This window comes from Bos grunniens, chromosome 2 (assembly GCF_055505025.1).
Source record: "Bos grunniens cultivar Pamir isolate PY7600 chromosome 2, Bosgru_T2T1.0, whole genome shotgun sequence".
Classification (NCBI taxonomy): domain Eukaryota; kingdom Metazoa; phylum Chordata; class Mammalia; order Artiodactyla; family Bovidae; genus Bos; species Bos grunniens.
Genome location: NC_141166.1, coordinates 97,926,484 through 98,035,542, shown reverse-complemented (window position 1 = coordinate 98,035,542; position 109,059 = coordinate 97,926,484). Strand labels below are relative to the sequence as shown.

The 109,059-nt window shown below is 38.2% G+C and overlaps 1 protein-coding gene across 3 annotated transcripts; it reads left to right on the top strand.

Annotated features, from left to right (window-relative positions):
- Positions 1–25,457: 25,457 nt before the first annotated feature.
- CYTIP (cytohesin 1 interacting protein) lies at positions 25,458–108,682 on the top strand. Of its 3 annotated transcripts, none has more exons than XM_086353898.1 (10): positions 25,458–25,601; positions 26,563–26,610; positions 27,097–27,198; positions 85,479–85,528; positions 85,761–85,815; positions 89,756–89,858; positions 90,074–90,167; positions 92,959–93,028; positions 101,704–101,770; positions 104,412–108,682. In XM_086353898.1, exons 3-10 carry the CDS (start codon positions 27,196–27,198, stop codon positions 104,870–104,872), a joined length of 903 nt encoding a protein of 300 aa, XP_086210024.1. In that variant the 5' UTR covers positions 25,458–25,601; positions 26,563–26,610; positions 27,097–27,195; the 3' UTR covers positions 104,873–108,682. The 3 variants fall into 3 exon arrangements, with proteins under 3 accessions (XP_086210024.1, XP_086210029.1, XP_086210013.1); XM_086353903.1 differs by having other exon boundaries at positions 25,528–25,601; positions 26,568–26,610; XM_086353887.1 differs by lacking the exons at positions 25,458–25,601; positions 26,563–26,610; positions 27,097–27,198 and adding an exon at positions 77,564–77,848.
- The last annotated feature ends 377 nt before the right edge of the window (positions 108,683–109,059 follow it).

Sequence of the window (109,059 nt, the reverse complement as noted above, 5' to 3'; positions counted from 1 at the left end):
CCCCATATGAGGACCTTCATCTCATGCCTTTTCTGGCAATTTTTCATTTGGCCTTGTGAAGAATTGTATTTGTTAATGGCAGAGAAGACTTTCTTTTAAATTTTAAAAAGACTAGCAGTCTAGTTAAATTTTAGCTTTTAGTTAACATACAACAAATGTCTACTTTTGCCTTAATGATAAATTCCACTTAAGAGATAGTGGTGTGGACAGAGAATGAGAAATATATGTCCCATAATGTGATTGCTTAATTACTTTCTGCTATACTTCATACTATTGCTTTGTTTTGCTTTGACCATCTTTTAAAATTAAGCCATTATGCCATATGGTTTGGGATATAATATCATTTTGAAATTAGTTAGTAATCCCCATTGAAAAATCCCTCTATTAATATAACTTCCAAGATACTTTTTAATTCAGTCATAGATTAATACAATAGTTGGGAGAGTATGAGCTCTATCTCATCCTAGATTTTAATATTTTCAAATATGATTATATTTTCTTATCATTGGTCAATGTTATTTTAGAAGAAGTTTTTCTCTCCATATCTAACTGTTTTAACTGATAGATTTTTACGCGGGAGTAGAGGAACCTGAGTATTAGCCTGGCCATTAAGAATCTGACTGCATTAAGTAAATTAGCCCCACACTGAGTGTCTGCAGGGAGAAGGAAATGGCAACCCACTCTAGTGTTTCTTGCCTGGAGAATCCCAGAGATGGGAGAGCCTCGTGGGCTGCCGTCTATGGGGTCGCACAGAGTCGGACACGACTGAAGCGACTTAGCAGCAGCAGCAGCAGCAGCAGGGGTTGAACTCCAACCTGCAATTGGCTCTTCAACTCAGAAATATTTTTATATTTTACGGAAATGTACCGTATTAGCTTATGTATCTTCAGAAATGGGCCTGCTTATACATCCTCAGAAAATGAGACCTAAATTTCAAAATGGTTTCTGACATCTGCAAATTAAACAGAGAACTTGGAAAAAATACTTTAAATTTTCATGCTACATTCCCAAGAGAGCAAAAGAGATTGCATGTTTATCCTTTTGACTTAATTTTTCAACCCAGAAAATAGGCAGCAAGACACAGGGATCCTAATTTTTATATCTCCACTGAGTTTTTATTCAACGCCCAAATCTATTCACTCATTTTGCCTTTAAAAAGGCAATTACTTGCCTAAATTCTAACTAGTGCAGGATTAGAGTGTGACTTACCTATATCTCCATTTCTTCCAATAGGCTAAATATAAGTAGCTAAATATTTTTAAAAATCCAATAATTTTTTCTCTTTATATAAAGTAAGATTATTTTAGACAAAATATTAAACTCTAGTTCATTTCCACAGTGATTAGTGTTAAGTTCTTATACTCTTCTGATCCTACACTAGAGAAAATTATTCAAACTTAATCTATGTTTCACGTTTTAAGATGTCCTAAAAACAGAAAATTAGATTCACATCTCAAAAAAAAAAGGAATTTTGGATTGACTTTCAAAGTACTAATACTAATTATACTTTTCTTTTGGTAGTGTGACTTTTCTTATACCTAAGAACTTATTACAAATGTCAAAACCATTGCATTTTGACATTGCAAAACATGCCTTGAACTCTTGAACTACTGTGAAAAGAATCACTGTTGTAAAGACTTATTATAAACTAGCTGAAATTTTTAAGAATGTAAAAAGATATTACTTTTCAACAGACAGGCACAAATGAATGTATATATGAAATATGAAGAAATAAAATAGGTTTTAAAATGAGAATTAGACAATAAATTACATGAAAAATATGCATATGGAGATTTTAGTAGTTGCAATTGAATCATTTAAGCTGAAGAGAATTCCAAATTCCAGAGTAAATGAATGATATTCAAAAGTTTCATTAAATTCTAGTCTGTGGAAACATGCATTTTATAGTAATACATGTATACTTGTTTTGTTTAAAAATAAGAGTATTTTAGTGTTTAGTAAGAACTCAGTGATAGTCTTCATACCAAAATGTTTAACTTAACCAACAGCAAGTCATCAAAGTATTTATTTTAAAGCTTTTAAAAATATTATTGCATAACAATAATTTATGCGATTATTAGCTTTTAGCTGTCTCCAGATGTAAATAGGTATTTACCTAAATGTTATATTTTTATGTACGCATTTTCCAAAAATGTATTGTTTTGTAAGTGGCAAAGACAATAACTTAAGCACTCCTTGCACCTGTTTCTGTGAAGCATATAGAGCTCTATTTTAAATAAAATGTGTCATATTCCAGTTTCTGTACAGTTATTCTATTATTTTAAAATTGTATTTATATTTGCAGGTAGTTTGTGAAGGGGGCTTTGGAAATTTAATGCTGGCTCCATGGGCACTGGAATTTTCCTTCCTTCCTTCCTGGAAGAGACATTTGCTTTTTTAACAGTACTTTGGATGGCATCACCGACTCAATGGACATGGGTTTGGGTGAACTCTGGGAGTTGGTGATGGACAGGGAGGCCTGGCGTGATGCGGTTCAGGGTGTCGCAAAGAGTCAGACAGGACCGAGCGTCTGAACTGAACTGAACTGAACTTTCTACATGAGACTTAGGACTATAGTCTTTGTTTTATTTTTCCTGTTGAGTAACAGGAAAAAATATTTGAGTGTTTGTTGAAAGACTCCTGGCCTGCTCTCCAGCCTAAAATAGCTTCCTTCACACTTAAAAGCTTAAAATACTCAAGAGGTCTACAGATGCCTGAGGGACACAAACCCTGAAAACTTCTCTGCCTTTATTTCACAATCCCATTACCTCCAGCCCCAGTTGTTCTCCAGCTTGCTGCTCCTTGAACCTGCCCTGCACATACCTGTCCAAGGGATTTGCTTTGTTTTCTCTGCCTGTATTGTTCCCCCTCTAGATATTTGTATGGCTTAAGTTTCTGTTTGAAAACCATCACACCAAATGAGCCTTTTTTTTTTTTTTTTCTGCCACCTTTTATAGAGCAGCACCGTTTGTCATTCACTATCTACTCAGTCTGTTTTATTTTCTTTATGGCATTGTGTATTAACTGACATTATATGTCATGTATCCTGTAGTATATAGAATCATGATGACTAGGTACTTGAGCACTAGAATTAAAGATAATTTCAGTCAAATTTGAAGATGTAATTTTAAATCATTAAGACTAACATATTATTTTGCACAGTCAGAAATATTGTATGGAATACATTAACACCCCCTCCCTACTCCCCAACAAATATCTGTTATAAAATCCAACCAAGAATAGTTTAGCCAAATTCATAGTGGCTATTCCAGACTGACATTAGGAGAAAATTAGGTTGGTTTTTAGTTTTAACCCTATAAAGATTTTTCTAGGACTTAGCATAGAGAAACAGAACTCTGCATTGGTTTTGTTTTTGGTGTAGGTTCTGAATTTCTTTTGCTTCTTCATTTTTTTCCATTTGGGGGGCCGTTTTGTTGTGTCTTCATTATCTTGCATTGAGTACTAACCAGATTCACAAGCCAAATATTTTTGTTCAATAATCATTAAATCGAGCTTCATTAACTTCTTGAATTTGAGGAGAAAGACAAAATACTTTACATCAATCCTATGTGAAACCTATGCAATAAATAAAACTGGTGGTTTAGTTTCAGTAGCACGAGTGGTTGTGTTTTATCTTCAGTTCTAATTTTGTGATAACTTTTAAGTTAAGATTTTTATTTATTTTTCATTGGAATGTAATTGCTTTACAATGTGGCAGTTTCTGCTGTACAATAACATGAATCAGCTGTATGTATACATATATTCCTTCCTTTTGAGCCTCTGTTCCACCCTCCCATCCCACCCTTATGGGTCATCACAGAACATCGAGCTGAGCTCCCTGTGCTGTACAGCAGCTTCCCCCAGGTAGCTAGTTTACCCATTGTGGGGCATGTGTGCCAATGCTATTCTCTCAATTTGTCCTACCCACTTCTTCCCCCAGCATTTGATTGTTTTTACGCTAATGTGTTTAAAAGTTGAACAAGCTGATGAAATAATTTACCTAATGGGTGAACTTAAAATTGAAGAGTTACCTTTTTTCCGTTAGGATGGATTCCTGAACGTCAAAGAATTATTAAATCCAGGCTGTTTTATGGGTTGTTCTAGAAGTGAGATTTTAAAGAGATGCCTTATGACTTTTAGAGGAAATGAGTGTACATTCAGTTAAGGAGCATTGTTAAAATTTTACTTGAATAGTTTCTTTAAAATTATTTGATAAGAAGCGTTTTTCTATAGTTTTTGCTAACGCTATATCTAACAAAGTTGTAATTACAATCACTTCTAAAACAAGTTAAATTATTTTCCTCTTATATATTAGTCAATAAATCTTTGTCAAATATTGCTGTTAAATGCATAGTATCATAACAGTCACTGTAGGTGGCGCTAAGGAAACAGTAAGTTCCTGTACTTAAGAAGATAATCTATTTAGGAGGACAAAGCATGTACACGAATTGCTATCCAACCTTAGAAGTTAGTAATACAGAAATGTTATAAGGAAGAAAATTATTAAGGCTGAATATGAGTACAGATATTAAATCATAACACAGATATGGAAACGAAGTATGAGTTAAGTTGAAAGCATCATGAAAATTAATGAGTTGGTGCTGTAGGGTAGGAAAGATTTGTATAATAGAGAAGTCCTTGGTAGTGGTGAATAACTATAGAATTAGAATGGAGGGTCTGATGGGGTTCAGATTATAGCATTTAAACTTGGTTATGTCTTTGAGGGAGGCTGAAGATTTTAAAAATGGTGAAACAGTGGAAACAGTGTCAGACTTTATTTTTTTGGGCTCCAAAATCACTGCAGATGGTGATTGCAGCCATGAAATTAAAAGATGCTTACTCCTTGGAAGGAAAGTTATGACCAACCTAGATAGCATATTAAAAAGCAGAGATATCACTTTGCCAACAAAGGTCCGTCTGGTCAAAGCTATGGTTTTTCCAGTAGTCATGTATGGATGTGAGAGTTGGACTATACAGAAAGCTGAGCACCAAAGAATTGATGCTTTTGAACTGTGGTGCTGGAGAAGACTCTTGAGAGTCCCTTGGACTGCAAGGCGATCCAACCAGTCCATTCTAAAGATCAGTCCTGAGTATTCTTTGGAAGGACTGATGCTGAAGCTGGAACTCCAATACTTTGGCCACCTCATGCAAAGAGTTGACTCATTGGAAAAGACCCTGATGCTGGGAGGGATTGGGGACAGGAGTAGAAGGGGACGATAGAGGATGAGATGGCTGGATGGCATCACCGACTTGATGGACATGAGTTTGAGTGAACTCCAGGAGTTGGTGATGGACAGGGAAGGCTGGTGTGCTGCGATTCATGGGGTTGCAGAGTTGGACACAACTGAGCGACTGAACTGAACAGAACTGAACTGAAGGTTTTAAAGCAGCAGTCATAATCTGAAGTTGGTATTTAATAAAGGTAGTAAAAGAGCTATCTTAGGAGATTTATCAAAGAAACCTGAAAATTCTACTGTTAGCTTTCCTCCCCTAATTGAGAGATAGCAGACAGGTTAAGAATTTCAAGACAAGCTGTATGGTTGGTATCATGTAAGTGTCTTCATATGGTACTTTTCCCCCTACTTTTCAATATGTCTTAAAAACTTTTTTTTTCATAAGAAAGAGAAAAATTAAAAATTATTAAAGATTTCATCTTTAATAATTTGGTTTTATCTTAAATATGATACAAGATATTTTAAAACACACACACAGAGAAACAATCATTTTTAAAAGTCTTTCTTATAATTTTATCTGTGCATGAAGAAGTTTCCAGGTGCCACTGAACTGTGTGTAGTAAATTTCAAATATTATCAAATTCAGTTTAGAAATACTAATGGTGATTTCATAGAAGAACCCTTGCTTCAGCAACTTAGGAAATTACACTTGATTTTCTTTTGAGTGTTACTCAGTTGTGCTTGAAATTGTCATTTGAACCCTTCCAAGAAGCAGGTGGTTAAATGTGGGTTCTGTTTAACATTTACACAAAACATTCCAAACACAATGCACTTTTGCTGTTTAAATGTCTACCAGCTCTCTCTTCTCTCTCGTAGCCTTTCTTTCCTGGGCCATTTGATTTAACTTCACTACATCCATGAAAGGAGAATTGGTTCACAAGTAGTTACCTGCTAGGAAGCATTAGACTATTTTTATAATCTTCCAACTAAAGCTTTTAATGTGGCAACGGCTGGTTCCTGAAGCAGTTTAGGAAAAAAGAACTGCTGAGTTTGCCTTTTATTTTCAAAAGGAAAGATACAAGGTGACACAATCGTGTGAGATGCAAGTGAACCAGAACGAGGAAGTACAGCCTAGTTTTCTGCACAGAACAAAAACAAGACTTTCATTTCAGTTCTATACCACAATCTGGATCTTTGCTTTTATATAACATGTGAACTCTGGTTCATAAAATGTGATTTTCTATATGTGAAGTGTAGTTCATAAGATGTGTTTTTCTCTTAAGTCCGTTTTCCTTTGTCAGATATACATGGGTGATATCCTGAATCTCTTATTGAGAATCCATTTGCTGAAAAGTACTTATTAAATAGCCTAAATTTACAATCAGGTAGGAAGATTACATTCATAGAAATATTCATAAAGATACAAAGACTTGGCTATTTCTTCTTTATTTCTATTATTTCTTCTTTACTTTCTGAAACAGACTTTTATGAAGTGGGATATATTCTCTGTCCCCATCTCCCCCTCTCATCCACTCCTCAATCCACTGTAATAGACCTGTTCTCATCACTCATCTAAAATCACCTTCTCTATGCTCAGGAATGGCCGTCCATAGCCTACTGCAAAAAACACGTCACCCTTCACTTTCTTAGTCCTTCTCGGGTCTTTGACACAGAATGTCCTCTCCCAGAGTTATTTTTCCTTGTTTTCTGAAATATCTCTGTCTCCTGGTTCTTCTTTTCCTACCTCTTTTTCTCTTTCTCAGCGTTCTTCACATAGTTTCCTTTCCCTGTGTATTCCTTAAATGCTAACATTCTGGCTTTGGCTCTTTGCAACCTAAAAATTCTCTTTTTGTGATCTCATCTGCTCTTTTGTCTTTAACAAACCTACATGCTTATAGTCCAAACTTCTCTTCTAAGATGCAGTCCTAATTTTTAGTTGCTTCTTGATGTATCCGCTCTGATGTGCTACAGTTACTAAAGACTCAAATGTTAAAATGTCTTCTTTTTTTGTATTTGACTTCATTTGCTTAGCATAATATATTTGAGAATCATTCACGTTGTTAGATGGCAGAGAACCAATTACTGCACCAGATAGTCTGTCATGGATGAAAGCAGAAGTATCTATTTTTACTTTTAAGTTTTTAATGTATTATATGTATTTTCCTAATTATTTATCAATAAGCTCATCTATTCAGTGGACTAGGTCTTTTGAGACTGAATCAAGTAGAGTAACTGCAATAAAATTTTGGGCAGGTCCAACTCATTAAAGGGGGTTCGAACCGGCAATGAGAGAGAGAAAGATCACAATCATTTGTTCATATTGAGGAGTTAGTATAGACAGATGGTGGGAGGTGGTGAATGTTAACTTCTGAGGTACAGACTACTTGTAAGCATTTTCGAAATTGTCTCTGCAACGTTCAATGTCAGTGTAGAAGTAGCTGGAAAATAATATTTTCTAGCATGATTATGTTACTCAGATCTTTAGTTTTAGATCCCTATCAATTTGCAATTTTTATAGAACACTAGAAACAAAACCATTGATTAATATTCTAAGTGAATATAAGTAATAATATATACTTTAGACAGTTCTATCCAATTTCTGATGATAACAAGTTTTTCTTGTCTGGACTGGAGATTAGAGTGGCCCGTGCCTGACACGCCTCCTAGTGGAATACTTCCAGTCCTCATTCTTACTACCGCTTTTTCTTCTTTTCCTTTCTGATTATGTGTGTTCTTCCATTTTCCACTCTAGTAACGCAAGAAGCAGTCGATAACGGGAATTACAGTGGTGAGGATTGGTTTAGAAGGGGAAAGAATTTTGCTTTATTACTTCCTTCTTCACATGGCTTGGTCACTTTTGAGTCATGACCCACATGAATCTAACTTAACATCTTTTGAGGCTAGATTTATGAAACTAGAGCTTGTTATTGAAATTTGAGAACAACTCTAGGGGCAGGTTGACACAGTCCCCAATGGCTTTCAGTACTATCATAATGTACCCCTTTTGATGCCCACTCTAAAGAAACAGGAATGCTGAATTACTGTAAATTGATTCTGGTTTCAGTTGAGAGAGTTTATTTAAGGGCAGAATGGAGCAAAGAGACAATATGTGTTTGCTTAAGACTGTCTAATACATACCAGTTAGATTATAAAAATGATAGGAAATATAACTTTTTATAATGATGTTCCTTTTTCCTTCTGTTAATTTTTCTGAAGGAAACATCTGTAAAACTGACCTTCTGCCTTATTGGAGATAGGTCCTATTACTGGAATAGGAAATACAGTTTTAAACATTGTACTCTATAATACGTGGTGGTTAGTCACTCTCAGTCATGTCCGACTCTTTGCAACCCCATGGACTATAGCCCACCAGGCTCCTCTGCCCATGGAATTCTCCCAACAAGAATACTAGAGTGGGTTGCCATTCCCTTCTTCAGGGGATCTTTCCAATTCAGGGGTTGAACCCAGCTCTCCTGCATTACAGACAGATTCTTTACCATCTAAGCTACCAGGGAAGCCCACTCTATAATATAGATCATAGCAACAGTTCTTAGTCAATAGATTCTGGTCAATGATATTTTAAGAATGTGATGTGTTCTTGCCACATAAAAATTATACACACATCTACACTCATAAGATTGTACCTTCAATCCAAGGTGTCTTTAAAGACCATGAATATACCCCACGTTATTTTGGCTGTATTTTGGGTGAAGATAGAAGAGAAACTTGTTTTACTTGAGACAGTGAACTGACATATGTTTTAAAATGTAAATTATTTCATTTTTCCCTTTTGAGGCAGAGCATATTTTCCCAAAATGACAATAATGTATTTTGGTTTCACATACTGCTCCAGAATTTTGCCACTGTCCTTTCTGGGGAAACCACTTCTCTTCCACTTGAACTTACAGGACCTGTGTGACTATTTCAATGAAAAGAACGCAGCACAGGTGACATCCATGACTTGTAAGGGTAAATCATAGAAGGTAATGAAACTTCTCTTGGCTCACTATTTCTCTCAAAATGTGAACTCTTGCAATCCAGCCACCATGTTGTAGGGAAGCTCAGGACACATGGAGAGATTACGTGTAGTTGTTTTGTCCAACAGCCCAAAAGATTTCAGCCAACAGCCAATATCAGTCTTGAGTTAACAAGTCTTCAGGTCCAGTCTCTAGCCTACAAATCATTCACCTGCTGACATCCCAAACATCATGGAGCAGAGACAAAATATGAATTCAGTCATCAGCTTTTAAGCTGCCCCTGCTAAGGCTGAGTTGAACAGAGTTTTTCTCTAATTGGAGATTTCTGAGCAAAATAAATGTCCTTCTTTTAGGTCATTGAGTTTTAGGGTGGTTTTATAGGCAGGAGTAAACAGCTGGAATACATTATGGTTTCAGGAAGCAACGTTCAGCCAAAACTAAACCAAATATATATGGAAGCAGCTCTAGGACTTGGAAGCAGGCAGAAATGGGAAGCATCTTTAGGATAGTGTTAGATCTGAAAGGGGTAGAGGAAATGAGAAAGCTTTATGGACCTTAAAAAGACTTATGGTGAAAATTTAAAGGAAAGAGGAAAATGTTGGAAGCTGAAGGAAAAGGTACTTTTGTTACATAGTAAAAGAAAGTTTAGCAACAATGTCTCCTGCAATAAGGTGGGAAATAAGAAATACACCTATTTTCTAGCTAAGAAGAATCGCTGAAAGAGGGTTGAATGTGATTTGCCTCTTGTCTGCTTTTAGCTTCCTGTAGTAAAATGCAAGGAAGAAAGATGAGCTAAAGAAAGAACTGTTATATATAAAGTCTCCAGGACTTGCTGGGTTGGAAAAGAAAACTGTTTCTCATTCCCAGCCTCTCCAGATGGCAAATGATTCTAAATTAAGATGTGGCTTCTGAGCAGAGATCAAATCCAGGGGGCTGTCAGGAAAATGTGGTCTAAATATAAAATCTTTTGTTAAAGCCTCATGAAGTTTTTAGATAGTACCTTACAGACCATTTCAAACAGACGAAGGCCCTCTAGGGATCTCACTAGGTGCTTCACAGATTCATTCTATAAAAATAATAAGCTTTCTAAGAATCTTAAAGGAAATGGCCTTAAGGAGACCTCAAGTCAGAAAAAGGTCTATCCCAGTGAGATCTGGATATATTTCTATTGTCTAATGGGGTGAATTGTAAATTGATTCATAAGAAACCCACAAAATGTTTAAAGGAATTTTATCTCCTTCTACTGAAAAAGATAGAGATAGTATAACTTTGAAAGATATATTAAGATGATAGAGAATCTGCCTGCAATGTGGGAGATTCATGTTCCATCCCTGGGTCAGGAAGATCCCCTGGAGAAGGGAATGGCTACTCACTCCAATATTCTTGCCTGGAAAACCCCATGGGCAGAGAATCCTAGAGGGCTAGAGCCCATGGGGTTGCAAAGAGTTGGACATGACTGAGCGACTAACCCTCACTTTGGACCCCTCAAAATCTGTGGACAAAAAGCAGACTAAAAACCCACTAAACTGCAAAGGTAACCTACATTTTATGGAATGGAAAAGATATGTTAGTGGTTGGAAAGAGCCCAAAAAGCAAAGACTCATGGAGAATTTCTGGTAGTAGAACTGAGCACTAATCAGGGAACTGGTAATAACATGTATCTGGCTGTATGTAAGAACTGTTATAAACCAGGGACTGCTGTGTTTTACCTTTTTTGAATATGAATACATTTAATGGTTTTCTTCCCTCTAATACATTATTGTATCTCAGGTGTATGTGGAATAGATGAATCATTTCTACAGTTCACAGATCTGCAGATCAAGAGAAATGGTACTCGAGGTGCTTACCCAAGGAATCACACCCAAAGAACTTCATCAGATTTAGATGACAAGATCCAAAACCTCAAGTCTAAGCCTGATAAGCTTGGAAGAGAGGTCTTGTGGAAGAGTGAGTTCATTTTGCTTGTGGGAGAGAAATGAATTGGTATGACCGAAAGTTAATCCTGGAAGATTTTAGTTTCCAAGAGCAGCCTCTACACTACTTTTGGTTCCCAGTGATCTTCCAGAACATTGTTAGTCCCCCCATTAATGGAATATATGTCCCATTACCTAAAACCTGGCAAACCTTAGTGGCTACCTCAAAGAATAACATGCTATAAAAAGTGGTGTTATATGGCTTCTGAGGCTAGAACATAAAAAGAAATAGAGCTTCCACCTAACAGCTCTTTCTCTTGGATTGAGTAATTCTGGAACCCCATTCTGCAAGGAAGCCCAAGCTACAGGGAGATGTAGATGTTCTGACTGACAGCACCAGCGAAGGGATCAGACTACAGCCAGAATCAATAGCCAGATTTGTGAGTAACTAGTGGTGTTGGAGAAGACTCTTGAGAGTCCCTTGGACTGCAAGGAGATCCAACCAGTCCATTCTAAAGGAGATCAGTCCTGGGTGTTCATTGGAAGGACCGATGCTAAAGCTGAAACTCCAGTACTTTAGCCACCTCATGCGAAGAGTTGACTCATTGGAAAAGACTCTGATGCTGGGAGGGATTGGGGGCAGGAGGAGAAGGGGATGACAGAGGATGAGACGGCTGGATGGCATCACTGGCTCGATGGACGTGAGTTTGAATGAACTCCGGGAGTTGGTGATGGACAGGGAGGCCTGGCGTGCTGTGATTCATGGGGTCACAAAGAGTCGGACACGACTAAGTGACTGAACTGAACTGAACTGAACTGAAGCATTTTTACATCAGCAGTCCCCAACCTTTTTGACACTAGGAACTAGTTTCATTGAAGACAATCTTTATATGGACTGGGAAGCAAAGTTTTGTAATTCAGCTGAATTGTAAATGTAATTCAAGCACATTACATTTATTTTGCACTTTGTTTCTACTATTATGCTCCAACTCAGATCATCATTAGATCCTGAAGGTTGGAGATCCCTGCTTTACATGATGCTTGCCCTAGGCTTCAAGTTGCCCCTGCTGATATTAAGTAGAGCAGATATGACTTGTCCCTACCAGACTTTGATCAGATCACAGAATTATTAGCACAATGTGTGCTCAGTTGCTTCTGACTCTTCAACCCCATGGACTGTAGTCTGCCAGGTTCCTCTGTCCATGGGATTTTCCAGGCAAGAATACTAGAGTGGGTTGTCATTTCCTCCAGGCAATCTTCTTGACCTAGGGATTGAACCCTCATATTCTGCATTGCAGGCAGATTCTTTACCACTGAGCCACATGGGAAGCCCGAATAAATATCATTTTTTTAAGCCACTAAATTGTGATGTGGTTTGTTATGCAGCAGTAGATAACTCAAATAATCACCAAGAGTACTCTAAGAGGAATGATGATTGATTTTACGGACAAAGAACTATGCTGGCAGCACATAGCACATAAATAGCAGAGCTGAGATGCAGTCCCAGAGTTAATCCACAGTTTGAATCCTTTCCACTCTTTGACACCCTTCTTTAAAAGGGCATAGGTTGACCAGATAGACATTGAGTTGAACTAGACAAGTCCACTAAGCTCTCAACTGAGAATATTGAGGCCAGCAGAAGGAAGATGAGATTTATAGCCTGCCAAATACAGAGGCCTTCCCTGAAAGCAAGGTACATTTTGTAGTTAAAAAAAAAAAAAAAATGTATAGTCAAATTCTGTCCTTCCATTAATGAGTTTTAGTGTAAAACTTGAGCACGCTATATAATGTCTGTGTGCAAGTTTCCTCAGTCAGGAAATGATGATATAATACCTGTCATAAAATTGTAAGAATTATATTTTTTTTGTATAAAAATTAGAGAAACTATTATTATCAGTCTATATTACTGTAGTCATCTGAAATTCCTGCTGGAAGATGAGTGGCACACATCCATTGCTCTTTGACCTTTGATCAAAATGTCAACACTGAACTTCCCCTTTGCCTCTTTGACTTTAGAGATCCTGCCATTTCTTCCCTTAGTTTCAGATACTCATTGCCATTTGAGTCTCTAGCTATCAGAAATCTGCCACTATCCCTAGTCCTCAGAAAGTTTCTTCATGTCTCTTTCCCCTACCACAAGTTTTTCTGCCTTGAATTTTAGCTAAAATAGAATATTTGTTTGCTGACATTCAGGTGCAAGTGAGGCTTAACCGTATAAGACCTTTGTACTTTAAAAGAACAGCTCATTAACTACTATGAATCTCTAATCGGTAGAATTAGTGGGGGAGATAAGATTGTTCCCAGAGATCTTTGCCTACTCTCTCTTTCCTCCCACATTAAGCAGAAAATACTCCTGAATGTTACTTTATGACCTCTCTGCACTCCTTTGGTAAAACACTCTGTATCCCAACAGGGCCCAATAGAAATGAATTTGTTGTCTGAGAGAACTGAGGTTGCCAGCAAGAACACGAATGAACTTTATTTTAAAATGACAGCAGTTTCTCTTCTACCTCTCACTCTCCTCTCATGGTAGGTGGAGTTGGTTGAGGAAGGAAGATACCATTTACCGACCACCTTGAAGTGCGTGATGTAGCTCTCATTTTATTCCACTGTTTGCTTGTGTATTTACTGTCTGGATTAGCCAAACTTTGTTTTCTTAAAAAACATTCAAATATGCAATTATTTGAATCCTATTAGAGAGAGAGGAGGCAGGAGAAAGGGATTTTTTTGTTGATCTTATGACTGGAAGGGTGACTTCACTCCATTTTGTTTGACACTGAGTGTAAAGCACTAACTACTCTCTGCTGTGCTGCCCTGTGGAGGCTCACGAGGTAGAAATTACAGAGAATTAAGTGTATATCTAAAAGGTTTTAGGAACAGGCATTTGGTTCATTCTTTAGGAAATATGCAAGACTTTTACAGCTCAGGCCAATGGGGGAGATGAACAAAAGGAATAAGAGTAGATATAGCTTGCATTGTATCATATGTATTTTTATTAATTCATATTCTCCTAAATACATACAATAAAACTTAAAATTCATTATAATTTAATAAAGATATTAAAAAATGTTGTCCTAAACAGTACTGATCTGGAGAAGGCAATGGCACCCCACAACAGTACTCTTGCCTGGAAAATCCCATGGACGGAGGAGCCTGGTAGGCTGCAGTCCATGGCGTCACTGAGGGTCGGACATGACTGAGCGACTTCACTTTGACTTTTCACTTTCATGCGTTGGAAAAGGAAATGGCAACCCACTCCAGTGTTCTTGCCTGGAGAATCCCAGGGACGGGGGAGCCTTGTGGGCTGCCATCTATGGGGTTGCACAGAGTCGGACATGACTGAAGCGACTTAACAGCAGCAGCAGCAGCAGCAAACAATACTGATCAGCCTTCATCTAAATTTTTGGCTTCATTTCTAGTCAATATAAAGTTTTCCATTTTGTTACATTCCTTTAGGATTTGCTACTTTGAGTTTTCATTTTGTTCAAGTGCTCTGTCTGATGATAATTAAACTCACAATTTTATTGTGGTAACCCTCACTTTCTTTAGCATCAGTCTTGTTCTCTTTGATCACGAATTCCTCTGTCCAGTGGTCTTGCTTCATTTATGTCACTATATGGTACTGTTACTTCTTCTAGTCTCAAAGGCTGGCTGTGTATGGGAATTTCCTGAGGAGCTTTTGAAAGGTTATGGATTTTTAAGACCCATCCGGAGGTACTGCATCATAATGCTTTTCATATCTATTCTTTCTTTTTCATTCTCATTACCACCCAAGTTCAAACCTTCTTTTGCTGGGTTATTGCAATTACCTATTAATTGGTTCCTCCAACTAGTCTCTTGTCTCCCCAAGAATGCCTTTGCCATATTAATTTTCCTAAAATAGTACATCACACATATTGTCCCAATAGTCAATAATTGCTAACATATTGTTAATAATTATTAACGTATTGTAATGTTACTGTTAATGATTGTTGCTCTATTGTTAGTTATATAATCAATTATCTTTAGTGTGGCATTTAAATTTTCTACAATTTAGCTTCTACATAACATTTTCAACATACTTCCATCCTCATCTGACTTGTCATCCCACTGGTATATAAATCTGAGGAATCTTTCCATCTTTGTTTAGACTCCTATAGCAAAATATCAGAGGGTGAATAGCTTAAAAAACAAATAAGTATTTTTCACAGTTTTGGATGCTGGGGAGTCTAATATTAAGGTGCTGGCAGATTTAGTGTCTGATGAGATCCCTCTTCCTGGTTTGTAGATGGCTGACTTCTCATTGTATCCTCACATAGCAGAAAAGGGAAGCTGGCTTCCCTTTCACATCTTAAAATGGCACTAATCCCATCACTAAGGGGCTACTATCATGATCTTGTTTAGACCTAATTACTTTCCAAAGGCTCCACCTCCTAATGTATCACACTGAAGTAAGGGCTTCAACATATGGATTTGGGGGACATAAAAAGATTCAGTCCAGGAATTCCTTGGTGGTCCAGTATTTAGGACTCGGTGCTTTTACTGCCATGGCCCAGGTTTGATCCCTGGTTGGGGAACTAAGATCCTGTAAGCTGCGTGGCACAGCCAAACAAAAATTCAGTCTCTAACACCTTCCTTCTCACTAAAAGACTTTATTGTTAGGATTTCTTTCATATTGTAAATTATCTTTAAAAATTTTATGTTGAAATAATTTCAGGCTTTCAGAAAAGTTGCTAGTGTGAAGACTTCCTTATTACTCTTCACTCAGATTCTCCATGTTAACATTTTATCATATTTGCTATAGCATTTTCTCTCTCTCTAATATATTAGAGAAAGAGAGAGAGAGAGACATCTCTCCCTATATCAGACATGATGCTTCTTAACTTCTGCCTTCTTTAGTGTGTATCTTCTAAAACAAGGACATTCTGTTAGATAACCACAGTAATATAATGATCAAAACAGGAAATTAACATCAATATAATAGTCTCTTATCTACAGAAAATGTGGATTAAGCAAGGCAGTAAATGAAAGAAAATACTGTCAAAATATATGTATATGAAAAAGCCTTACATTGAGAATATAAAAAGAACTATGTATAATTTGCTCATAGAAAGATAAATGCTCCCTTACCCACTGGGCCAAAGACTGGGACACCTCCCAAAAGAAGGTTGACAAATGCTCAAAAAGCACATGAGCAGGTGCTCAGTATTAGAAATGCAAGTTAAAAGCACAATGAGATACTACCACGCATTCAGTAAAATGCCTAAAATTATAAAGAAAACCCCAAACACTGTGAAAACATGGAGCAACTGGAGCCATCATGCTTTACTTATGGAATATAAAATCATTTGATCACTTTGAAAAACTAGAGATTTCTTACAAAAGTCAACACGGATTTTCCTTATGACTTAGCATTTCCACTCCTCTTTAATTATCTAAGAAAAATGAAAACATATGCCCACAAAAAGACTCTAGAAGAACACTCATAACATCTTTATGTGTAAAAAACAGTAACTAGAAACCACTTTAATGTATATAGTATATGCATACACTGGGAAAACGTTTGCAGTAAAAAGAGATATACCACAGATACAACTATATTATGAATCTCGTAGACATAATGTTGATAGCAAAAAGCAAGACATAGCAGAATAAAAACTATGTAATTTAATTTATGAAAATTTAAAGTAGATAAATATAATTTATGGTGACCAGAAATCAGAATAGCGCTTGCTGTGGCAGAATGGCATTTTACTGACAGGAAAGGGTCATGAGAAAATGTTCAGATGTGATGGAAATTTTCTATATTTTAATTTGAATGTGGGATTTTTAGGTGTATACATTTGTCAGAGGAGAGTGGCTCGTGTGCATTACATTGTGTCACTTATACTTTGATAATAAATCTAAAACAAAAGTTGTGAGTGGAGTGCAGTCGAACTATAGATATGTGCAGGAATCCAGGTCTACTAGCAATAGAGCTACTATCATCTCTAGACGGAAGGCCTGGGTGAAAGCAGAGATTTCCAAAATCCAGAAGGAGCATGAGTCCCCTACAGTGGGCCAGTGAACTGACTTCGTTTAGGGATGTGGACAGCCTTCAGTGAACTTGCAGGGACAAAACCAATAGAATAAATAACCAGAACTCTATTATACTCTATCCTTTCTATATCCTGCTAGGACTTTCCATTGTTTGCACATTTGAAAGCAGAGGACATGAGAACACTACAGAAATAATACAGATCAGCTTCTCAAGGCATCGAGTGGGAAGGAAGAGGAAAGAGATTAGATCTTAAGGGGAAAACATAAGATACAGGGCATATGCCTTATTTTTACACAACCTCAAAAGGCATCGCTTAATGATCATAATGGTGGGTTGGCCATGAGTGTCTACAGATTGCAAGGGATATAAGTGAGTTGAAGGTATATGAAAGAGGGTGATTGCAATAATTCTGGAATTTAAGTTGTTTAGTAATGAAGGTAAGCATACGATGGGATGATGGACAGTGCAGTTGTGGAAGAATCAATGCATACAGGGCCAAGTAGAGTCAAAAAGTTATTACAGGGCTAGGAGGGTTTTTTGCAAATGAGACTATGGAGGGATTTCAGTTAACAAGAGTGAAAGGTCAGGTATGTGTCCACGGGAATCTGTTACTAAGGTGACAGAGAACACAAAATGATTGAAGGAGAGGAAATCAAAGAACTAAAGCAACCAGGATAATGGAAGGATTTCCTGCAGGTATATTGAAATAATCAAGAATTATCACAATTCAAGATTATTGTTTCTTTCTCCAAGCAACAATAGCCAAGAATTGTCTCTTGGAGAAAGTGACAGAGAGTTATGAGCTAAAAGTTTAAAATGAATGATGAGGAGGGCTGAAGATAACTGCAATGAGGAGGGGAAGTAGGTGGTATAGTATGTTAGCTTGAGTCATCCTTGATAACCTTTCTCCCAGCCTTCAGAGTCAGCCAGTCATTAAGTCCTGTCAGTCTATTGCATTTTTCAATATTAGCACCACTTCAGTCACCCACTGGATTAAAAAAAAAAAACATCATTTCTCCCTGTTTCAAAGCGTTAGTTTTCTAATTGGGTTTCCACTAGCTACTTTTGCCAGTCTGTTTTCTTTGCTTCAGTCAGTGAACTTTTCTTAGTAAATGTTGCCAAGTCATGCAATCCCCCTATCTTTCCCTAATACAGGACTTAATTTTCTTTTCAGTGAGACTTCACTGCTTTTAAGATTAGGAGCAAAATCCTTCAGCTTCTATAGAACCTTATCTAGCAGCATATTCCCCCATCATCTCTCTCTGCACCAGTCACACTAGCCTTACTTTTCTACCCTCCTGCAAGCTCTTTGCATATTCATGTCTCTTGCTTTGGCTGGGATGTGTCCTCTTTATCTACCTGTTTCACCAGGTTAATTAGTAGTCTTCAGTTAAAGCTTTGTTCAAATATCTCCTGCTAAGGAAACCCTTTCAACATCTCCCAGACTGAGTCTGCCCTAGTTACACCCTGTCTGTAAGAAGCAGTATGAGTGGTTTTTCAGGGAGACATTCAAAGGAGTATCTCATATTGGAGATATTTAAAATTCATGTTGGGTTTTCCTTTCTTAGGGTTATCCTCAGATTGTTGCTGAGATAGAAGGAACCAAATGACATGTAAAAGAGATTATCCTTAAAGAAGTCACAAATGAAATCTGGCTTAATGACAAGGTTTTAGCACAACTAGTTTAGTGGAGAACTGATTTGGACAAGGGTGTAACTTTTGCTGGAAGCTCCCTCAAATGGAGGCTTTGTAGCTTAGGGATTTTGATTTCACTCTGAAGAATGAGAACTGATTTTGCCCGGTGGTTTGTTCCATGTGAAACAGGTTCCACGTGAAACAGGTTCCACTGAATCTAAACCAGCAGGGGCGCTGCAGCGCAGGAAAAGCCCTCTGCCCCCAAGTAGCAGATGAGCCTTTAATAGCGACACCATGTGGTAGCAAAAAGCACCAACAGGAGTGGGCCTTAAACTCTTCATTGTCATTAGAATGATTAGGAAGCTTTGAAAAGATACCAATTGTGGTGATATTTGAACAAATCTACACATTTATTTTAAAGATTATTTAACTGTACACTTAGATTATATGGGTTTATGGGGCAAATTATACCTCTCAAGTGATAGAAAGTATAAAAACATGATACTAATATAATGCTTGGCCATATTCTTCAGTCAATTAAACAAGAACCTCTGTGAGTAGGGCTTTGGCATTAACAGATATTAAAAGCTTTCCAGGAAAATTTAGCAATATTTAACAAAGGCACATATGCATTTGCTTTTTGACTGAATCCTGTTTCAAGGAAGTTATTTTGAAGAACTGTCTCTAGTAACACAATGCACAATATTATTCATTAGAACATTGTTTGTAAACCCTAAATTTGGAAAACCACCTAAATGCTCATTTGTGGGAGAGCCATTGAACAAACTATGATACATCCTCTCTATAGAGAGTATTATGCAGCTATAAAAAGGAATGAGAAAGGCCATTTTGAACCAACATATAGTGATATCCAGAATATGCTTTTGTATAAAAAAGCAAAGTGTCAAAATATATCTAGAGTATGGTACCCTTCAAGTAAAAATGAAGAAGACAGAAGAAATTAAACATAAATCTGCTCATTGGGCAAAAAGTAATATGGCAAGAATAAATTAAAATATTAATGTTATTACAATCAAAACCTTAATTTATCTGTAGAGATGTTTGGGAATGGGTACAAAGGATGAATGGGGACACTTCTGTAAACAAATCTTGTATTGTTCTGACTTTGAGGACCAACTAGTGGTTCACATATGAAAAATGTTAAGTACTAACCAAGACGTGTAGGAATCCAAACAATATAAAAGATTACTAATAAGCTGGTAAAGAATCCGCCTGCAATGTGAGAGACCTGGGTTCGATCCCTGGGTTGGGAAGATCCCCTGGAGAAGGGAAAGTCTACCCACTCCAGTATTCTGGCCTGGAGAATTCCATGGACTGTGTAGTCCACGGGATTGCAAAGAGTCAGACATGACTAAGTGACTTTCACTTTCAATAAGTGTACTAGAAATGAATACCACAACTATAACAAATGGGATAAAAAATAATAAACCTAAGTAATATTACAGTGATTTGAATATATTCTACAAGGTCAAAGACAAAAGCACCCGTGAGTGCTCAGTTGCTCAATCATGTCCAACTCTTTGAGACCGCATGGACTGTAGCCCGTCAGACTCCTCTGTCCATGGAATTCTCCAGGCAAGAATACTGGAGTGGATTGCCATATCCTTCTCCAGGGGATCTTCCTGACCCAGGGATCAAACCTGCATCTGCTGCATCGGCAGGAGGATTCTTTACCATTGAGCCATCAAGGAAGCCCAAAGACAAAAGAGCTGCATGTAAATATTGCATTCATTTTAGTAAATTTGTTTTTCACAGAGGTTATGTATGTTAGTAATTCTGAAACTGTGCATATTCTGAAATTGAGTAAATAAGTAAATAAATTTTGTAGAATGAGAGCTGAATTATCGCTGTCAGAAAAAGGAGTTACAAATGAACAAAGGGAGAAGACTAGAGGGAACCTTATGTATTAGAATTATAGGTATCAATTTCACTACTAGTTTTATATACACATAAAAACATAACATTAGCTTCCTTGGTGGCTCAGATGGTAAAGAATCTGCCTGCAATGTGGGAGACCCAGGTTTGATCCCTGGGTTGGGAAGATCTCCTGGAGAAGGAAATGGCAATCCAGTCTAGTATTCTTGCCTGGAAAATCCCATGAATGAAAGAGCCTGGAGGGTTATAGTCCGTGGGGCTGCAAAGAGTCAGACATCACTGAGTGACTAACACACACAAAAGCATAAATATATTTATTTATAATAATTGCCTATAAATTATTACATATATAATACATACAGGAAGAGAGAGAGGGAGAGCACAAAAGGGAGATATAAATGATACCAATGATAAACTTCTAGTCCGTAATTTGGAAACACTCGCAGATCGTTACAATTTTTCTACCACCTTCAGAAGCCCTGGTTTGTCTCTCCTGGGAACTGTGGTGTTTATTTTTGCTTACTTTCATTTTGCATTGTCCATGCTAAGACCTGGACTAGGGGAATGGGCGATACTTTTTATGACCCAAGGCCTGGTACAAAGCCATCACATAGTAGTTCACTTGATGAAAGTTTCTCAATCATGATCACTGGGGCTGGGATCTCCAGAAACTTCCTAGAAGTAGTGGGCCCCTGAGTTGGGCCTGGAGAAAGAGAGGATTTAAATTAGTGAGCAGGAGGTCATTAGCCCTTATCACTGGGGACTGTGCAGTGAAGACAAGCAGAGGAGGGCACACAGTGGGAAGCCATGAGAAGTTCTGAAGAACAGAGAGAGGCGGTAAGTGCAGGATGGGCTGAGATGGCGACCTGAGATAGGGCATGTGAGTATAATGGCCCACCTGTGACCTCAGACAGCCTCACACCAGAATCAGAAATTATCATGCCACCTTTTAAATTAATTCTCTCATGTAGCCTACTTCAGCAAGATATTTCAGGAAGATAATTGGAATTGGCTGGTTTCCAGGTATCTTAAAGATCAAATTCCAAACAAAATGTGGGCAAACTTCAAAGTAATACTTTTTCTGACATTTCTCAGACCATGGACCACAGCCACTATTCTCAGCTCAAGCCCACACCCGTTCTCAGATTCAGGTGAGAAAATGATGATTGCTCTAACATCACAACACTCTCTACCAAGTAGTTACCCTGGTTTGGCTGGTGGCACCAACTAGCTGGCTGTTGGTGGGAGCATCCTGCCCTCTGCTGGCTTTGGCAGGAAAAACAAATTTGCATTGCCTGTTAAAGAATTAATGAAGGTTGAGAGTTCAGGGTTTTATCTGAAACTAAATATTTGCTTGCGTGTTGATGAGGACTAATTAACCAAGGAATGCATCCCCTGAATGACATGTGGCTTCTTAGAAGACTTCCAATCATCAGGGAAAAAAAAAAACAACCTTTGTGTAGCATATGCATACTTCTTGCTCAGTAAATAGGGGTACAATATTAGCATTTTTAAAGAAATGTGAAGAATCAACGCTGCATCTTTAATAATTTTTGAAGTATTCACATGGTTTATGATGGAAGAACCTTGGGAGTACTGTCACACTGCCTGGGTTTATGTATAAATTCTGCAAGTTAACTCAATCTATCTGAGATGAAGTCTCTTCATCTGTAAGGTACATACCCACCTAAAATGTTGCTGTGAGGATCAGATGAACTAATAAGGAATGAGAAAGCACTTCACTGTGTCCATTGAAAGTGTGACATCTTAAATACATATGCTATTCACAGATTCACACCAGAATATGCACACACAGAATACACACACACACACACACACACACACACACACACACACAAAGTGATGTGGAGGAGGCCAACCTCAGTGATATTTCAGGTTCGGATACAAATCACTGCAGTAATGCAAGTATCACAATAAGCTGAGTCAAATAAACTTTTGGTTTTCCAGTGCATATAAAAATTATGTTTACACTATAGTCTATGAAATGTGCAATAGCATTATGTCTTTAAAAAACAACGTATATCCCTAAATTATAAATTATGCTAAAAAACTGCTAATCATGTCTCAGCCTTCAGCAAGGCTGGTGGAGGTTCTTGCCTTGAGGATGATGGCTGTTGACTGATCAGGGTGGTGGTTGCTGAGGCTTGAATGGCTGTGGCATCTTCTTAAAATAGGATAGCAGTTAGCTTACTTCCTTGGTTGACTCTTCCTTTCATGAATGATTTCTCTGCAGTCTGCAATGCTGTTTAATAACATTTTATCCAAAGTAGAACTTATTTCAAAATTAGAATCAATCCTCTGAAACCTTGTTGCTGCTTTATCAACTAACTTTACATAAGACAGACCATACAAGAGTTCACACTAATGTACAAATCCACATTGTTCAGTTATTGAATTCCTGAAATTTATTTGCACAAAACTAGAAAACAGATCATCAATATTTAAAATCCAGAGAATGAAAAGAAAGGATATCCTGTAAATAATTTTTATAAGAACCCCTAGAGACAAAACGGCTTGTTTACTAAGCAGTATTTATCTTCAACTGACTGTCACTATGTTCTTTCTGTACAACCTATCAGAACATCTATTTTTCTCACTTTAATAAAGAGAAAAATGGCAAAAGTGAATCTGAAGGATAATTTTTGACAGCAATACAGCCTCCATTTTCTTCTTTCCTCTTTTTTTCTGGGCCCTTCCTATCCCTCGCTTCTTTTCTCCAGTTTCATTTGAAACCAGAAATAAATAGCTTCAGCTAGTATTGTCACTGCTTCAGTGGTTAGCTTTCTCGTCCTCTGTAGCAATTCCGTAAGCATACCATTTTCTCTTCAGTGTAATTATTATAATAGGAATAGAATATGGTCTTGGCTCATTTAAAGGGTAAAAAGCTGAATGGCAATGATGTTGATATTATTGTAGTAGGTTTTTAACAAAAATAGTATATTTTTAACATAATAATTTATTTAACTTATATTATTCTCTTTATTAGCAGCTCTGCATAATAAAGGGTTTTTAGACATCCCATTTGTGCTTTTACCTGCAGAGTAAACCCATGTTTAATTCGTCACCTTGCCAGCTTCAGGAAGTGTTATATTGATGTTTTGTAGGAAATTCAGCTTCTACAAAGTTGTAGTACTAGTTATTGAACATACAAAGGAATCTCTCTCTATAGGAAGTTTGCAAGCTTAACTACATACTTATATAAATAGATACGTAACAAGCTAATGGTGTGAAAATTGGGGAAGAAGTAACTAGAATTATCCGATCTTAAAAAATCAACAATTTTCCAGGTGGGCAGAGTTCATTACACATGTATTGGAGGGAGTGGGGAGCAGTCTTCAAGGCCGTGCTCCAGGTAAGTATGATATAGTGAAAATTATGAATGTCTATGCTGCAGTGAGAATAATAGGGAGATGAGCCTGAGGCTGGACTAGTAGTTTGGGGCCCATTGTAGAGGCTATTTAGTTAATAAGATAAGGAGTTTGAATTTCATGGGGTATGTGTATTAAATAATACACTTGGTAACAGATCAATATTATTTCTCTGTTACATTCTTTTTTAAAATATTTATGTATCTGTTTGGCTGTGCTGGGTGTTAGTTGTGGCTTGTGGACTCAGTCGCAGCAAGTAAACTCTTGGTCGTGGCATGTGGGATCTAGTTCCCCAACCAGAGATTGAACCTGGGCCCCCTGCACTGGCAGTGTAGAGTCTTAGCTACTGAACCGCCAGGGAAGTCCATCCTCTGTTGTATTCCGTTTAGTCAGAGAAATGTTTATGGGGGAGGGAAGTTGAGTTTTAAGTGGTATTATAATTCCCTCTGACTTTCAACATTGTGTAAGTTGCTGAATAAGGACTGCAGTAGTTTCTAAGTTCCATCCAAACTGGGTTAGAGACTTCCAGAACAGACTAGAATTGTTATCTTGCATTTTAAAAACACAACAGCTTAAATCCCTTTTGATTCATCAGAAAGTCACACATTTTTAAAAAACAGCCTCTTCGGTCCAGTTAGTCATAGATAACCATATAACTTAAAATATCTAGTCTGCTAAGAAGAAATACTTAGAAATGGTATAAGTCACTTTCTATATCTGACCTGCTGTTTTGTCACATAAAACAAAAAAGAGGTCAGAAAAAGACTCATGGATAAAACCTCTCCACTTTACCAAATATGCTTGCTCGGCTGATTAATCATTTTTTTAAAGTCAAATTACTAATATAAACTGCTTGGATAATATTACTGATCTTAACTCTTTTTGTCTGCCTATAGTAATTCCATAAACATTGCAAGAGACAGGACTACTCACAATAAAGCTTTGCTTATGGCTTCTTAAAATAAAGCACTTTGAACTGATACTCCCCAACTCTGATCATGGTAATGAGATTTACAGGTAATCTTTCTTTTCTGTGTTTCCTCAGCACTTAGCACATTATAGGCATTCTGAAGGATGGAGCACATCCCATTAAACAATTTGGGCAAAAATAAAGTGTAAATAAGTGTAATAAGAGTGTAGCCAGGTGCTTTGTACCCTGACTGGGTGAACAAAGGCTGGGGACTAGCATTAGAGCCTGGAGGAGCACAGATCTTGGCCGTCTTGCTTGTTTCTGTACCTTCAGGGCCTCACACGTAGTAGGTACTCAATAAATATCTGAGGTCTAGTGAAACAACGAATAGACTCCCTTTGCTCATGACTTTGCTTGCGGTGGTTACTTTAAGGGCATAATAGATTAATAATTTCTGCATGACTACTTGGGCTCCTGAGTTAATGTTTGCAAAGCTCTTTGAACTTCTTGGGAAAAAGAATGGTGTTTTTTTTGGCACCCTTTCACATTTGCAGTGGCACACGAATTCCTCCTCCTCTCCTTCCTCCGGCTTTGCCTTCCTCGGCTCTGTGCCGGGCCAGGATCTCCCAGAAGGCAGCCACACTGCTCTCGCTGCCTTTTCCCTGCTACCTCCAGCCCTGCAGCACAGGTAGGGGCAGAGCACATGCCAGAAAGATTTAAGACTTCACAAGAGACTCTGGTAAAATGGAATTTGGGTTGATCCTAATAACACTTAGAGCAACTGGTGTATAGAAGGGTGCAGATTCTTCATCAGCCATGGAAGAAACTATTGGGACAGGCAGGTTGATCTGTGAGGATACCTTGATTTAGATCCTGAAGGGAGATAGAGGGTGTCGTAGAGGCAATTGGGAGCACACGCCGAAGCAGCTGGTTTCTAAAGTGTGTATGATTTTAGACACACAATTCAAAACCTTGATAGTAACTGGTAGAAAATACTATAGTTTCATAAGAAGGAACTCAATAAGAGAAGATGTGTTTCTTTTACATGGGTAGAAACTTCAACTTTTATGATTACTTTCCCTACAAGTTTTTTTTTTTATATTTGATGATGAAAAAGAGAGATTCTATCTCACAATAGATAATCATAGGCTGCAATGTTTTCCAAGGTGTTTATTGCTATAAACATTGTCTTGATATTTAGAAAGTCAATAATTAAACAGTTCAAATGTGATTTGGGAAACAAAACTGTTTTCTATTAAGAATAGCTGTCCTTTATGAACAAATTCAAGAAAAAGAATTTTTTTTTTTTTTTGAGGTTACAATATATGAGCTTACAATTGATCACACACCATGATTATCTCAAGGTAATTCAGGGAAAGCTGGTTACAGGCACAGAATAACTAAAATGACTGTCAGCGGCAGATCTTGCCTTAAAGACAGGAACAGATCCTATTTTCCACAACTTTTAAAATGACTTGTTTTCCAAACCAAATCATGATGTTTTCTCTGTGTGTGGAAAATTTTTCATGATGCATATTTATATGCTACTTGCTGTATGTGTGGCAAATTTGCTCTCTCTAGAAATTGTTTCTAGGGACTGGAAATGAATATTATGTGGATAAAAAACTAACATGGTTTTCTGTTGAAAGGACAGACCACATGGATGGTGTCTGCTTTGCTTTAAAGGGAAAACTCAGGTAAGTCTGACTTTAGTTGAACAGCATGAAGTAAACCAAAGGTCTTAAATTTTGTTTAGAACAAATTATGGAAGTGCCTTCCAATTAAACTGAACACATTAATCTGAAAACAAAAGCAAGGGGAATAAAATTTGGGGTTAGTTTATAGTAAGTAGCATTTGAAACTCTGAAAACTTAAGTGTCCCCATAAAATCCACATGTGAAACATTTAGATAGGAGTGACTTCTGATAAGAAATGGTTTTTTTCTCCACTTAATTCAGTATAGAATGAAGAGCCTTGATTTTCCATTTGTACAGGGCTCAAGGATCAGTAGGCATTACTGAATTTTTGTTGTTTATTTTTGTGAGGTATTTGATACTAAACAGTTTTCCCATGTCCTGAAATAAATAGATGGGAACCCCCTTCAGGAAGAAGGAGAAGGGCAGCACGAATTAGGGTGAGATTGAATTTCCTTTTCGGAATGTCAGTGTCTTGTTGCATTGCAGGGGGCTGTAAATTCATTTACAGCAGACCAGATTATACCTTACAGCTCTGGTGTGGGAACCAGGAGGGATCTGTGGCTGAGGTTTACCAGCTAAACTTCTATGGTAAGTTCGACTTTGAAATCTGTGCTTGATTCTCATTATGTTCTTGTCTTTGATGTGGGGGAGGGGAGGAAATGAACAAATTCTAATGAAGTGTTTTATAATAAGATAAATAAAATATGGACAGAATTATTGTTGAGAATTCTTTATTCAAAGTGTTTAATGAGCTGCTTGGTTCTTTCTGGTTTAGTTCCTAAATATTTTCAGCTTCTACTTGTTTACTGGGTCTCTTTTTGGTTGATATGCTTGCTACTATGTCTCTTCTACTTTCTCTGATAGCATATGGTCAGTAGATTTGATCACAGGGATGTCTTCTTTCAGGCAAATGTTGAATTTGTGACATTCAGACAATTTTGGGCAACAGTTATAAAGGTCCAGTAAAAATAGGAGTATGATGTTACTGCAAGAAAGGAAAAATACCAATAAAATAGGCTGATTTAGAAAGTTGAAGGTTCTTGTTAAGAGAAAAGGAAAGAGGAAATTGGTGAGAAGCCAAATTTAAATGGACTGAGCACTAGAGTTCAAATATGATATGCTAATGACGAAGACAGGATAAGGCAGCTAATGGAAATTTACCGTGTCTGTGTGTGTGTGTAAGAAAAAAGGTAGAGAAGACTTATTATTTTCTTATCTATATCCATATTAGCCTTTCTGAGGACAGGGACTGTGTTCTTAGCTCTGTACAATCTGCAAAGAATAGACAATCAAAAAAACTTACTGATCAAAAAAGATATTTCTTTTTGTAGCTGCTATGAAAAAAGATCACCAAACTAGGTGCTTTATGTACTTTCTGTGAGACCAGCCTGAATAAGGTAATCAGAGCTCAGGCAGAGGCAGCTGGAACTTACTCAAAATGTTGCAGCCAGAAGGTGAGCTGTGAGCAGATTACAGTGTTCCCTCAAATGCTCATCAAGGCGGTCACACTTTTGGTTCAACCACCAGAGGTCAGGACATTGTCTCCAAGAAAACTTTATTAAAGGACAGTTTTGGTGTCAAAGAGGAAAGACAGAGCAGTGGATCTCAAACTTTTAGGATGGAAAAATGTTCTAGGACTAGTTCTGGAACTTCTGGTGATTGTTGTTACTTCTAGTGATTCTGATTCAGGAAGTCAGCAGTTGGGGTTGGGAATATGTATCCCTGGGAGTCTTTACTTTGTAAAAGAGGTAGGTGTGGGAGGACATTACTCTTGAGAAAGAATGTATAGAGTTTCTCTAGCTTGTTGATCTCATCAGAGGACTGTTGGTTCAGAAGCCACCAGCCACCTGGTGCTGAGAGGGACTGAGCAGCCCAGATGAAGAAGCAGTGCCTGTGGCACCCAGACCTGGGTTCAAATACCCTTGTGGCTTTTTCGGAAAGTGCTTTTCTTTCTGAAATTCATATTCTTTTTTGAAAGAGGAGAACCTTGTTGTCTACCTCATGGATTTAAAGAAACAATACAAATCACCTAGCAGAGTGATTGGCATATAATAAAGTAATTAGTAAACATTTACTCTTGTGGTGGGGAGAGAAAGAAATGTCAATGATAATTCCTCTGAAGCCAGGAAGATAGTTTGCAGCAGATACAAAGCAGGATCAACCAGGAGGCTAGCTCCTGGATCCTGAGGGTCCAGGTGCAGCATCTGAAGATAGATCCTAGACCAGAAGATGAATAAACACGAGCTTGGGAGACACAGTTTCTCACCATCGTGAATGTTTCCCGAGAATAGTAATGAACAACACAGATGGCACAGTTAATTGGAATTATAATTGATCCCCAAATAGTATTTAAATCAATACTTGAATGGATTTTCCTTGGGAAAACCATTATAAGAACGTCTAAAATGGAACAAAGTGAAATGCATCAAATTCAGTGATTTGTTCATCTCTGCCACCCACCCTACATCAAAGGAATAATGAATGAAGAGAGAAACAGTCAAAGGGAGGAAGGAAACAGGACCCACAAATCAAATAGACTGTCATTAAATGAAATCGTTTTCTGGTAATTCAGTGTGATGTCAGGTTGTACTGAACTGGCTGGCTGGCTTGCGGATGGCTGCTGCCAGTTTCTCTCCCAAGATGATGAGAAGAGGAAATGGGACTGATTCCCTAGTTAGGTGCCTTTAAAAAAAAAAAAACAAAAAACTTATTTCTTTGGCTACACCAGGTCTTAGTTGCAGCATGAGAACTCTTAGTTGCAGTATGTGGGATCCAGTTCCCTGACCAGGGATCGAACCCGGGCCCCCTGAATTAGGAGCATGGAGTCTCAGCCACTGGACCACCAGGGAAGTCCCAGTTTGGTGCCTTTCTTAAAAGACAAAGATGACATTTATCAGCACTTGAATGTAAGCTATGGCTGAACCAGCCAACAAGTCAATAGATGAGGGATATGAACAGGAAAGGGTTCAGTTCAGTTCAGTTCAGTCGCTCAGTCGTGTCTGACTCTTTGCAACCCCATGAATCCCAGCACATCAGGCCTCCCTGTCCATCACCAACTCCTGGAGTTCACTCAGACTCATGTCCATTGAGTTGGTGATGCCATCCAGCCATTTCATCCTCTGTCGTCCCCTTTTCCTCCTGCCCCCAATCCCTCCCAGCATCAGAGTCTTTTCCAATGAGTCAACTCTTCACATGAGGTGGCCAAAGTATTGGAGTTTCAGCTTCAGCATCAGTCCTTCCAGTGAACACCCAGGACCGATCTCCTTTAGAATGGACTGGTTGGATGTCCTTGCAGTCCAAGGGTTGTTGCTGCTGCTGCTAAGTCGCTTCAGTCGTGTCCGACTTTGTGCGACCCCATAGACGGCGGTCCAGGAGGCTCCGCCATCCCTGGGATTCTCCAGGCAAGAACACTGGAGTGGGTTGCCATTTCCTTCTCCAATGCATGAAAATGAAAAGTGAAAGTGAAGTCGCTCAGTCATGTCCGACTCGTCGTGACCCTATGGACTGCAGCCTAACAGGCTCCTCCATCCATGGGATTTTCCAGGCAAGAGTACTGGAGTCCAAGGGTTAGGTAGGCTCAAAGTATCTGCAGGCAAGTAATTTAGCTTCTTTGGGCCTTACTCTCCTCTCTAAACTTCCCTGGTGGCTCAGTGAAGCATCTGCCTGTAATGTGGGAGACCCGGGTTTGATCCCTGGGTTGGGAAGATCCCCTGGAGAGAGAAATGGCAACCCACTCACTACTCTTGCCTCGAAAATTCCATGGACTGAGGAGCCTGGTAGGCTACAGTCCATGGGGTCGCAAAGAGTCAGACACGACTGAGCGACTTCACTTTCACTTTCTCCTCTCTAAATGTCCTTCTAGGCCTGATACATGGTGATAAGGCGTAGATGGTGGGCCAAATCCCAACACTTTAAACATTTCATTTTATATTTCTCTCATCTGGAAAGTAGTCCCTAACTATAGTACCTAAGTTGTCACCAGATGAGAGCTATTTTCAGGAATTTTGTTTACCCTGAACTATGAAATTTTTTGGCAACCCACTCCAGTGTTCTTGCCTAATGAATCCTGTGGACGGAGCAGCCTGGTGGGCTGCTGTCCATAGGGTTGCGCAGAGTCGGACAAGACTGCAGCGACTTAGCATGCATGCATGCATTGGAGAAGGAAATGGCAACCGACTCCAGTATTCTTGCCTGGAGAATCCCAGGGACAGAGGAGCCTGGTGGGCTACTGTCTATGGGGTCGCACAGAGTCAGACACGACTGAAGCGACTTAGCATCAGCAGCAGCAGCATGAAATTTTTAGTGTTTTCCCCACACAAATTCAAATTTCAACTTAAATATATTTTTAACCAATGCTGTTAGTCCTCTGGATAAACAACTGTGAAATTGACAGTAATGATAAATAGTGAAGCAAACAGTGATAACAGAAGCCATTATTTTTTTGAATACCTATCAGCTGACAGGTATTATGGGCTTCCCTTGTGGCTTAGCTGGTAAAGAATCCACCTGCAATGTGAGAGACCTGGACTTCATCCTTGGGTTAGGAAGATCCCCTGGAGAAGGGAAAGGCTACCCACTCCAATCATCATATTTCATCTTTCATCCTTATACTAACCTTGTTAAGGTTAACGAGGTTAACCTTGTGACCATTTTCCAGGAGGATTATGAGAGGTCACAGAGACAGCAAACAGCACAATCAGGATTTGAACCTAGGTCTTCCTAATTCCAAAACCCATGTTTCTACTCCTTTTGGGTCATTATGCCAAGTCCCTTCAGCCATGTCCGACTCTCTTGCAATCTCAGGGACTGTAGCCCACCAGGCTCCTCTGTCCATGGGATTCTCCAGGCAAGAATACTGGAGTGGATTGCTTTGCCTTTCTCCAGGGGATCTTCCAACCTAGGGATCGAACCTGAATCTCTTAAATCTTCTGCATTGGCAGGCAGGTTCTTTACCACTAGCACCACCTGGGAAGCCCTTCTACTCTAATATACCTTACATCTGCTGTACAACTGCATTCATAATAATCCTGTATTGTTTCTCTTTGTTTCCTAATTTTTATTCATAAATATAATGCAAAGTATATTAGTGTCCTGTTCGTTCATTTTCCACTTATGATCATTTTAATGGAGCACTTCTATTCTTAATGGTAATATTATATTATTTTTTTTACTTTGAGTAATGAGTTTACTGAGAAGTCTGAACTGGCCTAGGGCATATGCATGAAAGTAACAATTTTTTTCTTCTCTAATTACTGAAGCTTTGTCAAATCTCCCTTTTCTTTGAGCAGATACAATGATGGCTTGGTCAGTTTTCTTTTTCTGTAAAACAAAAACAAAACCAATTCTGTGCTGTAAAAACTCAATCTCACCCAATTGAAAATGGTGCCCTCCAATATCACAGGACAGAAGTAAGGTTTAGAGATCAGAAGGACACAGCTGTGTTATATCTCTGAGATACCATACCCTCTCACATTTCTAGGCTACTACAGTTTCATGATATTTGGGGCAGGGAGGAAGGAGAAGAAAAGAGGACAAGTCTTTCACATTTAATAGTGTACCTGTAGTTCTTCTGTGTAAGTTTTTGGCTCTTTTTCTGCTTAATGTGCACTGGCCAGCTCTCTGGATGGTAGGCATCCATAGGAGGGTTATCAGTGGACAGTCAGTGATATAGGAAACCCTGCCACAGGAAGGCCTGAGAGCCACTCAGCCTCCTGCTGCTGAGGTCTGCTCCTTCAGCAGCCAGCCCTCATGCATGGAACGTGGTAAGAGAGCACAAACCTGGCTATTTCCCCTGAGTTCACTTGGCACAGGGACACATGCTCCAGGATTGTGCCTTGTCTCTTCTCTACATCTCAATTTTTCCTTCTGTTCAAACAGGTACAGGGTGGGGGGTGGGGTGGGTGGATTAGCAAGGGCACCACCTATACAGATGTCAAAGCTGGACATGAAATGGCAGCATTCCCTTACTGTAGGCACTGCTCTCTGGTTTTAAGAATGGCTCTCTTGGCAGCTGCTACACTTGTTCAGTGGTGAGAGGTGGAGATGAAGAACTTCAAACATCACTCCCTTCCCACCCTTACTAAGGCTGCCTCACAGCTTTGACGATTTTCTGCTTCTCTTTTCCATTTCAGTTTTCCTTTTAGACTCAACCGGGGAAGGAGAGGGCACAGTATGAATGACAGTGGAGAGCAACAGAGTTTTTCACCTGTGCCTTAGTGCAGGAGACACCAGTTTGATTCCTGGGATGGGAGGATCCGTTGGAGAAGGGATAGGCTACCCACTCCAGTATTCTTGGGCTTCCCTGGTGGCTCAGTTGGTAAAGAATCCCCCTGCGATGCGGGGGACCTGGGTTCGATCCCTGGGTTGGGAAGATCCCCTGGAGAAGGGAATGGCTACCCACTCCAGTATTCCAACCTGGAGAATTCCATGGACTGTATAGTCCATGGGGTCAGAAAGAGTTGGGCATGACTAAGCGACTTTCACTTTCACTTTAGTGAGCCTTGAAGGAGATGGTGGCTTTAGTCGCTAGTTATCCATCTTCTTTATCTCACTACTGAGGCTCTGCAGGTCACATCTGGGATAGAAGGAAAACTTGCCCTCCATAGCCTGTTACATTGTGCACCCTTGGGGGGCAAAAATTAATTGATATAAGTTATATAACTTACCTGTGAAAGATACTGTCAAGAAAATGAAATGGCCAGACATACTGGGAGAAGATACTTATAAAAGACATACCTGATAAAAGACAGCTATCCAAAATATACAAAGAAACTTGAAACTCAACGATAAAAAACCAAGCTGATTAATAAATGTACAAAAGATCCAAAATGGACACTTCTTCAAAGAAGATATACAAATAGCAGATAAACATTTATAAAGATGCCCAGCATCATCTCATTACAGAATTGCAAACTGAAATGACAGTAAGATACCAGTACACACCTATTTGAATGGTGAAAATATAGAACACGGACAACACTAAATGCTAGTCAAGATGGGGAGCAACAGAAACGCTTATTAATTGCTAGTGGGAATTAGAAATGATACAGTCACTCTGGAAGACAGTTTGATAGTTTCTTATAAAACTGAGCATGTACTTACCACAGAATCTAGCAACTGCAATCCTTAGTTATTTACCCAAATGAGCTGAAAAATTACATCTACATTGTTGCCTGTACCTGAATGCCCAAACTAGAAAGCAACCAAAATGTTCTTTAGTAGGTAAATAAACTGTGTATGCCCAGACCATGGAATATTATTCAGTACTAAAAAATGAGCTAGCTATCAAGCCATGAAAGAACATGGAAGAATCTTAAATACATAGTACTAAGTGAAAGAAGACTACCTGAAAAGGCTACAAAATGTTTGATTCCAAATTTCAGCTATGTGATATCCAGGAAAAGGCAAAACTTGCAGACAGTGAAAAGATCACTGATTGCTAGGGAGTGGGGGTACAGAGAGATGAGCCAGTGGAGAACAAAGGATTTTAGAGCAGTGAGATTTGTCTGTATGATACCACAATGGTGGATACATGTCCTTAGATACTTACCCAAACCCACAGAATGTACAACACACGAAGTGAACCCTAATATGAACTCTGGACTATGCGTGATAATAATACATTAGTGTAGGTTCATTAGTGGTAACAAATCCCCTGGAGTGGAATGTTGATGGTGGGCGTGGCTGTGTGTGTATGAGGACAAGGGGCATATGAGAACTCTGTACTTTCTATTCCATTTTGCTGTGATCCTAAAACTACTCTAAAAGATAGTCTACTTAAAGTTAATTTATATTGAAATATTATTATATTATTATAAACAGTCAAAATAGAGAAATCTGCTTTCTAAATAGATAATAGATTTTCCACTTTTGTATGGGACTGAATGATGTTTTATGACTCCCCTTTGACAGTGAACGTCTACCAAATGATAGTTGCACTGTCTTCTGCCTCCTCTGTATTTTATAATCACTGATACTGATCCTGAGATGACTAGGCAGCAGCACAGGTGTGTAAGTAGAGACACCTCTTCCTGGAAGCCTTCTCTTTGATAGTACAGTCAGCTCAAGGCCACAGAAAACTCTGCACCACAGTTACTGTTCTGAATGATGTAAGTCTACTGTGACTCATTATTACCTGAAAAAACCAAGCACTCCCCAAAAGCTGGGATCTGTTTTCCTAGAACATTCTTTTGTGTTCACAATTTTTGTTGGTCTTTAAACCAGGTTAAAAGAAGCAGAGAAAGACAAAATTGAAGCTGGTAAATTCAATGTAGGATGGTTCTGAGAAATGTAGCCCCTTGGGCAAAGCTTGCATTTGCTTATTATGTTACTCTTTCACATTTAGCTGTAGATGCCCATTCTTTGTGTACCTTGGACTCTCAACCTTCTATCAGAATAAGAGGTTGTACCCAATGAATAAAGAGTCAATATTTGAAAATTTCCTAGCTAAGTATTAAGAACATGTATTTTGGGTGGTGGGTGTTAAGTGATTTAAAGTTATATTTATGCATTTTCTGAAAAATGTTCTTATAATGGACACATATTTTTTATTATCAGAAAATTAAAAGAAATCTATTTTCATTTGAAAATAAAGGTTGTTTTAAAAAAAACAGATAAAGGAGGTATGAAAAATTTGAAAGATCAGGGTTGCAAAAAAGATTTGCCTTGCTAACACAGAATGGCAACAGTAATAGCCAACACTGTGGTGCTTTCTATGTGCCAAACATTGTTCTAAGTTCTTTATTTTATTAATCAATGTTCTCTTCATGACAGTGTCATGATGGGAATAATACTGATATGCCTATTTTACAGGTAAGGAAACTGAGTCACAGAGGCCATAATTAGTCTACTGCTAGATAACTAGTAAGGGGTAGAGTTGAAATCTGAGAACAAGAACCAGTACTAGCTAAAGATCACAGCTATTAATTTAATGAAAATAAATAGGATAGAATAACAGAAAAGCTTAATAGGATAAATTAAGTACCATAAATCAGTGAGACAGGGGATGGGTAATTTAAAATGCTATTTTGGGGAAATAGAGTATTTAGATTAAAAAAATTCAGTTTAGTGAATCCCCATAAAAATACCCATTTTATTCCAAATAGATTAAAAAGCTAAGTGTAAATACTTAAACCAAAATAATTTGGAAGAAATATATTTGAATATTTATCTGATCTTTAGATGGAAAAATATTTTCTAAACTTAAAAGCAATTAAGGAAATGACAGAGGAAACGACTGATGAACAAAAAATTAAAAGAATTTTCTGTATGTTATAAGCCAAATGAAAAGATAAACAGCTATTAACACATTAAGGAAATTGTGATTTCTCATACATATCTATAAGCAAATCATAAAGGAGGAAACAGAATGATTAATAAAATATGAAAAATCCTAACCTTCTCTTGTATTAAAAGAAGGGCACATTTTCAAAAATTCAAATTAAAACAAAAATTTGGTAGTAGTTTTCACAGAGCACCTTTTAGCAAAGATTTTTGGTAGCAGTTTTCATTTTAGCAAAGATTTTTAACTGATAATAATCAACTTTGTCAGGAATTCTGCAGGAGGGATGAACGATTTAATGTGCAAGTTTTCTGCCATTAATTTAGCAATATCCATCATGAGCCTGGGCTTCCCTCATAGCTCAGTTGGTAAAGAGTCTTCCTGCAATGCTGGAGACCTGGGTTCGATTCCTGGGTCGGGAAGATCCCCTGGAGAAGGAAATGGCAATCCACTCCAGTATTCTTGCCTGGAGAATCCCATGGACAGAGGAGCCTGCAGGGCTAAAGTCCATGGGTCGCAAGAGTCAGACACGACTTAGCAACTAAACCACCACCATCAAGAGCCTTAAAACCAGCCATATTTTTCAAACCAATATTTTCTCATATAAGGATTTTATTCTACAAAAATGACTGTGTGGACAAAGATTTATGTTCACATTTTTATAGCAATCATTATTTCTAATAGTGAATTATTAGAAATAATGTTTAATAAAATTGAATTAATTAGTAATGAGTGGAAACTGTGGTATAGCTGGAGAAGGAAATGGCAACCCACTCCAGTATTCTTGCCTGGAAAATCCCAGGGATGGAGGAGCCTGGTGGGCTGCCATCTGAGGGGTCGCACAGAGTCAGACACGACTGAAACCACTTAGCAGCAGCAGCAGCAGCAGTGCTATAGCTATAGGATGAACCATCACACCAAATTAAGATCATTTTGTGAGTAATTCTTCGTGAGGAAAGAAAACAGTTATTAGATAGTGCTCTAAGTGTAATAAAAGCAGATATATATATATAATTATTTATGTATAACTGTTTAATCTAGTTAAATTAATACCAATAAAAAGGACTAGAAAAGTCATGACAAATGTTCACAGTGATAATTGGTGGTGGAATGGATTTTTATATTTTACAAACTGCCTAAAACAGACATAATAATGGGGAAAATTATTTTAAATAAGAAAAAAGAAAGAAATACAGGGTACAATACAGAGACAAAGAAAAAAAGGTAGTTCTTTGAAAATGGTGAAAGGCACATAAATATGATCTCAAATCTGAGACTGTGGCAGAGCTGGAATGGAGTGTAGAGCAAATAAAGATACTGGAACAATGAATGCTTTTGGCTAACACCTTCAGAGCATTGGGATCGATAGAGCAACTGCAAGGACTGACCTGGGCTTCTCACTCAGCCATTGGGAAGCCAACCTATCCCTTGGGATATGTTGATGAAAGTGTTTTCCTAAAACAAACCAGTTTGCTGCCCAAACTCATGTTTTTACAGATGCCACATAGATTTTCAGTTACCTTTAAAATGTCTAGTTAAGGTGTTTTCAAAGAAATGAATGTTGGAATTCAGTCTCTAGCATTTTCTCTATATTTTATTTAAGTCCATGAATATGCTTTCCAATTCATTGCTATATTATAAATTTTGAGAGTTTAGGAAGCAGCAGCAAATATAGACATAATTTGTCTATTAACTATTGCTTTAACTTCTCTATAGTTTAAAAATACAGAAGTTTCCAGTTTTTCCTATCTTTACTTCAGTTGGCCTCATCTGTCTTGGAGGTATATGAAGGCCTATTTTCTTCAAACACTTTTCTCCCCTGAAGTTGGATGTGCTAATCTCCTGGCTGTAGGCTTGGTTCCATAGCCAATAGAATTTATTTCCCTGAATTTTCAGTTCTCAACTGGACCTCTTAGCTATAATCAAACCCTTCCAGAGATAGGCCCTTATGTGCTTGCTCTCAGCATACTGGATCCCTGATCCACACACTCAAGTCTATAGGTTCAGCTTCTGTCTCAGATTACTCTGGGGGTCTCATCCCATCTTCCCTTGCACTAGCCTGTCCACCATATTCCAACGGTGAGTGACCACTTAGGTGGGCATGACATAAAAGAATGCTATTTTTTTAAATTCCTTTTCAGAAGATATCAGTGGTTTTTAGTTAAACTATGAACATAATTATTCATGTCTGAAGATCTTGAATAAAGTGTACTTAAAGCTGTATTTTTCCATTGAGTCATCGCTGAACTCTATTATGTAGAGAGGAGCATTTTCCTTATCCTCAGACTCAGTAAGATTCCGCAGGGTTCTCCATCAGCCCAGGATGTGACTTTCTGGTTGCTGAATCTCCGAAGAGTGATGTCACTGAGTCCCATGGCATTAGTCATCGTAGCATATGCGTTGTTTTGATGTTTTGCTCTGCTGAGCCAAGGCGATGCCTGTGAATTCCCACTCCTCAGCGCTCACTTTCTTTCATTTCCCATCTCCTCTTTCTCTCTGAAGGCAGTTTTGCCTGTCACCAAATACTGTACCCCAAATGCCACTTTTTTAAATGCAAGTGGTGTTGTGCCTATTTACAGGAACATTTCTTCACTTGAGCCAGTTCACCTTTCAGTGGGTACGCACCTACTGGTAGGACAGTTATTGATTTTGGCTGCTGCTTTGTAAATGTAAAAGTCACAACCAGAATTGTAAATTTTAAGTTGGAACGTCTATAGGTAGGCTCAAATGCATCTGCAGTCACCAAGTTTCTTTAGAAGTGTGCAGGTGTATCAGCCTGCAGTTCTACTCCATGTCATGTAAGTCCCTGTGTGCCTTCTTGGAATCCTCGTTGCTCTTAACCTCTGATGTGAACCCTTCTCCACCGTTGCTTCACAGTCAGTCATTCTTTTAGCAAATACAGAGAGAGCACCAACTATTGCCAGGCACTTAGCTGTGTGACAGAGATACAAGTGAAGAAAAGGAAAGTGACCTTGCCTCGAGAGAGCTTAAATCCTTCAGAAATTCTAGAAAACAGAGAGCTGGTTACAGGATGTTGTGTTAAGAAAAATCCCACGTACTGTGGCAGAACACGGTGCATAGACAGACACTCACATGGGTCCTTGGAGAGGGTGATCATGGAAAGTGTCCTGGAGAAGCAAGCTAAAACCTGAAGGAGCGAGGCTGTGTGGGTCTGATGCTTCCAAGTCCCTCCTCATGGGAGACACATGGGTGAAGCATGTGACACAAACTTACCCTGGGACTCCAGAAGCACCAGAATCACAGAGTAGTAAATCATCCAAACCAAGCTTGGCCAGACTCTGACAAGAGATAGGGAAGTGGAAATCATTGTTTTTCATGGTGCTATGGTTTGTTAAAACTTTGGGGTGTTTTCTCAGTATTGCTTAATTCATGTCACAAAGAAATTACATAAGCAGTGATATTGTGAACAGAAATCCTGAATGTGCCTTTCTGGATTGAAGGGTTCTTCTGGTGTCCTACTGCAGATCCAACTTGCCTGAAGGTTTGTTCAAATCTCATCAAGTGACCTCCTAGAATGGACCCTTCTTGTGAACAGCCTCATTAGAGATCTATGTAGCCAAAGTTGAAGTGATGCGGTCATTTTCCCAGGATGTTTTCTGTAGATTCTTCCTTGTTCTGCTTAGAAGCGGACTTCACTGACTCAAATTTCTTATGCCTGGCATGATGGCTCTTGAACATGCTTAGCCTACAATGTCATGGGTCGTTATCTCTCCCTTATCATTCTTTCAGTAGTAGTCCAGTGTCTTTACTAATGTTATTACTACTACTTTACGACTACTACCACCTTAGGACTACTACTACCTTACGACTACTACTACCTTACGACTATTGCAACAACCACTATGACTATTTCTACTGTTGCCACTTTTCCTTCTCCTCTTACCACTACTACTAAGACTTTGAGATTTTCGTTTTATACTGGAGTATAATTGATTCACAATGTTCTGTTAGTTTTAGCTGTACAGTGATTTAGTTACACATACTCATATATCTAATCTTCAGATTCTTTTCCCATTATAGGTTATTACGGAGTATTGAGTAGAGTTCCCTGTGCTATCCAATAGGTCTTTGTTGATCATCTGTTTACATATAGTAGCGTGCATATGCCAATCCCAACCTCCCAATTCATCCCTTTCCTCACCTTTCCCCTTTGGCAACCACAAGCCTGTGTCCTCTGTCTGTGAGTCTGCTTCTGTTTTGTAAACAAAAAACCTGTTTCATTGTTTTAGATTCCACTTATGAGTGGTATTATATGACATTCGTCTTTCTCTGTGTGACTTACTTCATTTAGTATGATAATCTCTAGGTTCATGTTGCTGCAAATGGCATTATTTTGTTCTTTTTTATGGGTGAGTAATATTCCACTGTGTTATATATACCACATCCTCTTTATCCATTTCTCTGTTGATGGACATTTATGTTGCTTCCATGTCTTAGCTGTCATAAATAGTGCTGCAATGAGCATTGACGTGTATATATCTTTTTGAATTACTATCTTCTCCCGACTATGCCCAGTAGGTAGATTGCTGGATCAAATGGTAGCTCTGTTTTTGTTTTTTTTAAGAATCTGAATACTGTTCTCCATAGTATTAAGCCATTTTAAATTTTGAGTTACTATATTTCAAGCCCTGACCTAGGCATTTTTTCATCTCTCAGAACAACCCTGCAAAAACAAATATATTATCTTCATTTTGCAGGTGAGGTTACTGAGGTTCAGAGAATTTAAGAAACTTTGGTTTACTGAATAGTATCCTCAGTTTATGGAATAGATTCAAATAATATACGATATTTAACAGTAAATGGTGCTTGAGCTCCATTCACAATTTACTTGATCCCCAAAGCCTGTGCATCCCAGCAGTGCTTCCTGCTAGGGGACACTCTGGCAACAACACGACCAAATAGCCTGGTAGACTTTGTGGACTGTACATTTATCACAGGTTTCAATGTGAGTTAATCTCAGGCTGCTATAAAAACACCATTGACTGGATGGTTTAAACAACAAATCTTTATTTCTCACACTTCTGGAGTTTGGGAAGTCTAAGATCACAGGGCTAGAATGGTCAGATTCTGCCAAGAGTCAACTTCCTTTTTGCTGTGTCCTCATGTGGTAGAGAGAGCATAGACAGAGACAAACTTTCTTGTCTTTTTCTGATAAGGGCACTAATCGTGTCATTAGAGCTCCACTCCTAAGACCTAATTACCTTCTGAAGGCCTCATCTCCAAATACCATCACATTGGGCATTAGGGTTTCAATATATGAATTTGGGGCATGCATGTGCATGCTAAGTTGCTTCAGTTGCGTCTGACTTTTTGCGACCCTGGACTGTAGCCCACCAGGCTCCTCTGTCCATGAGATTCTCCAGGAAAGAATACTGGAGTTGGTTGCCATGCCCTCCTTCAGGAGATCTTCCTGACCCAGCAATTGAACCTGCGTTGGCAGGTGAGTTCTTTACCGCTACCACCACCTGGGAAGCCCATGAATTTGGTGGGGGAGGGGTGGTGGTGAACATAAACATGCAGTGCAAAACACAAGACAGACAAAGGGTCTTCTCGAGGGCAGGTGGGCCCCAGTGATGGAGAAACACTGTCAGACTGAGTCAGCACTCAGTGGGGAGGCCTGAACACTCCATCCTGGGGCAGAGGTTTTATTCGGCACTAACGTTCTGTTTTGTTTTTTGTTTTTGTTCATACTATCTGCTTAGTGTTGGTTGTTATGGGTTTGGCCTTGTTAATTCTTGGTCATAAAAAATGATCTGAAGTATTTTAGTTGAAACCACTCCACGTGGGGACAGGAAGACACCAGGTGCTTGGATTATCAGATTAAAACAATTTATATCAGCAATTGTTATGTAATGTGAAAATATATTGATGCTTTGGCATGCTATAAAAACTTTTTCAGTAAAAAACATTATAAGAATATTTTTTACTTATTGTAAGAATACATAAAATAAGGGAGAATGCAAAAACAAATTTAAATTTTTACTCTCTGTTCTAGGTAAGGGGCTTATGAGCATGTATGTCCTTTAAATTTAGATGTATTTTTAAAAAGTATAGAAATACCTTATTTTGAAGGGATGAAGTTAGAGCAGGTGTCAAATTGATTTTAATCAGATCATTGAAGAGGCATTTCTAGTGATGGAGTAAGAGGTATGACCTGGAAGGCTAAGAATAGAAGGTGTATTTAGCTGTAGGTCATGGGTTAGTGGGGCTCTATTTCTTATTTAGAAGTACTGTCTACCTCAATAGACTTCTTTTTTTTTTTTTTACCTACAGCTTTACTGAGATATAATGGACAAAACTGTAAGATATTTAATGTGTATGGCATGATGATCTAATGTATGTATACATATGAAAGGATCACCCAGACTGAGTTAGTTAACCTATCCATCATATCACAAGTTTACCTTTTTTTTTTTTTTTTAGTGAGAACATTTAAATTCTATATTTGTACAAATTTCGATTATACAATACAGTGTTACCAACTATCATATCATGTTATACATTAGACTCTCAAACCTTATTTGTCTTATAATGAGTAGCCTTCCTATTGAAGCAACATGAATGCTAAAGGCTTGCGATAGAAGAGTACTTAAAAGGAAATTAATGCCCATTGTTATTTTAACATGACTTTACACTTTTTCAGAATATTGCCATAGGCAGAGACATGAAATGGAGGGGAAAATGGCCTGGAAAAGGGCTGACTGTTGTATCACATAAATCCTTTAAAACTTTTTTTGATGGTTGCTAGGACCAACTTTCAGAAGTCCCAGCTAAATGTTGTCACAATCTTTGTAGGTAAATTTTTCCCTTTAAAAAAACTTCACACAGAGCTAATCAGGGATACTTTGTACCTATATTCCATTCCACCTGATGTATCAACAAGTTTGGAATATGCAGTTTGTCTGGTCTATTCTCCATGTTCATTACAATTCACATACATACATTTGTCCTTATTCACTGCACAGTGGTGGAATCAGCCAAATTGTGTTAGTCAATCTCTTGGCTTGTTTGATCTCATCCCTGTTAATACTAAAAGGGATTTAAAGTGGCTAAATTTTATTAAAATGCAATCAGTTGGCTCTTGACAACCTTTAGCATCATTTCTCTTTTCTTTGGAGAGTTTTTACTCTTCTTTTTTTGGTTTAATTCATTGTGAGTATAGAGAGTTTTCTTACAGTTCAGAAGTTGGAATCATCTCTAAGTTAAAGAAACAAAAATGGAGATAAAAAATTTTCCTGAGATGCCAGAAATTTGCAAGAGGTAAAACACCTAGTTCATAATAAAAAAAAAAATTAAGTCCAGCCATCTTTAAGGAGCTGAAATAATATTTTATCTGTTTCTAAGGTACTTGGGTAAGTTAAACCAAACAGGAAGAAATAGAGGTTCTTGAGTCAGAGAGGAACTGCTCATTACTCATTTGACTTAGCAAGCAGGGTGATGATGCCATTACCCTGAAATCTACAAAACTTTAGACAACTCATTGTCAATTATGAAATACTATGGTTGTGCTCTCACACCATGTAATCTCATGAACAACTTCATCTTCTCCATTTCCTTTAGATAACTCCAGCCCTTCAGAGCTAGGTTATATTTTCATAAACTTTTTAGAACATGGTATATATTGGGGAAGAAGAAAACTTACAACACTCCATCTTTTGGGTGACCTACTCCATCCTATATAATTTGAATGGGAAAATTATACATGAGAACAAGTGGAAGGATTGGTGTTGCTTTGACATAGCTGAGATAATACTAGACTTCTCTAAATACAAGTTGAAGCTAAATGTTAGATGCAAAATTATCGTAAACCACCTAATCTCCTTGATCTCCTATGGCTGGCAGTCATCTGTAACATGCAGACAGCTCATCATCCCCAGTGAAAACTCTGAAGGGGAAGCAGAATGGGGAAGTGGGTGGAAAAATTTTAATTTAGTGGTCTTTTAACATTCTGGAAAATGTAAGTCAATGTAGCGTTTGCAGAAGTTCTCAAATTGTTATCGAAGCCATCATATATTCTATCTTGTAATTACACCTAAAAATGCTGGTTCCTTTATATCCTTTAAGGAGGAAAGAGATTGTCTTTCCTCCTAAAGCAACTGTCTGATTCTGTGTCTACATGCTGTGCCAGTTCTCAGCCACTCAGGATAGCTTAGATATTTGTTTTGTTTTTTAATTGGAAGATAATTGCTTTACAATGTTGTGTTGGTTTTTGCTGTACAGCAATGTGAATCAGTCATAACTATATATATATCCTCTCCTTCTTGAGCCTTCCTTCCTCCTCCCATTTCACTACTCCAGGTCATCACAAAAGGCCCTAGGTTATATAGAAGCTTCCCACTAACTATCTATTTTAAACATGCATAGTGTATATATGTCAATGCTACTTTCTCAATTCATTCTACCATCTCCTTCCCTGCTGTATTCATAAGTCCATTCTCTATGTCTGTGTCTCCATTCCTTCCCTGCAAATAGGTTCATCAGTACTGTTTTTCTAGATTGCCATATATGTGTTAATATTTGAGAATATCTTTAGTTCAGTTCAATTGCTCAGTCATGTTCGACTCTTTGAGACCCCATGGACTGCAGCACTTCAGGCTTACCTGTCCTTCGCTAACCCCCAGAGCTTTCTCAGACTCATGGCCATCAAGTCGGTGATGCCATACAACCGCCTCATCCTCTATCGTCCCCTTCTCCTCCAGCCTTTGATCTTTCCCAGGGTCTTTTCTAATGAGTCAGTTCTTCACACCAGGTGGCCAAAGTATTGGAGTTTCAGCTTCTGCATCAGTCCTTCCAGTGAATATTCAGGACTGATTTCCTTTAGGACTAAAAGGTTTGAACTCCTTGCAGTCCAAGGAACTCTCAAGAGTCTTTTCCAATACCATAGTTCAAAAACATCAGTTCTTTGGGGCTCAGCTTTCTTTATAGTCCAACTCTCACATCCATACTTGACTACTGGAAAAACCATAGCTTTGACTGTATGGACCTTTGTCAGCAAAGTACACTTTTAATACACTTTCTAGGTTTGTCATAGCTTTTCTTCCAAGGAGAAAGTGTCTTTTAGTTTCAGGCTGCAGTCACCTTCTGCAGTGATTTTGGAGCCCAAGAAAATAAAGTCTCTCACTGTTTCCATTGTTTCCCCATTTTTTTGCCATGAAATGATGGGACCAGATGCCATGATCTTCGTTTTTTGAATATTGGGTTTTAAGCCAGCTTTTTTACTCTCCTCTTTCACTTTCACCAAGAGACTCTTTAGTTCCTCTTTGCTTTCTGCCATAAGGGTGGTGTCATCTGTGTATCTGAGGTTATTGATGTTTCTCCTGGTAATCTTGATTCCTGCTTGTGCTTCATCCAGCCTGGCATTTCACATGATGTACTCTGCATTTAAATTAATTAAGCAGGGTGACAATATACAGCCTTGACGTACTCCTTTCTCACCTTGGAACCATTCCATTGTTCCATGTCTGGTTCTAACTGTTGCTTCCTGACCTGCATACAGATTTCTCAAGAGGCAGGTCAGGTGGTCTGGTATTCCCATCTTTTGAAGAATTTTCCGCTTTTTGTTGTGATCCACACAGTCAAAGGCTTTAGTGTAGTCAGTGAAGCAGAAGTAGATGTTTTTTCTGGAACTCTTGATTTTCAGTGATCCAACAGATGTTGGCAATTTGATCTCTGGTTCCTCTGCCTTTGCTAAATCCAGCTTGAATATCTGGAAGTTCTTGGTTCACGTATTGTTGAAGCATGGCTTGGAGAATTTTGAGCATTACTTTAATAGTGTGTGAGATGAATGCAATTGTGCAGTAGTTTGAACATCATTTGGCATTGCCTTTCTTTGTGATTGGAATGAAAACTGACCTTTTCCAGTCCTGTGGCCACTGCTGAGATTTCCAAATTTTCTGTCATATTGAGTGCAGCACTTTCACAGCATCATCTTTTAGGATTTGAAATGATTCAACTGGAGTTCCGTCACCTCCACTAGCTTTGTTTATAGACGTGCTTCCTAATGCCCACTTGACTTTGCAGTCCAGGATGTCTGGCTCTAGGTGAATGATCACATCATCGTGGTTATCTGGGTCATTAAGATTTTTTGGATAGTTCTGTGTATTCTTGCCAGCTCTTTTTAATATCTTCCGTTAGGTCCATACCATTTCTGTCCTTATTGTACCCATCTTTGCATGAAATGTTCCCTTGGTATCTCTAATTTTCTTGAAGAGATCTCTAGTCTTTCCCATTCTTTTGTTTTCTTCTATTTCTTTGTATTGATCACTTAGGAAGGCTTACTTATCTCTTCTTCCTATTGTTTGAAACTCTGTGTTCAAATGGGTATATCTTTCCTTTTCTCCTTTGCTTTTAGCTTCTCTTATTTTCTCAGCTATTTGTAAGGTCTCCTCATACAACCATTTTGCCTCTTTTTGCATTTTTTCTTCTTGGGGATGATTTTGATCACCACCTCCTATACAATGTTACAAACCTCTCTCCATAGTTCTTTAGGCATTCTGTCTATCAGATCTAGTCCCTTGAATCTATTTGTCACTTTCACTGTATAATCGTAAGGGATTTGTTTTAGGTCATACCTGAATGGTCTAGTGGTTTTCCCTACTTTCTTCATTTAAGTCTGAATTTGGCAATAAGGAGTTTATGATCTGAGCCACAGTCAGCTCCTGGTCTTGTTTTTGCTGATTGTGTAGAGCTTCTGTATAGATATTTTTATTATGTTTATTGAGTGCTTGGTATTGTGTCAGGAACTTCTACAGCACTTCAGTTCTCACAAATACTGTATGAGGTTGCTACTCTTTTGTATAGATGTCAAAACTGAGGCACACACAGAGAGAAAATTCAGTGATTCCCAGCTGCTTGGTTGCATCCTGTCCTCATGGGGTCCGTAGTACAGTCCTCATGGGGTACTCAGCATCACTTGTTTAGCCCTTTCCCACTTTATTTTGTTTTTATTTTAGGAATTAAACTATTTTTGAAGCTACAGAAGTAAGTGCATGTATAACATAAGGACTAAAACATACAAAGAGATGGGCAAACACAAAGACTTCCACTCCTTACCCCTAAGCAGTACTTTACAATGGTAACATATTAATTTTTTTAATGTATTTCAGAATTGTCTATGCATAAATCAGGATATACACACATGTATAAATATTCATTTTAGTTTATGGATCTCTTAAGATACTTGTGTCATAAATTGATGTATTATAGGTATTTGTGAACATGCTTCCCCACTGGCTCAGCAGGTAAAGAATCCACCTGCAATGCAGGAGACACAGGTGATGGAGGTTCAATCCCTGGGTCAAGAAGATCCCCTGTAGGAGGATATGGCAACCTGTACCAGTATTCTTGCCTGGAGAATCCCACGGACAGAGGAGCCTGGTGGGCTATAGTCCATGGGGTTGCAAAGAGTCAGATATGCCTGAGAGACTGAGCACACCACCTGTTGTGAGGTTGAACAGAGGCTCAGGCGGGAGGGGGGCCACTACCTAGTGGACACGTTTATTTCCCTGAATTGACTATGAGGTCTCTGAGATTATGCTGTATGCGCTGTCCTGGTTATCTATTGTTAAGTAACAAATAATCCCAAGATTTAGTGGCTTTAAATAGGACAACATTTATTTTGCTCATAGATCTTCCATTTAGGCAGAGCTGAGGGGAAGATCTCATCTTTGCTGTAAGATCAGCTGGGGTGGCTCAGAGCCCGGGGACTAGAATTACCTGGAGTTCCCGTTGTTCACATGTGCCGTGTTTGGCGCTGGCTCTCTATGGGACTTTGGATGGGATGGTGGCTGGGTCTCTTGTACATACTTTTCCATGTAGCCACTTGGCTTCCTCAGATTGTGGTGGCTGGATTTTAAGCCTACTGAGAGGACCATGCAGAAGCTCTATCTTCTTTTATAACTTACTCTTGGGTCACATAACATCGGTTCTGCAGGAGCAATAGACTTACCCAGACTCAAGGGGAAAGAATGTATATCTTGAGTAGTATTCCATTGTATATATGTACCATGTCTTCTTTATCCATTCATATGTCTTTGGGCATTTATTACTCAGCCATAAAATGGAATGATATTGGTTCCTTCATAGAGATGTGGATGGACTTAAGTCTGTCATACAGAATGAAGTCAGAAAGAGAAAAACATATATTGTATATTAACGCATACATGTGGAATCTAGAAAAATGGTGCAGATGCATCGATTTTCAGGGCAGGAATACAGATGCAGATGGAGAGAATGGATATGTGGATCCAGGACCTGGGGGAAGGGGTGCGATGAGTTGGGAGACTGGGACTAACATTTGTGCACTGCTGAGTGTAAAACAGATAGCTGATGGGAACCTGCTGTATAGCTCAGGGAGCTCTGTTCATTGCTTTGTGGTGACCTAGATTAGTGGGATGGGGGAGGGAGCACCAAGAAGGACGGGATATGTGTAAATATATATTTAATTCACTTTGTTGTACAGCAAAAACTAACACAACTTTGAAAGCAACTGTTTTTGTGTGTGCGTGTGCATGCTCAGTTAAGATCCCTCAATTAAAAAACAGAATGCAAATCTTCCCTCTCAATAATCACATTGCAAGTAGATTGCATGGGATAGGCTATATGGTTGAGGCCACCTTTGGAAAATTCAACTGTTGCAAGTATCTTTTTATTGTAGACATATCCCTCTATTGTCCAGACCTTTATTTTCTATACTTGTATACAGTAGGTGCTCAGTTACACTCCAGGAAATTGAATTGTGAACCCAGGTTGGGAGGAGGCAGCTCTTTACACTGCTCTGGGCCAACAAGGGAGGGGAGGTAGTGGTTCATGCTTGTGAAGATGCTGTCGTTATCTCAAACGACAAACGACAAATGTTATCTCAAACGATTTTACACCAGGCACAATTGCTAGGGGTTCCTAGAAAAGGTGTTTATGAAATGATTCCCTTGGGGGTAACTAGCAGATGCCTTTGAGCTATCTTCTTTGTCCAGGAGGCTTCTGAGAAGTGCCGTTGTGACTGTGAAGGGGAAACAGAGCCAGTGTGAGGCTGAGTTTCTTGTAAGCAGGTGCACTGAAACCTTGCATCCTCTAGGAACCATAGTCAGCATGTAAAGCCCTGCTCACCTGAATTGCTCAAAAATTTTGCATATTTGGTAGTGGTTAAATTAGTATGACGGAGAAGGCAATGGCACCCCACTCCAGTACTCTTGCCTGGAAAATCCCATGGACGGAGGAGCCTGGTAGGCTGCAGTCCTTGGGGTCGCAAAGAGTCGAACACAACTGAGCGACTTCACTTTCACTTTTCACTTTCATGCATTGGAGAAGGAAATGGCAACCCACTCCAGTGTTCTTGCCTGGAGAATCCCAGGGACGGGGGAGCCTGGTGGGCTGCCGTCTATGGTGTCGCACGGAGTCGGACATGACTGAAGTGACTTAGCAGCAGCAGCAGCAGCAGCAAATTAGTATGAAGGTGAAACTCTGATCAGGAAAGATGAAGGCCAAATATGTCTTCTTTGCTCTTACATTTGGGGGGATGAATATTATAGGTGCCGATCAGAGCACTGACAGAAAGCATGTTGGCCTTCTGGTATTGAGACTAGTCTGTAACTCCAGCTGAGGCCTGGTTTTTGAAGAACATATCTCTTGGCCAAGCCAAGCAAAGTAAGCTGTGCAAAACAGAAACATGAACAGGATGGAAGGTCTTTTTCACAGAATTTGTTTCGGAACCCATTTCTGATATGTCTTATTTTGTCTTTTTTGTTTTTCTGTCTTCTTCTTTGTACTGCTGTCTCACACTTGGTTTCCTCAGTCCGCTCTCAACTCCTCTGCTCACAGGAAATTGACATATTTGTTCTCTCTTGATGTCAGTTGAACTGATAACCCTGAATCAGACCAATCTGGCTACTAGGAATAATCTTTGGCCCTCCACCACAAGAACAGGTCCAACTTCAATGCACATAATCGTGGTCTTCCCTCAGAGGGGTCTTAAGTGGGGCAGTCAAGCTTCAAGGGCTCTGTTCTTCTTCCCATTTTGACTTTGATAGAGTTATAGCAAACAATCATTAAGATTCAGTGATGATGAACGGGCTTAGAACCAGAGACACAATGTGAAAAGAGCTTGTTGTACTCATAAGTGTATTTGGAAAACTTCTGTCAGAGTCAGTGTCTTTGGCTAAATATGTCTGGCTACATGTAGAAGCTTTCTGTTATGTTGCCTACTGAATTCTCCACCCAAGTGGATATCCTTAGTATTGTTTGACTCCATCCTCCCTTTTATTTAGTGCTAACAAGGAACATGAGGTAGTGGCTTATGCTTTATTATTATTTTTAATATTCAAGCTACTTGGAAACCATTACTTTTTAATAGATCATTGAAGGCCAACCTCTAAATGTCACTGTCCACGTTCTTCCCCTATTGATGAAATTCACTAGTAGAGTATAACTTCAGGGTAACCATTTGGGGGTGCTTGATATAGGAAGAAAAAGCAACTAAAATGTGAATCTCATGACAGCCTTTTGATACTCAAGTCATTGGACACTGGTCTAAAGGAATGGTCAGACATTCAATTATCTAGCCCAATTCAAGGTGCACATTTAGTATGACTGTCAGAATTATTGTTTTTGGAAAGCGACAGCATCTTTATACTTTTTAACCTGCCAATGAAAATGATTTCTGTAGAGTCAGATAAAGAGAGAATTAGATTTCCCAGTTCAGTTCAGTTGCTCACTCATGTCTGGCTCTTTGTGACCCCATGGGCTGCAGCACGCCAGGCCTCCCTGTCCATCACCAGCTCCTGGAGTTTACTCAAACTCATGTCCATTGAGTTGGTGATGCCAACCAACCATCTCATCCTCTATCATCCCCTTCTTCTCCTGTCTTCAATCTTTCCCAGCATCAGGGTCTTTTCTAATCAGTCAGTTCTTCGCATCAGGTGGCCAAAGTATTGGAGTTTCAGCTTCAACATCAGTCCTTCCAATGAACACTCAGGACAGATTTCCTTTAGGATGGATTGGTTGGATCTCCTTGCAGTCCAAGGGACTCTCAAGAGTCTTCTCCAACACCACAGTTCAAAAGGATCAATTCTTTGGCACTCCGCTTTCTTCTCTTTGGAGAAGGAAATGGCACCCCACTCCAGTACTCTTGCCTGCAAAATCCCATGGACATAGGAACGTGGTAGGCTACAGTCCATGGGGTTGCAAAGAGTTGGACACGACTGAGCGACTTCACTTTCTTTATAGTCCAACTCTCATATCCATACATGACTACTGGAAAAACCATGGCCTTGACTAGACAGACCTTTGTTGGCAAAGTAATGTCTGCTTTTTAATACGCTGTCCAGGTTCGTCATAAATTTTCTTCCAAGGAGCTAGTGTCTTTTAATTTCATGGCTGCAGTTACCATCTGCAGTGATTTTGGAGTCCCCCAAAATAAAGTCTGTCACTGTTTCCACTGTTTCCCCATCTATTTGCCATGAAGTGATGGCACCAGATGCCATGATCTTAGTTTTCTGAATGTTGAGTTTTAAGCCAATATTTTTACTCTCCTCTTTCACTTTCATCAAGAGGCTCTTTAGTTCTTCTTCACTTTCTGCCATAAGAGTGGTGTCATCTGCATACCTGAGGTTATTGATATTTCTCCTGGCAATCTTGATTCCAGCTTGTGCTCCATCCAGCCCAGTGTTTCTCATGATGTATTCTGCATAAAAGTTAAATAAGCAGGGTGACAATATACAGCCTTGACGTACTCCTTTCCCTATTTTGAGCCAGTCTGTTCCATGTCCAGTTCTAACTGTTGCTTCCTGACCTGCACATAGGTTTCTCAAGAGGCAAGTCAGGTGGTCTGGTATTCCCATCTCTTTCAGAATTTTCCACAGTTTATTGTGATCCACACAAAGGCTTTGGCATAGTCAATAAAGCAGAAGTAGATATTTTTCTGAAACTCTTTTGCTTTTTGGATGATCCAATGGATGTTGGCAATTTGATCTCTGGTTCCTCTGCCTCTCTTGATCCAGCTTGACCATCTGGAATTTCACAGTTCATGTACCGTTGAAGCCTGGCTTGGAGAATTTTGAGCATTACTTTGGTAGCGTGTGAGATAAGTGCAATTGTGCAGTAGTTTGAGCATTCTTTGGCATTGCCTTTTTTTGGGAATGAAAACTGACATTTTCCAATCTTGTGGCCACTGCTGACTTTTCCAAATTTTCTGGCCTATTGAGTGCAGCACTTTCACAGCATCATCTTTTAGGATTTGAAATGACTCGACTGGAGTTCCATCACCTCCACTCGCTTTGTTTGTAGTGATGATTTAGATTTCTCAATGTGATTTTAATTTATGAAACTCAGAGTTTGAGCCTTGTTTGTTGGATCTTTGGCACTCCAAAAAATTAATGTATTTGAACTGTGGTGTTGGAGAAGACTCTTGAGAGTCCCTTGGTCTGCAAGGAGATCAAACCAGTCATTCCTGAAGGAAATCAGTCCTGAATATTCACTGGAAGCACTGATGCTGAAGCTGAAACTCCAATACTTTGGCTACCTGATGCGAAGAACTGACTGACTGGAAAAGACCCTGATGCTGGGAAAGATTGAAGGCAGGAGGAAAAGGGGATGACAGAGGATGAGATGGCTGAATGGCATTACCGACTGGATGAACATGTTTCAGCAAGGTCTGGGCGTTGGTGATGGACAGGGAAGCCTGGCGTGCTGCAGCTCATGGGATTGTAAAGAGTTGGACACAACTGAGCAACTGAACTGAACTGTTGGATCTTGACTGGAGTGGTGGCGATGAAATTAGGGTCAAACAGTGGAGCAGTATCCTTGCTATCACTGTCCATCATCCTTCCTATTCCTCAGGATAGTTGAGTTATATCCCTCATCCATTCTTCTTATATGGAGGGGGCACAAAGTCCCATTACTTATTTCTTTCCAGTGCTTCTGGCTTCTATTTTTTCCTTCTTTTCCTCCACTGATACTCATCTAGTTCAAACCTTTGTCGCCTGTTTATAAGATTATGACATTAACTGAACTGGTCTTAAGCTTTTTCCCTTCAGTTCCTAATCTAATTCCAAGTCATTTTCCTAAAATTCCTAGTTAGTTAACTTATACCTCTCCTCAAAATGATGATTCCCTGGGGATTTCTCTGGAGGTCCAGTGGTTAGGACTCAGTACTTTCTTTGTTGTGGCCCCGGATTCAGTCCCTGGTTGGGGAACGAAGGTCCTGTAAGCCATGTGGCACAGCCAAAAAAGAAAAAGAGTCATTCCCCTTTGATTGTTGAATGAAGTTCAAATTATTTGGCATAGTAGACATCCAGCCCTAATAAGATGCATGGTAATTACCCCTTGCTAAGCATTTTTTTATATTCCCTTTTTACTATTCTGGAACACCAGTCTCCTCACCAGTCTCTGATCAGTTCTCTCTCTGTGTTTTCCTTAATGATTCTCCTTCACATGGAATAGCTCATTCACATGGGAAATGTTAGTTCTTCCCTGGCCACCACCTCTAACTATCAGAATTATACTGATTCTCTAAATTTCTCTTCCTCCTTCAAAGGCAACTCCTACCCATCTCAAGAAAAATTAATCTCTCTGTTCAGTCTTCTTGAAGTGACTTTTACCATTTTCTGTTTTGTATGCTATGGAAATGGGTAAGTTGATTTTTACCAGACTGTAGGCTCATGCAGGACAGAGATGAGGTTTTAATAACTTCAACATTGTTTTAGACCTTTGCTAAAAGTTGTTGCTAATTGAATTTTCACCGATTCTCTCTGGGTAAAGTTTCATCTAATTCAGACCATTAACTCCAGTTTTTCTGTATGTTAAGAGTGTGAACCAAGTGGTGACAATGTATGATTGGTTTTGGTGTCTAATTACTATGATGATATTTTGAAAACCAAAAGTTTTTCATGTGATTTATTAAAGGATATCAAAGAGATATAATTGCCCAAGAACTGTTTCCTCAAAAATTGGTGTATGGTGATTATTCTTATGTGTTAAACCTTATCAACTCTGATAACTCTTGTAGACACTAAGTCCACATATTGCCAATGGTTGTTTACGCAATATGCTGATATGGGATGTCTTTAAGTATTTTGATATATATGCCTTATGCTTTTATTTTCTTGATTTCCTTTTAGAGGTGAGCTCTTTTGTGTGGTAGGTTTATGAAAAGAGAGAACCTCCAATGTGTCTTTCCATCTTCAACTATACTAACATGAGCTAACTGATGCATAGGCCAGGATGAGCTTTAGGGTCACATAAAATTGCAATTAAGGTTTGAAAACTGCTATTTTTAAAGAAAACTCTTTCTTGTGATTTGTTGTTTCAAATCTTTTTTCTCTTATATTAAATGTTACAGTGTTCAGAATTGGTTCTCTTTGTACCTCTTAAGAATATTTAGCTATCCTGTTTTCAATTTTGAAGTGTGTCATTTTTCCATCATACCTTTAGGTAATACATATATGTATATTTTGGTAATTTTATTCATAATGTATCTGATTTTCAGCCCCCACCACACATTCACCTATTTCTTTTGGGCACAGAGCTTCCTTTGAGGCCAGTCAGAGCTTTGTTGATAGCTGAACTGTGTGGCAGGAAGGGGGATGTTTCCCACCTTTCTTTCTCTCTGACTCTTTCATCGTATGTAACAATGTTTTCCATTCCTCTGTAGATAAGAATCTTTTGTGAATTTTCTATATTTAACACCAACACTAAATGCTGTTAAGCACATCAGCCATTCTCACCACATCCACTCAGATTAAAAGTGAGTCAAAGACAATTAGGTTACTCTGGTAGGAACTGTGACCCCACAAACTGATAATTTTTGATAGTATCTTTCAGTCTTTGTCGATGCAAACACCGTGGTGTTCTGTTGTGTAAATGCTAGGAGACGGACTAAGGCAATTTCCTTTTTACCTCCTTTTTTTTTGCTCTTGAGGATAGGATATATTTTCTTTTCCCCACATTATTGGTCTTCTGCTTGACTTGTTAGGGCTAGATAAGTACTTGATAACACTCAATTCTTACGTGCCCAGTTTTATTCATTTATTTATTTTGATCATGCCCCATGACATGCAGGATCTTAGTTCCCCAACCAGTGACTGAACCTGGACCATGGCAGTGAAAGCACCGAATACTAACCAGGGAAATCCCACATACTCAGTTCTTATATGCAGTCACTGGGTTTCATCCAACCCTCTTCCCCAGATGTCTTGCCTTTGTAGAACTTCAGAAAAGACACTTCACAAATCCTCTTGACAGTACATGCTAATGTTGAAGGTCTTCCTTTCTGGAAAGTACCACGTCAAGTAATCATCTGAAGAGGAATAACCAGATTGTTCTTATTTGGACATCTGAGGATGTCAGTCATGTCCTCTGGTAGATAATCAAAAGATTGATATCAAGTCATTTATGCTTTATCCAAACCCTATCATTAGAGTTTTAGTTTCTTCCTGTTTACTTCTCTGAATCATCTCCCATATATCCACAACCTATGAAATGCTAAAATTGGGGCTTTCTTTCCTCTGAAGTTATTAATATTTCCCATATTTAAGTTTCTTCTATGTGAAATAAATTCAGTGAAGGAAGTCTACTTTTTACCAACTAGTTCAACTCCAACTCTTCTAGTTAAAAGCCTCAAAAACCAAGAAGATATACTCCTGTGAAAACTTTTAAGAAAAAGTTATTCTTAGTCCTCCAACTTAAGTGTCTTCATATGCATGGGATTGAACACTTGAGGACAAACAATGTATGTTTCCTAAATATTCAGTTATAGGTTTTTGATAAGCTGATCTAAAGGGTCATCCGACCACCTCCTGCCCAGAGTAATTTTGTTTGGAATCATTTTCTAAATTTTTTTCTTGAAACTTTATATTTTGTATTGGAGTATAGCCAATTTATAATGTTGTGATGGTTTCAGGTGGACAGTAAGGGGACTCAGCTATACATATACACATATCCATTCTCTCCTGAATTCCCTTCCCACTCAGGCGGCCACGTAACACTGAGTAGAGTTCCCTGTACTATACAGTAGGTCCTTGTTGGTCATCCATTTAAAATATATCAGTGTCTTCTAACTTATTTAAAACAATTTTCTATGTGTTCTTGGGCAAACTAAAGGCCGTGTTTCTAAGTTTCTTTGTCTGTAAATGAAGCACAGGAGAGGGATTATCCCAAGGATGTTTTATATTCCAATCATACTATTTGATTTTGAGATTCTAGATGAAGTTCAGTGTGGATAGAAAGGTAATGTGAAGGGAGAGTTGGACAGAAAGACATGAATTATGAAGTTAAAGAGGAGAAAACTTAAGAGTTAAATAGGACCATCTTTCTCCTGCTGAGTCTTCACCATAACTCAGGAAAACTCCACAACTTTCTCCTCCCGCTGCTGATTTTCCTTCTTCTTCTCCTTTTATCCCCTTATTTTCCTCCTCTTTCTCCCATGCCCTTCTTTCTACTTCTTTCTTTCTGTTTTATTCTTCTAGAGGAAAACACACACTTTTTTTAGGTGGCACACTTAGGATATTTTACAATGATTACTCCAAATTCTTATTTTTATATAGACTGATATTGAACAAAAAGTGTCAATATCCATGTGTGTTTTTAAAAACTTTATTATGTGTGTTTTTTTTTTTAACTTTACAAAATTGTATTAGTTTTGCCAAATATCAAAATGAATCCGCCACAGGTATACATCTTAAATTAACTTTTTCATTTCCCTAGCTTTCCACCTGAGATGGCAAAGGCTCAGTGGAGAGAATATTTATTAGAGTGTGAGATTCCGTACTCCATGATATTTTTCCTTTCTATATAAAAAGGTCATACTAATTCAATGTGCGTATTTTGGTAAAATGGATTTTTTTTGCTTTAATATATTAGTTTTATTTTCTAATGAAATTCCAGTTATTCTGATTGTATCTGTATTTGATTTCTTTTCCTTTATACCTCAAATAATCAAGGGCAAAAATATCTTAGATTTACTTAATTTAAAATAACAAGTAAAAAGAAAAGCAGTTTCATTTAGAGTTGATTTATCTCGGACTTTTTCCAGGTGTTTTTTTGTTTTTGCTGTCTTATAATTATGTTTTAGTATTGAGGGTTTTTTTTTTTTTTTTTTTGTCAAAGTATATTTCTAGCAATTTGGTATAATGTTGTAAATCAGTCAGAGTCTTTAAAAAATTTGTCCTGCCAAGACTGTGAAATGCATTCCTACATATTCATTTTTGAATTGATGGACGGATGACAGGCAGTAGGCAGCAGGATTGAGTACTAAACGATTCTTGTGTCAGGCTTCAGAAATCTTAGCATTCTGATCTGTAGCACATGAAAAGGGGTAGAACAAAAAGCAAAACCAGAAATATGTATGAGAATTTGGTCTAAAGTCAGAAAATAGAAGCAAAGAATTATTTTTACTAGGAGGAAGAGAATGATAGTAAGGTTAGAGAGCTGGAATGTTTGATACCAATATGAAAAAAGGACCTGATTATTTTACATTTTATTGAAAGTTTATTGTTACCTAACTGCATGTTGAAATTTTACAGATTAGTTGAAAGGTTGTAAAAATGATTGAACATTTAAAAGGTTAGATTTATGAAGGTGAGAAAACAGCAAAGTGGGTTCTAATGATGATCCTCCAGTAAAAGGTAGGGTGATTTGGGCTTCCTTGATAACTCAGTTGGTAAAGAACCAACCTGCAATGCAGGAGACCCTGATTCAATTCCTGGGTCGGGAAGATCTGCTGGAAAAGGGATAGACTACTCACTCCAATATTCTTGGGCTTCCCTCTGTAGCTCAGCTGATAAAGAATCTGCCCTCAATGCAGGAGACATAGGTTCGATCCCTGGGTTGGGAAGATCCCCTGGAGAAGGGAAAGGCTACCCACTCTAGTATTCTGGCCTGGAGAATTCCATGGACTGTATGGTCGCAAAGAGTCAGACACAACTGAGCAACTTTCACTTTGGCAGGAAGAGCATGGCTCTGGGAACTAGAAGTCCTTTGCCTTTTTCTATAGCTACTCCCAATGACCCAATCTCTCCAGACAAGTTGCTTTACCTCTTTGTATCAAATTGTCTGCATTGGATACTGAGGACATTGGTTGATTTTTAAGGTCTCCACAGCTCAGAATTTATAATGGCTTCTCATCTACCTGCAATATGGAATGAGAAGAAACGTGCAGTGTATGGACTTAACCATGGAAGAAAAAAAAATACAGCATTCTTAAAGCTAATGATGAAACATTCATAAAATTAGGAGAAATTTTATTTAGTCTATGATGTGGAAATTTGGGTTCAATGCTTATCTTCCTTCCTTCCTTCTACAAAGCCCATTGTCCTGCTAATTCTTAGCAGTGTTCAAATACCAGCTGTAAAAATACCTGTGGCGGATTCATGTTAATATATGGCAAAACCAATACAATATTGTAAAGTTAAAAAATAAAATAAAATAAATTTAAAAAAAAAGGAAAAAAAAGAATATAAATAAAATTAATGCCAAGTACAATTTCTTCTGTGAAGTCCACTGGTTTTACCCAGCCTGCCCTACTTTTTTTCAAATCTGGTTTGCATGCCAATTTTGTGTGTCTCTTTGCAAACCATGTTACAAAAAAAAAAAAAAAAAGGTTAAAAAAAGGAAATAAAAAGAAAGACAACCACAAAACTAAATATTATAAAACTAACAAACTTTCAGTACTTAAAAGCAAAATAACAGAATTGCATTTTTCTCTGTACCTAAAACTTTCACAAGCCCAAGGAACTGAGAAAATAATGAACTACTATTCCCTAGGAGAATGGCAAAAGGGCTTCAAGTTTTATTGAGCAAGGACTAGCCAATTTTTAAAGTCCCATGCAGTCCAAAGTTTCCCTGACATGATTCCTGCCTCTGAGGAAATCGAATTCCAAAAGTGAAGGAAAGGGGAAGTTACCCTAAGGAAGGTGGTGCCCTTGAAAATGATGAAGGCTATTTTACTTCCTAGCGTGTCCCTTCTGCCCCCTACCCCGTGCCCCATACTGTTTTTCCTGGAGAGTTCACCAGTTTAGGGGGTTTTAGTTTTCCAGTTGCTTAAAAGAGAGCCGTGTTTCAAAAGTCAAACCATTAAGAAAAGGATAGCAAACAGCAAACAAGGGATCCTGTGAAGAAGGACTAATTGGCAATGGATGCTCTTACGAGCTCTTTACTATTTAGGGGTATTATTACCCTTTGAAAAAAATAAAGTCATCAGTTAGCAGTAGTTGGAAAACAAGTCAGTTAAGTGTAGTGAACACCATTGCTCATGTTATCCCTGCGTTTTAGTTATTCTTTATTTTGAATCTCTTTATTTTACTTATTTTGGACATGCCCGTGTGGCATGTGGGATCTTAATTCCCTGACCAAGGACTGAATCAGTGCTCCCTGCATCTTAACCACTGGACTTCCAGGGAAGTTCCTATCCCTGCATTTTAGAAAGAATGTTTCAAAAACATCTATTTTGAAAAACCTACGTAAAAAGCCAGTTAGTAAACTGACTCTCAAAGCCAGGGAAAGAGGGGAATCAGAAGCCTGGCAAAAAACACACCTTGCAACCCTTGGTTCTGGGAGTGAAATCTTGGGTCTGTTTTCTGGAGTCAAGAGGGAAAGAAACATTCCCTATTTGATTCTGTATTGGTGTGTAATACATACAGAATTTTTGCAGATGAGTGAGTGAGACAAAATATGTGACACAAACACACTTGGCCTTGCTGATAGCTATTATTTGGGAAGAGGAAATACAGCAGTGTGTAAAAGATCTGGACTATTAATAATCTCCTTACCAATGGTAGAGCTGAATATCATATCACGGATAGGAGTGACAGATCGATACAATCTGGCTTTTCCTTCATTCAGATTTTTAGCTCGTGGCTGGAAGCCAGGGTTATATTTTCCTGTCTTTGTTCCTCCCTCCACACGTGCTCTGAGAAGCGGTTGTTATGCTTTCCTTCCGTTACTCAGCCATGTTCAGTGTGCTTCTTTGAGGCCCTAGTGAGAATTTTAATCAGTCCTGGCCGGTAATTACTGTCTCTCTCCAGATGAATCTCTTACACAGACTTCATTTTTATTCTTCACCAGTCTTAAGAAGAAGGGTGTTGCTGAAATTCTCTGTGTTTCAGAGCTGATCTGCTGAAGTTGTACCACTAGCAAGAAAGACATAAAGTGCTTCCTTTTCTCTTCTTGTAAAATGGCATTATTTTTCCTTGCTTCTCTCTTGCCTGTAAAATGGTGATGATACATTTTTCTTGACACTACTAATGCAAAATACTGGTATTTTGTAGATTACCTGTACCCTGGTTTTCCCCCTCCTTGACTCTGAGAATATGTATCACTTTATAATTTATACTTTGCACATATTCTGTTTGGTCTAAGAAAAACAAATCGGTTAGGGACAATGGCTATTTCACCTTCTAGTACATTCTTAACTTCCCCAGTGTTCCTCTGCCATGCTTCTGAATGTTGCACTGAATGAATGTCTGATATAGCTTGAAATAAAATTCTTAATTTCAGTAATTTTTATTTGGTCTGACTCTCTCCATGGCACCTCAGACACCTCCTTGTGACATCCAATCACCTAAATTATCTGTTCCAAAAACTTATTTATTTAATATATGTTCATCCAACTTTTACTAAACCAAGATGCTGAAGCCTATGAGGGTTGCAAATAAATATTAATATAAATTGAGGTTCCTACGCTAGTATGAGAATAGCTATGTAAATAAATAGCTATATTATATGATGATGTGCCAAGGGCTATGTGAATGGGGCAGACAGTAAATTTTATAGAAGTTCAGTACTGGTATTGAAACATTCTGGCTGCTGTCATCAGGGTATGCTCCACAGGGTAGGTGGCTTTTAAGCTCCGCTCTTAATAGTAGAGGGAATTTCAAATGAGTGGAAGGGAATTTTAGGAAGAGGGAATATTTTTAAAAAGATGCAGAGGTATAACAATGATAGGCCTGTACTCAGGAGGAAGGCTATTATATCTTGGAGCCTCTAAAATAATTTCTTTATTTATGGCTGCACCACATGTCATGGGGGATTTTAGTTACTCAACCAAAGATCAAGACCATGCCCCTTTCAGTGGAAGTGCAGAGTTTTAACTACTGGACCACCAGGGAAGTCTCTAAACCAAATTATTTAGATTAAAAATTAATACTGGAAAATTAGCTAAGTGTTAGATTGTGGGTAACTTAATAAAAGGCTAAGAAATCTAAACCTAATTCAGTAGGCATAGGGTAGGACATGATTAGACAGGTTTGGGAGAGTCTATACTGGGAGACCCTTTGCCTGCTCTATTGTGTTAAGGACTGAATCCAAGACCCGAGCTTGGAAGAAGCACGTGGCCATGGAGGTGGGGAGACAGATGTTAGACATTTTAGAGGCAGAAGTCACAAAATGTGAGGTCCAAGCAAATAGAAGTAAAGAAACCTGAGACAAACGAGAAGTGAGGCTGCGTTCTGCCCTGCAGGACTGGCTGGGTGAATTTAGTTTAACAGGTATGCATCCTGGGGTCCGGTGGAGGCCGCAAGAGGGGTCTATGTTGGGAGAAAAGAGCCCCAACTGTACTTCTTCATTTCTGATGCACAACTTCTTCACATTTTACATTTCTGAAATTAGGATGCTTCTTACCATCTCTGGGTACATTAAATGTGGAAGTTTTCCTTGAAAAGAAGTTGGTAAATCGATGGTGAATATTGCAATTGATAGCACTTTATCATCATAGAAATAAAGTATAAAATATATATTATTACTGTATTAGATTTTCCTTTCAAACTATCAAATTATTTCACACTCATTGTTATTAAGCCAAACACCCAGTAAACATAAATTACATTTAAGTATTAAGCACACAGTAAATATTATTCATCAAACTCCTACATTGCCCAAAGGAAAGAATCACTGGGAGAATAAATCAACTGCCAGAGCTTTGAGAAGATTATGGATGTATCCATCAAATGTGTACCACACAGCTCTTATAAGAAAGTCACTCTTTTAAGGGCTGGAGGGATACAAAGATGAACGAGAAAGAAACTCCCTTGGGGTAGGACTGGGGGAGGTGAGCTTACAAGTTATTACAAAAGAAAGGCAGGTGCACAGAATTTTTAATGGAACAAAGTATGATTTATCATAGAGAGATCCTTCAGACATGTTTCAAGTGCTCTGGGGAGGGGATGCTCATATCTGCTTGGGGATACCAGGCAAGGTTTCATGAAGGAGGTAGCATTTAAGGTGGGCCAGGGAGAATGGGTAGGATCTCCACAGATAGAGGTGAAGTAGGTAAATGTGGGCTTCCCTGGTGGCTCAGTGGTAAAGAAGCTGCCTGTGATGCAGGAGATATGGGTTCAATCCCTGGATCAGAAAGATCCCTGGATAAGGAACTGGCGACCCACTCCAGTATTCTTACCTGGGAAATCCCATGGACAGAGGAACCTGGCAGAAATAGTCCATGGGGCTGCAAGAGAGTCAGACATAACTCAGCAACTAAACCACCACCATACAATCACAAGTAAATCCAAGTGAACTACGTGTTGTGGACAAGATGACGTTTGAAAAACCATGCATATTCAGGGAACACAATAGCCCCAGATAGTTGCAGGGCAAACTACAAATAATAATAATAATAACAAGAAATATTTATTGAGCAAACACTATGTACTGGGTCCTACTATATTTTACTGGGTAATATGTAGAATGATTGATCCCATTTTAAAGCTGAGGACAGTGAGCCCAGGTCAGTTAATTTACCCAGGGGCCTAAGAGCTCAAGCTGAACCAGTTGGCAGTATTCCTTTCAGAAGTCGTATGCACATAAGTGCACACAAAAAAATATTCAGTAGTGAAAGAACGCGGGACTCAGGTTAGGGAAGGTTCTACAAATTATGTGATGGAGTCTGACGTTGACCCTGTAGCTGATGTGAAGGCAGTCTCTGCATTTGAAACACTTGGCCACCTGCCTTTTGGTGTGTGTGTAATAGAATCCATGTGTGCAGTGGTCTTCATTTTATTTATTTATTCATTTGGCTGTGCTGGGTCTTTGTTGCTGTGAGGAGGCTTTCTCTAGCTGCGGCGAGCAGGTGCTCCTCTAGTTATGGTGTGCCGGCTTCTCATTGTGTGGCTTCTCCTGTGGCACAGCACGGGCTCCAGGGCACCTGGCCTTCAGTAGTTGTGACACAAAGGCTGAGTTTTGGCTCAAGGCATTAGAGTGCAGGCTCAGTAGTTGTGGTACACAGCTTAGTTGTCCCTTATCATGTGGGCTCTTCTTGGACCAGGGATTGAACCAGTGTTCCCTTGTAATTTGCATTGCAAGGCAGATTCTTAACCATTGGAACACCAGGGAGGCCCTATTAATAATTTTTAGGAATATGGCATCAGAGGAGTATAGGCTGTGTGCCAAATTCTAGCAGCCTCTAGGGAACTTTTAAAACCCTTACATTTTTATAGGACTTTGCATTATCAAAAAACCTTTTCCTTTTCCTATGTCATTTATTTGAATTCTTAGATCAATGTGGCATGTCTCCCTGCATTGAGTATATGGGGAAATGTACCCCTCACTGGCACTAACTTCGCCTAAACAAGCCCCAGGGCTGACAGATGGTAGAGCTAGAGAAGGAAACAAGATCTTCTGGAGCTTAAATCATTGCTACTGCCTTTTTCTCAAGCCTTTTTTTCCTTTCACTGGTTTTACATCAACAATGCCCTCATTACATTCAAAGGTGTAAATGGGTCTACATACAGTAACTGATGGGTTTTCTCAACACCAGAAATCAGTTCTCCTAAGGAGAAAATAGTATCTGTGCCCAACAAGAGAGAACAGACTGGTTTCTGGTTAACAGCAGCAGGCCAGACTGGTCAGGGGCTTGTTCAAGAGGCAGGAGCTTCTGTACTTTCCATTGGTGAGGAGGGAGCCGTCCTCGCTGCTCCCTCTTGAAACGGTGTCCGGACTTCATGGCAATTTCCCCAGACTTCTCTTTTGGGAACTGGGTCAGCTGTCCAACTATCTTACATTAAATCATTCATCTCACAACCTTTCTAATTTCCTCCTCCCCACCTGCAGCTTATTAGTGAAATAGCATGCTCACAGTGCTTGGCTGAAGTGTCCCTATTTCCAAATTCAGCACAATTCTTTGTCATATATTTGAATATTAAATTTCAACACTCGTTATTTCAAAGACCGTCCCCTGTGTTTTGAGTTAATATCCTGGCCAATGAGGTGCTGAACAATCACCTGTTCTTGAGATTGACAGCACATTGTGCTTTTAATAGTGTCATAATATCTCTAAATGTAAGGGAGAAGAATGTATGAGTTTTCTAGTTGCCATGACAAATTATCACAAATTTTAGTGCCTTCAAACAACAGAATTTTTCCCTCACAGTTGCAGAGGCTGCAAAAGCTGTCATAGGGCCAGGCGCCCTCTAGGACACTGGGTAGAGTCCTTCCTCACCTCTTCACAGCTCCTGGTGCAGGCCGTTGGTACAGCTGCTGCTTGCTTTACAACCACAAAGCTGACGATCCGAACTCTGCCTTTGTCATCACGCTGTGTTCTTCCTGAGTGTCTGTTTGGAACATGGCATTTTCCTCCTCTTACAAGGACTTATGCCAGTCATATTGAATTGTTGTTTAGTCCCTAAGTCCTGTCTGACTCTTTTGCGACCCCGTGGACTGTAGCCCACCAGGCTCCTCTGTCCATGGGATTTCCCAGGCAAGAATACTAGAGTGGGTTGCCATTTCCTACTCCAGGAGATCTTCCTGACCCAGAGATCGACGCTTTGTTTCCTGCTTTTTGATAGGGGGATTCTTTACCATTGAGCCACTTGGGAAGCACCATGTTTGATTGGGGATACCCTAAGACCTCATCTTAACTGTAAAGACCCTATTTCTAAAATGAATCATACAGATACCGAGAGTTAGAGGATTTCAACATATCTTTTGGAGAGATATAGTTTAACCCATAATGTAGTAACCAGTAATTGGTACTTTTCCTTTCATTATGGTTAATGATATACAGACATGGATTGTAAACTTCTCAAAGCTATGAGTTGAACTATAGTAGAGGAAATACTATTTTGTCCTTCTATGGTAAATTCATAGTGGTTGTTAGAACCACTATTTTAATTGCTTCACAATGAGACATTATTTTTTCTCTGTCTTTTCTACCAGATATGAACTCCATGAAGGTAAGGGTCATACCTCGTTCATCTTTATATCCAGACAATGCTAGCATAATTTGGGAAGGCAGTATTGCACAGCGGTAACCCTGTCATTGGAAATGGATGCTGTGAATTCTAATCCTGGCTGTGCTAGGTATTAGCTGTGTAATATTAGGCAGTGTGTTAGCCTCAGAATCTTCACCTGGAAAAGAATGAGAACTATATTACTATTCTCATTGTTTTATGAGATTAAACTCTTTAGCCCATTGCCTAGCTGTTACTATGACTATATTCTCAGTAAATATTTGTAGAATTGAGTTGAAGGAGATCGAGTGATCCAGTAATTGTTCTGCCATTAAATTACTCTGACACTGGCAAAACCTAAATTTTCTAGGCCTTATTTTTTTTAATCTGAAAATTAAGGGAGTTAGATGAGATGGCTCTAAGTTTCCTTCCAGTCTAGTATTCTGTAAATTAAGCTGATATCTTCTGATGACTCGTAGTTCTATGTATAGTTGATTCTGTTCTCTTCTAACAAACATGGATTTACCAAAGAAGGATGTATTATTATTGGTTTATCTTCCATACTTACTATTTTGTGCTGCATTTGTTTGGTTTTATTATTTTAACTAAATAAAGTTAAGAAATATTTACTGATGTCCATTGTTAATCAGGTTCTGTGCTAGGTTATGGACACATACAGATGATTACTATACTGTTCTTCCTTGTACTATATTTGAATCTCAAAGAAATTGAGATTTCCTATCTTTTTTTGAAATTGTAATTAGACAGTGATAGAAAATAAAGGATTCTGGTGTTCTAAAGCCACCTTATTTCTCTTTTGTACTTCCTTCTGGTGCACACACATCCCTCCCCCAACCCACCTTTCTAGACTCAAAACAAAAACTGAGAAGGTGTGGAGCACTTCCTTAAGTTGCTTCCTGCTGGCCCTTCTCTGCTGATTCTTACTATTGTCAAAGGCAAGTCTCCTACAGGTAGCAGGGCCAATCCAGGCAGCTCTGGGTAGTGAGGGGATTGTAGGAGTGTCTGCTTAGAGACTCCAAAGTGATAGATCTTCTTGGAGCCATTCCATTTGGACGTGGCCTGTTTAACACCTTTCTCCATTCAGTTGGGAATATTTAGGGCTTCTCTGCTGCTGCTGCTAAGTCACTTCAGTCGTGTCCAACTCTGTGTGACCCCATAGACGGCAGCCCACTAGGCTCCTCTGTCCCTGGGATTCTCCAGGCAAGAATACTGGAGTGGGTTGCCATTTCCCTCTCCAATGCCTGAAAGTGAAAAGTGAAAGTAAAGTTGCTTAGTCATGCCCAACTCTTAGCGACCCCATGGACTGCAGCCTACCAGGCTCCTCCATCCATGAGATCTTCCAGGCAAGAGTACTGGAGTGCGTTGCCATTGCCTTCTCTGTAGATAGTATTTGAGCTGAGATTTGAAGGTGTGTATACATGCACATATATATGGAGAGAGAGAGAGGAAACAAGACAAATGAAGGCTGGTGGGGGAACAGTGATTCGGGCAGAAGGAAGTGTGAGTGCGAAAGTCCTGAAGAGAAGCTGCATCTCTCAGAGGGTTAGAAGGAAGGCCAGTGTGACCAGAATATGGTTTGATATGACGTCATAGGATCTGCTGGAGCATATACAACCTCAAACTACGGGCTAAAACTTTTGGATTTTTACTCAAAAGCCAGGGGGAAGATTCATTTTGATATATGGAAAAACCAATACAATATTGTAAAGTTAAATAAAATAAAATTAAGAGGAAAAAAAAAAAAAGCCAGGGGGAAATTATCTGCATGTCAAGTAAGTATTTTATTGTTTCAAGTATTACACAAAATTCCAGTCTCAGACAGGTTTATTGTTTCTAAGAAGTTACTTTCTAAAGCCCTGAAGTCCTTCCTGGTTCTATGAGGTGACTCTGTCCACACCTATTGAGCAAGTGAAGTAAAACTTGAACCCGAAGGGTGACACATGGTGTTAGTTAAGGGAAGAAGAAGCAACATCGCCACTTGTTTACCTTGAATTTTGATAAAAGATTTGGATTTTGAAATGGAACTGTGTGCATTAGTGGGGGAGGTGGAGATACTAAATGACTAATGAGAACTGAATTAGGCAATTGGTAACTGTCAACTTGAGAACGGTGGCTTGTGATAGGACCCACCAATGCTCTTTGCTCGCATAAAATGTAGAGGCCCATGATTGCATTACTTTCCTTTATGATTCTAGTTTATGAAAATTTTATCAGTCCTTTTTGAGGAGGAATTTTACTTGGTTGGAAGAAAATGATTAAGAAATATGAAAGAATTACCTAAAAATCCCATTAAGCAAAATAAAACCTTAGCCTATAAACAAATACCAAACCTTCAGTTAATAAAACAATAATTCTCATCACTAGCATAAACAATATGAGGACCTAGAAAATCATAAGATATCACTATCATCAATATGTGATTGGTTTTTAAAAAATTCTCTGTGAGTTATTAATATTTTAAAAGTTGACCAACTAAAATAAGAATGCATACTTGTTTTTTAAAAAAGGTGCAAACCATATATAGAATAAAAATTGAAAGTCTTCCTTCATAACCTTCCATATTCTTCCCTGGTGATTCATATGTTAAAGAATCTGCCTGAAATGCGGGAGACCTGGGTTTGATCTCTGGGTCAGGAAGATCCCCTGGAGAAGGGAATAGCAACCCACTCCAGTATTCTTGCCTGGAGGACTCCATGGAGAGAGGAGTCTTACAGTGCAGGGGGTTGCCAAGAGTTAGGTATGACTGAGTGGCTAACACTTTCATGTTAACTCTTCCCTCAACTCCTCCAGAGGTAACCACTGTTAACAGATTAGTATATGCAGATCTTCCTCTCCATGCAATGAGGTTATGCCCTAATAGACCTACTGTAAACTGAAAATATTGTTAGTTGATACATTTGATACATCTAATCTACCGAACAGCATAGCTGAGCCCAGCTGAATTTAAATGTTCTCAGAAAAATTTATTTACCTATAGTTGGGCAAAATCATTTAACATAAAGTCTATGTTATGTTGAATATTTCATGTAATTTGTTGAGTACTATACTGAAAGTGAGAAATAGAATGGTTGTAGATGTATTGATTGTTTATCCTCATGATGACATGGCTGACTGGGAGCCGTGGGGTGTTGCCTTGCCCAGCATCACAAGTATTATTTCCTATGTCACTAGCCTGAAAATCAAATTTCATAATTCAAAGTATCAGTCAGTTCAGTTGCTCAGTCATGTCTGACTATTTGTGACCCCATGGAATGCAGTACGTAAGGCCTCCCGGTCCATCACCAACTCCCAGAGATTACTCAAACTCATGTCCGTTGAGTCAGTGATGCCATCCAACCATCTCATCCTCTGTCATCCACTTCTCTGCCTACCTTCAATCTTCCCCAGCATCAGGGTCTTTTCAAATGAGTCAGTTCTTCACATTCTTCACAAAATCAGATGACCAAAGTATTGGGGTTTCAGCTTCAGTATCAGTCCTTCCAAAGAATATTCAGGACTGATTTCCTTTAGGATTGGCTGATTGGATCTCCTCGTGGTCCAAAGGGCTCTCAAGAGTCTTGGTTTCTTTTGAATGCCACTTTCACATCAATGTAAAGTTGAAAAATTCTAAGTCAGACCATTTTAAGTGGGGGACAATCCAGATTGTGTAATCTTTTTTATGTTTATACATGTTATTGTATGTGGCTCAGTGTTAAAAGAATCTGCCTGCAATGCAGGAGACACAGGAGAAGAGGGTGAGATCCCTGGGTTGGAAAGATCCCCTGGAGGAGGAAATGGCAATCTACTTCAGTATTCTTGCAAGGAGGATCCCATGGACAGAGGAGCCTGACAGGCTACAGTCCATGGGGTAGCAAAGAGTTGGACATGACTGAGTGACTGAGTACATATAGATACGTGATCTTTCTTTAAGAAAAAAGAATAAATGGGATCATATTGTGCCCATGGTTCTCCTTTCCCCCTACTTTTGTCTTAAAAATGATTTTACACATAATTGTCTATACTTTTCAATGAGTGCCTAGTATTCCACTGAATTAAATTATCATAAGTTATTAGCTATTTCTCAATTGATATTCATTAAAACATCAATTTTTCACAATTACAAACAACGTCACAAGAAACATACTTGTTTTCTGCACATGTAAGAGTACTTTTGTAGAATAAATTCTTAAAAGTAGAATTGTTGGAACGCATTTAAAAATTTTGACACTGTTTAATTGCGTGCCTGCAGTTGAATTGTGTGTCTGCCTGCTAAGTCAACACAATGCTGTTGAATTGTGTGCCGGCGTGCTTCAGTAGTATTTGACTCTTTGAGACCCTGTGGACCGAAGGCCTCCAGGCTCCTCTGTCCATGGGATTATCCAGGCAAGATTACTGGAGAGGGTTGCCATGCCCTCCTCCATGGGATCTTACCAACCCAGGGATTGAACCTGGTCTCCTGCCTTGGCAGGCAGGTTCTTTGATACTAGTGTCGTTTGGGAAACGCACTGTCAAATTGCTCCACTAATAAAATTTTATTGATTTATATTCCTACAAAGTTCTAAAGAGCCCATTTGATTGTAACTTCACCAGTACTGGATACCACCAGTTTTAACTTTTTGTTCAGTTTTTGGTGGGCAACAGTTAGTCTCTAACTGTTTTTTCAAGTTTTACTTTCCTGATTACTTGTATGTTTGAACATCCTTTAATAAGTATATTATTGATTTGAGCTTTCTTTGTAAGTTATCTCTTCAGAGTCTTTACTCATTTATAAATACTTTTCTTCAAAGAATAATTTAAATATTCCTTATGTATTATGGCCTTTAACCAATTATGTATAACAAATAATTTCTTGTTGTCATTTAGCATTAGCCTAGGTATATTATAGCTTCCACTGAATAGAAGTTTTTAACATTTATGTTACTAATGCTCTCTGAACTTTCTAATCTACTCTTACTGAAATACTCTATATTTTTCTGTGATTACTTTGAATATTTTAAGTTATTTTTAGGGACTTTCTTGGGTGTCCAGTGGTTAAGAGTTAGCCTTCCAATGCAGAGGGAGTCGATCCCTGATTGGGGAGCTAAGATCCCACATGCCTTATGGCCAAAAACATAAAGCAGAAGCAATATTGTAACAAATTCAGTAAAGACTTTAAAAAATATCTACATCAAAAAATTATTTTTACATTTAGCTCCTTAAGTCATCTGGAATTATTTTTATAACTTAATAAAAGACTATAACTTAATTGTTTCCATACAGGTACCAATCCCATTTATTGGAAGGGCTATTCTTTTCCTAACGAATTCAAGTAGGTTAATGATATAATACATCTATGAATATGCATGGATATGTTTTGGGATTTTCTATTTATTGACAATATTTGATTTTTCAGTATTCTTTTCATTTACCTATCCTATCTGACCACACAATCCTCTTTTAACGTTTTCTATACCCAAAATATCAATAACCTCAGATATGCAGATGACACCACCCTTATGGGAGAAAGTGAAGAGGCACTAAAAAGCCTCTTGATGAAAGTGAAAGAGGAGAGTAAAAAAAAGTTAGCTTAAAGCCCAACATTCAGAAAACTAAGATCATGGCATCTGGTCCCATCACTTCATGGCAAATCGATGGGGAAACAGTGGCTGACTTTATTTTTCTGGGCTCCAAAATCACTGCAGATGGTGACTGCAGCCATGACATTAAAAGACGCTTACTCCTTGGAAGGAAAGTTATGACCAACCTAGACAGCATATTCAAAAGCAGAGACATTACTTTGTCAACAAAGTTCTGTCTAGTCAAGGCTGTGGTTTTTCCAGTGGTCATGTATGGATGTGAGAGTTGGACTGTGAAGAAAGCTGAGCACAGAAGAATTGATGCTTTTGAACTGTGGTGCTGGAGAAGACTCTTGAGAGTCCCTTGGACTGCAAGAAGATCCAACCAGTCCATTCTAAAGGAGGTCAGTCTTGGGTGTTCATTGGAAGGGTTGATGGTGAAGCTGAAACTCCAATACTCTGGCCACCTCATGCGAAGAGTTGAGTCACTGGAAAAAGACTCTGATGCTGGGAGGGATTGGGGGCAGGAGGAGAAGGGGACGACAGAGGATGAGATGGTTGTATGGCATCACCGACTCGATGGACATGAGTTTGAGTGAACTCTGGGAGTTGGTGATGGACAGGGAAGCCTGGCACGCTGCGATTCATGGGGTCGCAGAGTCGGACGCAACCGTGCGACTGAACTGAACTGAACTGATACCCGAGTAGGGTACTTTTCTCAATGTTCACCTTACCTCTATCCCCTATCATTATTTTCAAATTCTTCTTAGTCTTGTGCACTTTCTCTTTCAGATGGGTGTAAGAATATGTGTCAAATTTTATAAACTAGCAAGCTAACAAAACCTATGTAGATTTTGAATTCAGTATATTGAATATTTTAGAAAATTTGAAGATAATAGACATCTTTACAAGAAGGACTTTCTCATACGGGAACATGGTATTTTTTTCCCTTGCTCTGGACTTGATAATGTTTTTCATAAAATATTAAAAATGCTTGCTAAGTTCATTCCTGTTTTATGAAATTTTGGCTATTTTGTTAGTGTTCCTTTCCTCTGTTATTACAAGTTCATATCATCCCCTGCTGCTATATGAGAAATTTATTTCTCTTTATATACCCTTTGAATCTTACATTTAGGAAAATTATCTTACTAAGTCTGTTCTTCAGTGGATTGTCTTGGATATTCTAGTTATGCAGCCATGTCACAAGCAAATCTTATGGTTTAGTTTCTTTCTTTACAAATTCTATACCTCCTATTTGTGATATGAAGTACAGCAGTGATCATTGGTGAGGGTTATTGTCATCTCTTCTTTTCTTCTCACTGTATTAGAAATAATTTCAACACTTTGGTGGGTGTTCCTGACAGATACTTTTCATTATGTTAAGAAAGTTTTCCTTCTATTCCTAACTTACTTAGGACGTTTCAAAGCAAAGAAATCATACCAGTCTTGGTGTCTATTGCACTGAATTTTTTCTTTCATCTGGAGATTTAGTGATTTATGTTAATATTTTGTATCCTAATGTTGAAGTATCTTTATATTCCTGGGATAATCCTACTGTGTTGAGAAGTATTATTTTTAATACAGTATTTGGCTCAATTTGATGTTTTTATTAGGACATTTGTATCAGAATTAATAAGTGAGATTAGCTTAATTTTCTCTCTCCTTTCTTTTCCTCCTTCCTTCATTTATGCCTTCTATGTATAGTTTGTGTACGCATGCTAAGTCTCTTCAGTCGTGTCTGACTCTGTGATCCTATGAACTATAGCTGGCCAGTCTCCTCTGTCCATGGGATTCTCAGGCAGGATCAGATGAATTAGCTTTAGAGAATGCATCTTGTTTTATGCTCTTGGACAATTAATATAAGATTTGTATTTATCTTGAAAATTTAGTATAGCACTGGTAAAATAAACTGGATCTCATCTTAAGACTTTTGACTAGTTTGAATACTGTAAAAAATTCTGTCCACATCTTTCAGATCACTGTTTATAGAAAATTATAGAACTTTGGAATATGGGTTAATAGCACAAAATCTTCTGCCAGTTTAGTTTTTCGTCTTTGATGCTTTAGAACAATGTTGTTGAATTAATTTTGTTAAATATCTTCTCCTCTACCCTTTTATTTCTATTAACAAACATTTACTGAACACCTACATATAGGTGTTCATATAGAACATGAGGTTAGAGGAAATTAGACAGTGTAGAAACAGACTTGTGTACAATTAGCTTTATCAGTTCAGTTCAGTTCAGTCGCTCAGTTGTGTCTGACTCTGTGACCCCATGAACTGCAGCACACCAGGCCTCCCTGTCCATCACCAACTCTCGGAGTTCACTCAAACCCATGTCCTTTGAGTCGGTGATGCCATCCAGCCATCTCATCCTCTGTCATCCCCTTCTCCTCCTGCCCTCAATCTTTCCCAGCATCAGGGTCTTTTCCAATGAGTCAGCTCTTCGCATGAGGTGGCCAAAGTATTGGAGTTTCAGCTTCAGCATCAACTCTTCCAATGAACACCCAGGACTGACCTCCTTTAGAATGGACTGGTTGGATCTCCTTGCAGTCCAAGGGACTCTCAAGAGTCTTCTCCAACACCACAGTTCAAAAGCATCAGTTCTTCTGTGCTCAGCTTTCTTTATAGTCCAACTCTTACATCCATACATGACCACTGGAAAAACCATAGCATTGACTAGATGGACCTTTGTTGACAAAGTAATGTCTCTGCTTTTGAATATGCTATCTAGGTTGCTCATTACTTTCCTTTCCAGAAGTACGCATCTTTTAATTTCATGGCTGCAATCACCATCTGCAGTGATTTTGGAGCCCAGAAAAATAAAGTCAGCATTGACTTTATAAACTGTTTCCACTGTTTCCCCATTGATTTGCCTTGAAGGGATGGGACCGGATGCCATGATCGTAGTTTTCTGAATGTTGAGCTTTAAGCCAACTTTTTTACTCTCCTCTTTCACTTTCATGAAGAAGCTCTTTAGTTCTTCTTCACTTTCTTCCATAAGGGTGGTGTCATCTGCATATCTGAGGTTATTGATATTTCTCCCAGCAATCTTGATTCCAGGTTGTGCTTCCTCCAGCCCAGCATTTCTCATGATGTACTCCGCATATAAGTTAAATTACCTTTATAATCTAACTGTAAAATGTTAAGTCTTAAAAGAATGATCTGAAAAAAGTGATATGAGAATGTTAGATATAAAACATGAGGTGGTTAGAGGAAATTAGTGTAGAAACAGACTCGTGTACAATTAGCTTTATAATCTAACTGTAAAATATTAAATCTTAAAAGAATGATCTGAAAAAGTGATATGAAAATGAAGGCAGTCACCGTGTCTTGCCTTCTGTCGGCAGCACACAGTGTCACTCCAGGACCTTGCTTCAGAGGTGTAAGACCTGCCATCCATAAACTACTGATGTATCTTAAAAAGTATATGACATTTCAGAGATGAAGTTAGATAAGAACTTGGAATCTTTTATTTGTTTTATAGACAATGAGGTACTCCTGAATTTTTCTGAGTAGGTAGATAACTTGATCTGGTTTCATTTTATTTTGAAATAAAGGCGATGATGAAGGGGAAGATGGTTTCAGGGTATTATAATTATCTTAGTGGCAATTTTATAGAAAATGAAGTAAATAGTAGAAAATCTTTGTAAATCAAGATTTGAAGGTTGAAATCACATTTGTATGGAAACATTAGTTTTCCCCCACATTTATCACAAAGGATGCTTTTGATCAGGGTAGTTATTAAAATAAAAAATTTCTAACTGTGGTGCTGGAGAAGACTTTTGAGAGTCCCTTGGACAGCAAGGAGATCAAACCAGTCAATCTTAATGGAAATCAATCCTGAATATTTACTGGAAGGATTGATGCTGAAGCTGAAACTCCAATACTTTGGCCATCTGATATGAAGAGCCTACTCATTGGAAGAGACCCTGATACTGGGAAAGATTGAGGGCTGGAGGATAAGAGGGCAACAGAAGATGAGATAGTTGGATGGCATCATTGACTCCGTAGACATGAGTTTGAGCAAACTCAGGGAGATTGTGAAGGACAGGGAAGCCTGACATGCAGCAGTCCATGGGGTCACAAAGAATTCGACACAACTGAGAGACTGAAAAATGAAGTTATTAAAATATTTATTAATTAGTGTGATACATGTCCTGATAATCAGAACAGGGAACTGATCTATTTTGATCAAAATAGACAAAGTCATAAACATGTGAAAGGTTGTTGCTGAATCACGAAAAGACACCAGGATTCTTGGCCCCCGGAGGAGATGAATTCAATCCGGGGCCAGAGACGAGGCTTGATCGCTCAGAGCTTTTGTGTAATAAAGTTTTATTAAAGTATAAAGGAGATAGAGAAAGCTTCTGACATAGGCATCAGAAGAGGGCAGAAGGTACCCCTCTGCTAGTCTTCAGCTGGATGTTATATAGTCACTAGCAGTCTGTTAATGAAAGAAAGGAATGTCTTAAAATTCAGAATGGCACCAGGCCCCTCACCCATAAGATGCATTTTGGGATAATCTTGGCACCAAATGGTTTATCCTGGGCCATAAAATGATTAACTTGAATCTTGAAGAAGGGCAGACCACCATACAAATAGTTTCATTTACATAGATTAGGGGAACAATATCTGAGTATAACATACTGGTTTGTCAAGTAGGTTCTGAGCCAAGAGGCGGAACCGACTTGAAGACAGAGTCTGGGGGTAAACGCATAGTACATTAGCATAGCTTAAGACAGACATTTCCATAAGAGAAATGCATTGGTTAACTTCAGGTGAAACCAGGTGTCATTACGGCAACACAGTATTTTAAGAGAAACCTCCTTTTAAATTTGTATAGAGAAGGAAAAAAATATTGCTAGTTTGTTTCCTCCTGCCGCTTAAGAGAGATAAAAATGTCTGACACTTGCAGTCTTACTTCCTCCATTTGGAGACCCCTGGCCTTCCTGCCTGTTACCCTCTCACATGTAATTAACAAGGGTGACCATACTGGTATGTACTGGCTGAATGTCAAATTTGCCCTTGACTCTGATTTTACAGCCATGGATCTCATGATCTAAAATATTCTACTAGTTAAACACATTTCATAAATCTAGTAAAATTTTTATTTTCCAATTTCTGAATTTAATATATTTCTCTAGAATCTATTCTTTCAATAGATTTCTATAGTTTATACTAGCTTAAGATTAGTATCATACAACTTGATTCAATTTTAACATCTGTCTGTAAAACCTGATTGTTGGTTGGCTTAGTGTCCTTATATCAGACAAACATGTCATTTATATTTGGTATCTTGAAATATTAAAATATTTACCTAATTTTATAAAATTCCCAGAAGACGGGTAGACTGCTGTCCTCAAGTAATAGTGTTAATTTACTTCATGTACCTTATAGTAACCTGGAGATACTTTAAAACTCAATCTCTCTCTCTTCTCTCTCTCTCTGTCTCTCTCACACACACACACCCCATAAATGTCTTTATAACTGACCATATTCATTAGTTGCCAAAGTCTCTACCACTCCCTTTTGTATTACACATTTATATTATTTTATCCAACTGAACCTTGAAGGCATATGTGTTTGTCATCCCTGATTTAGATCTTTATAGGGCTTCCCTGGTGGCTCAGACCGTAAAGAATCGCCTGCAGTGTGGGAGACTTGGGTTCGATTCCTGGATTAGGAAGCTCCCCTGGAGAAGGGAATGGCTACCCACTCCAGTATTCTGACTTGGAAAATCCCCATGGACAGAAGAGCCTGGCAGGCTATACAGTCCATAGGGAAGCAAAGAGTCAGACATGACTGAATGACTTTCCTTCATTCATTCAGGTCTTTGGAGACATCATTTTGTTCATGTCATTATCTAGTTCCAATCGTAATGAGTCATGCTGTGATAGGGTTTTAAAAATTTCTGAGGTGACTCCATCTCTTCAGCACCATTAACTCTGAAGATTTTATGATTTACATTTGGCAGATTTTGCTTGAGCTGAATTTGCTTTGACTTCCATTTTAAAGACTTTTGACTCTTTAATATTCTACTATTGAACTTCCCAATGATTTTGAAAATGACAATTCACTTTTTATACTATACAAAACTTCTCATTTTGATTTTATTTTGAATCTTTCTTCTATTTATGTCTCCTGCTCCTCCTCTGAAACTAATTTCCTTAAAACTGCATTTCTCCAACTTCCACCAATAAAAGCATCAGTGAAAGAGAGTAATTCACGTTGTTGCCCTTGGTGCATATGCATTGGCAGGGACCAAATGGAAATGTTCTTGTGCGTGTTTGGTTTGCCTGTTACTTTTATGCCCTCTCCATTCCCTTGGACCACTTGCTGATGTTGTAACTAAGTCTAGTCTAAGACATGGCCAACTTTGTGCTCTAAATGTGCTTCCCCTCCCATTGCTTTTTGTAGACATGATGGATAATTTTAGTGAGGATGAACTAGTGGAAGTACAACCAGAGGAATGCTGACTGGTCACAGCCCAAGTGGCAGATATAATGTTTTTTCATGAACATTAATGAGCTAAGATGTACTTTGGCGAAAGTACATTACAAGGACTTCGTGAGAGGACATTGTGACTGGACCCTGTAGGTCTTGCTTATACCCATGAGGAATCAGTATCCGCACATCCTGACCTTTACACTACACTGGACCATGTTAAGTAGGAGAGTGGATGTCAAACTAATGGCAGAATTTGGGGAAATTTTTTTTTTCTTTTACAAAAAAGGTAGACGGTGTTTTGAACACAACTTGCCATAGAACGTGAAAGCGTAAGAGTTCTGGCTGTTCGAAGAGAAAAAAAATATAAATCTATTTATTTTAATGCTAAAAACTAGCCTTCTCTCAGGGGCCTAAAGAAAAAAACACTGAGAAATGGGAGTGAACTGCAAAATAGTGTTTGTGTAACAAGTAACCTCAAACCACAGAAGTCACATGGGCTCTTTCTGCTTTGCTACTTTTGATTACTTGTCAGAGGGTTATACTTTTAGCTTCCCCCACCCTGCAAGGCCACTCAACCATGTGCTAGCTGGAGTTATCTTTACTCACAATGTCTTTACAAAAGCTCAGGAAACAGAACAGCAATGGCAATTTCATGGAGTACTGCGCTGGTCCAGGGCATAGCTCTTACTCCACACTCACAGGCAGTTTTACCGTGGATGATGATAATAGAAGGCTTCAAATGCTGGCAGATACTGTGGCTACTTTGCCTCGGGGAAGAAAGCAGGTATGAGTGCTATTTTTTACCTTTTACAGTGTTCTTGTTCTCTTGAGAGCAGAGTGATATGTTTGTCTGACTGCATGTTAAAAATGTTATTTCAGATCCTTTGAAATTAGTGGCTCAGAGTATGGGTAAAGAGAGAGGCAAGGAGCCCAGAGAACTCACACTCTAGTCATTAAGTCTTAAGATTTAAGACCATAAGAAAACATTTTTAAGCAAAACCTGAAAGAAGATTATTTTCTCACTACAAGAGGTATTCTGATGAATTAAAAATCATTAAGCATATCAACTTGAAGATGGTGTGTATTGCAGGCACAACCAGTTTGAGAATTATTGTTCCTTTTTCTTGTATGTCTCCCATTGAGTCCTTCCCTCCCAGACTCTCTCCCAGTCTCTAATAGTCATGTCAATTCATAATCCAAGGCGAATACATTATTTTTTAGTGTAAGTTTTGTTGACAAAATTATCTTTAGTTCTGAGCACTGGCATGTACCTCACACTATTGGGAATTAAGACTTTTATTGGATAAATGAGTGCAAGATCTGCCACTTAGTAGCTGTGGAACCTTGAGTAAGTCATTTTCTTCTCTAAGATTCAGTTTGCTTTTTTTCTGAAATGAAGATAGTAATAGAACCATCCTGCGGAGCTCTTCTGTGGTGTAAGTGAAGAAATGCACAGTGTTTAACAGAATGACTGATATGTAGTATGTGCTAAATAACTCAGTAATTATGTTATTATTTTAATTGTGATTGCAAAGTATTTCCCTAGAGAGGAAAACTCATTTGGGAAAATCCATGTCCAACTGGATTTATTGCAAGTTTTTTTCAATTCCCAACTTGTAAAAAAGAATTAAACCAAAAAATCTCTTTAGATTTTGGTTAGTTAGCTTGCTATAATGCTCCACGTACACATCTGAATACAAAAATATTTAGAATTTTTTTAAAGCATGAAGTTTTCCCTTAAATCTTGCATGCACATTGTATGTTCCTCTTAAGCCTTCTAATTTCAGGATTACAGAGTTATAACATAGTGGAAGAGTCATGGTCTTTTTTCAGGGATGCACGTAGCTGATTCTTCGGTATGTTTCAAAAGAGATAAGGGAATAATTTGTTCTGGTTTGGATGATTGATCTTTTTCAATTCCAAAGTGCCTTTATGACATTAAGTTTAATAAAAAACATTCCTATCGAGTCACTGTCTGAAAATAAAGCCCCTGTGGGAAGTACCAAAACCTTTATTCACTTTTCAGGTGTATAGCAGTGTTGGGTGTATAAAGATGAGAAGGAAAATTTCCTGGCCTTATAGGGTTTACGATTGAGTAGACAGAACAAGTAGGTGTTATACAATACAAAGTAACATACATGCTCTAACCCAAGTACATGTCTGAATACAACCTTCAAGGATAGATATACTGGATATTGATGGGTATTCCAGAGCAAAGGAATAATTAAAATGCTGAGGTACAGATCTTGGGGCCCTTAGGGCAGTTTAAGTAACAGTACATCACTGTGTTAGGTGGACCCGATAAGTGTCTGTGTGGGAGAGGAGGGGAGACTTCAGAGCTGGGCTGCTTTTCATAAGACTTGGACACTTACCCCGAGGAAGTAGTAATCTGACCAGCACACAGGGAACCAACTGAGCATGACTGAATACAAGGTTTTCAGTCTAAGGTTCAGTCCAGAACCTTACTGTGGAAACTTGCTTGTCGGTAAGTGGGTAGAGACTAGTGGTGCGGGAGCAATTTTTGCAGTAGTTGGAGAAAGAGGAACTGAAGGAATGGAGAAGAGACACAAAGACTTGGCTGTGAAAAGCAGTGAAGAAGAGGGAGCCACATTTGGTTTTAAGTCTGAGTAAAGAAAGCATGAACTGCAAAGAAGCAATCAGGGAGGTTATGGGAGAAGATGAGAACGATTTAGGTATATGAGATACAGATGTGGTGTGTGTGTGTGTGTAATCTGTATATCTATGTACACATACACACACACTTCCTCACCAATTATTTTATTTATATGTTCACATCTTTTGTAGGTCCTTTCTTCTCCCTTTCCTCTTATTCTTTCCTGTGGTGAGACTCCTCCTATTTAGATGGCTTTTTGTTACCATTGTGAAATTTACTTAAGGAAAATAAAAAGCAAAACAAAGCATTTGTATATGATATATTTAATTCTGTACAATTATCATCAATGAGACTTGATGCAAGTTTATTCCAACCGTTTAGAATTTTCCAAATGGATGTTCATTTCCTTTAACTGGTCTTTAGAGAATAACTCTTCATTTGGCACTGACTGCATTGCAGGCAACGAGATCCCTGTGAAGCAATCCCACAGCAGGTGTTTTCTACCCACTGTTATTTTCAACCCTTTCAGTGCTGACGTCAACAATTCATACTTCTTGTTATCGTTGGCTCTGGTTTCTGCAAAGCTGTATCTGGTTAGCCTGTAGTTTCAGATTAATCTTCAGAATCATTGGGGTGTTTGCACTCAACATTATTTAAAAATAGATTTCTCTGTGTTTATATTATCTCAATACCTGTATTTGTAGGAGGTGACATACTCCCAGTGCGGTCTCCTACTTTTGAACACAGTTTTAGGGAAAAAAAATCCCTGCAATGGAAAATGCTGTAGGAAGGAGATGGTATGAAGTAAGGTTATCTTGATGAATGTTGTGATACTAAGAGAGTAGCCATAGGCCTTACACCCATTTCCTCAAGGGCAGTAGGTCACCCTTGGAAAGCAGTTTTCACTGAATGCTATAGAGAAAAACTGACAAACAGAGGGGAAGACTGAATCTGCATTCGTGGAACCACAAACTGCTTCTCTTTGTTTGCTTTTCTTTGGTTATCAAATTATTACTAAATGGACAACTTCTGGAAGGGTGATTTCAGTTATAAGTCAGATATAGAATATTGTGCTGACTTTGTATGTATTTTTGAGATGGGTTCTGCCCTTCAGGAGCTTTTATTTTATTTCTGGCCACACACTCATCTGTCACCAAAATTCCTAAGTGTTCTTGATGACAACAAGATATTTTGATCATTTAATGAATACTTTTAGTAGAAAACTGTTAACTTCATTACAAAAGAATTTGATAAGTATTCTCTAATCCATATTGTAGTGCGCTTAGAGAATATATCCAAAAATTTTTCTTGAAAGAGATTCATGAGCCCACAATAAGATTTTCTTGAGAAGCTGCAAAGTTGTACAGTATTTACATTCCTCAAGAGCACTTACAGTTAAGAAATTGAGTTCAGCTCCATTATTTTGTTAGTCTTAAAATATTTCTGCAGAGCCATGTTATTCTAAGCTTCCTGACTCGAAAAGGGGAAAAACCTGTATTCATGGAAGAATTGGGAGAATGAGGTAGGGTACTGGAAAGGGAGCAGAACACATAATTTGTGGACTTTTGAAACAAACAACAAAAATATCTCATCTGTGAATAGGTATCTGCCCCTTCCCCCACTCATGACACTTTCAGGAAATGAGTGCACAGTGGGGAGAGGAAGTAGCAGGCTGTTACTTAGCAGCAGAAGTATTTACAGTATGAAACTACAAGCTCCTCTACAGGGCTGAATATCTGGCTCTGCTACCGAGTATTCCTATTTTTTGCAAACTGACTGTTCAAATATTTGGTATTTGTTTCCCACTAAAGAGGGACATTGTGAATCATCTCATAGCAGCAAAAACTACGTTACATTTTTTGGTAAGCTTTTAAATCACCTGACTAAAAACCCAAGAGTTGGGATCCTCAGCCCAAACCCCAGGCATCTTTATATTAGAAGCTGAAAAAAAGTGAAAGCGTTAGTTGCTCAGTCATGTCCGACTATTTGTGACCCCATGGACTGTAGCCCACCAGGCTCCTCTGTCCATGAAATTCTCCAGGCAAGAATACTGGAGTGGGTAGCCATTCCCTTCTCCAGAGGATCTTCCCACCCCAGGGATCAGAAGCTAGCAAGGGGTTAAGGAGCTTTGTCCTCTCAGGAGACATAATTGAATGTGTAGTTTGCAGCCCTGCCAAATTGCTAAACCTAGATTTCTCATATTAGATAATGTGTAATAAAAGACAGCTGTTGCCAGCATATGCTGTTTGTTACATACCAGTTCCTCATTCAAGAGTTTTGATGTCATCCCTCCAGCCCCGAGAAAAGACTCCGGTTGGGAGGGCAGTCTAGGGAGCAGAGACTCCACTGGTCAGATTCTAAAAGAAGGCTGCTCACTCCAGGGAGAGGGCTGCAGACAAAACTTGTTCTAAAATGTAAAATCTTTGATAAGACTTCAGACATACTTCTTTTCACTTAGACAGATAGTTTGGTTGAACCCTAAGAACATTCTTTTGGTTGAACCCTAAGAACATTCCACATTGCCTGAGTCTGAGAGTTCAGATCAAAAACAAGTAGGTACTGTGTCTGGATGTGGCATGTGTCAGAGAATTTGATGGTTTTAATTTAAATGTTAGGTGCCTATGACAGGCTCATTGCTGATCCAGAGTGGAAACTAATTTATAATTTGATTTAGTTTGAGTTTTTTCTTTTTCTCACTGAACCCAAGTCAGTCCACAAGAACTGAGTTTCTGCTCTGCATCTTATGCTGTGCTAGATAGAAATTTCCATTTTAATCTAATTAGCTAGAGTAGAAAGGTTAGCCCAAGAGAGGTGGGGAAATTTCCTTTTCTACAGAGGTCTTGGATTTGTCTTGTGGACTTAATTTTGTATTTGAATCTATCTAGAATGATTTTTTTGATTTAGAAGGCAGGTTAATGGAGGGTGAGATGAAATCTTGAGATTCTCATCAATGCTATGATTATTTGCTTAGCAAAGGTGTATTTAAAATTGATGAGGAAAAAGTCTCAAAACTTTAAGAATTCATTAATTCCTGCTAAGTGAATGAAAATGAACTATTCATTCATTTAGCAGTTGTGTATTTAATGTTAAGTGCCTATGACAGGCTCATTGCTGATCCAGAGTGGGAACTAATTCATAATTTGATTTAGTCTGACTTTTTTCTTTGTTTCACTGATGACCCAAGTCAGTCCGCAAGAGCTGAGTATCTGCTCTGCATATCATATTATTCTAGGCAGATATTTCCATTTTAATCAGGTCAATTAGCTAGAGTTTGACTTTGTTTTCTATTAGTTCTTTTGCTATGGTTCTTGCTGTTTTAGAATTAAGGTGGTTTTTTTTTTTTTTTTAATCCTTGTTTGTTTTCTTCCATTTTAAATTTTATTTTATATTTTTAAAAGTCTACCCTTGAGCTTTTCCTATGAATATTTAATTTAATGGACAGAGTTGAAGACTCTTTTATAAAACTTTGCATCTCCCACTACCACTTACTTGATTGTATTGTTATCTAGTGGTTTACTTCTGTTTTTCTGTTTAGCTGTTTATATGGTTGCATTCTATTCCAAACCCTGTGCTAGGTGTTGGGGTAGAAATAAAATGAATACATCCCCTAAAAGGCCCAAAGGCTACAGGTAATTCTGAACAGAAGTGAGGTATTTAATCCCATCTGCCCTTCATATAAGTATACATATATGCTTCCACATATATAAATATGAGACATAATCTGATGAGTATTGATAGCAAGAATAATATTTTTAAATATAAACACATTATGATTTACAGATAGCATGATATGACCTACCTAAGTACTTTACATCTGAAATAAGGATAAAAGCCAAGCAAATGGAGATAATGAAAATAAATTAAGAAAATATGAGTACAGTATAGTTGAGAGGTTGAGAATGCTTGGGCATATCAAGTTTATTGTTCTCTTCCACAAGAAGGCAGCCCACTGCATAGCTGAATGGTCCCCACCCTTGTTAATGGTACTTATCAGGACAAAATCAGGCTGAAACAAACCATACAAACTGTAATAGGCCTTCCACAGTTAGTCCTTATAAATTAAAAATAGATTGTTGTTCACTCGCTGTCGTGTCTGATTCTTTGTAACCCCATGGATGCAGCATGCCAGGCTTCCTGTCCTTCACTGTCTCCTGGAGTTTGCTCTGATTCATGTCCATTGAATCAGTGTTGCTATATAACCGTATCATCCTCTGCTGCCCTCTTTTCCTTTTGCCTTCAATCTTTCCCACCACTAGGGTTGTTTTTTTTAAGCAAATATAGAGAAATGTTCCCCCCCCCCCCCCCCGGTTCTGAGCCTTCTCTTGCTGTAGTCTTCAAGATGATATAAATGATTTCAGTCCAGAACTAATAAAAGAGGAAAGTATAATAAACTTATTATTATTGTAGGAAGATGTCAGTTTTTTCACGGCGTTAACAATACTGACCAGTGGCCAAATTCTGAACACTGAACCATTCGAGAAAATTTGTGAGAATGCTGGCATTTTATACTTGGTAATTCAAATTCCTTACAGTGATGTAGCTTCTCTAACAAATGCCTTAATGAAGATTTCATTTGTGCATTAATTTCTTCTGCACACTTTTCTCAATTTGGCTCTTAGCTTCTATTTTACCTTTATTTGTTTGGACTCCTGCATTATCTCCTGATATTTTCTGTAGTCACTGATATATAAGAAGCATAATAGGTTGCCACTTAAATAAACACCTTGGACTAACCAGTAGCATGAACTTCTGTTTTGGAACCCTGGACCAACACTTGAGAAAGAGCTGATTAACATTTGTTAATGCCTAAGCAAAGAACCAACACAAAACACACAAAACTCACTATAATTACCTTAAAAAAAAGATGATACCTTCAGGCAACTTTTCCTTTATTTATAATGATAGACTGTATCCCGGAAGCTTATCTTTAAATGATCTCTTCCCAAAACATGCAGAGGAGTAAAGTGAAAGTGTTAGTTGCTCAGTCCTGTCTGACTCTTTGCGACCCCATGGACTATAGCCTGCCAGGCTCATCTGTCAATGGGATTCTCCAGGCAAGAATACCAGAGTGGGTAGCCATTCTCATCTCCAGGGGATCTTCCTGACCCAGGGATCAAACCCAGGTCTCCCACATTGCAGGCAGATTCTTTACTGTCTGAGCTACCAGGGAAGCAAAAGTTTATGCCATTTACAATGTTTATACCATTCTGAAGTTCCTTTCCTTTCTTGGATAGAAATCTTACTGTACTCTTTTAAAATGATTGCAAAAATAAATCATAATAATTGAGATTTTGAGTCCCTCATTTTACCCAAATTATGCTTCTAGTTATTAGATGATTTTATCCTTCTAAAAACAGTAACATATTGAACTATTACAATAAACAGTCATTTCATTAGCATCTCCCCAAACTATCAACTATTTGGTTTTATATGTCATTCTATGGGTGTTATTTTTCCTTTGGATTTCAGTGTGATTATAAACTGCTGCGGTTAAACTTTCAGAGGCTATTTTAGATACAGATTAGATATGAAGTTCTTTTTGGAAGCTTTGGAATTTTGCAACATTACATTAACTCTTTTGCCATAGGGTGTTATTATCGAAGCCTGTTTTAATCTTTCAAATGGAATACCTGAATGGTTCCTTTCCCAGCTGTCCTTTGCTATCACTAGAGAATGGAAATTACTGCCTTTCTGTAACAATTTTCCAGGAGTGGGGCTAAAGAAGAGTCCTTTGTGATTTAGAACATTTTACAGTTGTGTCTTAAGGATCTTTCAGTAACTGTGTACTTTTATTTTTCAGCTTGCTCTGACAAGGTCAAGTTCTGTAGGTGACTTTTCCTGGTCTCAAAGGTAAAGAATTTCATTTGTTTTTTGGTGTCTCACCAAGATATTTAGGAACACAGCTTTCCAGGATGTTGATATCTCAGACATACACACACATACACACACACACACACACAGTCATACATACTACAGTTTATACAAACATCAGCTATTTTTTATTGACAGTTATTTTTAATGATAGATATGTGCCAAATGTGACACTTTGATATTCATTCCTAGCTTTTTTTTTTTTTTACAGAAAGCTTGTTATTGTGGAAAAACAAGATAATGGAACATTTGGATTTGAAATTCAGGTGGGCAGTTTTCAAATTTTCCAGACTTTTAATTAAGAAAGTGGCACCGGCAATGTCATGATATTTACAAAGAAAGAATGAAGTCGGGCTTAGGGATTGACAGAGGCTGTGACTTGTGTTCTATGTGTGGCTGTTTTTGATAGTTTTTCGGTTTGTTGGGTACCACCAAGGAAAGAAAACATTCAAGCAGATAAAATAATCACCCTGAGATTTACTCAACTTCTTGTTTCTCTTTGCTTTATTATTCTTGTCGGTCTGAGACTGATCAGAAATTCTTGCTATCAGTCAGCTCATAAATAAGAGAATGACGTACTCTTTATAAGTGAATCTTATATATTTGCATTAGTGATGGGTTTTGCCTAATAATTTCTTATAGTGTGCATCAGATTTTGCCTACACTTCAGTATTCAGAGATAGTTGAAGGAAATATATTTGTGTATATGGACTGTATCCATTTATAGTTACTATTACATTTGAAAATACTAAAGTTTTCATATTGGACTCTATGAGAAGTTTGTACTCTTTTCCTTAGTGATAACATTTTATAACTATTATTTGAAAATACTTAATATTTGGCTCTATGCGTGTATTGCCTCATGCTGTAGGAAATTTTAAGTCTTTATGGATTTCTATTTAAAAGCCTAAGAATTTAATTTCTTATTTGCTGTCTGCTTTTTCACGGCTATATTTGTAAATATGATGCATTAGGTCAAACAAAGTCTTGTCTAATTAAGCACAACAGAGTAGTTTAAGTATTACTGTGTTCTTTTTCCAGTATACTTTTGCATTTCTTTTAGAAGCAGTCTGCATAATCATATCCTCATACAAAATATCAGTTTTTATATCTTAACTTTGGTGCTGGCTTCAGAAAACTTTGGTGACTAATTATCAGCACAACAATTGGAAACTCAGTGTGTTTTAAGATTAGGAACAAGAGGCTGCTCTGTAAGATGCATTTTAAGAATAAACAAAATGGAACTTTAGCTGCAATGAGCAGGGAGAAGGCTCTCAGAGAAAAGAAGAGACCTTCTCCTTTCTGAATTCTACTTTTGAATTTGGTGAAATCTCTTTCTTTCATTGGGCTTTAGAAGCATAGTGCTTTCTCTTATTACTCATTCACATGAAACACTCCCTATTCTGTATTGTAGAGACACTGTGCTTTTTGTGACCACTTCTTTTCAAATGAGAATTATGCCCAAGGATGTGCAGTGATTGCTACTGAAAACAGGAGCAGAGACTACTCATTTATCCTTACTTAATGTGATCAAGGAGAATCTCTTCTCATCTTTCTATAGACATACCACTGCTTCTCCCACATTTCTCCTTCATACCATAAACACTACATGGAGCAAGAATCAAAACTTTCATTAGGAGACAGCAGGTTATAGCGGCCTGAACCTTTGTGGATTCACGTGAATGATGGCTTCACCTCTGGACTGTAGCATATTATTTTAGTGATGCAAGGGTCAATTCCTCCGCAAATTCCCTATGGGTGTATGCTTTCCATTACTAGCTCTATGCATTACCTATTTCCTAGTACTCACAAGGTTTATAGCGATTGTCAAATAGGCGGCATGCTCTGAGAACATTTTAAAGGCCAAGTAGAAACTCATATACCCTTATTGAGCCTCCATTCATTAACACGTGTTTGGGTCTTGGTCAGTGGGGCACAGGGCATGCTGGGAGAGAACAAGTCGACCTCCTCTGGTTTCCATGGATGTTAGTGTTTTGCTGATATGGAGAGTAATGTAGCAAGACCAGAACACAGACCTTAGATTCATTTACAACTGAATTTGTGTTCTTTCAGTGCTACTTTAGTAGGTTCTTAGGCATTTTAAATGAGATAACATATGTGAAGTACTTAGTAATGTGCCTGATTCCAGTAGAAGGTAAGCAAATGACAAGTGTTAGAATGAAGGCATGAGAAAGTAGTGCACTTTTGTGTCTCTAGGAAATGACTGAGCAAAAGAAAAATATCCAACTGATTAGTTCTTTCCAAAGCTTTGGGACCTCTGCCTATCTCTAACCACAAATTTTACACCTGTGGCAAACATATACGCAAGTGCATGCTACATCAATTAACGTTTCCCCTTCATGGTACTTACTTTGCTTCCTGGACATGGAGCATAAATTCTCACTGCTAATGAGAATCATTATAACAGTGGTTTCCCAAAGGAAGGTCTCTCATATCTTTGGTCCATGTGTTGTGTGAACCAGACCATGCTTCATTTCTGGAAGGGCCTGGGCAGTGGCAAGAAGATTCCCTGGCCAAAAAAAAAAAAAAAATCTGTTAAAGGAATCTGTGATATTGATGGAAAGTAAATTCAGTTCAGTTCAGTTCAGTTCAGTTTGCCAGTCATGTACGACTCTTTGCGACTCCATAGACTGCAGCATGCTGGGCTTCCCTGTCCATCACCAACTCCTGGAGCTTGCTCAAACTCATGTCCATCGAGTCAGTGACACCATCCAACCATCTCATCCTCTGTTATCTCCTTCTCCTCCTGCCTTCAATCTTTCCTAGCATCAGGGTCTTGAAAGTAGATTATATGATCTCTAAAAGTCTCATCTGCCTTTAAGATAGGGGGACTCTAAATGCCTTTCAGAGTGAATCGAAATCCCTTCAAGGTTAACAAAGTCAAGTTTCTAGAAGTTTCTTGCATTGATTGACTTCTGGTTCTGCTGGTTCTGGAAACTGTATGTCTAAAATATAAAGGAATGGACATTGAACATTAGTTTTTCCACAAGGAAGCAGTGCTGGGATGTGGTTTAATTTTAGGAAACATATTAGGAAGACTTACTTAGAATGCTGATTTTGATTCTAAATGGAACTAGACCTCATAACTTCAATATGTGAAAAAGAAGAATATAGATCACTGGGCCACTCTATTCATCAAACACTGGTGCTGTGTTCTTGGTACAAATCGAAAGGAAAAACAAAACCAAGTTGCTTTTGCCAAATTGAGGCAAGAGGCGAAGCATAACTTTTTATCTTTTAGTCGAGTGGCTAATAAATTGGTGAGTATTCAGGGCAGGTGTACCAACGAGCGTTCAGGAATGAAGATAATTGAGTCAATTATAATACTTTTGAATTAATGAAGGGCAGATTGTCATTATTTGCAGAACTCTGATTTAAAATAATTAATGTTGGCATGTCTCCCTTGCTGGATGTGTAATGTTTCCTACGCTCCTGTAATAAGTACTTTAGCTTGGAAGAACCACATAGAGATTTTTCTCTCTGCTCTTGCCTACTGCTATTTTATCCTATGGGGAAAGAGAAACTGAATTTTTCTTGTTAAATACACAATAGCATCAGGTGGTCTCTTAGGCATGAAAGTCTTATATCTTAAACCAGTCTTACACTGCTTTCTTTCTTAAGCGAGATGTGTTTTTTTTTTTTTTTTTTTTTAACATTTATTCATTACTTTTTGGTTGTGCTGGTTCTTTGTTGCTGTGTTGCTTTTCTCTGGTTGTAGAGAGTGGGGACTACTCTCCAGTCGCAGTGAGTGGGCTTCTCATTGCAGTGGCTTCTCTTTTTGCAAAGCACAGGCTCTAGAGCATGTGGGCTTCGGTAGTTGCGACTCGCAGGCCCTAGAGCACAGGCTCAGTAGTTGTGGCACATGGGCTTAGTTGCCCCCTGGCATGCGGGATAATACCGGACCAGGGATCCAACTTGTGTCTCCTGCATTGGCAGGCAGGTTCTTTACCACTGAGCCACCAGCGAAGCCCCAGAGGTGTTTTTTTATGAATGGGGTCAGCTACAAAATGTGTGGGAGAAGTGTCAGATTGGTCCTTATATTCAATTTATACTCAGAAAAGCTTCCTGAACTGTTCTTTGTACTTATGTATCATGTTATGTAAGGTAATTGATACTGCTTAATTTTTTTTGACAAATAGATTTTGAGTTTTTTAATAGTAATTATGTATCTTTCTCATTTTACAGACTTACAGGCTCCCAAACCAAAACACCTGCTCCGCAGATATGTGCACCCTGATCTGCAAAATCCAGGAGGACAGCCCAGCACACTGCGCTGGTCTGCAAGCTGGTAAGTCAGAACTATGCTTATGTTTGGAATTATTTAAATAGCAAGAAAAAAATTTTTTTTTTGATGGTGAAGGTCAGGATGTGATTGTTGCTTTGAGTTTCCTCAGCTCCTTTATGTTGCCAAGGTTTGGGGCTTGTGTGTTTTGTTTAATATGTGGGTCAGGAAAGATTATTTAACCAACCATTTTAACACTCGTTTTTCTTGGTATCTCCCAGGTGATGTCCTTGCAAAAATCAATGGTGTGAGCACAGAAGGCTTTACCCACAAACAAGTTGTTGACCTGATCAGATCGTCAGGAAACCTGTTAACGTAACTATCTGGTTGCTTCCCATGGGGCTTAAAAAATTGTTACGGTCTCTCATAATGCCTGTTGAGTGAATGAATAGGTTTTTTGTTCGGGATCACAAGGGAGGCAGCGCACCATAGCTTGGGGATATTGGGTACAGACGTTTCTATCAGTTCCTTTTGTTTCTCAAGGTTTCCTCAAACTTGAACGTGTTGTCAACATCTGAAGTCAGAGGGCATCAGTAGCCCTATGTCTGAGTGGGACATTTTAAAAATTTTATTTTTGATTCACATTCAATTTAACTGGCCCACATTCTCTTTAGACAGAGAGGAATGAATCGAGTTTCCGTGGCTGACATAATCCTGTGGTTAGAGCAAACGAAAGTTCAGAAGGGCTGAGCTTTTTCTTCTTAGACCACCAGCCAGTTGTTTTTCCCTCCTAGTGTTCTGTCTGAAAGAGCAGTCTGCTCAGCCCTCCTGCCCTGCAACATGCACACTGACACCTGCTGCTATTCGCAGTTTACTAATGGGAGGCTTGCTTCCCCAGTAGAGATTCAACTGACGTTTTCACCCTTAGAACCTAATAAGACAAAGATGGAATTCAGCCATTCATTAAAATAACATTTATTGAGCAAATACTATATTTCCAGCTCTGTGATAGGCTCAGGGAGACAAAGACACTTCTATTGCTTTATTAATTATGGAAAGAGATAGGTAAGAAAAGCCCGCAAAAATAAGATATTTTGATATTTAAATTATGATAACTATTATGGAGAAAATAGAAAAAGGGATGGGATAAAACACTGAGCGAGAGGGCTGCATTTTTAGCTTAAGTGTTAAAAGTGGTCCTTTCTGAGAAGGTGAATTTTGAGCTGAGAGTGAAATGATGAGAAGGGATGGTTCGATGAACTCCTGGTGAGAACATTTCAGGTAAAAGAGAGGTTTGAGTTATCAAAGTAGGCTTGGCATGTTCAAGGGATAGAGAGATAGCCAGAATAATTAATTGGTGGCTGGTGAATTAAGAAGAGTAGAGTAAGAAATGAAGACAGAGCATTCTCCAGTAAGCAGAGCAAGGGTCTCACCAGTTAGGTTTAATAGTTTATAATTTATTCTGATTATCTCATTTATTCTTTACAGTCATCCTGTGAAGTTGATTTTATTCCTATTTATAAACGAAGTGACTCAGGCTGAAATGAGGTTTAGTTAAAACCAACCACCTAGTAAGTGCCTGAGCTGGGATCTGACCATCTGCTCTGGATGCCAGGATCCTTTCTCCAGCTATCCCACAGCTGTTCCTTGCAAGCTGCCAATAAAAAATTCCCTGGACACTCTTTTGTGGTTCTAGTCTAAAACTTCAAAGGATGTTTTTTTTTTGCGGGGTGGGGGAGGTTGTGTGAGAGTAATTTTGAAAGATGACTGGTGGTGGAAGAGGCCCGTGTCCAACTCTATGGTTGCTATGAGTTCAGGATAAAGGATGGGGACCACTCTAGCTCCAGAGAAATTTCAGTCCATGAGGTAGGAACATGTTCAAGGGAACGTGCTGGTGGTTAGAATCAGAAACCTGTATTCCAAGTGGGTTAAGTGGGCAGACCGCAGGTGTATAATTAGAGTAGTGGGTGGAGACAGGTGGAAATCCAGAGGTCAGGGAAATGAGAGACAGTTTGTACAAATACTGAAGACAGCGGCCAATCTATGCCTACAGTTCTGCCCACAGATATCTGTTGCTTGGGTAGGTCGGATCAACAGGAAGGTACCAAACAGATTCACATGGATCCTCCCTAACATCTAGAGTCAAGAGCCCGTAATGAGAAAGCTGATGTGTTGGCTTGCTATCATCTCATTGTCTTGGGTATAATGCTATTGGAAACAGCATTATACCCAATAGATTGCATTTAATATTATTACTTTACCAGGCCTTGACAAATTTCTTGCATCTTTATAGAGTTACAGCTTATTTATCAGAATGACTTTGAACCAATACTTAAAAAGATGCTTAGTTTTGTAACTCATACGTCATATTTATCTTATTCAGAATGATGGTTTAGTAGTCAAAATAAAGTCTTCTAACTTGAGCCCACAAAACAAATAAATCACTCAGGATAGAACAAGTCTCTTTATTTTTAGAAAGGCATTTGGTACAGGGAAAAAGAACACCATTAAATTGATAATTCAAGGATTAAAAGTTGTACACTTAAAAGTTTTGAGATGAGTCATTTGAAAGTTAATATCTCAGTAGTGTTGATCCTATTTGTTCTAGTTCTAAATTTCGGGCAATTTACAAAAGTAAAATTTTCTAGACTCTTAAGGTAGAACAGATTTTCCCATTTCAATACGTAGTTTTTTGATTTCATTGTTTGAAAGGCCCTAGTGCGGGTTTTCAATTGCTGTATTCCTCATGCTTAGCATGATGTCTAGAGACTGGCTCATAGTAGATGCCCAATGAATACTCACCAAATGAAAGAGGTGGTTCAGCCAGACCACACAATACGTTCTAGTAGAGAACAACCATCATTGCCTTAGAGTGGCTTCTATAAAATGAGCTACAGTTTACAAATAAACCAGGGCCTTTTCTTCTAGTCACCCTCTCAAAAGGTGTGTGTTTTTTTTTTTTTTTTTTTGCCATATTCGTTCTTTGAATGTTGTCAGAAGGTTTGGCTTACATCCAGATACTTGAAGTGCCATGAGAATGGTGACATTTATGTTGCTTTTTGAGGATAGTCTGTGCTCAGAGTGTAGTACTTTGTAAGGGATGGTGCTTGTTTGAGAGAATCACTCATGTTATTTCCCACCCCCCTCCTTTTTTTTCTTAAAACAGGATAGAGACTCTTAATGGAACAATGATTCTCAAAAGAACAGAGCTTGAGGCAAAGCTGCAAGTTTTAAAGGTAATTTAATTTAATACAGTGAGACAAATTTTTCATCCTTGAATGTGTGAGTGGAAGAATAAAGATCTATTTGAAGAACTGAGATAGCCCTTGAAGATGAAATGTCGTGATGAGTCTAAACTGCTGAATTATCAAGAGCCGTACAATTACCTTTGCAGGAATATTAAATTTACAAACCAGGGCAAATCACTTCCTTCCTTCCTCCTTCTGTGTGTCTATGGGGCTCAGAAAGGCAACAGGAAAGCACATCTCCTGAAGAAGTTTTCATTAATGCACCTGTGACCTCTTTTGATTTCCATTCTGTGTGGGAAAAAGCAAAGATGGAGGAGCTGTCATTTTCCCAAGTGCTGTGTGTGTGGGGAAGGCCTGGGGTTTTTGTTTTCTGTTGTTCTCCCATTTCGCCTCCTTCTTACTACGAAGATCAAGTTCCTCTACTCCTGTGGATGTCTTTGAATCTACTTTTGCTGGCAAATACACTGTCAACTCTGGAGGAGAAATTGAAGTTTTCAGGAGATACTGCACAATGCAGGATGTTCAGTGAATATTCTCTGGGCTCTTTGAGGGTCTTCAAAATCTGTTTCCTAGAGTGAGGAAGTTCTGGCAGGCCATGAAATCTAGGACCTCACTATGTGCATCTTAATTATTGAGCCCAAGAGGGTAGAGTTACCATATTTCTGTATTATCTTGTATTCCTCCCTTTTCCCACATCTAATTTATCAACAAGCCCTGTTTTCTTCTTTCTCAACATTAGTTTTATATTCTTATCATTTTGCTTATTCCTCTGATCTTTTGAATCAATTTAGAAAATTCTTAAAAAAAATATCCTCTGTTAGATGGTGATAAGAATTGAATTGTCTTTATAGAATAAATGAGATCAATGAACATTTTTATGATTTTTGCTTTCCTTACTTCAAACACAGGGTCTGTGTCTTTCCATTCAAGTTGTTTATATACTTCAAAAACATTCTGTATTTTCTTCATCCATTTTATATTTACACTGATTATACATTATATATTATATAATGTATATTACATATGCACTGATAGATTTATTCCTATATAATAAATAAATTTAAATTGTATTTTTAATTAATAAATATAATTATTTCTAAATTTTTCTTGCTGTAATTAATGTGGTCTTTTAATTTTTCAATTGCTTATTGCTATTGATATTTATATAAAGTTTTAAATCCAAGAGTCTTGCTGAACTCCCTTTATTCTGGCTATATGTTTGCAGACTCCCTTGGATTTTTTATATAAACATATTATCTGCACATAATAAAAGTTTGCCCCTTTACTCCCAATTATTCAACTAGTTTATTTTTTTCTTCTCTTATAATATTGGTTAGGACCTTCAGGATATTGCAAATAGTGAGTGTGAGTTTTCAAGTTAAAAAAAGTCTCTAACATTTTATCATTGAAGTTTTGTAAGGAGTAAATAGCTCATCATATTATCTTTAGGTTTTTTAAAACTGTCGAAAGCTAATTTGTTTCTGCAGAAGAGAGTCTGAGTGAAAATCTTTTTTGAAAAAGTAAAACTGGCTGTTTCAGCCTTTTGTAAGAAAAAAAGGAAAGAAATGTAGAATATAAGCTAGCAATGTTATTTAAAACATAAGTGAAAAATAGGTTTATGTTTCATGGAATAAAGAACTCTCTTGCACAACACATATTTGCATGTTTATAAGCATTTTCTGTGCTTTGAACATTTTCTCTTAAAGTTTTAATATACATACTTTATTGTTTTTCTAACCTAGAAAATGTTCAACACCTCCATCCTCTCCCAGAATATCACGAATCTTAACATCTTTAAACATCCATTTAAGACTCCATCTTCCTTATTATTGCTTACTTTAGAAAATTCTATCAATTTTCAAAATAAAAAAGACAGGTTTTTATTCCTAACTGCTGGTAATGAGCAAGTATACCAGCCTGTGAAGTGATGGGCTTGCCCAGTTTCTCATATTCTGTTCTTTACTTTTGGGTTCACTTTCCTTCTTGCCATAGTGTTTCTTTCAGTGAGAGTGGGTGGGTCTTTATTGAAAAATATTCATTTCACTGCTGCTATTGAAAGAGTTTTATAAGTAATTGGATTATTCTAAGGTGATGTTTTGTCTCCTTAGCACTTTGATTCTATTGTTCTTTGATATTTTGTTTGTGAGGGATCTCCTAACTGTTTATCTTTTGTAGGTAATTTGCATTTTCTATATTTTCTTCTAAAAGTTTAAAGTGTTATTTTTTAATATTGAAGTCTTTAATTCACTTAGAATTAATTTTTTATGTAGTATAAGTTAGGATTCCAACTTTATTTTATTTTTTCTCTTTGGAAACTCAGTTCTCCCAGTACCATTTATTTTATACAGTCTTTCTTTCTCCCCAGTGGACCTGAAATGAAACTTCTGTTTTTACACTAGTTCCATATATGAATGGGTCTTACAGGCTTCTAATTCTGATTCATTGATTAACTTGTTTCCCTTAGGCTCAGCTATTCTACCTTTGTAATAAATATTGATGTCTGATTGGGCAAGATTTTTAGGTTATTCTTGGCTCTTTAATTGTCTGTGCACATTTTAGAATCAGATTGTCAAATTCTATAACTAATTTTGGAGTTTTGATAGGTAGCATCGTTTTTATAGATCAATTTGAGGAAAGCTGATATCTGTATGCTATTGGGCTTTCTTACTGACAGACTATCTCACTAGTTAATTTTAAATTATTTTTTGTATTTCAATAAGGTCCTATGTTTTTATGTAGATAGATCTTATGAATCTTTTATTAGATTTATTCCTTTGTAAAATGATTTTTATTGTTATATAGTTACTTTATTAAAAATATTGTTTTGAGGTTTATGCATAGCTGTGTGAAATAAATTTTTCTATGCTGTTATTATACTCAAACACTTTGCCAGACTATATAATTTCTAATTCTCTATAGATTATTTTGAGTTTCTCATGAAGATAGTAACTATCTATTAGGAATGATATTCAGCCCTTATTTTGCTATATTGGGTAAGGTCTATAATACAATGATGAATAGAAACTAAACTAGTAGGCATCCTTGCTTTGCTCTTGATCATAAAGGGAGTTCTTTTGACTCTTTCTTATCTCTAGGGATATATTTTTCATGTTAAGAAGGCTCCCTTCTATACCAAGTTTGCTGGTTTTTTTTACTTGTGTAAAAAAGTGCTTGCATATTATCTTGTATCAGATACATTTTTTTTCTGTAAGTGTTGAGATGGTCTTATTTATTTTTAAAAATCTGTCAGTTTGATGAATAACATTTAAAGATTTTTTAATGTAAAAACACCCTTGCATTTCTATAATAAATCCATAATTTACATAAGTATAATAAGTATAACATAATTATGTAAATTATGGTCATAATTTATATTTTTTATATACTTGTAGATTTGGCCTGCTGACATTTTCTTTAGAATTGTTGAGGGTAACTTCATTTTACAGGTAGAATGGCCTGTAATTTTCTTCTCTCAGACTATCTTTTTTTTAATCTTCTTTTTTAGTTTTGGTATCGAATTTACTAGGCTCTTAGCATGAGCTAAGGAATCTCTTCCCCTTTTTGTCCTCTGGTAGAATTCTTGTAACACTATCTGAATCACCTGGCCTTGGGGTTCTTTTTGATATGAATACTTCTAAACTTGGTTTTGGTTTCTTTATAAGACTGCTCGAGGTTTCTGCTTTTGTTTGTTTGTTTGCTTGAGCCAGCTTTATTGAATGATGTTTTTGCTAGTAAAGTTTTGAAATTTTCAAATTTATTGCACAAAGTTGATAATAAACATTCTATTTTCATCTTTTTCTTTTCTAACAAGCTGTGCTTATGTCCCCATTTTCATTTGTACTACTTTTTATGTCTTTTTTTTTTTTTTTTCCCCCTTGGTAATTCTCTCTAGAGGATTTCCCATTTGGGGATCTTTTCAAAACCCAGTATTTCAATTTTGGTCAATTATCCATCTTTTTCCTGATTGCTTTTAAGGAGTTTTTTGTCTTTCCTGATCTACAGCTTCACCACAGTCTCATTAGGCTTGGATTCATTTCTAAATTTATCCTGCTGGGAACTTGCAGTGTTCTCAGTTTTTGTGACTTTCTTCCGTTTGGGGTAATTATCAGCTTGACCTCTGTGAATATACCTTCCTCATCATTCCCTGGATAATCTTCTGAAACTCCTGCTAGGCGCATTTCAGAATCTTTTGATTTACCTTCCATGCTTCTTAACCACCCTTTCAGATTTTGTATCACATTATGTTTTTGTTTAATTTTTTAACTGAAGTATAATTGATTTGCAATCAATTTTGTTAGTTTCAGGTGTATAGCAAAGTGATTCACTGATACATATATATGTGTATGTATCTACTATATCTGCATTCTTTTTTCAATTCTTTTCATTGTTATGTTATTTTTTAATTCCTTTGTAATATCTTCAGTAATGTTGTCTGTGTTCTGTATAGAATGTGTTCTTTCTATTGAGTTTTAAATATTAATTTTTTATTTTCAAATAATTCTTTTTCATGCCTATCTTTTCTTTTCTTCCTTTGTTTAAAATTTCTTGTTCTGAGGAACATCACATTTCTCTTTCAGGATTGCAAATACTCTTTATTTTAAAGTCTTTGAACACTTTTCTGTTTTTTGTTTGGAGAGAATTCATGTACTGATTATCAGTTTTGTTGTCTTTCTTATCATTAAACTTATGTGGAGTTCTGGAGAGTGTGGATTGCCTGCTTCCCTTGGCCTCTCTGTGCCACTCAGTGTGAGTTGGGCAGTGGCTTCTGCTCTGCAACTCAAGACTTCCAGTACAGAGCCAGGTCTGGCAGCTTGGATGCCTTCCCTGGGGGCCAGCATGCAGCTTGGGTCGTGAGGCTGCGTTCATGCGCTCCTGGCCCTGTGGGTACATGCTTTCCATGAGCTATAGTCACCCTTAGCAGCTTTGTTCAGCCTCTTTTTCATGGTGGTAGAGCTTAACCAAGGTTCTTCTCTCAAGCGGGAAACCTGTCTTTGTCTCTGCCTCACATAGGGTCTAATTTTCTCCTGACTTCTTTCTTTTTCTCCAGGTCTAGTAGAACTTTGGGTTCATTCCTGTTCATCATCTTTCATTTCTGTTGCCTTTCTAATCTTGTAATTGTGAGGTTTCCAGCTCATCACTTGGGCTAGAAATGTCTGGATCTGACCTATTAACCAGAGTCAGGTTGGCTTCCCCTTCACGCAGTGACATTTAGTTTGTGCATCCTGCTGCGTCAGTGGCATCGTGTCTCACAAAGGTTCCTTGTGTGGCCACGACCTCTTCTTCAGAAACGATGGTCCCTTTTGAGCTAAATTTTCAGGGATTCCCTTTCTTGTGACCTATGATTCAAATGTTTGACATGAAAACAGCACATCTAGTGGGCTAACTGAGGGAGCTATTATCTGATATTTACTGAGTTTGTAGCCCTTGGGAACCATTTTGCTACACTGAACCTTTATTTTTTAATCTGGAACTTTTAGGACCATTATTTATGAAAACATGATAAAAGTAGTAAGTGTTAGTTGCTCAGTCATGTCTTACCCTTTGTGACCCCACAGACCATAGCCCATCAGGCTCCTCTGGCCATGGAATTCTCCAGGCAAAAATACTGGAGTGGGTAGCCATTCCATTCTCCAGGGGATCTTCCTGACCCAGGGTTCAAACCCAGGGTCTCCTGCATTGCATTGCAGGCAGACTGTTTTCTGTCTGAGCCACCAGGTAAGCCCAGGTGGCATATAAGTAGTAAAGTGCCATGGAAATGTTTATCTAAAGTCTCATGGAGAATGAAAACATTGGAGACATATTCAACCAAATATCCAGTCTGTGACAGCTGAGTGTTGCTTCAGGAAGACACCCTTTCATTTATTCAACATTTAAGGAGCAGCTTCAGTATGATAGGCACTCACCTAGGCACAGTGAGCTGAGCTGATGTGGCCAAGTAGGGTTAGATCTCACCTATGCTTCAATTTTCTTCTAATAATGAGAGGTTGCTGCTGCTGCTGCTAAGTCGCTTCAGTCGTGTCCGACTCTGTGCGACCCCATAGATGGCAGCCCACCAGGCTCCCCCGTCCCTGGGATTCTCCAGGCAAGAACACAGGAGTGGCTTGCCATTTCCTTCTCCAATGCATGAAAGTAAAAAGTGAAGGTGAAGTCGCGCAGTCGTGTCCGACTCTTCACGACCCCATGGATGGCAGCCTACCAGGCTCCTCCATCCATGGGATTTTCCAGGCAAGAGTACTGGAGTGGGGTGCCATTGCCTTCTCTGAATGAGAGGTTAGATTTGTCCAAATACACCACTGTGATGTTAATAATAGACCGAAACAGACTTTGAGCAAAATGAGGAAGCTTCAGTACAGACTAAAAGCTCTTAGTCACTTTGACACAGCTGCTCTTTACACTGGTATTTTCTTGGTTTAAGTGACGACATACTGAGATGACTGGGACAAATCAACAGATTTGATACTTAAAAACCTTTATTTTCACAGAAACTATTTGGCAAGTCCTGACTTTGTATTTATAGGTAGTAAGTACAGAAATACAACTTCCTCTTCTGCCTATAATTAGTTTTGAGTATTGGTCTATCCTTATGCTCCCCAATTGGACTCTATTCTCTTGTAAGAGATAAACCTCTTTAAGAAAGAAAAAAGGGCTTATATGCCAGATCCCTGCTGGTTCTGTACTTCCTGGTTTCCTGACTCTGACCTTCACATGACCTCAGGTTTATAAGAGCTATAAATTCAGGTAGCCCAGCAGTCTTAGAGCCAGGTAGACTATGTTATAGTATAGAAAGGACAAGGAATTAACTGAGTGAGGTATTTTATGTCTTTGATTTATTGATTACATATTATACTGACAGGCATAAGGAATGCTGCTATATGTTACTGTTATCAAGGCTGAGAAAGTCCTGCCCAGTGATTGTTCATTCCCTGAACAGCCAGAGTCCCCCTTAAACATTTAATGGCATTCTTGTAATATTTTCTTTTCCTTTAGTCTTCCTCTTCCAAATGTACTTTTCCCCTACTCTCCCATTTTAGCCTTCGTCTACCCCTTCCAGACTGATCTGTACAAAGGACCATTTGTTTCTTCTTAGGCTGCCTTTCCTTCCTGATAAATGTCCACAGGCAAATCTGAGTGGTGGGGTACCTAAATCTGGGGGCTTGCTGTGGACCTGAAGTGGCAAAGAAGGGGTGGAGTGAAAAGCAGAGAGAAGGGAGAAGGAGCCTTTTGCCTCGTCAGGTGCCTTCTCCTTTGTTGACGTTCGACTCCCATCCGCAGCCTGGCTGTGGGCTAGGCCAGGCCTCATGTGCAGTCGTGACCATTACAGCAGCCCCTTCATCCCTCCCTGGGCCACTGTTCTCATGCACGGAGCAGCCAAGGAAGGAAGCAGTTAAGAAGTCAAGAACTGTTAAGAAATGTTCTAAGTTTAGCCCTCCAAGGATATCTTTTAGAGCTGGTCAGCTTCCCTTGGCGAGGGAGGGAGGAGAGAGGAGGGTTCAGGATGGGGAACACATGTATACCTGTGGCGGATTCATTTTGATGTATGGCAAAACCAATACAATATTGTAAAGTTAAAAAATAAAATAAAATTAAATTAAATTAAAAAAAAAAAAAGAAAAGAAATAGATATCCAGCAGAAAAAATAATGTTAGTGACCCAGGCTTATAGAATGATGGTGGTATTTTTTTTTAATCGAAATACAGTTGATTTACAATATTGTGTTAGTTTTGGATGTACAGCAAAGTGATCCAGTTATATATACATATATTTTTCAGATTTCTTTCTATTACATGTTACTATAAGCTACTGAATGTAGTTCTCTGTGGTGTACGATAAATTCTTGTTGTTCATCTATTTTATGTATAATAGTGTGTATGTCTTAATCCTATACTCCTAATTTATCCCTCTCCTGCCCCATTTCCCCTTTGATAAGCATGTTTGTTTTCTGTCTGTGAATCTGTTTCTGTTTTATAAATAAGCTTATTGGTATCATTTTTTTTAGGTTCCACATATAAGTGATATCATACAGTATTTGTCTTTCTCTTTCTGACTTGCTTTTTGCTTAGTGTGAAAATCTCTAGGCCCATCCATGTTGCTGCAAATGCCATTATTTCATTCTTTTTCATAGCTGAGTAATATTTCATTGTATATATGTACCACATCTTGTGTCCGTTCAAAATGATCATGGCATTTTTGAACATTTACTAAGCTGTATCCACCATTCCACCCATTTTCATCTACTAATGCTTATAATCCTCATGAAAATCCAAGGGTTTAGGTTCTGTTGTCCTCATGTTATAAATGAGAGAAGCCTAGAGTTTAAAGTCTTGCTGAATCAGCTAGTAAATGGACACAAACCCAAGCAATCTGCTTTTCCAATAATTTAAAATAAAAAAACGTAAATGTCATTGTTTCTATTTTCTGTCATCTCTATTGAAACAATGTTATTGTTTCAATTCGTTGGTGCTACTAGACTATTTCTTGAGAAATTGGTGTTCCCTATATTCCCCTATTATACAGAAAAAAAAAATCTTTCAAATGAATGAGAGGGATTGTTGGTGCTAGAAAGAAATGAAAAAAAATGAATTGACAAATCTGAGCCCCTGAAAGTACATTGCTGTCTTCTCTGGGGTTTCCTAATAATTAGCACTTTTTTTCTTCTTTCTCAGCAAACCTTAAAGAAGAAATGGGTGGAGTTCAGATCTCTGCAGTTACAGGAACAGCGCCTGCTTCATGGTAAATGTGATTTCCGGTTCAGAAACCACACTTACATTTCATTCTTTCAGTACTGCTGTGTCTAAATTGTTTTAAGATTGTCATCATTACAAGGAAAAAATTTTCTAGCATGGGTCAAAAATAGTCTGTATTCCTTTGGCTTGGCTTTTGGAGTGACCAGTGTATTTGGAGGAGGGGTAAGTCAGATGACGCCCCCTCTTCCACACACATAACACATGCACACGAAAACATGGACACACATGCACGCACACACTCGCAAGAAGCACCTGGGGATTTTAGAAGAGCAATATGAATGGTGGCCTCATTTTCTTATTACTTTGGCAGATGAATTAAATTTCTGAGAATACCTTTGGCTCAGGGGCTGCATAGTTCTGAGAAACTCTTGAAACTGGAAAGGTAGCATGCTTCTTGGGTGGAGCTTGTATTATTTGCTCAAATTGTGTAAGTTAGAATAATGCAGAGGTATTCTCCTTCATGGCCCTCAAACCCAGGAAATGTGAAGGATCTTTAAAACAGTAAATGCATGCTTCTTGCCATTGTATGCATTCTGAGAAGAAGGGTTGAGTTTAAAATTCGTTGACTTGGCACTTGCTGTGTGACTGGTATAACCTGAGGAATGAACTTACATGTGCAAATAATGCACTGAAACTACTAGCTATGTGGGTGTGAAATACAGCTTATATCTTTGTTAGATAAGTCTGACCTAAAGTCTCTATTTATAACCTTACACTATCTGTTTGTTTTAGTGATCATCTGTTTATAGAAAAAAGATATATTTAATTCTTAGTTCGGCACTAATTTATGACAGAAGTTGGTGTTCAAGTTCTTTCTTTTCAGAAAATGAAACATATATGAGTTACTTCTCTATTTGTGTTTACAAAGTAATATTCTTAAAAATAACAGGGTTTTTTTGAGGGATCTAAAATTTGCTAACAAGTCAGAGGCACAAATATATGGCTACTTCCTGGATTTCTGTAGACTACACGGTGTTTGGCATATCTTTGCCTCTACTTGCAGAGGAGCATCCTAAAGGGGAGATGGGGTTTGATCTGATAAGTGTAGGCAGTTTTGTGGTTCTGTGGGCATGGCCTTGTATAGACAAGGTCCTTTGTTCAGGATCAAGGAGATTGGCTCCTCATAAGGCCATTGTCTATATTTTTTGAGAGATTAAAAGAGTTCTTTAGTTTACTTTTTATAGACCTAGAATAAATATCCAGGGCATGAGATTCTACATGCCAAATGCTCTCCAATCAAAAGACATTCATCAACTTGTTGTCAAATGAAATAAAGTAGGTTTTGTTAACAAAAAAGAACGCATTATAACTGGTCACCATAGGGCTGACCCTACTCAACCTTGCAGATCAAATGGAAAAATAAACAAACAGTCTCTTTTAATATTGTCAACCAAGGGCAAAGGAGAGCAGCAGTAGAGACAATCAGCATGAGGTTAAAAAAACACATTTCTGAGTGTGTAATGTCCTATTACTTTTCCTGAAGCAAAGTCACCTTCAAATGATTTTTTTTTTCTGGCTAGCATTACAAATAATCTCCTTTCTTTTAGCAGCATACCAAACAACTCAGATAGTACAGAAGCAAGTGGGATATGAACAGGCTGTTGGTGTGAGATTAAAATTTGACTTTGGAGAGCCCAGATGTAGGTTATAAAAGGTTGATGAAGAAATTCAGCTAAGCAGATAACATTCAATTTTTTCAAATGATTATTTATTTTAGGACAGGGATGTTTTCTGGTACACTACCATTTCAAAGAATATAAGTATTAAAGTATTCTAAGAATAAACTGGGAATATCGAGGCACTAAGATATCCTTTCTGTTCTAAGCATCTTTGAATTCTCTAATAATCAGTCCGTAAGGTGCAGGTTTTATAACTGTGATTTCCATACACTTCAAGTGATGTTATAATAATTTTACAATTATTAAAAAATGCAGTAACTAAAAACTGGAGGAACTAAAATAGAGAAAATCCACAAGAGGGCATTTCTCCAAGTATATTCTTTGGAACCCATTTCTATGATGATTTTAATAAAAAGTGGCAGGGCCACTTTAATGTGAGAAATGATTCTTTTGGAAATTCAAAAGTTGCACTGGAATACTGTTAGATGAGTTGAACTATTCTAATGTGAAGATTTTGTTTCAATTTATTTAATCTAGACCATTTTTTGTGACCATGGAATCCTTTACATGAAACTAATCCATAAACAAGGTTTTCCCAGGTGGCAGAGCGCTAAAGAATCTGCTCACCAGTGCAGGAGATGCAAGAGATGGAGGTTTGGTCCCTGGGTCAGGAAGATTCCTGGAATAGAAATGGCAACCCAGTCTAGTATTCTTGTCTGGAAAACTCCATAGACAGAAGAGCCTGGCAGCCTAGAGTCACAGGGTCACAAAGAGTCAAACAACCAAGTAACTGAGCACCCACAGTCTATGGACAAATAGCTTGAAAAATCATACTCTTAAGCTTATCAAATGATCTCATAGACAGTCACTTATTTGTGCAAGCTTGGTGAAAAGAACTATTTACCCTTACTCTTTCTTGTGCCTTTCAAAGAGAAATTTTGATGTATTTACTTGTAAGGAGTGATGCTTAGATCTATTTCACAGGAGGCTTTCTTTTCTGCACTGTAGGTGATGCGACTAACTGCCCAAGCTTGGAAAATATGGACATAGATGAATTCACACTGCTTGGACCCCTGCCTGGCGCGGCCCTCCGGGACCGGAATCGATTATCCAGTGCCAGCAGCTGTAAGAGCTGGCTGAGCTCCATGACGATAGACAGTGAGGATGGGTACCAGACCGGTGTGTCTGAAGACTCCAGTCGGGACGCCTTCAGCCGCCAGACAAGCACAGATGACGAGTGCTTTGTCCTGAAGGAAGGAGACGATTTTCTGAAGAGGTCTTCTTCGAGGAGGAATCGGAGCATTAGTTCTGCCAGCAGTGGGTCCATGTCTCCTTTGTGTGAGGGTAACTTCTCAGGCATGTATGGGACCCTGCCCAGGAAAAGCAGAAGGGGAAGCGTCCGGAAACAGCTCTTGAAATTCATCCCAGGCCTTCACCACGCTGTGGAAGAGGAAGAGAGTCGCTTTTAATGGGTTGCCCTGCCCTTTCCTATTAGCTTATTTTGTAAATATCTTCAGATTCCTTTAGATCAGCTCCACCCAGTTTAGTGGGAAAGTGCAGATGGATTGCAAAACTGACATCTCATTTCATGGCTGTAGTGAACTTTATTTAAACTTTTGTACTACTATGTATCTTTTGCAATCTTTTTTTAACCAGACCGGTTCAAGTTCTAAGCAGGCAGTAGGAAAATTAAATAATAGTAAATTACAAAATATAACAAATTAACTCAAGTGCCTGCTCATTTTAATGCTGCCTGTGAAAGCAAGGGTAATATTTATTTTCTAGATTAGTCATGTGAAAAGTTGAGAACTTTTTAGAATCAAGTATAAATAAGAATGTGACAGAATGTAATTATTTGGAATACCTTCTGTAGATTAACTGGTGGGTTACAAAACTTATATTTGCTTGAGCTCAGTAGACTATGGGGAGGCTTATTAATAGGCGTTTTGAATGTTTCTGTTCAAATTTATGAAAGATTAGAAGCGAAGATGATCATCAGCCCTTTTTTTAATATCCACAATGATAATAAAGCAGGAAGTAGATTTAATAGGAGGATTTAAGCTTTATAAAATCCATTGAAAGATGTTTTCTAAGATGGGTACTAAAGAAGACTATAATAAGGTCTTTTTTACTGGTGGCCTAAACAAAATGGATGAGGATGTCTTTCTTACCTGATTCAACTTTTGCTCTTCCTAAACATTGATGACGAGTCTGTAACTCTCAAGATCCTACAGCCTTGTGATGTTTTTTGAACAAATATCTAAAGTTTGAAAAATTAGAGTTAGGAAAAAGATTTTCCTCCTGTGGAATTTTTTCACATTACTCCTCACTTTATATTATATATTCTTAGTAGTTATTGCTGCAGCACTCTCTTGTCTATTAGTTATGTTGGTATCACTTTTACTCCTCATCTTTCAATCACATTTTTATTCAATGCCAATTAAAGTTCATGATTTCTCTGTTCTGGCGATACAGCTGCTCATTACCTGTATTCTAGGGTAGATAATCTAGACAATGTAATATACAGTCCCTACTGATTGTCAATGCTGTATGTGCATGTGTGTGTGTGTATGTGTGAGAGATAGATGACTCTGAGTGTAACTGATACACTTAAATAAACTGAATAAAGAGTGACTCATTTTGAGGAAAAAAGAGATGAGGGCAAGGAAGCTTGTAGGGTAAGAAATAAGTGATAAAATAAAATAGGAAAATATTTCTAATGGGACATACTTTCTATTAATTCTTTGAATTCAGGAGGATCCAGTGGGCTCTGCATAAGAATCATTCATGTGAAGAATAGAGCTTTCACAGGAACAACGGCAATCTTGTCTGTCATTTACTGAATGCATAATAGGTGAAAGATGTTGTCCATGTGATCCCAGAAATAAACCTGTAGAGAGACATTAGGCATATAGATAAGGAAGCAGGTATTCAGAGAAGCCCCCATGGTCACTGGGAGGGCTAATATTGGAAGCCAGTTTTTCCCAGCTCTAGCTTACCTGCTTAGTCTCTCTGGATGTTGTTCACCTCTTTGCTGGTTCTGTGTGGTTACCACCACAGGACTACCATTTGCCCCAACCCCAATATTTAAAATGTACAATTGTAGATATTGCATGAATAAGGATATTGTAAATAGGAGAAAAGACCCTATTTGGTAAATAGAAAGGCAAACATATAAGGTGACTCTTCTCAGGTCTACAAGCAAGTTTTCAGATATAAGCACATAACTTATAATAACTACATGGTTAGCAATACATTTATTTTCAACAGGGGCTTGCAAATCAATTGTGATTTGACAGATATTGCTTATTTCTCACCACAGACTAGAATTGTCATGTTAAAGATCTGCTTACATGTGTGTAGCATTATCTGTTTGTCCTCTTTCACCAAGTCCAGGGGCAAAAATACTATATTTATTTTAGGAAAGATGATTTTAAAGTATTCTATGTGAACAATGTTTTAAGAGCTACCGCAGTTCATCTGGAAAAGCAGACAACATGTCATTTGCCTTTCTGTGGTTTTAAGTGTTAAATATAGTATGATACCATCTTACAGTAAACATCAAACCCAAAATGGTAGAGGGAAGAAGCACAGCATGCTGCACTGTCGCCTGCGATAAGAAGCATGAGAGCCGAGTTAGACATGTTCTGGAAAAAAAGTTAAGCATTTTTTAACCAAAGTACAGGAAGGAAGGGTATCGCATGTTTTGTGTGTTCACAAGTTGTAAGAAACCTGTTGTTGAGTGGAAATGTGGGTAAATTTCTCATAGCATAGTTTTTCAACCTGAATCTGACCTCAATGAGGCTTTAGAAGATGTCATTTCTCTAATTTTCTGGTGTGCAATGACCACAGTGACTTACTTTGATATAATTTACTGGGAAAAGAAAAGTGAAGAGTTTTTTTTTAACCCCAAAGTTGTCAAATATGTAATATTGGTGAATTTACTAATTGAAAATTTGTTATGAAAATGCATTTTTCTAATATGGCTTTGATTGATAAATCAAATTTGAATCAAACCTATTAGGAGTCACTCTTGTCATGTGACTATAGGAACACCACCATGTCAAACAGGTTGGAACTATATTTTTTGAAATGATTTTATTTATCATTTCTACTTTTTAATGCTTTTCCATCTTAGTGCATGATACAAACAATACTAAAAATCCTAGTCTGAAGTGAAGATCAAACTTGGAAACAGCTTGTGTATACTAATCATAAAGTATAAGTATTGGTGGATGTATACAGTCTAAGCATAGTATATAACACATAACAACTATACTATACTTTGGATCACAAAATTATTGGTGCTTTATATCCAATTCCTTACACAACTATGGGCAATAAAATAAAATTTTGACACCTTTCTGAAATAAAGAATGCTACTCTTCAATGACAGAACTTTCTGCTATCTCTCTCTGTCTTTACTTACTTTAAATGAAATGGAATTTAAAAAATCTAGAGTGACCTATTAACACCTATCTCTTTGAGGTTCTTAAAATATATTACCTATTTAATTGAGGCTTTGCACTTGTATTAGCTTTCTGTTATTGTTTGACAAATTGCTGCAAACATAGAGGTTTAAAATATAATATCTCAAAAGTTTGTGCATCAGGAGTACGGGCAATGTTTAGCTGGGTCTCCTTGAAACGAAGCAGGACCCTGTGGTCCTTGACCCCAAACCCTGCAACATCCTCTGCCTGCTTTTGTCTGTGGAAAACTTCAGTCAAAGAATAAGTTTAATCAGAGAAATGAAAATGTAGAAACAAAGGAAAACAGTCAAAGAAGATCAAATAATAATAACGTAGTCATTAAACGGAGTTAAGGACCTTTGTTTCCTTCTCAAGGACTACAGATAATATTCTGAACCATATCCCAGGTGCTGTCTTATAAAAAAATAAACTACATGATGACCAGGCTATACCCATGACATAAGCTGCCACAATTATAAGAACTGGCCTCAAAAAATGGGAGGAAACAGACCCTGGAACTGAAAATTAACTGTACCTACAACAACCAACTGTACCTAAAACAATCAATGTCAACAACCAAGTTGACATTGATTAGACCACTGATGACCAATTTGAAGATTACTGTCAAAGATGACTGTGCTGTTTCTGTATATAACCTCATTTCTGTCTCTAAAAGCTCTTGCCCCTCTGGTTGTGTGTGTGGGGGGGCATCTGCCAGTTGTCGGGGGGTACAGCCTTTGGACAGATGTCTGCCCACCACCCCCCTAGTTGCTGAAATCTGAAATAAAGCAAGCTTTCCTTTCTACCAAACTGGCCTGTTTATTGGCTTTTGAACTGTGGGCAGCCAGACTCCACAATCTTTTAACATCCTCAGAGTTTCACAGAGCAGCAATCATGATGTCACCCAGGACTGAGTTCTTATCTACAGGCTTGACTGGGGAAGGATTTCCTATCACAATTCCTCAGGGTTGTTGTCAGAAGCATTCCTTATAGCCATAGGTTTCATGGCAACTTGCTTATCAAAACCCAACAATAGAGAGAAAGAGATACTATAACCATTAGTTGCTCAATCATGTCCAACTCTTTGTGACCCCATGGACTGTAGCCTGCCAGGCTCTTCTGTCTGTCAAATTCTCCAGGCAAGATACTGGAGGGGGTAGCCATTTCCTTCTCCGGAAGATTTTCCC

Coding starts and splice junctions, on each gene's coding strand:
- CYTIP (XM_086353887.1), top strand. CDS start 77,672: ATGTCTTTACAAAAGCTCAGGAAACAGAACAGCAATGGCAATTTCATG. Junction 85,816..89,755: donor CATTTGGATTTGAAATTCAG/GTGGGCAGTTTT, acceptor CTCATTTTACAG/ACTTACAGGCTCCCAAACCA. Junction 101,771..104,411: donor GGAACAGCGCCTGCTTCATG/GTAAATGTGATT, acceptor TCTGCACTGTAG/GTGATGCGACTAACTGCCCA.